General features: G+C 46.3%; 2 protein-coding genes across 2 annotated transcripts; both read right to left on the bottom strand.

Moving 5' to 3' along the window:
- Positions 1-42,666: 42,666 nt before the first annotated feature.
- On the bottom strand, positions 42,667-50,143 carry LOC119402103 (uncharacterized). The gene is made up of 2 exons (XM_037669210.2): positions 49,553-50,143; positions 42,667-44,035 (listed from the first exon to the last, which is right to left on the bottom strand). Exons 1-2 carry the CDS (start codon positions 50,136-50,138, stop codon positions 42,705-42,707), a joined length of 1,917 nt encoding a protein of 638 aa, XP_037525138.1. The 5' UTR covers positions 50,139-50,143; the 3' UTR covers positions 42,667-42,704.
- Positions 50,144-54,113: 3,970 nt separating this feature from the next.
- On the bottom strand, positions 54,114-113,033 carry LOC119403329 (ubiquitin-like modifier-activating enzyme 1). Its single transcript, XM_049418279.1, is given in 29 exon segments — positions 54,114-54,227; positions 55,146-55,318; positions 57,876-57,976; positions 61,392-61,475; positions 63,352-63,456; positions 72,979-73,247; positions 75,473-75,665; positions 76,497-76,571; positions 76,886-77,032; positions 79,757-79,805; positions 80,936-81,000; positions 82,367-82,563; positions 86,681-86,846; positions 88,211-88,363; positions 88,916-88,996; positions 90,076-90,181; positions 94,710-94,768; positions 96,688-96,858; positions 98,626-98,772; positions 100,793-100,818; positions 100,821-100,889; positions 105,854-105,986; positions 107,184-107,274; positions 110,607-110,683; positions 110,685-110,714; positions 111,427-111,561; positions 112,577-112,603; positions 112,605-112,746; positions 112,967-113,033. Coding segments are annotated over 28 exon segments (3,105 nt in total). The 5' UTR covers positions 113,032-113,033; the 3' UTR covers positions 54,114-54,227; positions 55,146-55,176.
- Between the last annotated feature and the right edge of the window lie 31,146 nt (positions 113,034-144,179).

Here is a 144,179-nt window from a genome sequence, read left to right as displayed (position 1 = left end):
CACACACACACACACACACACACACACACACACACACACAAGCAAACACACAAACACACACACAAACATGCACACGAACACACAAACAAACAACACACGCACACACACAAACAAACACACAGACAAACACACACACACACACTAACGCCTTACCAATCGCTAGCCTGCCTTCGCTTCTCGGTAGAGAACTGTGCCGCAAGGAAAGAGAAAGTGCAAACGCTCTCCGGCTCCTAACTTTAATTGCATCTACCTCGAATTTTCGCTCACGGCCAACGCTGCTTTTTCTCTCACAACCAAGGACGCCGCCGCCGACACCGACACCAGAATTTCTGCGAAAGGAGTTCTTTAAGGCTATCGCGTTTATACGCGACTTTCGGTTCAGCGGCCTAGCACCGTAACCACAACACCACCGCGGTGGACAATGCCTGAACAGTTTCGGATGATTATTCTGCAGGTTAGCCGCGGTGGCTGCGGAAGCGTAAGAGTTAAGGATAAACTAATGAAGAAAATCTATTGCACTCGTGTCAGAGATCATCATAGCACAATAGCAAGAACCGCCGTCTTACAAGGAGCAGGAAGACGCCCTGTAAGCGAGCAAACGCGCAGAAAGGAAATACAGATAGCGACGCCACTCCTTCCAAGCTTCCGCACCAGCTCTGTGTGGCGTCATGGCTTTTGACAGCCGTCTGGTAGGGCCTATACATAGTCCTTCATTTGTTAAAGAGAATAACATCGCGTTCTAAGGAATGCAGACACGTAACATTGCAAGTTTTCGGATGTCGCCGAAGTACGAACAACAAAATGACGGACGGATATTTGGGGCGCAAGAGTCATTTATGGCTAGAAGAATAGGATTAAATAAAATATGCTTTTCTATGGAAGGACTACGCGATCAGTGACATCACAATGACATTCAGAAGCAAATGTTTTCCCTGAAACTTGAAACAGCAGCTTAATGAAAATAAACAGATAACGATGGCGAGGAAGCTATAGTGGGCGTTAATTAATCTGTTTTAAGTGTACTGTAGTAATTATGATGTTGATATGAAAAATGTAAAGTGGACGACAATATAACTTGCCGTCGGCAGAGACCAAACCTGCACCGTTCGGATAACGCCATCCGAAGGTTGCAGGTTCTGTCTCTGCCGGCGCAAACTTGTCTTTTCGTCCACTTTACTAATTTCTTCACACCTATACCATAATTACTACAGTACACTTAAAAGAGTACAATTAACGCCCCATATGCCTTCATTTGCTTCATTATCTGTGGGTTTTCATCAAGGTTGTATCAAACAAAGAAATGAGCCCTCATAATTCTCTTCCCTGGTTCATAAACAGCAGTTGTTACTTTCATTTTTCTTATTTAGCTTAGCCTGTTATCGCGGAATTAACCGCAATAGAGTACTGAAAGCTTAATTTATCAGCAGAAATCGTTTTACAGTTGTACTTCAGTGTTCTTTTAACGAGGCCGTTGTGCACAAGAACCTCGATGCAACTGTGGAAATCAAAACAAGGCAGAATTACAGGAGAAGACGGACGCTTCAAAAAAATGAATATCCTTGAATAGGGGTTGTCGCCAGGGCCCAGGTTTTGACGAATGTTCTCCTCAAGGCAGCGACTGCCTTGAGGTAGACAACGGCACCTGTCGAAACGTTGACTACAGCGATACCCCATGTTGAGACAATATTCATCTCTGGAGGAGGCTACTGAGCTCTATAAAAAAACACTGGTACCGTATTGCAACGCGCTTTTAAATGCGGAGCATTTCTTAGTCGCACCTGCGGCGTCGGCCGCCGTCCACACCCCCACTGCGCATGCTCGGCTCGTCTCGTGCCGGCAGCGAGCCTCTCCTCTCCCTCCCTCGCATGCTCGGCTCGTCTCGTGCCGGCAGCAGGCCTCTCCTCTACCTCCCTCCCTCCTCTCCGTGCTTCCCTCCTTCTCGATCGAACGCGGGCGGTGTGTATATAAGCGGCGGAGCGCGCGTTCGGAATTCAGTCAAGGGCGCCTTTACTTGGCTTTCGCTTGACTTGACGCTTTGCTTTACTCGAGTAGATGCGATGGAAGCAACAGTACCTTCAATGAGCGTCCCCCCACTCCTTGAAGGCAACGTTACCCCACCCTCACCGTTCGTCCCGGCGTCAACAACCGCAAAGCAACGCAGAAGACAAGGCTGCGAACGAGACGAGGCATACGACGCTGAACACAAGCGTTTGAAGCGAGCTGCGGACCCGGAACTTCGTGCACGAGAAACTGCTGCGAGACGGCAACGACGGGCTGCGGATCCTTCACTCGGGGAACGAGAAGCAGCTGCGAAACGGCAACGACGGGCTGTGTATCCTGAACATCATGCTCGAGAAGCAGCAACCGTTCGTGAACGTCGAGCAGCGGATCCATCACTCGGGCAGCGTGACGCTTCTGCGAAACCCAATTACGCAACATTGACGCGACACACCCACCACTCTACGACGCATTTACTCGAGTTCTCCCGTGGGAAGATGTTTCTTTTTTTCGAGAGAGGATATTGCACGTGTCTTTAGGACTCATGGCATGTAATGCATCCTTTAAAAAGTTTAGCACGCGGTTGTTTTGACACAACGGTTCGCCAACAAGGGACAATGCCAGATGTATGAATTCCCAATGACGCGGAACTCGCACGCTCAAACGAATCGACGCTCACGCCCCTTCTGTTTCCCACTGGTTCACACTCGCCCATCTGTTCACGCTATCACAGCTGGGTGCGACAGCACTTCATTGTTCTTGGTTACATGAAAGCTGCTCAGAAAGAAAAAGAGAAAGAAGGGAAGAAAAATTGCAGGAATAACGGAAATGGGGCTCCTACAGAAAACAATACGTCATTGTTAAAACACGGGCGGCACTCGATTAATCTGAGACATAAAATCTGGGTCTAAAAGACCAACCGACATTGCTGAGTCACCGTGCAAGGCGATCGTGATGTGATCGAACTCCTATCTAATCGGCGCGTGATATATATATATATGTATATATATATATATATATATATATATATATATATATATATATATATATATATAATATATAGAGAGAGAGAGAGAGAGAGAGAGAGAGAGAGAAAGGAAATGCGTGGAGGGCACAAGCTAGTTTTCTTACTCCTGCAGGTGTACCATCGGCATCGAAAACTGACAATAAAACGATTCGTGTGTGTAGGCTATTTAGTGACATTCACCCCGCACGTAGGCTAGGTCACCAAGGGCGGTCGGCAAGTGACGCTGAACGTCTCATACCTGCGAATACCGGTAAAACGCGCTACCTATGAAATAACCACGCGCGGCTGAATATGACAGTCAAGAACCGATGCGACTGCTGCATGCGATGCATCTACTACACTCTTAAACAACATGTATTTTGATATAATTACAAACTTTTAAGGAAGCAACCATTTCTCACTATACGGTGAGTACCCATGGGCAGTAAATTACACGTAGTAACAGTACTGGCAGTAACGCTGCCACCTTGAAAAAGTATCGTAACCGAAACTAGCACGTTCCTTTTGCCACGTTCATTCTCTCGTTGTACATAAGGATCGGAGTAATTATTCAAAGAGAGTCATGAAGTAACGGTGAGGACAGCACACATTGATAACAATGTTGTTATGTAGCACGTGCGTCATAAGCGATTGCAGGAGTATTTAGAGCCGTGCCTTGGAGGGACACGGCTGATGCCGATAAGCAGCTACGTATTAGGCTATTAGTCCAAGCGACTAATAGCGTAATATGTAAAGCCTAAAGCAACTTAATCCACCATACATTTATGCTGGGCATGTATTAAAATAAATAGCATTAAATAATGTAGTAAAGTCGCACAGGTATATTTGTGGCCTACTATATGATTATACGTTCGTGGCGCCGCACACCACATCACATGGTAACCCACAATGAAACAAACAGTATGTTGGCATATTTTGTGTTAAACTGCCACAGCCAAGTACAATATACCGACATAAAAAATATTATATAATAGATTAAGTAGTGAGCTTACTAACTTAACCTTAGCAGGCTGGAAATGACATCCCTTGCTAGTAAATAGGTAGTAAAAAGTACCAATGTTCAGTCGGGATTATAACTATGCCTACAGTGATTAACCCTTTACTGTGAATGTTCCTTTTAAGAATGTCAGAAGGTATATTTTCAAATACCGTGATTTTATCGGTGTTTATTTTATGCTCTCTAAGAAAACTATATGGCATGTATAGTTTTTAATCTTGCAGTGCCAGCCCATACAAATCCAATAAATGTGGGCTGTGAAGTTCTTGCCGGAAAGTAAAAAGGAAATCTTTGAAGAGTATAGACTAGTTTTTGGGAGATGGGCACCGTATACAGATGGGCATAAGTGCGCGACATTCCTGTAATGGAGATTTGATCAGCGTATTCCTTTATAACTTGCCGATACGCTCACGAGGGTTAGTATCCGATAAAAACTCCTTTCGGCAATTACGTGTGATACGGTCTAGTTTACATGAATTCGTGTGCATATTGATCGCTTAGTCCTGGTTCTGATAGGTGTGTTTAAGAGCAAGAAAATAAAGACAGGCTAAACGCGTTCTTTGATCGCGTAATGTTGATATGTATTTATGGAAAAATGGGGAGTTGAAACTATCTGAGTATTGGTATGGCTATCTAATATAGCTTGTGTTGATTACATACGTTTGCAAACACAACGAACAGTGTGAAGTACAGTTTGCGTAAAATGTCCGCTTGGTCAGAATTCCTCGCTATATTTACATTATTTCGTACATCCAGGAAATTCACTTCGGAACTGGACGTCCGGTCAACTGTGGAGCCTGTAACAGAGAATCAACTGCTTTCACTTATGCGCCATGGTATGACATTAAAATTCATATACCATTCATAAATTCATATACATTAAAATTCATATACCTAATGAACAAATAGGAGAATGGGGAGAGAGAAGGCTTATGAACAGTATAGAAAACAAGAAAAAGAAACGTTATAGGACGCTACTACAGAATGCGCATGCGCGGATATTGAGGCGAATCTCCTAACTCCACCTCCCTTGAAGTTTCCTTGCGTACCGCCATGCAGTGTACCGAGCGTGACACGCTCACAAAACCCAAATTCCTTATTGCCTTGTTAATGTGCCGTCCGGATCAAATACTTTAACGAGACACTGAAGTGAAACAATGAATCAACTTAGAGTGCTAAACTATTCCTTTACAGTTCCACTATCGTTCAATTTACCTTCATGTCTATTAATAAAAGAGAAAATAAGGTCAAAGCGTCGTTTCTCACTTTCGCTTCAATCTCGTGTCAGCGTGACGTCATGAATTTCAGTGTTCCGTCCTGCTCTTGCGACATTGGCTCAACAAAATCGGTGAAACTTGCTACGATGATTCTTTGGCCCCCTCAGAGGACAATGTGGTTCATTCTTACCGATCAAGAATTGCGTACGCCCCAGCAAACGGCGGCAAAAAGCCGTGACGTCACAGCGAGTTGATGCGGAAACTTCAAGGTGGTGTCGCCACTTGCATTTTCTTTTTTTACACGTTTTCTCGCTTACCAAGCGTCTTCTCGCACTGAGATTTGTACTTTGGTGTCGTGAAATAGTACTTTACTGATATGGGCAAAATCGCTTTGCTCTTTAGCGCCCATTAAGCGCCTCGGTCGCTTAAAGGGACACTAAAGAGTAACAGTGAATTGGTTTAGATGGATAAATTGCGTTCTGAGAACTCTAATTTTGTTAATTTCACCATCATAGGTTTAATAATAGAGGAGAAAATCAAGTTCAAAGTTTCATTTTTAAATTTCGCGCCGAAAGTCCCCGCCCGCGTGACGTCACGGATTTCAAAATGTACTTATCGTATTTTGGCACGATTGGGTGAACAAATTTATCCCAAACTTGGTATGTTCAGTCTATGGGCCCCTCAGAGGACAATGTACTTAGTTTTTACCGATTAAGAACTACGCAGTCCCTAGTAGGCGCCGTCAAAACATGTGACGTCACGGATAATGGTGCGGAAACTTCAAGGTGGCGTCGCCACCCACATTTTGGTTTTGTGCGTTTTCTCGTTTACTAAGCGTCATCTCTCAGCAAGCGGGGAGTTTTTGGTATCATGAACGAGTACTTTACTAATATGACAAAAATCGTTTTGCTCTTTAGTGTCCCTTTAACTTGGCAGCTGACCATCTGAACCCGCTGACTACACTCGGCTACAACCTAAGAAAAAAATGGCAGCTCCGCTCACAGAACAGCGGCGCGCATGCCTTTCGCCCATGAAAGACAGTCGTGCTAGCCGGTTTCCGTTCCAACAATAAGTACTTTTTCTCGGCTAATGTTAATACTACGCGTATTAAAAAAAATTACAGCATATCCACGGGTGAATGATGAAGAGCTTGGGCGAAGCTCATTGCAATCATGGTTACACCGTGAAATGTTCAGTGATTTCGCCCAGCAGTAATCAGAGCGATACGCCGCTTTGACTACTTTTCCTTTTTTATTTTCTTATTTTTTATCTTTTTATGTATTTTTTAATTTTTAATTTTTTAATTTTTGTATTGTTTTTATTTTTAATTATTTTATTTTATTTTTTTAGCTCTATGGGACAGCGCCATCTAGTATATCGTCACCCAACTGCAGTTTGCATGCATCTCTCTGGGACAGCGCCATCTATTGAATGATACGGGAGACGCGAGGGCGGGGACACGCCGGATGGAGCGACGACCGACCAGGTGATGCTATAAGGAGCTCCGCTCCTAAAAAGGTTCATGGTTACTACCCGAGGCATTGCAGTTTGGCTGGGCAGCGATGTGAGAATACTTGACGAAATTTACCAGGACATTCAAGTTTCTGACCTAAAACCAGCGACACAAACGTGGGTGTGTATGAGAAGTGCTTGTCGTCACAAAAATGAGTAAGCGCGACTGGATGCAGCACTAATGCGAATTCTTTATGGGAGGGGCAGAGACGGCTGTGGGTGGAGCTAGCTTTTCTTTTCTATTTTTTTTAAGTTCCTCCATAACCGCGCTTTGCCTAGAGGCGATGCAGCAGGGGGGTTTGAAATATGAAAAAAAAAATCCTAATTCACATTGCACACCAGGGGCGTAGCCAGGAATTTTCTTCAGGGAGGGGGGGGGGGTTCAAGCATACTTTATGTGTATTCATGCGTGCATTTGTAGTGTGCGTATTATAATAAAGAGCTGAGACACGGCGTGGACAAGAGAAACTGTAATATGACAGTATAGAGCCGTAAGCCTAGCCAGCGCAAACAGCAACAACGTTCAGCACGAGCCGCTCCTGTGTAGCGCTGACGATACGACTGTGCAGCTAGCTCTTCAGGGTGCACTTCTTCTTCATCACATTTTCCCCCTCTCTGAAGACAGAGCCCAGTAAGCGTTCTAAGGTGTCGTAAGAACAAGGGGTTCGTGATATGGCTTGAGGCGATCCACGTGAACAGTTTCGCGGCCTCGGCGACGCAGGTCCGTAGTGGGCGTGAGGGGTTCGATGATGTAGTTAACGGAGAAAGTTTGCTGTAGCACGCGGTAGGGTCCATGGTACCGGCTGACAACTTCGAGGAGTTACCTGGCGCAGGAGTGGGAGGCACCCAGAGCCAAACAAGAGTTGGGCGAAAATTGATTGTGGGGCCGTCCGTCGTCGTGTCGAAATTTCTGTAGCCCCTGTTCCTGAGTTGTAAGGGAGCGGGCTAGTTGCCGACATTCTTCTGCATATCGAGCAGCTTCGGAAACTGGTGTGCCCTCTGAGGAGTCGGGTCGGTAGGGAAGAATGGTGTCGATCGGAGACGATGGTTCTCGGTCATAGAGTAAAAAGAAGGGAGAAAAGCCGGTCGTCGCCTGGGGTGCCCGTATTGTAGGCGTACGTGACGTAGGGAAGAATAAGGTCCCCAGTTGGTGTGGTTAGAGGCGACATACATAGAAAGCATGTCTCCAAGAGTTCGGTTGAAACGCTCGGTCAAGCCGTTTGTTTGAGGGTGATATGCTGTAGTACAGCGGTGAATCACATGACATTCAGCGAGAAGTTCTTGAATAACATCCGCGAGAAAGACGCGCCCTCGCTCGCTCAGGAGTTCACGAGGAGCGCCATGACGTAGAACAAAGCGTTGAAGCAGGAAAGACGCAACGTCACGTGCCGTTGCGGCTGGCAGAGCGGCTGTTTCTGCATATCTCGTGAGGTGGTCTATCGCCACAATAATCCAGCGATTTCCGGCGGATGTGTATGGTAGAGGACCGTAAAGGTCTATTCCAACCCGGTCAAATGGTCGCATTGGGCACGGCAACGGCTGCATTGGTCCAGAAGAGCGGCAAGGATCGGGCTTGCGGCGTTGACACTCTGTGCAAGATCGAATGTACTTTTGTACGAATGTGTACATGCCGCGCCATTAAAACCGAAGACGTAGTCTGGCATAGGTTTTAAAGAGACCAGCGTGTGCGCACTGTGGATCGGCATGGAAAGCAGCACATATGCTGGCGCGGAGTAGCCTGGGTATGACAAGTAGTCATTTGCGGCCGTCAGATTGGTAGTTGCGGCGATAAAGGATTCCATCACGGATGGCGAAGTGAGAGGCTTGTCTGCGTAGTGCTCGAGATGGCGGGCGTTCGAGCGCATCAGAGAGGTAATCTATCAAAGACGCAATCCACGAATCTTTGCGTTGCTCCAAAGCCATGTCGATGGATCCTAATTATAATTGGTGGAGGTTGCTAGGTCTTCTGACAATCCTGGAGTTGCGCAACCGGACTCTACCTGCCGCCATGACCACCGAAACTCACACAAGCCCGCCGCTACCTGCTCCGCAGGCCACCGCATGCTCCGGCGCGGTTCGTCAGCGGGACCCTCCAATATTCAGCGGCACTGATGACCACGACGTCGACGACTGGCTGTCTACCTATGAACTCGTGAGTGTCCTCAACAAATAGGACGACGCCATGAAACTGGCCACTGTCGGTATTTACCTTGCCGGCATTGCTCACTTGTGGCTTCGGAACCATCAAGCCGACGTTCCCACCTGGACCGCGTTCAAGGCTAAGTTCAGCGAAGTCTTCGGCCGTCCTGCTGTCCGCAAGCTTCGCGCGGAACAGCGCCTGCAGACGCGCTCTCAACAACCTGGCGAGACCTTTACCAGCTATATTGAGGACGTCATCGACCTGTGCAAACGCGTCGATGCGACCATGGCCGAGGCAGACAGAATCAAGCATATCTTGAAGGGCATAGACGAGGACGCATTCCAGATGCTGATTTCGAAGGGCCCGGGTACTGTCGCCCAAGTCATTGAGCTGTGCCAAAGCTATGACGAGCTCCGCCGGCTCGTCACCCGCCGCCCTGTCCAACATCAGGAATCGTTGTCCGGCTTAACTCCCTCGCAAGATCCCGTACTTCTCTCGCAGATTCAAGCTTTTGTGCGCGAGGAAGTTGCTCGCCAGCTCTCACTAATCCCCAACCTGCCGGAGCGAAGTACGCCGCTCAATCCCGCACTACAACGCCTCATACAAGACCAAGTGTCTGAGGTTCTTCCACCAGAGCTGCCGCCACCAGTCACCGCACCGTTGACGTACGCCGAAACAGCAACAACGTTAAGCACGAGCCGCTCCTGTGTAGCGCTGACGATACGACTGTGTAGCTAGCTCTTCAGGGTGCACTTCTTCTTCATCACAGTATATATATACGCAAATAAATTTGAAAATTTTCGGGAGGGGGGGGGTTGAACACTTCCCCCCCTTGGCTACGCCCCTGCTGCACACTTTGCTCAGTCGTCAGACTATTCCACTGATTATTAGTTCTAACCAAAAAGAAGACTGCGTGCAGGTTCGTCTTGGCTTGGCATGGCCTTATTTTGTATTTGTGATCTGTGCGTTGACATATATAATTTCGCTGTTTTACGTAAATGTCACTATCAATTCCAGTTTTTTTTTAAATTAAATATCTGATATAAAAGCTTCAACCGCAAATTTTTACGTTTCAACCGGGTTTTACGTTGTAAACCGCTTGTTAGTTTTTAACCGATTATAGCACCCCGTCTGAAGCTCAGAGCCTCTGAGAAATGGACCCGTTTCGGGGTTATTGCCGGGTTGATATTCCGGCATTCCATTACGCAGTGCTGAGAAACTGCCCGACGACCGTAGCGGCGCCGGAGTTGAGTCAATCAGCTTTAACGAGCCGCAATGAATAGGCGCGCGCAAACACAAAAGGCGTCCGTGACTTGAGCGATCACCTCATAATAGACAGACGCAGTTGGCGGCCCGAGTTTAAAAACATCGGACTGTGTACGGCTGTCCCTGTGAAGGCTCCATTTCCACAAAGAAGAAATGAAACGCCTGAGCTGTTACCATATATCGGCAAACTCACTCATGAGTCGACTCACTCAGGCTTATATGAAGCAGTGAGCCTGAGTGAGTCCGGGCGAGCAATATTTTGGTATTTGAATCCAAGCGAGTCCAGTTGAGAAACATTTTGGTAAGACAGTCTGAGTGAGTCCGGTTGACCAAACTTTTGGTGAGACTGAGTCTGAGTTCGGTTGACAACTATTTGAGTGAGTCTGAGTCCGAATGAACACAGTTGAGGACAGTTTTAGTGAGTCTGAGTCTAAGTGAGTCCAGCTGAGAAGAATTTTAGGGAGTAGAAGTCCGAGTGAACCGTAAGCGCAAGATATGTTCCTTGAGCTAGTCTGAATAAGCTCCACTTTTTGTTTTTGTGGATTCATGGCTGCTATAATTTGCGCATAGGCCCTCACGTGTGTGGTGTGAATGAAAGGTGGCGCTGCCATTCATGCGCATGCGCAGATAGGATTTGTGGTTGTCTTCTTTTGACCCACGTAATCGGCGTTTGTGTAGTCATTTCAAGCTCTCTTGCATCTTTGTCTAGAAAACTTGCCTGCTTCCATGATGCTTCATTTCAGCTCTGTGCTACATTTATCAGGACTCCCGGTAGGTTATTAACATCTTGAATGAGCATCAGTACGAAAATAGCCTGCCAAAGCCTCATTCGGCTTGAAGGGCAGAGCCGGCATTTTCATTGAAGTCCCTATATAATATTTACTTTCATTAAAGCAAAATGAAGCAACACCGAACTTAATATAAGAGCAACGCTCTATGCACGTGGCTACGGCAGCAAATCCGCACGCTTTAAGACGTCGCTAATTATACGTCAATGGCCCAAGTTCATGCGAGTGAATGTATATTTGGATCGTCAGTCTAGGAAGGAGCAATGAAAAGAAAACGGAAAAGAAACACTCCTCCCTTAAAGGACATTTTAAGGACATTTTTTTTTCCAGGACAACCTTTTATCGTTTCTCTTACCGATCAAGCGCCCTCAAAGATTCCATTTAGCTTTCGATCTGCTGAAAAATGCAGCGCGATCAATGAACCTGATAATCAATGAATAGGCGTTTGTGCAACGGAATTCGCTATCTGCTTCGCGCTCGTACGCCGATGCCCTAACAAAGACGTGAGGTTTCCCCCATGGCGCCTGTCGCTTTCCAGATAGTGCATGATATATATATATATATATATATAATATATATATATATATATATATATAATAAAAACGCCCTCCTTTCCATTATCCGGGTAAACAATTTTGCACCTATCCGCTCCATTGCACATCCTTGGTATTGTAACGGCGAAGCTATTGTAGCTCGCCGTAGTTTGTTCGGTGTTGGAAAAAACTCTAAAGGTGGGTATGCGCCACACGAATTGGGCAAGCCCCGCTACCGAGTACAGCAGGGACGAGCGCTAAACAAAAACTCTGCTCGGCGAAGTGCAGTACGTAAAACACGTGAGAGAGAGAGAGAGAGAGATAAACAAAAAAGGGAGAGAGATAATAAGAAAGAGAAAGAGAAAAATATAGCGAAATAAAGGGAATAAAGAGATAAAAATATTAAAAGAGAGGGATACATAGGAAGAAACAAACACGAAACACAGACAGAAAAAAAAACAGACAGCAAGAGAGAAAGAAAAAGAAATAGAGAGAAGCAAAAACAGAGAAAGAAGCCGAGAGAAAGAGAGAGAGAGAGAGAGATAGAAAGAAAGATTGAAGGACATAGCAAGAGAAAGAAATATCTAGAAAGAAGTCATGAGACACGAGAAAGAGATAGAAGGAACAGAGAGCAAAAGAGAAAGAGAAAAAAAATCAAGGAAAGAACGGAGCAGAAAGAGAGAGAGAGAGAGAGAGAAAGGGTAGAAAGATAAATAAAGATAGAAAGAGACATCAAGAGAAAGAAATAAAGAGGAAGAGAAAGAAATAGAAAGAAACAATACAAACAAACAGATGCAACAAAGAGATACATGAAACAGAAAGAAAGGAGAAAATACAAAGAAACAAGGATGGACGCCCCCCCCCCCCAACTGCGCTCTTCCTTCAAGATCGGTACCACTAGTGAGAAGTTGCCGTATTTTTTTCTTTTCACTATTATTTGTCCTACATTGTCGTTATTTCTTCATGTGATCTCCGCATTTCTTGTCAATATTTTCACCTGCGGAGTCCTACGTGTTTCATTGGATATCATTGTTTCTTTTGTTTCCCCTGCTATTAGATTGTTCAGCATTTTATTGCGATAGCAATTATATGGACAGTCTCGGCTGGAAAATGTCCGTCTCCGTCGCCGTCATGTACCGTATATGTATAAGTATGTATATATATATATAAAAGCCCCAAAGAAAAATAATTCAGGAAAATGCTTCCGAAGCGCGGAATCGAACCAGGGACCTCTTGCTCCGCAGCGAGTGGCGCTAGCCACTACGCCACGGAACGCAGGTCCTCCACGTAGCTAACGGCGAGCGTTATATACACACCCATTACCGCTAGACGGACTCACAGATGGCCGGCGCTTATAAGCGTTTCTTCATTACCAGCGAGATGGCGCTAGTAGCGCGACGGGCGCATTTAAAAGTCGTCGGCGAGCTAGCTCGCTTCTTTATTTGCGCAAGGAGAACCTTGGCCTTCCGCTGTCTGCTCGCGCGGTTTTCTCGTGGTGAGGGCAAGAGGGATGTTTCACGCTTTCACCGTGATGTCCGCGCTAATGTTACGGAGCGCCGCTAAACGACGCCGCTAAACGAACAAACAGAAGATGAGCGCGAACTATCAAGTGTCACAGCTCGACACTTGAAGCACGCTAGTTTCCTTCGCTGCTTCGGCCGCCTTTGTAACAGGAGCGCTGTTCAAACTGAGAGTATCCATTGGCGAGCCTCACTTCGTATAGCATTAGTTTCTTGCTATCGCATTCATTGCTTTGCCCTTGCGGCGAAACTGTGATTCTTTATTTTGTACAACCCATTCCTGCCCATGGCTTGAAAAACAAGCTGGCAGTACGAAATAAATAAATAAATAAACAAATTCATAAATAAATAAATAAATAAATAAATAAATAAATTACAGGGAGGTAGAAAAAAGTACATAATCAAGTCACTGGAATGATTTTCGATGACGATGTCACTGGAATGTCAACGAAGATCAGTTAGCAGTGAAAAATAAGCGTCGATTTGTAATAATATTGAAAAATAACCACTCACTTTACAACGACCTCATAATTTCATAAAATGAACTAATTAAGCTTTCTGCGTGTAATGAAAGCAGGTGGTGTTAGTTTCATAGCCCGAAATAATCAAGCTTCCCGTATGTAAAGACAAAAATGGGTGCATTTATAGGACGCATTTCCGGAGGAGCGTTGAAAACACAATAGTAATATCTGGGGTCTTACGTGCCAATACCACGATATTATTACGAGGCAAGCCTAGTGGAGGGTTCCGGAAATGTTCACCATCTCGTGTTCTTAAACGTGCACTGACATAGCGCAGCATACGGGCTTCTAGCATTTCCCCTCTATCGCAATGCAACCGCCTCAGCCGGGATCGAACCCGCTACCTTCGGGTCCACAGCTGAGCACCGTAACCACTGATACACCAAGGTGGCCGGTCGTTGGAATATAATTTGATAGTGTCAACGTTTGCGGTAATTATAACGCTGCATAAAACTGATAGCTAGGCGAGTTGGTATGAATTCATGTTTCAAGCGCTCGTTTGTACGTTCTTTCTGCGTCCTCGTCTTTCGTGCGCGCTAAAAAGTTTCAAACATGAATGTAAAGCTGTATAGTCAACAAAGATCAGTTAGCGGTTCAAATTCATCCTCTCTTTTTAGTAATATGCCCCAATATCAACTCGCTGTACAACGAGACCATGAAGGAAGGAAGGAAACAGAAAAAGGAGAAGGCAGGGAGGTTAACCAGAAACACTTCCGGTTGGCTACCCTACACTGGGGGGTCGGGGAAGGGGAATAGAAAGACGAGAAATAGAAGGGAGGAAAGAAAAAAAATAAGAGAGAGAGAGAAGAGATGCAGTGCATTTACTACAGCGTGCGGGATTGCACCACAAGTCAGAGGCGTTCGCATAAGCCCGTCGTTCTCAAAAAACACCATAATTGCATAAAACGATACAATTAAGCATTCTGCGTGTAATGATGGGAAGGGGGGCGCCAAGAAGTTATTCTGGGATGAGTGCACGGAACCCAAGATATGTATGTGCGCGCGTGGAACGTGTACGACAATCTAATTTTGCTGTGCTAGCATACGGGGAAGACACATGAAAGATAATACAGAAACTCGAGAGGTTAAAGGGGTACTGACACGAATATTTTCAGTTGTCTTTTTGCGTCAAATGAAGGGTAAAGCCCTCAAAAGCCAAGAAAAGGTAGCGCTAAGCGTGAGTGCACCCTGAAAAAGTAATTACAGTAGGTTTTTAAAAGCTAGTTTCGGTTCGGATTGTACCCTGACGTCACAACACGGCATGAGCTTCGCGTCACGTGCTCGCACAATATATAGTGACGTTTCCACGTCCGCTCCGCACTGGCTCCGTTGGTGACGCACAAGCGGCCATCTTGGAAGTTTTGGTACCTAACGTCATCACAATTTGCTAACTGCTGCGTGAAGTCACTAGAATGTGTACTGTACACTGACGTCAAGATATTGTCGATGTCAGTAGATGCGCCATGGAAAAATTTACTTTAATATCAAATTAAAATATCAGCATTTGCTGAGCTTCACACTTGTTCAGAGCCATCTCTGCGAACAGGAGATTCGTGTGGCAGAGTAAACTCGCCTTCGAAAAAAGGTGTCAGTACCCCTTTAATGGTGAGGTGTTGGCGGTCACCTTTTACAACACGTGATGTCGTTTTGAATGTTTAATCACTCGTATCAATGTATGCGTTACTGTCAGTTGTAATCTTGATGTAACTCTTATCGAATGCCATGATACCATCTAATGAAACTAACAAACGATCAAGCTAAGGAAGGTATAGGGGTCATTATTTGTAAGTTTTAGCTGTGGTGTGTAGTAAATACGACACAAATGCAATTGAATTCGAATGGATGAAAGATGAAGTTGCCGCATCTAGGCACCAAACCTGCACTACCCGCGGAAAGTTGATTTTTCATAGACTTGAATTATTTTCCATTTGTGTCACCTACACTACAGTTAAAACATAAAAATAATGTCACCTATACCTACCTAAACTTCACTGCTTGTAGGGTTCGTTATGTTATGTCTAATAGAAGAAACAAGTCCTCGATCAATCCCATCTCTTTCGTTCAGCCGTGATACCACGCAATTTTGATGTTACACTTGCGGCATGCCATGTATATGGGTGGCTCGGCTGCTCTCAAGTGAATCGATTTTCACTTTTTGCCCGAGCACGCCCGCATTTTAACGACGCCAATAAACCGAATTTGAACTGGAACTTCAAGCTGAAGGTTTCTAGCCGAGTGCACTGTCGATGACACGGGACGAAAGGCGGCACACCGCTGGACAAGCCACTGAACGTCTTCAGTTGATAGTCCGGCGTGGTGTCGACTCTCTGAGAATGATAGGCGTAGCACTGAGAGAATGCGAGGTGTATCCGAAGACAAACAGCAGTAGCTGATATCCTCTTTGACATGATATCCTTAGAGGAAAAGGACCTGGGAAGGCCATGCCCTAAGAAGGTCAGATAAATGTTCAGTTAGAGCGGCGGAATGGATACCAAGGAAAGAGAAACGCGGCGATGGACTGCATCGGGTTAGATGGGGTGATGAAATTAAGAAATTTGGAGACATCGAATCGAATTACCTCGCCCAGAGACAGGGTAAATTGGAGATCATTGGTAGAGGCCTGACGACGTGTAGGCTGACGATGACGTAGCCTGTTGATTTTGATGAAAGTAGGTTGATGATCATGATGACGATGATATGTGTGTGTGTTGGCGTGTGTGCGTGCATACGCATTGCAAATGAGTTCTGCGGAATATTTCATTTGCAGTATCCTGCGCCCATGCGCTTCGATCATTTACCCTCGCGCTGCCAATAGCTAGCTTCCTGGTAGGCTCAGTTGGTAGAGCGACCGCACCGGAAAGGCGTTGGTCCTGGGTTCGATCTCCGGACCAGGGCGAAATTCCTTCAAATAAGAATAGTTTTATTGCGATAGCAATTATATGGACAGTCTCGGCTGAACTTTGCCATCGCCGTCGCCCGTCATGCACCATATTGGCCTCGAGGAGTTACGGAGTCGCCCTCTATCGGACGCGCCTCGATTGCGTGCTAGGCAGGATGCCGCCGGCGCGCTCCCCATAGGTTTTGCTGTCGGCGCTCTACAAAAACACCTCGCGGAAGCCCTTCAGGGCATTTCTGTAAGTACTTTCGAAATGAATTGTGTTCTTTACTGTCAAGATAATCATTTTCGACGAACTGAAAGCACAAGATAGTCTACAGTCGCTGTCTCTTTGCAGAAAACCGAGCACCCGCTTCACGCTGTCACCGCGTTGGAGACCCCTGAACCGGGTTCTTACGTGAAAGGTAGTCACTCGCTGAGTGCAAACTATGTGAAATATCTCGTTAGAGTTGACTGCTTGTATAACCAAACGGAGCATAACAGAAAGAAGCCTCAAGCCAGCGATCGCACGGGTTCGCGACGACTGACGGTGCCTCTATGAGCGTCTGCATGTATGTTCGTACTGATGGTTTCGCTTTTGCTACGAGCGCGTTCTGGCACCGCGCTGTGAACTTTAGGCCGCAAAACATGAGAATTTGTGAGTAAACAAACAACTACTGTTGCGCGGACGCTATCAGAACAGTTCAAAAACAATTTCCTTACAACTGCGGCTTCGGTGCGCATGATAACTTTGTGATCTGCCGTCCCGACGATTCAGTGTTTTTTTGTCTTTTTCGGTCTAAATTCGGCTACGTTTCAATGTCATTTGACAAGTTGTCTCGCACTGCGTATTGATCGGTCTTTTCAGCGGGCAAATGCCGCTGCTTCTGTTTCTTTATTCAGCGCATTCGTTTCGTTTGGTGCTCACACAAAACGTGAGCAAATGCGACGCCTTTTTTTAATGCTCCTTATTATCGTTCCGTTTGCATTCCAGTGAACTTGCCGCTCTCTGTGATCAGCAAATTCATAGACCAAAGCTTCACCACTTCGAGATTGATGGTGGAAGGAGAACCAGTCTACGAGACCGAGCATGTAGTAGCATGAGACGCCAAGAAAAAGAAAGAAAATACAGTAACGCGGGAGAATCAGTACATCGACTCACAAGAAGATGGCTTTCGCCTGCTAGTCATCTTTAACGAATGCATAAGGGACCAGGCCTGTGCGTTTTTTATTTCAACGTATCTAAACAATGACTTGTCCATCTGCAGCCGATTTTGTGGACGCTGAGCACGGGGCCGACGATCAAGAGGTCGCATTGGAGGGTTCTGAGATGGCATCGCACGTGGTAAAATGTAGCGCTTTTACCATCCTGTGGCAGATAAGCATCATTTGCCGGCGGGAAGCGCGCGCGAGCCATCGCCTCAGTGCGCGCTGTCTGCTACTCACCGAACGTCGCAGGCCCGACGCAGTAACAAAAGTCTTCGTCGCGGAAGTGCTTGTTGCACACAAGACTCGTAGCGGATGGCTACTTGCCGGTTCTTAGCTTTACAACCCATGCTTCACGCTGTTTCTTGTCCCGCGGTTACCAGTGCAGGCTGACACTGGGCTCCTTTGCGTAAGCGCGGCGCTGCGGCACCGAGCGGTAGAGCCCCATGTTCGTCGCCTTCGGAGGCAGCCACTCTATTAAAATGGTTTCAATTGAGCAGAAACTGAGAGAAAACTTCCGAATGTGAACAGACCGCAGCGCATGTGGGACTTGATCACTCGTTTTCAAAGCACGCGGCAGTGCGCCACAAGCAGCCGACGCGGCCGCGGAGACCACGTGATCCTGCCAAGTACGTCACGCCGACGGTGGCGCCGGCGTTTCCAGTGGTGGGCCTCGAGGCCAATATATATATATATATATATATATATATATATATATATATATATAAAAGCCCCAAAGAAAAATAATTCAGAAAAATGCTTCCGAAGCGCGGAATCGAACCAGGGACCTCTTGCTCCGCAGCGAGTGGCGCTATCCACTACGCCACGAAACGCAGATCCTCCACGTAGCTAACGGCGAGCGTTATATACGCCCCATTTACCGCTAGACGGACTCAGAGACGCTAGGCGCTTGTAAGCGTTTCTTCATTACCAGCGAGATGGCGTTAGGAGCGCGACGGGTGGATTCAAAAGTCGTCGGCGAGCGCGCTCGCTTCTTGTTATGTTTGCGCAGGGAGAACCTTGCCCTTCCGATGTCTGCTCGCGCGGTTTTCTCGTGCTGAGGGGAAGAGGGATGTTTCACGCTTTCACCGTGATGTCCGCGCTCATGTTACGGAGCGTACGAAAGTCACTCGAGCTCAAGGGACGCCGCTAAACGAACAAACAGAAGATGAGCGCGAACTATCAAGTGTCACAGCTCGACACTTGAAGCACTCTAGTTTCCTTCGCTGCTTTGGCCGCCTTTGCAACAGGAGCGCTGTTCAAACTGAGAGTATCCATTGGCGAGCCTCACTTCGTATAGCATTAGTTTCTTGCTATCGCATTCATTGATTCGCCCTTGCGGCGAAGCTGTGACATTTTTTTTACGTACCAAAACCACGATATAATTACGAGGGACGCCGTAGTATAGGGCTCTGGAAATTTCGACTACCCGGGGTACTTTAAAGTGCATCCAAACCTATAAGTACACGGGCCTCTAGCATTTCACCTCCTTCGCGGCCTCCTCGGCCGAGATTCGATCCCACGACCTACGGGTCAGCAGTCCGGCACCTTTACCACTATACCACCGCGGCGGGTCGACGATGAAAGAAAGCGGATTATGATGATGATTATTATTATGTGTGTGTCGGTTGGCAAGTGTGCGTGTATATGTACACACTAAAGATTACCGCGGTCCCTATTGCATTTAACACGACTTGAAAGCGAAACCTACAAGATGTTTTAAAAACGGCGCTTTTTTCTATCTCTGCTTTTTTTTTCGCGAATGCCGCAAAGGATGAGTGAGTGCCTATGCAGCTCACGCACCTACAGCCACAATATTTTTTTTGTTTATTGTATTTTTTACCGTATCGTGATCACGCCGGATTTTTCGTCTGATGACGCACGTAAGGCTTTCGTCATAAAAGTTCAAAGACTTCGGAAATGTTTCTGCGGAATTCTAGGTAGGTTAACGATCGGCAATGGGAGGTCAAATAAATGCCAAACTCATTACTAAGAACTAAAAGCCCGAAGAACGCGACGGCGACTTGACATCACAAAATTCCGCGACATTTTTACGTCGACGCACTGCCGTCCCCGCTGACAATTCGATGCCACCGACGTGCGATTATTAACTATAGAGCAGCCAGTATTTAAACATATTAATTGGTGTAACGTTCCTTTCCATTCACCATCGTAAACGTTCTTCGCGAATCGGACTTCTTCCTCTCCTTCTTGTTCTCCGCTTTTCCGAAGTTATTTTTCTTCTTCCTCTGACCGTTACACAGGCCTCCCCCTTATCGTCAACCCTCCTGGGTTCATAAGGCACCACATTCTAGACAGATAACACTTCAGTCGTATTGTGCTGTCCACTGTACCAAATGGACTTCAGGACTCCCTGTTGATGGGCTGTCTTCACTGCAGCATACGGTCGGGTGAAAGGAGCTCTTGAGCCTTGCAATTCTCTTCGGAACAGGACGAAATCTCCCACGTTTATGTCAGTTGTACTCCTTGTGGTCATAGCTGCTTCTCACGGTCATAGCTGCTTTTCATGGCCGCCTTGTCATTTTCTTCTGCGGATTTCTTGCGTTCGTGAAGTATTAACAGATCTGTGAGGCCGAGATGATGATCAGCTGGAAACCAGCCTGACTTCCTATGATAAGCGCAGTACGGACTACATCCCGAAGGAGCTGTATGAGAATGATTGTGATGACGAACAGCAGCCTCAAGAGCACATTTCCAACCCCCTGGGAAGTCTGGATAAAGTGAGATGAACTGCTTAATGTCTCTTATGGCTCTTTCAGCCATACCGTTAGCTTGAGGGTGGCATGGAGCTGCGAAACGTAGTTTCATATTCCTCTGTTCCGCCCATTCCTTCAAATGTTCGCTTCTGAAAGCAGGGTCATTGTCAGCAACGATAACTTTAACGTCTTTGAACATTTCCCGATTGAACAGCGATATGAAACTGTCACTATCTTCTTTTACTGTCTTACATGCCACCATTCGTGTACATTCATCAACAGCCAAAAGAAAAGCCTGCGTTCCTCTACTCCCTCTCTTTTTTTTTCTGAGCTCCGCGAAATCCAGGTGCAAAATTTTGAACGGCTTGTTCGAATGCCTTGTCGTGGTCATTTCACTCCGGCGGGACTTATATCCGATACTTTGCATATTTGGCACCAGTGACAAGATCTGGCATATTCTGAAATATCCTGCTTCACTGTGTTCCAATGAAACCTTTGCTTAATTTTCCAATATGTCCTCCAGAAACATCGTGGCCGCCAGAGTCTGGAGAGTCATGATAAAGCTGTAATACTCTTGTGACACTCGTCTTGGGCACCTGCATCCTACCATTCTTGAAAATCGTTTCTTCTGTACTATTCCAAAGAAGCTGGTTGCACATTTCTCTGAGTTTGCAGATACAAGCAGTCTAGACATTACATCTGCGTCCGGTAGCTTGGTTCCTGGCTTGTGAGCAACATCGAATGTAACTTGCTGTGTTTCACTGACCCACCTAGCAAGCCTTCTTTTGGGTTCCGATGGGCTGAGGTCAAGGCTTGGTTGTCCGCGAATAGCTTGAAGTGTCTTCCGTCTAGATAGGTTCTGAAATATCTAAGAGCCATGCCAACAGCTAGTGCTTCCTTCTCAGTTGTCGGGTAATTGATCTCGGCCTTCGTGAACGTATATGAGTAGTATACCCAATCACCTTGAGCTGTGTTTTGGTGGGCTCGCTTTCGTTTCTTTAGTATAACTACGCCTGTCCCGCAATGCGAAGCATCGGGGTTCAGTTCAAATCATCATCATCATCATCAGCCTGTCTACGCCCACTGCAGGGCAAAGGCCTCTCCCATGTTCCGCCAATCAACCCGGTCCTGTGCTTTCTGTTGCCACGTTATACCTGCAAACTTCTTAATCTCATCTACCCACCTAATTTTCTGTCTTCCCCTCACGCGTTTGCCCTCTCTTGGAATCCAGTCAGTTACCCTTAATGACCACCGGTTATCCTGCCGACGTGCTACGTGGCCGGCCCACATCCATTTCTTCTTCTTAATTTCAACTATGATATCCTTAACCCCCGTTTGTTCCCTGACCCACTCTGCTCTCTTCCTGTCTCTTAAGGTTACACCTATCATTTTCCTTTCCATCGCTCGCTGCGTCGTCCTCAATTTAAGTTGAACCCTCTTTGTAAGTCTCCAGGTTTCTGCTCCGTAGGTAAGTACCGGTAAGATGCAGCTGTTATATACCTTCCTCTTGAGAGATAGTGGTAGACTACTATTCATGATTTGATAATGCTTGCCAAATGAGCCCCATCCCATCCTTATTCTTCTAGTTATTTCACTCTCATGGTTCGGCTCCGCGGTTACTACCTGTCCTAAGTAGACGTACTCCTTTACAACTTCCAGCGTCTCGCCACCTATCGCGAAGCGCTGTTCTCTGCCAAGATTGTTCCACATTACTTTAGTTTTATGCATATTAATTTTCAGACCTATTCTTCTACTTTCCGTATCCAGTTCAGTAATCATGAGCTGTAATTCGTCTCCCGCGTTACTCATCAATGCAATGTCATCAGCGAATCGCAGGTTACTGAGATACTCTCCATTAACTCTTATCCCTAATTCTTCCAATCTAGGGCCCTGAAAACCTCCTGTAAACACGCGGTGAATAGCATTGGAGAGATCGTGTCTCCCTGTCGTACGCCCTTCTTTATTGGGATTCTGTCGCTTTCTTATGAAGGACTATAGTGGCTGTGGATGCGCTGTAGATTTCTCCATTATGTTTATATAGGCTTCGTCGATGCCCTGATTCCGCAGTGCTTGCATGACTGCTGATGTCTCCACCGAATCAAATGCCTTCTCGTAATCTATGAAGGCTATGTATAGGGGTTGGTTGTATTCCGCGCATTTCTCTATCACCTGATTGATAGTATGAATATGGTCTATTGTTGAGAAGCCTGTACGAAATCCTGCCTGGTCCCTTGGTTGATTAAACTCTAATGTCGTATTAATTCTGTTAGCAATTACTTTTGTGAATATGTCTTGGTAAAATCCGGATTCTTAAAGCCGGGTCTGATGAAATTGTCTTCACCAGCTCCTGATACGTTTTCTCGCACTCTTGTGTGCACACGAAAGGAGTGTCCTTTTGTGTTAGTAATGTCAGGCACTTGGCCTTTATGGCGAAATCCTTTATGAAAGCTCTGAAATGTCCGGTTAATCCCAAAAATACACGAAGAGAATGCACGTAGCATGGCTTCGTCAGCTCGGATATGCGTTTTGCGGATTCCTGTTTTGTGCTCTTTGTACGTTTATCAAAAACTCTTCCCAAGATGACGACGACATTCCTGAAAAATTCGTTCTTCTGATATTGGTTTTCAACCTTGCTTCACTTAACGCGTTTACAACCTTGGAGAGATGCAAGCAATGATCGTCACGTGTTTTTGAGTAGATGATGATGTCGTCTACGTAGGCATTGCAGAATTTACCGATGAAATCTTGCAGCACATTGTTCATCATTCTTCGGAACCACGCCCCCGAATTTTTCCACCCGAATGGCAGCCTGTTGTATTCAAACACATCAGACGGCATGACAAACGCTGTAAAGTGCTTCAATTCCTCCTCGAATGGAACTTGCCAGTATCTCTTGCAGAGGTACATGCGGGAGAACCATGAGGAACCACCAGTTTCATCGATAATTTCGTCGATTCTTGGCATCAGGCAGGGAAATAGGTCGGTCTGGCGGTTCACAAGCCGGTAGTCGGTGCACATTCTGTATGGCCCATCCTCTTTCGGCACTATAGTGATCGGTGATGCGAACGAGGATGTAGAAGGCCGAATATTCTCAGCATCGAGTAAGCCCTATAGTTCTCGCTGCAATCACTTCTTTTTTTTTCGTAGGGCATGCCGTAGGGTTTTCTGCGTACGACAGTAGGGTCCCTAAGCTTGAAAGGCACTCTTGCAACCTTGACCGCTGGTGGATATTGTCCAATACATATTAGTTCTGGATATTGCGTTGGCACCTCTTCGCCCGGTGTTACCAGCTTCGTCGGTGCGTCATCTTCATGTACATTGTCAACCGAACATTCCACCTCTACGTCATCGCGCCATGATATATGTATTCTCATCCTCTTGATGTCAGGCCGAGCCAGAAGAAAATCGAATGTGGTGTCATGTACAATTAGTGCCTCGACATCTGTCTTGCTGCCTTGGTATTTGACACAAACCAGACACCTCGTATTAAGTATTCGAGAACTTCCGTCGTAACTTCGCACAATAACAGTCTTGCCGGTAAACCCTTTTCCAGGTGGGATCAGCTGAGAACTGACGATGCTGACGGACGCTCCCGTGTCTACTAAAACTTCATTTAGTCTCATATTGATGGTCATTTGTGCGTAGAGGAAGCCTGCAGCGGACTCTGCCAAATGAATAATTTCTGTTGGGCTTGACGGGTACGGTAAGAAGTCTTGATGTGTCATGTGGCAAGGTGGCATGACGTCGGTTGGGATGTTCCTTAAAGAATGCAGTAGTTCTTCCACCGTCGCATGTGGCCTTGGCATGATTTCGCGCTGCGAACTCCGAGTCATTCCCTGAATTATCAGCGCGACTAAGGACGACTGTGAAAGGTCGGGATCTGCGAGTTGCAATAGTCGGCGCTTTTCGAAATAGCAATCGACAATTGTTCCTTCTCGGTGCTTGTAAAGCACGGCCTTATCCCAACATTGAACATCATTCTGGTCAAATGAATGAATAAGCTATTTTTCCATTCAATGCATGGCTCAAATGCGCGGCTTAATATGCCTAAGTCATACCACATTCTTGCGTTTCCCATGAGAAAAGGACGCATATTTCTGATTCGGTGACTGCCATTGTTCCAGTCATTCTGGGAGCACACATACTTAAAGAATTGAAGCCAGACTGATGGTCTCGTTACTGTATCGTCGAAACAGTCAGGCGTGACCAAATCTCGTGGTACATATGCATTGAAGAGTTGACTGTTGACGTGATGATGGTCAACAGTTGTTGGTTTTGTTTCATTTGCTGTTCTTACGCGCGCAAGGCATATGGTCCACCATTACAGTGACTCTTTTACGCTCAGTTGTTGCGTCGTGTTTAATCGGTACATGAACCCACTGTATGAGCTCAGCCGTTAGTAGATCGACTCTCACGCAACCGTTGGAGACCATTTCTTCTAAAGTGATGTTAGCCTTATTAGCTAGAAACGCTAAGAAGTCCGGTGTGCCGACCTTTTCTGGGAGGTCGATGGCAACGTCTCCGTCTTCCTGATATTTCTTGATTAACAGATGGCCGTCTTCTTCTTGGGCGATTGTAAACAGCATCCATATTGTCCTATCCTGTCGGCTGCGCCAAAATGTAACGTTCCTTCTAATTCACCATAGCAAACATTCTTCGTGAACCAGACTTCTTCCTCTCCTTCTTGTTCTCCGCTTTTCCGATTGCTCTTCTTCCTGAGACAGTTAGAATTGGCTACGCCACAATGCCACCAGTGAGATCACAATTGGCTACGCCACCAGTGAGATCACAAGAAGCACGATTTTCAGACAGAGTCATCGAAACCTACGCTTCATTTATACGTCGCTTCTTTTTATGGCGCACAGTTTTAACACACATATTATAAGTATAATATACGTAAGTACAGTATACATAATTGCCGCATACGTAATGTACACATATGTGCAATTCGATAAGTGCTATATCTGTCTGGCGATAATAACTCGGTATTTCTTCTTGCGATTCAAATGGCAAAGACTGCGATTTCAGTGCGAATACGATATTCTTATTTTAAAAAATAATTAAATTACAAAATATTCTTATTGCGTTAAAAAATTTGACAATTACATTGCCAAAAGCACAAATGTTACCGGTAGAAGGCGCCTCGTAATGGAAACAAAACGAGCACGAATACCAGTAGTAATTGCTGGGGTAATGCCGTAGTAGAGGGCTCCCGGAAGTTTCGACCACCTAGTGTTCTTTAACGTGCACTTCAATCTAAGTACACGGGCCTCTAGCATTTTCGCATTTATCGAAAATGTGACCGCCGCAACCGAGATCGAACCCGCGACTTTCGGGTCGGTAGCCGAGCACTGTAATAACTGTGCCACCCAGGCGGCAACAAGCAAAAAGGAAATGCATCTGGCGACGCCACCTTCAAGTATCTGCACGAACTCGTTGTGACGTCATAGATTTTGACGGCGTCTGCTGGGGCCCACGTAGCTTTCAATCGGTAAAATTGAACTACATTATCTTTTGAAGCAATTTCCGGGAAATTTCGTCGAACCAATGTGGCAAAAATGCGAAAAGATTACTATGAAATTTATGACGCGTCCCGCTGATTTCAGTGCGCAGAGATTTCGGCGCGAAATTTAAAAACGATACTTTGACCCCAGTGTCTCCTCTATTAGTAGATACGATAGTAAAATAAACAACAGTATAGATTTCGTATCATTCAGAAATTTCTTCACAACAAAGGAAACGCATCTGATTTCTTTCTTTTTGTTTGCCGATATAGAATTCAGAATAAAAAGAAGCTGCGCCTAATAACAGGCAGCTGCGTCTTTTTTCCATCTATGAGTCATCTTGCAGTGGCGTCGGTTTCCCGTCCATTTAGGGGGCGTTCCTAGATTTTGCTTCGATGTCACACGTTTCTCCCCCTTTGTGTGTGTGTCACTCTTGTACTTTTATGAAGTTTTGCATTTTTTCGCTCTCCCCGTTTCCGATAGAGAAAGTAAGGGAGAGGTTTATTTATAGAAAAATATTCGTGTTGGTTTGCTTATGGCAGAGATGGCAAAATTACTCCTAAAATGTAACTAAATTAGACTAGTAATTACTGTTCCAGAATTTTTAATGTATGAATAACATTACAGCTTACAGCTGGCCAAAAGCAATGACAATAGATTACTATTACTTTTGAAAAGTAATGAAATTGCTTTGAAAATATTTTAAAACAAAAGCCACTCAAGCAAATTTCTTCAAGACTCCGAGTATGCAAGGCAACGTTCCTTTGGGTCGGCCTCGATCTTACGGTTAAGGCTTGGCACTCAGATTAACTTGTCTTTGTAGTTTTTCTTTCATTATTGTTCATTTTTTCATGCCACAAGGGAATCGGACATGTTGTATTTTGTAACGAGTAATTTTCTTGAAATTGCCCGCTAGAAGTAGTTCATAGCATTAATAAAATACCAGCTCACAAAAGTAATTCATAACCATTACTAATTGCCGGAAAAAGTAATTCAATTACTTAGTTTCGTTACTCCCGATTCTTGTTTATAGGGTTTAACCTCCCAAAGCGACTCGGGCTATGAGAGACGCCGCAACGGAGGGCTCCGCATAATAAGGTTGAAAGCTGTGAGAGTTGGTGATTGATCGTCATACGGTTTAGGTGAAATAGCGCACTTAGACCAGGACAAGAGTGACAAGAATGACACGATTCTCTTTCCGAATAACGTCAACTACTAGAGGTTACTTAACCTGCACTACACGGGTCTCTGGCGTTTCGCCTCCATCCAAGTGCGACCGCGACAGCCACGAAGGAACCCGCGCCTTTCGGCTCTGCAGCCGAGCACGAAAAACCGCCGAGCCACAGTAGCGACAAAGCATTCTGGGTGATCGCGACGCGTACGACTTGTTGACCGAGAAGATGGACAAAACGCGGGCTCTGCGGATAACTTAGAATTAATCAGTGTTTGTACAAAAATACGTGCGAAACAAATGCGTCCGTGATTCCAGTACGGGAATATTATCTGCCATTTTTAGCGGTGTGGGTGGGATCGGTGCGCTGTAACTCGGAATGAATTAAACGAATAGGTTATCACTGGAATGATTCAATTCTTTTTAGGTTTAATATATGGATCGCATGTAAGGCAGATAACCTTGCTGCTCTACAACAATGCACAGGCGAGATTAGGGATCATTAACCCTCTGCGCCACGCATTATGATCGAATGTCTGTAAATGCGTGAATTTACATAATTCGATGCCAAGATTACGGGGCCTACATTTAACGTAACAAGAGGTGCAAGAATAAGTTGTGGCGCATTGCACAGCAATTAATTGTAATTAAAACGCAAATAACTATCTAGTTATTGCACAGTCGTAGATGCTGTATTTCGTCGTAAACCGATTTCAACGACCCACTAAAATTAAACTGCGGTAGTTATCGGCTGGCAACGATCATTCCAGCATAACGTACAAAAAAATTTGAAATTCCTGCCGAAACGGCCCGCGTTCAACGTGTCGTTAAACACGGCACTGACTTAACCAAAGCGATCGTGTGTAGCAAAGTATTTCAACCAAAAGTGACATAAAAGAACTTGCGGCAACAACGATGCTTAAGTTACCATTAGCTCAGTGTTCGTCTGAAAAGTGCACAAAGATGGCAAAAGCAAGTTGCGTGTCCAAATGAGGACGCCGTGTCGCAAAGAGTTGGAAAGTCACGTTCCCAGCATAAGCCAGTGACGCTACTACGCGATCTAATACGGTACCCGAATTCGGTCAGAAATGATCGTAATCGGGCGCGATCACAGTGTATCCTCTCGGAGAAAGTGGTCTGAAAGCTACAGACCCTGGTACACAACGTATATATTCGCAAACAAGTAATTTCTTGACGATCTTCGCGGAGAGGATTACGAGCCAATACACTTATTCCGCTAGTGGGTCGGCGCTTCTTGCGCAAAGCAAGCTACGAAAGAGCGTGATCTCAAAAAGCGAGTGGGAAAGGAGCTCGCGCAAACAGACGCGGCCGTGCCAGGAGATGCGGCCTTGAAAGTGCAACTCCGACGCGCGCCGCCGTCACGGCTTCTTCGAAGAAACAAAACAAAACAAAACAAAAGCTACGAAGAAACACCAACAACGTATTAGACATCACGATGAGACCCCGTCGCAAAGCGCCGCCGCCGTCTAGCGCTGCGCTAACACCCATTAAACAAGAAGGAGAAAAAAAAGACAGCAAGAAAGAAAGAAAAATTGAAGCATCAGGCTTCGTGAACTTCTTTAGCTATCTTTTGGGAAAGATCAAGCGCAGAACGGGCACTCACGAAGCTGAGATACACAGAACAGGCGCTATCCTGTGCAACTAGGGATACAAATGATAGTGCCTGGGTATTCTGTATCTAGGAGAGACACAATAGCACCTGACCTGAGTGTCTGTCCTGCGCTTAATGTTGCCCTAAAGATCTGCGCAATCTTAATAATAATTGTTGGGTTTTTACGTTACTAGCGACGCCGTAGCGGAAGGTTCGGAAATTTCGACCATCGGGGCACTGGCGTAGCTGGCAGCTGCGGGTGGGGGGAGGGTTTGTTCGGGTTAGCAACCTTAGGGGCAGCAGTCGAGCGCCATAACCACTAGACCACGGCGGAGGAAAGCATGGTTGTGCTTCATGTAATCACATAAAATATGGTCCTACTTTATATATAGTAAACTTGGCATTGTGGTGCGTAAAACTAGATTTTGTTAAAGAGGTTAATGGAAACAACACCGCATTTTTACGACTTGTTCAGGCCCGTAACCAGAGGGGGGAGAGGGTGCTAGAGCCCTCCCCTCCCCTTCTCGAAATTTTGGTGAAGTTTTCAAGTACCGCAGTACCCCAGGAGGGCTCGTGTGGCTTTCTGGGCTGATGTGCTGCGCGACCAGGCTCCTAAGATCTTTGCGACCGCCTGTGAAACTCAGCACTATGTGTGTGTGATGCGACATGTGTCTATCCTTCTCTCTCTCTCTTTTACTCCGCTATTTCCCCTCCCCATGTGTAAGGTAGCAAACTGCACGCATAGTCTAGTTAACCTCCCTGCCTCTCCTACATTTCTTCTCTCTCTTTGGTGAAGTAGGTGTTTTTACCAAAAACAAATGTGAAAATAGGTGTTTTTCTCAAATAATCAAGGCTTTCAGCAAGTGCCCCCCCCCCCCTCCGAAAAAAATTCCTGACTACGGGCCTAGGCTTGTTTAATGGGTCGTTTCTTCCAAATCTGCGCCACCCTCATAGTGAATGCGGAGGGCTTCGCAAACAGCGGCTTCCATGGGACTGCAATGTACGCTGTAAGGCAGTGTAGGCACGGGAGGTGGGGGGGGGGGGGGGGTTAAAACTTTTTTTTATGTGCATATATACACGCATAGATGCAAACACACGTACGAACATACCTAAGGGGGGGTCAGAAACCTCATACCACCTCCAGGGAAAAAAGATTTTTGGCTACGCTCCTCCTGTGAACTTAAATCAAAAGATTGATTGGTGAATATTTGTTAATGAACGAGCAATTCGAGTGTTTTCAAAAGTTATGGGCGTCCGCCTCAAGTGACAGCAACCCGCTACGGTGGTATAGTGGTTATGGTGCTTGATTTGCTGACCCGCAGGTCGCGGGATGGAATCCCTGCCACGGCGGCCGAATTTTCGGTGGAGGCAAAAATGCTGGAGGCCCGTGTGCTTATAGATTTAGGTGCACGTTAACGAAACGCAAGTGGCCGAAATTTCCGGAGCCCTCAAACTACGGTGTCTCTCATAATCACATCGTGGTCTTGGGACGTAAAACCCCGACAATTATTATTATGGAGTGACAGCACAGGCGCCGACTACGGTGGTGGGAGGATCGAGAACACTCCCCGAAGCCGATGCTTGACGGTTTACTTTCAAAAACGTTTCGTTTTGTTCATCGTAAACATATTAAGAATTTTTCGCCAGTCTGCGGGAAAAAAAAACACCCCCTGTACACACACGATAATCTAAATCTAGACCAGACAATCCTGCTTCTAAAAGCAGTGAGAGCATGCATACGTGTAAGACGAAAAAAAGAAAAAACACTCTTGTGTAAGAATACAATAGGACAGGAAAAAAAAAAAGTACAATCGCACGCATGCAGCGAGTTTTCCCAGCTGTTGCGCCAAGATCGTCGCGTTTTATCTAAGCGGCTAAATAAATAAACAAACCAAAATGCCGCTTTCCCGTCGCAGATTTCCAAGCCTGCCGCGCGAGGTCTGTCGATTTGCGAAAAACAACACATTCCAGCGCCAAAAATGAAGCCAAAAACTTACTTCTTTGCCTCTTTTTTTCAGTAACAAAGGAACCAGAAAGCCAAACGAATTAAACTTTAAAGTAAACAAATTCAAGGCAATGGAACAGTGCAAAAGACGGGATGTACGAATAAGAGCGACCGCTGAACATAAATAATCCAACCTAAAAAGAAAAAAAAAGCGTGACATTCGACGTACGATACGTACGTAGGACGTATTGCACGTACGCACATGTCGCAATGACATCGTCACACGTACAGTACTGAGTAATATGAAAGCAAAACACATTATTCATGTTTAATCAACGATTGCTTTTAACTTACAAAGATGAACGCGACGTTCTGAATTGCAAGAGATACCTTTTCGATTGCGCGATCAGTAATGCGTTCGGGAACTGCGTTTATCCGCCACCACCTTCAAAAAGTAACTTCAGTGTTCCCTCGCATACGTACGATAACCACTATAATGGTTATGGGGGTACGCATCGTGGTTGCTATTAGCTCCCGATTAGTTTTAAACACTTCCGCGTTTTTTCACGTGACACCTAAACCTAAGTACAAACGGGTGCTCGCCGGCAAATGGTGTCATGAGGATGCGCTTCAGACGGCTCCAGTTACATCGCGAAGGAGGATTCAGGGCGTGAGCGGATTTCCTCAACGATAAAGAAAAAAAAAAGTGGTGCCTCGGTCACAACCCGTCCATACTTTTTCCTACGTTAATGTTTCTCGAATGTATACTTAGAATAATCCGAGTATAATAACGTCGAGCAATGATTGTATAAGAGGCACTGTCGTCATTTCAACATCGGTGACAACATACGCGATAAATGTACAATTTCGTCACAGTTTTCAAACATGTCAGTTTCGAAGCGCGTTTTTTGTTTATAAGAGGCGTTTCTCGAATCACACAAGCCGGGCGGTGTAACTCAACATCGATGACAACCACGTGTATGAGTCAACCTGTATGTATCGATTGCAAAACGGTTCAATTTAACGCGCGAAACCTATTCGTTTTGGACAAGTGGTTCTTTAGACTTCACACATGCCGGGTTGTGAAATCAAAATCGATGACAACATATCCGTGCTGAAGTCAATCTGTCGCTGCTTCGAAAGCTTTAGTCCAGTTGAGAAACACGTGATACTAATATTTACACGAGGACTTTTTTTTTTGTTTATCTCTAGGCAAGATAATGTGTGCTTGTGTGCGAGGTCATGAAGCGGTTAAAGTCGTACGAATCGTATCGAAACAGGCGCGCTGTTTTCTCAAAGCGACTTCGTCGGAGAATAAACATAGAAAGCATGGCGATTTGATGAGAGCGATATCGGGCGACAGGAGTAGGGCGGTGGCAAATTGCCGCGATTTCTGTCGCTAATGCAAACATAGCGTAACGCGCTGTCTTGCAAAGCGAATTTGTCTGCGAAAGAAAGCAGAAAACACGAAACACGGAGATTTGATGAGCGCGATATCGCGCGGCAGACGTAAGGCGGTGGATAAATCGCCCCGATATTTTGCCAATGTAAACATAGAGTAACGCGGGGGTAAGATCACAAAAACGACGTACCCGACTACCGACCAGACCCACGGCGTGTCAGCTCGTCGAAACTTCCTCCATGCGACGCCGAGACGCCGAGTGATCCTCCGAGGCCATGCGATGCCGGATTCCGGACGGTTACTCAAGGCCGGGCGGGCGCTCTCAATCGGCAATGGCCACAGTGGTGACAACAATTGTCGCGGCCACTGGCTACAGCGATGCGAGGCGCTCCAAGCGCTGGCGTAAACACCGAGCTCCTCCCTTCGGGTGTGGGGATACACAGACGACGCGACCGCAACACACGCCCAAGAAAAAAAAACAAGATAAAATAACCCCGACCCGATACGGAACAGGGCTCGACCCGACTTCGTATGCGGATTACTGGCTTGGTGAGCCATTTCGCAGAAACGAAACTTGCGCGCGCAGACGGCTTGGTGCTGCCATCTGTCGGTAGGACTTGGCAGCTCATAAAAACTGCGCGAAATACAACTTATGAGAGATACAAAGGCCAGGGGCTGCGTTGCGCGTCGTGGTAAAGACACGAGAAAAAAAAAAGTACATTATTTTACGCCTGTGTTTAAGTGCAAATAGTATGATTTTAGCTAGTGCTTGGCAGTATCAGAGACGCATGTATCTTAGATACTATCTCAGATACTCTTTGGGTATCTTGTACTTGTATCGCGGTAGCATCTCGCAAGATGTATCGTAGGGCAAGACGTACGGGCCACAGTGGTCACAACAACTGTCGCGGCCACTGGCTACAGCTACAGTGCTACAGCGATGCCAGGCGCTGACAGCGCTGGCGTAAACACCGAGCTCCTCTCTTGGGGTCGGGGATACACAGACGACGCGAATGCACACACACGCTCAAAAAAAAAAAAAAAAGAAACAGATCTGCAGCGGCCCGATACAGCAAAGGCTAGATCCGACTTCACATGCGGTTCACTGGCTTTGGAAACAACAGAAACGAAACTTGCACGCACAGACGGTTGGGTGCTGCCATCTGTCGGTGAAAGTCGGAAGCTGATGCCGAAAGCGCGAAACAACATTGATATTTAACGGTGAACATCCGACAGAAGTCTGTCTGGTTGGGAAGTAACGTATCGTTGAAACAAAAGGACACCAATCAAGTCTTTAGGTAATAGGAGGACTCTCTGTTGCACGAAAATAAATAGAAAAGAAGGAAAAAAAAAGCCGCCCCCCACCCCCTCTAAAAAAAAAAAAAAATGTACGAGACGCGGCTCCGCGTTGTGCGTCGTGGTAAAGAGACGGGAAAGAACCGTACGTACGTTCGCGCTCTTGTTTAGGTGCTAATAGTATGCTTTTCGCTAAAGCGAATGAGTTTAGAAAAATGAGCGACGTATCGGGCAGGAGACGTCGCACATCCACCCACTCACCCATCTATTTACACTAGGCTTGTGCGAATTTATTTATTTATTTATTTATTTTGTTACCCTCAATGGCCGAAGCTTTACAGAGGGGAGTGGGTTACAACATGAAAAATACAAAACAACGAAAAAAAAAACGTGCTATTTTATACATGAACAAGACTAAAGCAAAAAACATCTCTACTCAGTGAAACGCAACAAACGTGAAACGTAAAAATTCAAGAACTTCGAATATTCGAACGTATATTGCAGTATTCGAATTCGCTTCGATTCGAATTCAAATTATTGGAAATTTCAAAGTATTCGAAATGAACGAATAGGTGTATATTAGTCCGCATATAAGCCTCCTGTAAAGGTGGTTTCGCTGCAGTAGAGAACTGCTATGCCAAGAATGCACATTTAAAGGGAAAATCCGCACTGCCGCGAAGCCTCACTTCAAGGTTAAATGAACATAACATAGGTCGGCAAAAAATGTGGAGCTCACTCAGACTCACTCACGAAACATATCTTACCCTTATTGCTCACTCGGACTCAAACTCACCAAGCTTTTCCTCATCCGGACTCACTCGGACTCAGACTCACTATAATTTTTCTCAACCGGACTCACTCGGACTCAGACTCACCAAAATATATTTCACCCGGACTCACTCAGACTCACGGCTCGATCTGAGTCTGAGTGAGTCGACTCATGAGTCCGCTAGCCTATAACTAGCCTTTTTCGACCATAATGTCAATGCTCTTTAACGCCAATATCTCGCATAATCGGTGCGCTACTTAGCGCATTTTGATCTCGTACCTTCAAAGACGAGTTATCTGAGTTTGCAGTTAAATAAGGACCTTTTTATTGAAAGAGATGACTCGCACGTGATATTTTTATCAGTAACTTCCCGTGAAAAAGTTTGCGGGGGGAGGTCAAGGCACCTCCTCCCTGCTCAACTCATGCCTCTGATCAATAAATATTGAGCTGACGTATGAACGGTAGTGCGTTGAATTATGCGGGAGTATACGTGAGTATAAACGTGAGCCGACATAAGGCTGATAGTGATGCTGAACTTGAGTAGATAAGACCATAGGTCGGCGAAAAATATGGAGCTCACTCAGACTCACTCATGCAATATATTTCGCCCTTAGAGCTCACTCGGACTCACACTCACCAAAATTTTCCTCAACCAAACTCACCCGGACTCAGACTCACCAAAATTTTCCCAACCAAACTCACTCGGACTCAGACTCACAAAAACTTTACTCACCCGGACTCACTCAGACTCAGACTCACGTCTCCATATGAGTCCGAGTGAGTCTGAGTGAGTCGACTCATGAGTGAGTTCGCCGACCTATGGAACATAAACATCGATTCATCATTTTTGAAGCATAAAAGCTTGTTATATCGGCTTATATGCTCTAAGTATAGTAATTTAAAACGTAACACGTTTTACAGGTTATCACTAGCATTCTACCGAAAGTGAAATCCTGCTACTATTCAAACTTGCTTCCACTTCCGTTGAACCAAAAAGAATGACATTTGCACATGCCTTGTTTCAATTATATATATATATATATATATATATATATATATATATATATATATATATATATATATATATATATATATATATATATATATATATATTGTGCAGGTTAGTTGGGTCATGCCAAATATGCTCATTTTTCTTTCTAATATGTGATATATACAATTCGAATTCGATTCGAAATTATTCGACCAAATCACTATTCGCTTCGAATTCACTTCGAACCTAAAGTTTACTATTCGCACAAACCTAATTTACACACACGCATACACACAAGCACAAACACGCAGAAACGCACGCACACACAGACACACACACGCATATATATATATATACACATGCACACACACTTGTCTGCTTGCCCACAAATTGGCTCCAGCGACACCTCCTATGGAAGAACTCTTGATCACCCCTAGAGTAGATAACGTACCATCGCATTTTTGGAATATTATTCTTTGATGGAAGCGCCATTTCACTGGAGTTCGTTTTCTTCTGAAAGCCATATTGGTTGTCAAAGTATATTATTTGTAGTGCAGATATTCATAATTCGTGCAATCATGATGTTCTCAAAAGCTTTTGCAAAAAAATTTAGTACGGAGATTGGCCTGTACTTTTTTTGTCATTTCTATAGCTTCCTTTAAGAGAATTCTCCGACGGTTACGAGACTGCCTAGTGCGAATTCTGAGCGCAGCGTCGTGTTGGAGCAACGGCAACAGTGCTTGAAGTTCTGGCTATCCACCGTTGTAGAAGTGTAACGTGCGTTACGTATTTCCACAGAAACTGCCAGCGCTCCGGTGCTACGCACACCACTCTGTGCATTCCAGGCGTCGCTAAACAAGCGAAACACCGACAGCCCCGTTACAAGCGAAGCCAGCTGTAGTGCACGCGCCAGCCCTGCATGAGCCCAAGCTTCGACCGAGGAGCCAGCGCGCGTGTCGGAGGAAGAAAGAGAGGTTAGCGACCAGTGGCTCGTGTAACGACAGTCTCCGCGTTGGCTCTCTGTAGTCCTCGTTCACCCTATCCGTAACGCAGCCGACACCAGCCAACGGCGACGCCGCTCAACGCAGGAACGGGCGTTTAAGAGCTGCGCTCTAAAATAACTGCCACTCTTGGAATGTTCAGTGAATTAGGAAACACACAGAGTGACAAAATCTTGGAAAACGTAAAAGCTTCGCATTTAAGAGTGGAACGCGATAGCGTAAACGGGGCCCGTTCGCATCGCCTTCTCATTCGCCTGCCAGGCATCGCTTCTCGGAGGATGCCTCCACAGTGTCGCGAGTGAAGGACATTAGCCATTGGAAACTATTCTAGGGCACATACTACAAATACAGTTTCGAAGTGTCCACTGCGTGCTAGGCAAATTAATCATTTTGAGAAGTGCCCACTAGGCACCCGTAGAGTGAATACGGGTGCCTGCACACTTTGTATTCTGCACACAGAATACAAAGTGTGCAGACACCTAGACGTCTGCACACTTTGTTGATGCTGTAGCTGATTATTATGATCAGTTATGGCGGAGCCCTTTCCGATGTGTGGCCCTTCAGACCATACGGTTTCCGAATAATACACTAGACGGGAATCTGGCGCTAGTGTTTACGGGAGCTGCAACGCATGGCGCTTCAGCCCGCATGGGAATGATTGGTGGTACACGGATTTGTCTAAGCTTTCGGCTCCGTTTGGCTCCGTGTAGCCTGCAGCTGCTTTTTCGCAAGACGAAGTTCAGCAATTGTTCAGCAGTTTCACTTCACCCCCCCCCCTTGAATTTTTAGGCTCACCAATTCAAATCAGCTCACAAAGTAAGTTCACAACGATCCATTCATTTATCCGAAACAAACGCCAAAACACGACAACAAACAAAGCCACAAGTGCGTTCGAAGCCGCAAGCACGAAGATTAGGCAAATCCATCTACTAACCATTACTCCTATCATGGCTGAACGATCGCAGCTCAAGACTTCCCTCCTAGTAAATATTAGGCAGTTTTAGAAGAGCGTGCGCAAAGCTTTGCGTTAGCTTTTCGCGCAACTGCGTATGCGTCGTACGCACACAGCTTGCGGGCTCCCATTAAGTGACGGAAATAACGGGCCGCAAACGCTAACGCTAACTTAGCGTAAGCTATTCTAAAACTACTCATTGTAGGGAACTCCATGCTTTAGACTACCCACTGGTTGCATTGTTCACACTGTGTGAAGACTGGCGCGATTAGACCCTTCCCCCAAGTAATATTACATGTGTTTACGCGAATCATCGCACAACATAACACCTGCATGTTTTTTTCTTCCTGTAGATCTTCAAACACTGGCGTGGCGCTGTGGTAGAACACCTCCCTGCAAAGCAGAATGCTTGGGTTCGATTCCGGCTCGATCCCTCGATCTTAATTCTGTTATAAATCGCGATGTTCCGTTATGGACAACGCCGACGCTGACGGCGGAATTTGGGCGAGACGGGCTGTTTAACGCTATTGCGCTAAAATGACGTTACGTATGTTTGATAAAGGATTGCTGCTGATATGGTGCGTAACTGCTTTAACAGGCCGGCATTTTATCTAGTGTGGCGTATACCGGCCTGGCACGGTTCGGGCAAGGCGGGGATGCGCTCCGCGTGTTGGCTTACAATCTTTACAATGCTACAATCTTTGCAACATTCACTATCTTTATATCAACCCCCGAACTGCTAAAGTAAACTTCGCAAATTTTATGAAGACGAACTTTTCGGGGATTAAACAGCATATGTAGAGTTCGCAATCTGACTGCCGTCATCGCATAGGCAGACAAGCGAGGCCAAACGTGCTGCATCGACCCTCAGCTTGCAACCACGCGATACGGGTAGTAAATAAGTCTTTATTCCATTATTTATCTCTCTTTTCCTCTCTTTATTTCATCCTATCGCCTTCTTCTTCTTTCTCTCTTTCTCTCTTTCTTGATCTCTCTCATTTTGCTCTTTCTTTCTTTCTTTCTTTCTTTCTTTCCTTCTTTCTTTCTTTCTTCTTTCTTTCTTTCTTTCTTTCTTCTTTTCTTTCTTTCTCTTTTTCGCGTGTTTCACGTGCTCTACTTTGTGAAGCAGTTTCCGTTTAACGCCCGCACCTGCTGTACTCGGTAGTGGGGCTTGCGCAATTCCTGTGGCGCATACCCTCCTGCGGTTTTCTGCGGACACCAAAGTTTTTTACAGCCGGCTTAAACAGCTCACCTGTAAAAAGTTGGTCACAATGCGAAGGACAGATAGCCGGTGGCTAGTTAGACCAACGGAATGTATGCCGAAGGATGGAAAACGCCGCCAAGGACGGCGCAGTTAGGTTCAGGTGATACGAAGTTTCCCGGCATAAAACGGAGTGGGCTTGCGCAAGGCAGGCTAAATTGGAGATAGTTGGGATCGTGTTGCAGATGACAAAGTATGACTGACGATAATTTTACGAGCATTGGTTAAGAGATGCGAGTAGGACAAGAGAGGGCAACTGCCGTTTGCGAGCAATATTATGACTCGATAGCGTTAAGGAGCTCGTTTCGCAGAAATTGCGGCGTTTGCGTCGTTGGTTGTAAGCGCGCGAAAATTCGAAATAGGTGCAAATAAATAAATAAATAAATAACAAAGGCAGCTTCGCACAAGGGGTGGCAAGCCTGAAGAAAGTGCGGAGCTGGGCAGGCGCCTCTGTTCCTCTTAATTTTTCTCTTTCATTCTTCCTCTGTTTCTTCGTGTTTCTCTCATATATCTGTTTTTTCTTCGTGTTTTCGTCTCCATTTCTGTTCCTTTCTTTCTGTCTCTCTTTTTCTTTCTATTTTTCCTCTTTTTGTCTTTCTCTTTCTTTCCTATTTTTGTCTCTCTCCCTCTATCTATTTCTCGCTTGCTTCCTCTTTCTTTAAATCTTTTTCTATATTCCTTTCTTTCTCTTTCTTGCATTTCTCTCTATTTCTCTCTTTCTCATTCTTTCTATGCTATGCTTCACTCCCTCCCCTCCTCCTTTCCCTCCTTCTCACCCTCACTTCCCTTTTCTACCCCCTCGCTATAGGATACTATGCAAGGCTATGCTATGTTCTGCCAGCGTGTCTGGATATGAAAAGGCGCAAGGAAAAGCTTTAACGGCTCCGCTCTTAATACTTCGGTCCGAGCGAGAAAGGAGCCCAGGCCTTCTGCGTCGCAAGCAAGTGTTCTACTACGGAGCCCCACCACTGCTTCGTACAAAAACGCTATAAGCATTTCATGTAGTGGGATGAGTCTCCCTAACGCATGTAATATTGCTCGGAAGAATGGTGTAAAAAATCACACCATCTCCCGCTAAAGGGGACCATGAGGCGATGCGAAGCAGCGTTTCGGCATGTCGAGCCCGCGTTTCAGAGGGGGAGTGGAGAGGAGAAAGCGGGGAGAGGCTGGAGAAGGGGACAGGAGAGGAGGTGTGTGGAGAGGGTCTGCGCATGCGCAGTAAGGGTGGTCACGCCGCACACCACCACTACCACCGGTTTCAACTTCTCCATAAGATGCTTCGCATCTAAAACATATTGCGCAAAACGTGGTTGGTTTAAAGCCGACTACCTATCACGAAGTGCGAAGCCTGCGCAGTTGCACAGTTGCACGTGGCGCCTCACGTATGTGTAGAGGGTGTTTCACCAATTTGCAAAAGGAAGAACTATGGCGTGGTGGGCACACTTAACCGTACTTGCAGTGGGACATTCCAGTATCGTACGAAACGGGCAATGTTACGCGCACAAATGTTGCTTTTCTTGCGGCACGGTTCAATGCGATGCGCACGTCGCTCAGTTACGCTATCGCGTTCTACTCTTGAAGACGAAGCTCAAGCGTCATCCAAGTTTCCGACACCTCTTGTTCCCTTGGCGTAGGAATTTGTTTAACAAGAAAAGATGAAGTTATTTTTACTAAATTACGATGTCGCGTTCCTAAATTAAACTTTTATATGCATAGATCTGGTCTGGCTCCTTCCCCTCTTTGCTCGTTTTGTAACCAGGAGGAAACAATTTAACATTATTTCCATGGGCGTCCGGAGGGGGGTGCAAGGGGGGGCGGCTGCCCCCCCCCCCCCCTGGAATTTCGGATAATATTTTTCTATGCAGCAGCAATAAGCTACACACGTTGGTTAGCACACGAAAGGTCCGCATATCCGTGTGAAACTGCCTTCAAGACTGCCAGCCAACTTTGCACGTTATTTCATATTATTAACTAACCTTGCCGGTCAAGTCACGGTAGTGAACCCTCCCTCCCACTCCCCCCATGGATGCACCCCCCTGGAAAAATTTCTGTGGACGCCCTTGATTATTTCTTATCATGTAACTGCTTCAATTTACCGAGGAAAAACATTCTCAAAGCAGCGTTTTATCGTATTAGATAGGATTTCATTACTTCGAATATTCTGTCCTTGGGAGCCTCCTCATTAGGTCGTTGTCACCGGGATGTCTGTACCGCTGTACAAAAATTCTTAATCAGGGCGATTTTGATTCTGAATTTTTAAATTAGCATTAATAATATATTCTAACCTTCTATAATTCGTTTTCACATGTGACGACTTTTACCTATAAATTATTCGTTTCATGGCCAATCCCCCAGAGTGGGTGTGAGCCATTTATAAAGGTCATCATCATCATCATCATCATCATCATCATCACCTCTGCTCACGCTTGGACCATTCGGCATCGTAAACATTTTATACCCTTAGGACAGAGCATATCTCTGATAACCTCTCAGGGTTTCGTCAACAGAGATGACCAGTGCCCTGACCGTACCATGTTTATTCGTATGCTACTAGCAATAGCGAATGCTGGCGAAGGTATGGATATTGATGACTACGTATAGACTATCGTCGGTTAAAGATTAATAATATATGGGGTTTAACGTCCCAAAACAATGATATGATTATGAGAGACGTCGTAGGGGATGGCTCCGGAAATTTCGACCACCTGGGGTTCTTAAGTACACCGGCCTCAAACATTTTCGCCCCAAGCGAAAATGCAGCCTCCGAGGCCGGTATTCGATCCCGCGACCTTCGGGTCATTAGTCGAGCGCCATAACCACTGGACCACCGTGGTGGAACCCGGGTAAAGTTTGGCGGTATGCAAGTTTACAGTGCATGTTGCCGAGCTAGTTGGTTCGTTGCTCTAGAAAAATATGTGTGGCGCTAAAAGGATGGGGATACGTGCCCGTGTTTGTCAGTTCCCATCTTCACTTTGTCTCCTTGTTTTTAGCGCCACAGTTATTTTAGATGTGAAGCATTTTATAGCGGAGTTCAATCAGGTGGTGGTGTGTGGCGTGACCACCCTTACTGCGCATGCGCAAGCCCTCTCCACACACCTCCTCTCCCTCTCTACTCTCCCTCTCCGATCCCCCTCTCCACTTCTCATTTCCCTTCCTCTTCCGCCCTCACCCTCTCCACTTCACCCTTCTCCTCCCCCTCTCCCTCTTACACCTCCCCTCTCTTTCTTACCCCTCCCCTCTCCCCTTTGCCTCTCTCCCCTCCCCTCTCCACTCCCCCTCTGAAACGCGGGCTCTACACGCCGAAACGCGGCTTCGCATCGCCTCATGTCCCCTTTAGCAGGAGATGGTGTGATTTTTCTTATGCGAGTGAATACATTGGTAGAATTCCGTATGCCGTTATCGTAGCCAACATCACTGGCCGTCACGAAATGAAAGTTGGCGAAAAATACAATTTCATTCAATTATCGGTGGGGTTTTACGTCGCAGAAACACGATATGTTTATGAGAGAAGCTGTGGAAGAAGGCTGTGGGAAGTTTCGACCACCTGGGATTCTTGAACGTGCACCTAAATCTAAGCAAACAGCCCTTTAGCATTTCGTCTCCATAGATAGGTATAGGGCTAAGCATAAAAATGTATATAAGATATATATCATACACATTTAGTGTCATTTCGGGAACAGGTCACAGTTATCCATGCATCCATCCATCCATTCATCCAGGGCTAGGGATAAATAGTCACAGTTTCGCCGCAACGGCGAAGCAATGAATGCGATAGCAATAAATTGGAATGTAAAGCGAAGAACGGAAAGCAGCTCGAAATTGCGAGCGCGTCGCTCGAGCCCAAAGGACGCACGAAAAGAACGCACACAGGACGAGCGCAAACTAATGCGTCACAGCTCGACACTTGAAGCGCACTGCTCAAACATAAAGCAGGACGCACGAAACGAACGAGCAGGTAAACACAAGACGAACGCGAACTAATTGTCACAGTTGTTACTTATTTCTGTTTGAACAGCGCACTCCTTTCGCAGCGAGCGCAGTAACCTTCGTGCCCCCCGCAACACCCTAGACGCCGCCCCTTCTTTCCTAGAGGTAAGCGCACGAAGGCGACCACGCCCTGTAGGGCGAACAGCAACGGCGTTCGCAGGAGCGGGGCGACGATGTTTAAAGCGCGCCACGCACGCACGTAGCGTCATCTATGTGTTCACTAAAAAAGCATGCTGAAGTAGGTGGTGTATGATGCTGAAGGACGTTGCTGTTCGTGGCCTAACGTCTAACAAGAGGTCACACGTTCGAGTCCGCGCGTCAGAAAGATATTCTGAATTATTTTTCTTTGTGGCTTTTATACATATATATACACATATACATATACGGTGAATGACGGCGGCCAATGACGGCAAAAATCAGCCGAGACTGTCCATATAATTGCTATCGCAATAAAAGATGTATTTAAATATAAGAGATATATTACACACATATAGTGTCATTTCGAAAACAGGTCACAGTCGGGATTCCTGTACAATCCGTACTGCGAAGGCTGAACCCGACTTCGGGAACCGTAGTACAGGTTCCTCACGAGCACGTACCGGACGAACGGCACGTTGCACGTTCCGTCGTAGTTGTCGTAGTCGAAGTCCGTGATGAGCACGCACACGTCACCCGTGCCCACGCCGAGGGCGTCCAGGCTGAAGCGGTCGTGGTACTGCGCCAGCGAGGAGATCGCGTAGAACGTCACGTGGTTCTTATCGCCGCCCGCGCGCTGCAGGATGCACGAGTGCGACCGGTTGTCCTTGCAGAAGCTCTGTTCGTTGCAGGCCGCGTGAAAGGGTGTACGCCCGTAGAGTAGACCGTCTTCGGGCATTTGGACGCGGCCCGTGGTCGAGTCCCACACTCCGGCTACGGTTATCGGGGCCAGCGACTCGATGATGCAGAGGCTGCTCGCCTTAATGCCCGGGTCTGTACCGTTCCTGGTAAACTCGCGGAGGGTGGAGTTGGTCTGCTCGGTGAACAGTTCGCAGAGTCGGTACGGGTCGGGCAGCCTGGGCGGTATCCGGTAGGCGAACACGAAGAAGTACTTCACCACGTTAGCCACCTTGCGGGAGTAGTCGGCGCTGATGCGGTCGTTATCCGTGATCACAGCTATGATCCCCTCGCTCTGCACTGTGCTGCGGGCGAAGGCCCAGTGAAAGCCGAGGACGACCCTGACGAAGGACACGCGGTCACCGCCGCTCTGGCACTCCGGGCGAGGTTGAACCCAGTGCAGGGCGAGACCGTCCAGGCGGTACGCACTCACGGCCTCCAGGACGCTATTAGTGAGCTTACCCAGCATGGCAGGGTCGCTACCCGCCTTGGTGAAATGAGGAGTGTCCGAGCCGTATCCGCCCACGGTGACCAGGATCTTGATGCCCGTGTAGCCGAGGTGGTCCGTGGTGCGGCGCAGTTGTTGCAAGCCGTACAGCTGGTCGAACACGGGCGTGCGGCTCTTGATCTTTCCGTTTTCAATGCCGACCGACCAGTAGACGAGCTTGGAGCAGATCTGGTAGGGCAGCGACTGGACCGAGTAGTGTCTGGTGGCGCCGGTGCCGTCGGACAAGCGCGTGTTGTTGAATAGACAGATGAGCTCGGAGGGTGAGGTGCTGTTGAGGAAGGCGCTCGGCTTGTAGACGGACGAGTTGAACGCTCCGGTGATATCGGCGATGACGGGCGGGTCGATGCAGCTGTCTTTCGATGGTGTAGTCGACTTGGGAGACTGAGTGGTGCCTTTAGTTGGAGTCGACTTCGGCAGCGGAGGCAGCGGGTTTGGTGGAGGTGCAGCTGCAGTAGCGAGTGTACCGAGAATGAGAAAAAAGATCAATGGAAGGCAAATATGACGGGGAATTTTCAGGGTAAAAACTGAACTTTTTCGTTATTATTTTCTACTGTTATTTTCGAGTGTTCTTAGACACTCAAAAATAACAACGTAAAACTTATGTTAATTATCTTGGGCACAGAAACACGCAAGTGAAAGAAAGCCAAGAAAGGGCACATATTTCTTAGCGAGGCCCAATAGCACAGGCGTAGGCAGAATGTTTTTCGGGGGAAGGGGGTGTTAACCATTTTTCATATATGGTCGTGCGTGTGTTTATATGCGTACGTTTATGACCATGGAAAAAATGAAAAAAAAATGCTGGCGGGGGGGGGGGGGGGAAGGGTGGTTGAACACCACCTGGCTACGCCAGTGCCTTGTAGATGTTTCTTTTGGAACGTTGGGGGCAACATAACCTTACACGAAAAAAAAAAGAAAAATTGGGGGACCCTTAAGCTTCGCCTTTAAGAGTTGAACGCGATAGCGAAATCCGGCCCCTAGTGCGCACTACAACCACTAAGTGCATACTTATTAATGTGTATTGCTACACACACACACACACACACACACACACACACACACACACACACACACACACACACACACACACACACACACACACACACGCACACACACACACACACACACACACACACGCGCGCGCGCGCGAGCGCGAGCGAATGGTACAGATTTTTGATCTAAATCAAGAGTCGCATGGCCTCCAAGATACACGCCGCGCGCTCGCCACCTCGGAGGCCAAGAAGAGTCGAGACATATTTCTCAATACCTCACAGATGGCAGCACATTATCTAGCGTTAGCTGTTTGCTTGTTCAACATCTCCTCTGGAAAGCCAGCGTTGGCTTGATATGTTTTCGTCTAGATGGACATAGTTGTCCATTTTTAGAGCTGTTTGAAAGTTCGTGTGTGTTTTTAGCGGCGATGGCTGCACTATCCCGGCCGTTTTCGACGTAGTTTGATGGCCTCGCTAATGCAGCTACAAATCGTTGAATGGGCGCGTTTTCGTCGTGACACCTGCCGAACAAAATGTGTTAAGGATACTCCTTCCACTACATGTCCTTTATGTAGTGTTTTTTTTTCCGAAGCAGCTGCAAGAAACATCATGGCTTTGAGGTAGGAAACCTACTTGCCACGCGAACGGCGCGGGTTCGATCCTCAATGGTACCGAAGATTTTATACTTTATTTTATTTGCTTCTTTCTCGATTTTTCGCTCATGGACGATTTTTCGCTCACAACCAACGCTGCCGACGCCGACACCGGATTTTCTGCGACACGAGCTCTTTAACGCTATCGCGTTAATATCCGTAGATCCCCCGCCTTGTGGGAATCGGTTTCATGCCAAGCAGTCGGCGAGTAGTTATTTGCTGCATTTTTTGGCTTCGAGCCAAGCGTTACAAGGTGGATCGGCGTGTTTTGGTAAGTGTAGTAATGTGCACATCGTGATCTTACCAGACACGTCACGTCGACAACACTGGCGTTTAAAGGGTAACTTATGGTCCGACGTAACGTCAGCACTCACGTTAGAGTACATACGTTAGTATTATCGAAACAATGTTCACTGTACGGTGCGATGATGTGAATATCATACGTAACTTTCGTTAGCGTATTCCTCCGGGGTCGAGCAACACTTGAATACAGCTTGCTGGATCATAGGAATACAAATGTAATATTTATTAGACTGCTATAAAAGGGGAGCTACGACGGGAACCACGGAAGTTAACCTGACATGGTGCCTGTATCGTAGGAGTATATATGTCGTGTTTATCGCTTTGTTATAAAATTACATAGACAGCACCACAACCACAGCTGACGTTGCTCTGACATTACACTTGCATAGGGTGTTTCTCCAAAGCACTTTCTAAACGTGGCGTAGCTCTGTGGTAGGATACCTGACTGCCACGCAGAATGCTTGGGTTCGATTCCTGATGGGATCCTAATTATTATTCCTTGCAATTGTTGAGTCATCGCTGCCGGTATCTGTTTTTCTTTACGCTCTCGCATTTAAATTACCAATGTCTGTTCTCACTGTTCCTGGGTAGTATAATCTGTCAATCACCTGTGGCGCATACCCGTACACGGCGGCCCGTGGTAAACGGGTATGTGCCACACGTGTCTGAGGGAGTCCGGAGGCTGCCATCTCGCCTCTGTTGAACAACCATTCCCTGAATTGGTCGTGGGAGGCGCGGCTAGCGGAACTGGAAATGGGAGGCCAACTGGCGACCCTTGACCAGGCCCGGCGAGCCGCTGTAGCCAGTGGGGCCCTGGAAGAGGGGCACTATCCGCCCTAACCATTCCAATCCCTGATATGAATAAATGTTTCCTCTCTCTCTTCTGTCTGAAGGAAATGATTTGACGACGTAAGCGACAGGATTTCCACGTTATTGATGTCATGAAGAGACAGTCATATTCGTCCAAATTGTCTTACCCTCCCATGTCAATTTACTCTACACCAAGTTAAGGAGGCGGTCATGAGAACACTGAGACGTAGGCGGATAGATAGATATTGTCACGGGAAATACACAGACTCGAAGGAACAGGAACAGATGTATTTACAACTGGTTAAGCAAGCAGCGTTGCCGATAGGAACAGCTGGCGCCAGTCTATCTTGTTGTCCTTTTCTTCGTCTTGTTGACCGCGATGTCACTGGTACGTAGCAATATATAGGTAGACACGTAGATAGAAATGCTCAAAGTGGCTTGGGTTCACTAAGAAATGCTTCGCATTTAATAAGAATCGCTCCCAAATAAAACGCCATAATGTGTCGTATAGAGTAGTCAGGCTATTTTCCGGATGCCTTTCAGGAATTAGTTATGGCATCACGGCTCCGATGGCAAATGACATAATATCGATTATCTTGGCATGTTTAACAATGATGGTTGATGGTACTTCTCAAGACGAAAACCTTAAATGCCTCGTTGCGCGGCCCCCAGGGCGAAAGATGGCAGGCGAATAGTCGTATAAAAACCCACCTGACCTAATGACGTCATGTAAGTCACCATGTGCCTTCATGTGACGCCTACCGTGACACATCCATGAGCTTCTTGTGTGAATAAAACAATAACAACAGTAATAGTACTACTGCAGCTACCCGTTAAAATTTTAACGTACTCGAAAACGTATTTCTCCTTTTCTAAGACTGAAAGGCCGAACCGCTTGCGAGACCGACGTATTAATGTGTGGGCATACATACAACATCTCTAGGAGACGGCCGCCTTCTGATCAAGACACACAGTCATCCATGTAGGCAGTCTACAGATCGACATTTGATGAAAAAAAAATTCACAGCATATCCACGGGTGAATGATGAAGAGCTTGGGCGAAGCTCCTGAAGCAATCATGGCTACACCGTGAAATCTTCAGTGGTTTCGCACAGCAGTAACCAAAGCGATAGCCCAGCACATCATCAAAGACGTGACAAACACTGTATATATTTATACAAGTAATTTTATTAATCATAATTGGTAGCTTCCGTTCCCCCTTCATTATAACGGCTTTATGGTCGGTGAAGTGATGGATCGGTGATGGGTCGTAGTGGGATGTTTGCAAAGACGAAGTAGTGGGCAGTTTGCAAAGGTGGCTTCCGTTCCCCCTTCATTATAACGGCTTTATTGTCGGTCAAGTAATGGATCGGTGATGAATCGTAGTGGGATGTTTGCAAAGACGAAGTAGTGGGCAGTTTGCAAAGGGTCGGTGATGGGTCGTAGTGGGTTGTTTGCAAAGACGAAGGAGTGGGCAGTTTGCAAAGGTGGTTACGCCGGACAACGGAGACGTGACAAGGTTAGACTAAGAGGAGCTTCGCCCCTAAACATGGCTGATCCCTCTGTCATAGGAATCGGTATAACACGAAAGTGAAACTTGTGTTCACAGACACCGTTGAGCGTTTGCTCTGCATTATTTCGCCTCAAGGGCGAAGGAGCGAATGCTATAGCAACAAATTGTAATGTCACGCGAAGAACGGCAAGCAGCTCGGAACTTGCAACGCGCTGCTCAAGCAGAAAGGACGCGCGGAACGAACATACACAGGATGAGCGCGAACTGTGACAGTTCTAACTTATTTCTGTGTGAGTAGCGCGCTCCTTTCGCAAAAGCGGCCGCTGCAGTGAGCAAAGTGACCTTCGTGCTCTCAACGCAAGCTTTCAGTGAGAGCACAAGACGTAGTACAAACCATAGCCATCAAGACATAAGCGCGTGCGCACGAGCGACCACGCCCTGTAGGGGCGCGCTCTCATCTCAACACGTAGGGCGTTGACCTTTAAAGCGCGCCCTTCGAGCCCTTCGCGCCATCTCGCTATTGATAACGAAAACACGCTCATGTACCACCGATCGCTGAGTACCGCCACCGGCAAATGGTGTATATAAATAGCTCGCCGTTAGTATGGCGAAGAACGTGCCGTCTGTGACCGAATCCTTTCGCGTCGTGCGCTGCGGAGCGAGGGGTCGTAAGTTCGGCTCCTGGTGACGGAACTTTTGCTTCTAGTTTTTTCTTTGGTATCTATTAGTCTTTATATTTACGTCACATCTGTGACGGAAATACGTCAGTGGAGCCATGGTGGACGCCGGCTTAAAACACTTTCGTGTTAAAAACAGCCGTGCACCGCGATCCCAATTTCTCTATCCCCGACAGGTTAGTGACGGCACTTTCTCAAAGCGTTAAGATTTTAAATGAGTTGGCCAGCGCACTGTAGATTATGCCTACTTTTCGTTCTCACGAAAGGACTTGTTGGAACCGTGTATTGTGTACTCTCGGCGACAAATGAAACGAAAACAGCGGCAAGCATTAGCAGTGTATACTGCGCACCGTCCAGTCGTCACCATTGACAGTCGCGCAGCACTCCGGTTTGGCGGCACCGCCCATGTCCACGGTGATGACCGGATGGCGCGCAGTATACACTGCTAATGCTTGCCGCTGTTTTCGTTTCATTTGACGCCTATAGTACTGGCCATAAAACTATGGTCACTTAGCGCAAAACAGCGAAAAAAGGCTGGGAAGGACTAAGGTGAGCTCTACCTTTCGACTGTTATGGTTGAAACAAAGTATATATAGGGCATATAACTTTTCATCTGCTCAAAGTACTAAACAACGTACCAGCACGCATCACATCGCCGTCATCAAACCTTTTGAAGAACCGTGCTCTCGGAAGCAAAGAGGGAAAATGATGTGTCGCTGATACACGATTCACCCGAGGCAAGATGGACAGCGCCAAAAAGCACGGCCACGAAAAGCAAACGTAGCAGGAGAAGCGCTGACTTCCAAGTGAATTTATTGAGGTGAAAGCGTCATATAAGGATCTGAGGGAACAGTTACAAAGAAGAACAGGGAAGAAAAAAAAAAGCGCCGACACTAAAACAGCAAGAAACAGAGCTAACAACTGCGTTTTCGTGGCCGCGCTTTTTTGCGTTGTTTATCTCCAGTATGAATAACCAACTAATCCTGTCGGCTACTTCTAATTCCCCCAGTTTCTGTACCTGTGGCTGCCGTGGGAACTCGTGGACTGTCGGCGCCGGCCGGCGGCAATGGGGGCAGCTGGACGATAGTGACGTTGCTGCGGAACATGAACGGCAGCAGCAACATCCACGTGGAGAACAAGACGGGTGCCATGGCGGCGGCGCACAGGGCCCAGCTGCGCTTACACACCCGTTCTTCCTCGGGGGTCTCCCCGAAGCCCATGGACGCCCGGCGCACGGGAGACGGCGTGTCACGGATCACGGGGGCCGCGTACTGGGCGCTCGGCGGCGTCCGACGCGGCGTGAACAGGATGACGTCGGGAGCGACCTCGGCGGCGCCGAGTCCCGCGAAGCCCGTGTAGCGGCGCGGCGCGGCCCGATAAAATTGGGGGGCGCGGGCGCCCGCCGGCACATATGGCGCCGTCTGCGCCGGTTCGGGACGTCGACCCAGCGGTGACACCGATGAAGTCGTGTCGGAGTTGGAGAGCGGAGCTTCGCGAGGCATGTCGTTCGCTAGACGCCGGTTCTTCTTGTCAGCCTTCGTTGCGCACTCTCGCGCTAGGGCTCGCGCCTGCTCGCGTTCATTTGCACGTCTTCTTCTTTCCATCGGTGTCTCTCGTTATAATAATAATAATAATAATAATAATAATAATAATAATAATAATAATAATAATAATAATAATAATAATAATAATAATAATAATAATAATGATTCTTTATTACCATCTCGTAAGAGCATAAATACAAATTGCAGTAAGGTAGAGCTGGGCGAGCTGCAAACGATATGCATACTTGAAAAAAAAAAGTCTCTGTGGTGTTCGCGCTGATTAATACAAAATTCGCTTGCCAAAGCTTCACTGGGCTTGAAGGGCAGAGCCAACAGACAGCAGACACAGGAATTCTTGCAGCTAACAGCACAGGAAAATGCAGGAAAAGTTTTTTGAAGGCGAAAGTCTTTAATCTCTCATTCTCGCGGTGTCTGTCCGTCTGTCAGTGCTCTGGCACGGTGCCAGCTGTAGCCTCTCCCCCTCGCACTCTGTCAGCAATCACGTGATGGCACAGCGGCGCATAGCAACAGTTGCGCGTTGCTGGCGGCGTGGCGTCGCCGTCCGGCGGCGGCATCCGTCCGGCAACGGTTAAGTTGCGCGTTGCTCCTTCCAATGTGCGTTGCGCAAATGTTGCGCAACGCGGCGACGTCCTTCAGCGGAGTCAAATGGCCGCAGGCTTTCGCGGAACACACTTCGCGATTCACAAATTTTCCTTCATTTTTTTTTGTTAGCAGGAACATATAAAATATAAACAGGTGCGTGCAGCAATGCGGGAAGAAATAAGCTGAAACTAAAACAAATGACGTGACCTAACCTGAAATAAGGTCTGCGTTCATATATGTAGCGAACTGCGAAATAACAACCATAGAATAGTAGAATGCCATCAGCAAAACGAAAGAAAGAAGATTTGAATACTTCACAAAATTCTCTTGCTATAGTTCTGCCTTCTCAAGCAGCTGTACATTGCGTTCTATACGTGATAACAGGCGCTTATAGCATGAAGGAGTGTCATAATTTACATCGACACCAACTCTTGTTATTGTCCTTGATCGCGTAGTAACTGTGGCTCACACCCACGGCTGAGTAATGACGAGGAATTGGGTGGTTTTATAAATTTATATAAAACTTAAATCGTCCCTAACCACCCAAAGGCCGAAATTTGTTTGTGGTGTTGCATTGTGCGCGAGTCTAGAACGAACACGTAGCCGCGAAAATGTTTCAAAGCGGTGCCATAATAGAGGGGTTACACGGGTTTGATGACAATAAAGACGTCCTCGCTCGTTACCCTCTTTCCTTCGCTATGCTCCGCTCGTCGGCTCGTCTCTCCTCCAGGCCGAGTGCTCCTCCTCGCCGTGCGAGGGGGGGGGGGGAGGGGGAGCAGCAAGCGCACGTACCTGAGAGCGGACAAACGGGTATTGTGGATGACCAGCTGACGACATGTTGATGTCACGGCCAACGCTGATGTGCTGAGGATGGCCGAAAGGCACGGAGCGGAGAAGGAATTGTTCCTTGGAATTTCTGGGGCGCACGCGACGCGTAGCGCTGCCGCGTTTGGAATTGTTGTATCGTGACGGCATTGTGAAATCGATAGGCGCGTTTACTTGAAATGCTAAAAAATCGCGCTACGAGTGGGTCGTTGAATGCTTTAAACCCATTACAAAGGGCTCAGCCAAAATTATTCATCGTCATCAGGCACAAACAAAGTGCACACAATGTCTTACAGATCTGTAGCGGTTATTTCGCTTCTCCGCAGAAGGACGAATAATGGTGTAGTGGGTGCTTCCCACCTTCACAACAATTATGATTTAGAAAGAGAGAGAGAAAGGTTGATTTACAGAAAGGCAGAGAGGTCGGCCTGAGTGATAACATGCTCTAGCCTGCTACTCTACACCGGGGGTGGGGCAAAGGGAGCAGAAAGAGTGATGGATGAGTAAGAGTGATGGTAAGTAAGGGAGGTTAGTATGCACAGTCCCGTCAAGGTGGCGCAGTATGATTTATATCGATGAAGGACCCTTCGCGTCCCGAGATATTCACCGACTCTAGGGCAGCCCTCCGGGCCTTCGCTTTGGGCGTGGTCTCAAGAGAGGCTGTCGCTATTCTCAGTTCGAGGGGTGTAGTGGGCTTTCACACAATTACCTAGTTCCCGGTCCACATGGGCTCAGGGGTTCATCCAACACTTCCCAACGTCAACGAACTTGCCCATAACCATGTGCGAGAAATCACGTGCCACAGCGGTCCGGGCGGGTCCGGAGGCGGGTTCACGGAGAGCTTCAGGGACCCACTTGACACCTTCAACTAAGTTACGTCGCACTATCAACTGTCAAGGCGGAGATACCCCCTCCCGCATCCCAAGCTTACTAGGCCGCAATCGTCGGCCCTTCGGATGCTGTAGGCAGGTTCCTTGCAGTCTCGCAGCACGTTTAGTCACTTTGCTGAAGCCATAAATCCAGGATGCCGTAGCTGTGGGGCGGATAATTGCAGACTCCCTCATATGCTCTGGCAGCGCCCGGCGTTACTTAGAGCAAAGTTCAGCACAGAAGAGGACTGGGAGAGCGCTCTTAAAAGCCGCGAGCTCTCAGTCCAGCTGTCGGCAGTCCAGGAGGCCTGCGAACGGGCGGAGGGCCATGGTCTTCCAGTACCGGCGTGGGCACGGCCAGCAACTGCGGCGGACCCCCCTTCGGGGGTTGTCTGATCGGGGTTCTCCAGGACTTCAGCGAGGACATGTGGACAGCGCTCTTGCGCAGCCCAGAACTCCATGACCAAACCCTGGCCGTCCAGAGTGCCCGCGAACGGGCCGCCAAGCTCGGCTTGGCGGTCCCTACGTGGGACTAGCCGGGTGGCGCGGGGTCTCCCCTGCGTCTTCTCTGGACCCCAATAAAGTTTGCATCATCATCATCATCTCCAGGACTCTGATCAGGGTTCTCCAAGTTAATTTCATGATCGTCATCGTGGCGTAGTGGCTACATTGAAAGTGTACTTGTACTAGTAGCCCCAAGAGAGTATACAATGGGCTCTAGAACTGCCGCTCTTCCAGCTTTCGCTGTGGCTGTGCTGCGCATTCAGCGCAGGCCTGGCGTTTATTTTTTTTCTCGGTGGATTGGGGGCTCTTGATAGCTTTCTGCCCCCAACGTGAGATTGGAGGAATTAGTTTGCAGTGCCTCCGGGATCGGCCTGCGTTTGACCAAGTCGTGTCACGAGGTGACTATGTGACGTCATAGTAACCTTATGATGTCATAGTAACCTTACAAGTTATTGCGACCTGTGACGCCTGAATGAAGTCATATGGTGAGGAACTCACATATTTTTGCATACTAATGTTGACCCCGCCGCCGACGGTCCCATTTCGCGTTTGATGAGGCAGCGAATCTTCATTTGACAGCATGGGGAAGTTGTCCTTGCTCGGCGTAACACTTCTACTGCTCTACCCTCTTAAATAAGACGGGTACGAACCTACGTACGTAACCAGCCTTATAGGATTTCACAGGCAAGCTGGCTTTGTGCTAGTTCCGTTGAGAACCCGGCCTCCACTTGAAGTCTCATGTGAGAGTACCCGTGGAGCCAAGGGCCTCTGGCAGGCAGAGCAGCGCAAGACAAGGGAAATCACCCAGTTGTGCTAGTGACTAGTTGTCTGGCGGTCTATCTGCGCCCACTGCAGGGCAAAGGCCTCTCCCATGTTCCACCAATCAACCCGGTCCTATCCTTGCTGCGTACGCGTTATCCGGCAAACTTCTGATAATCTAACGTCTAACTTTGTCCCCCCCCCCTCGCCCGTTTACGTTCCATTGGAATCCAGTCAGTTACTCTTAATGACCAGCGGTTATCTTGCCTACGCGCTAAATGTCCTGCCCATGTCCATTTATTCCTGATTTCGACTAAGATGTCCTTAACACCCGTCTGTTCCCTGACCTACTCTGCTCTCTTTTTGTCCCTTAAGGTTACACCTATAATTTTCCTTTCCGTGGCTCGCCGCATCGTCCTCGTCACTGGTTTAATTTCAGGATGTACAAATAAAAACGACAAGACGAAATACTGGAAGGTAAATTTGTTCGTCGTAATAAATCAGATTTAGAACGTGGGTCTCCAGCAATGCAACTTTCTCGCCCGGTAAGGATGCCAAGTTTCGAAGGCTGCGTTGTCATCTCCGTGGACTGGAACACAGAAGAGAGAAGTTACTTGCAGGCGCAGATGGATGACTTCGGATACGGTACTCAGATAAACATACTACATTCTCACTTTGGAAGGCAAGTTGCCAATTCAGTGCGCTTGTGTCATGTAGACTAAGAATTTGCGAACGAAACCCAGCATGCGCAAACAAAGTAATCGTCCATTGACCAACTTTTAGATCATTGACTTCGATTGACTGTACACATGTGTGCAAATGAAACTGTTTTACATATCACTTGAATATGCTCCGCCATAAAACAGTAAATAATATCGACAGAAAAATTTGGTAACAAAAAATAATCGTTTACAAAACAGCTGTGGCACAGTTTCCACACATTAGTGTTGAAGAGCCTGGGATTTAATTACTTCATCCCGCTTGTGTCAATTTCTTGCAGTCGCACTTCTTTAATTCTTATAGGCATGGAGTGCTTGCAGCTAACGTATCCTCGAACCGAGTGGCCATACGCAGCTGAACTCAAGGGGCGGCCGAACAAATATAATAAAATGTGAAATGCGCGACATTTTTTTTAAGGATTTTCTGATCTCAAATCGGTTCTGCGCAATCCCGCAAGGTGGCGGAAGGTTTAAGAAAGGAATTTGCCATTCTTAATCCTTCTGCCACCTTGTCGGATTCCGCAGAACCAATTGGCAATATTCTGTGTCTATGCCCTTCGAGTAGTCGAATATTTCGCCCTCGCGCTTCCAATTTATACCTTCCTGCTTTGCTCACTTGGTAGAGCGACCGCCCCGGAAAGGCTTTGGTCCCGGTTTCGATCCCTGGACGAGGACGAATTTTTCGGCAAATAAAAAGCTTTCTGTCCTAGAAATCTGTACGGATTTTCTTGTGGCTTCATGCTACAAACGGGTGGTGGGCAATTTTCCTTTCCTTCCCACACACATACCTTACGCCACGGCTCGACAGAGGGCGCTTCTTCACTTGGGAAGCAGGTAGTGCACGGGCGGCATGTCTTCAATGTCCTCGCCGTTCTTATCGTTGCACAAGAGCTCGAAGATGAGGTTGCGCACGTGGGGCTCGATGGGCTTCTTGGACACCTGGGCCACCACTTCGCTCATGCTGGAATGAGAACACAGTGGTGAAATTACGCACACCTTTGTTTTATATGCCAATTGAAAGTGTGGAATAACATTTCCAGTAGGACAAACCTTCCACTTTACCGGCTATGGAGGCAGTAGAAAAAAATATGCTCCACGGGAAGCGAATAGCAATGATGAATACTAGAATAGTTTAAGTGCAGTACTGCAGACAGTTTTTGTAAAAATTCATAGTCAATCTGTAGATGATCAAGCTCAATTTTGTACCACAGTTCCCAAATAAGAAAATATTATCAATATTCCAAAAGATTCGTGAAGAAAATCAATATTCTGCTTCCGGAACATCCGGTATATATAATGGGCTTGAAGCCAAGCAATGATTTCAGCTCTGGCTGTTCTAGATCATGAAATATCGTTCCGAAGTATTGAATAAGTTATTAAAAACACTTCTGATCCAGCTCAAGTACGCCGTATCAAGCTATATTGCAGATGACATGCTGATTGACAAAATGTATTAGGTTTTACACGTGGACAACAAGCGCTATATTTCAATAATACTATGAAAATTTCTTTTTATTCTTTCCACAACCTTTTTGGTCTCTACAACCCTCATGGCCTCTAATTCGTACTGGAGCATTGCAAGTGATGAAGAAGACTTTTAAAAGGGTAACAGCTAAACCTAACATTTTTGGGCCTACACACTCCATGGCAGTTAGAACGTAACTGCTTGTACAGCAAAGAGCTGCGCATCAGACAGTCTTTCCGGGACACATCTACCTTCGCGTAATAACCAATGCATCAGCATACCGCCATGTACAACGGTGGGATCTTAAAAGATCAGTGCAAGAGGTGGAATACAAATAATGTATGAGGTGGTCACACGCAGTCAGAATCAGTGACATCGTGGTGTAACCTGGTGCGAGAACTTCAACGCAGAGCCGTCACCTGCACATTGTTTTTTACCGAGCCTCCCTATAAAACGCTTTTGCCTTTAGTACCCTGCAAAGATTGATTAATACTGCTCAGACTAAATTTTTTACTCTCTTAGAATTTTGTGTCCCTCTAATCTCTCTAAAATAATCAACAGGGCTATGCCAAATGCTGTTAATTGCAAATGGTGGTGTAGGAAATAAAAGCTGTTAACCTAGTGGATTGATTTCAATAATCTTTAGCTGAGTTTATTAAAACCACATGGAAGGTACCTAAGAGTACACATAGACGCGGCTAGGTGTGAAAAGAAAAAGCTGCATTTCACAGCTTAACTGTACGGAAAAAAATACAGGGAACGGAAAGCGACAACAAAGGAAACAGGCATGTGGCCCGTCACAGCAAAGAGTAAAATAAAATTCGGAGATGCATAAAAATATTGAAAACAAAGCAATAAAATAAACGAATGGTGCTAATTAACAATCACAAAATTAACCTAATAGTGATCACTAACAAAATTAGCACGGCATATGTAGTGTATCGATCTTAGAGAAGATACGTAAACTTTCAATTGTTAATTTCCACATCTTAATACACTTGGAAGACGCACACCTACAGATCAATCACTCATCAACGCATGTCTACTGGTAAATGAACACATACGAGATCTTGAGCTGAGCACTTCAATTTTTGGCGCTCTTATTTACGAGCCTCTCGGCAGTAAAGGCTTAAAGTTGGACTATTTTGTACGAAATTAGAAAGTTCCTAGGCACACTTTCGTTGTTTGTAACGTCACTTTAGCCTGTAACATTGGAGACAAGTGTCTGCACCCCGCCTTACTCTGTAGCGCACTCAGGGTCAAAATAAGCGAAATGCAGTGAAACTTCACTTCAACGAACTTCAAGGGACCGCAGGAAAAATTTCGTTAAAGTGAAAATTCGCTGAACTGATCTGTTATCTGCAACTTGTTATCAGGAACAAAGAAAACATCAGTTGTTGAAATTAAATGTGAACTCTTTTATTTGCAATGCTGCTTATTTGAACGTGAATTTCTGCTTACTTAGCATGTTTTCAAAAAATGTAGTAGTCTTTTGCTGCATTTGTGCACTTGGTACTGCGGTGGTGATGAATTGAGTATCTGTCCAAGCTCTCATAAACATTCTCTGCACAACACTCTGCTGGGCATCGAAGAACTTCACCCTTTCCAAGTACATCAGTGCTTCTTTAACTGAAATTCTTGATGCTTCCTCTACAAGGGCTACTTTTCCTCCTCCTCTTCTTCTTGAGATAGCACGCTCGCTACAATCTCTTCTGTAGACAGACTGGCGCATGTCTCAAGGCAAGAGTCACAAGTGACATAGTCCTCAAAACGCAAAGCACTATCTGTACCCAGTCTTTCAGACAATTTCTGGTGAATATGGCGTTATAGGCACTGGATGGTGTCACAAAATACGTTCGTAGAACTGAAATGTGCCCTGCACCGATTTCGTTAAACTGAAACGCGTTAGCACTGGGTCCAATGGCGCTTCGGTCGGGGATTTAAAAAAAAAAAGTTCGTACAACTGAATAGTTCGTTGAATTCACATTCTTTCAAGAGGTATTTTACGGTAAGACGAAGACAAAGAGATGAAATGCCAGAAACCGGTACTCACGGAAGATCAAGGCGTTCGTTGACTTTCGGCGGAGACATCGAGAACGAGTACAGGATGGACAGTCCGTGGGACAGCATGGTGATCTCAACCTCGTGCTTGGTCTGCGAGCACGAGAAGGAAGATGACGGAAAAGCCACTGTCAACAAGAGACGAGCTTAAAAGCTTTAACGTAGTCACACGAGACATAGAAGTAGTTCGCTGCAATCCAAAATCGCCGTGTATACATTGCTGTAAGGTTGCAGCAATGTATACACGGCGATTACATTGCACCAACTTACATTGCTGTAAGTTGGTACATAACGCTGAACACAGGCGTGTGCATGGTGGGGGGGGGGGAGAGGGCAGAGGGGGTGGCCACCCCACTTAACCATCGGCAGGGAGGGCGCCAATTCTGCCGCACAAGGTCCTCGCTACACATTATTTTTGATGATAACAGCGATCGAGGGCCCCTGATGTTGCATTCCAAGAACAGTTTGCTTGCCGCCTTCCCCTCCGGGAAGTCTGGGACGTATGGCAGGCCTTTGCCAGAAGCACGCCTTCGCTTCATTTTCATTTTCGCATCTATGGTGCAGCTAGTTTTTTTTTCGGACTCGACAAACGAGGGCGGGCGCAGCGGTAAACTTGCCCCCCCCCCCCCCCCAAATTGGAGAACACTGCGCACGCCTATGACGCTGAAGGGATAAACCGGTCAAGAAGACAACAAAGGCGAGAATGGCCCACACAACGACTGGACTATCAACAGTGCTCTATTAGCAAACAGCATCTTCCAGAAAAGTAAGGTGCGCATGCGCTGTTCAACCAATGAAAAGCGGACTACTCAAAAACCGAGAGGCTAACGCCAAAGTGATGGGAACCCACATTCCTTCTGCATAAAAGAAAGAAATGTAGTGCTGACACAATTGTCGCCGTGCAATTGCACGGTGGCAATTGTGTCAACACCACAGAAGGAATGTGGGTTAACATCACTTTGGCGCTAGCCTCTCTGTTTTAGATGCGAAGCAGCTTTTGCTCGTAGTTGTGTCCGGTGGTGGCATCCGCAGTCCCCTGCGTATGCGCGTCCCCTCCCCCCTCTCTACTCTCCTACGCTCCCTTCCTCTCGCGCGCCTCATCTCTCCTGCGCAATGCCGCGATGAGCGCCAGCGTATGCGCGTCTCCTCCCCTCTCTTTCCTCTCCTACGCCCCCCCCCCCCTCGCGCGCCTCATTCTCTCCTGCGACAAGTAGGAAGCAGCGACACCTCCGGCGTCTTGACGTGGCATGAGTGGCCGATGGCCGCATCTGCTTCTGTGGCTCTAGACGCGGGGCGCTCGTGCTCTCCTTCCCTAGCTGAAGAATCCCATGACGACACCAGTGGCATGGACTGCAGAGAGGCAGACGCACATGATCTCGCGACTTTGCGGGAGTCGAATACCTCGGACGCCGGCAGTTCCACGCAGCGGGAGCTGGATGGAGATAGTGCTGATTCTACGCCAGAGGAAGGCACAGGCTCGAGAAGGCAAGAAAAAAAATTACATCATCTCCCGCTCAAGGGAACCATCTCCCCGCTGCTTCGCATCCACACATGGTTCCCTTTAGCGGGAGATGGCGTAATTTTTTAAATTAGGCCGCTTTTTGTTGGTTGAACAACGCATGCGCTCCTGGCTTTCCTGGAAGATGCTGTTTGTAATAGAGCACAGCTGATAGCCCAGTTGTTGTGTGTGCCACTTCTCGCCTTTGTCCGTTGTCTTATCGACTGGTTTATTCCTTCAATTATAAATACATACTGCAGATACAGAAAATTGCACCATCTCCTACTAAAGGTAACCATGTGGGGATGCGAAGCAGTGCTTGGTGTTCACTTGTGTTTCCATTGTTGTTCCATTTGCATGTTGCCATGTATGTTTCATTTGTGTGTGGAGTTATGTATATGTTGTCTACCGCTTATGCTGTCCCCCCCCCCCCCCCCCGATCGTTTCCGTTGCGCTTCGGCTTCGCGTTGCCTCGCAGCTTCGAGGTTCGCTTGCCGGCGTTGCCGTTTACGTTCAACTTCGCGAGCGTCCATAGCGCCGTTGCGAAGGAGAGTGCAACGGGAGTGAGCGCACGCCAGCGCAGAGTTGTGGCGGTGAGAGAGAAACGGGAGAGAAGAAACGTAGCGGAGGCAGCGATCACGCCACCTCCTCCACCCCACCTGCTCCCACCTCCTCGCGCTCTCGCGAGGAGAGGGGGCGAGGAGTTGGCGCATGCGCTTGGGGGAGCGGACGCGTGAGGAAAGGACATCCCCGAGCAAAAGCTGCTTCCCACCTAAAAAACAAATTTCGGCAGTATGTTACTCTTTATCAAATGAAGGCTAAAGCTTGCTCCACACTTGCTAATGCACTAAGACTTCTTGCAAGACATAACGCGCTGCCGTGTGGGAGACACGCATTAAATTATGTTGATATTCTCAGTAGATTGCACTGTTCCTACCACTCCTGAAGCGTTCTGCACCTCACATGGTGCCATGTCATGTGATGATGCCATGCTGTGACACTCGATGACTCCGAAATTTTTATGATCTGTGACGTCATTATTAAGTCACACGGTGACGTCACAGTACGACATTGTGAGGTAGAAAGTGAACGTACGAAATCACCAGCGATTATGCAGCAATGTACTATGTGTTATATTTAACGCGTCAACGATGTAGATCCACAAATCTGATCCTGAGCAATATGGTCAGCGCTATCGCTCCGTTTCGAATGTTGTTTGCGTCGATGGGCACAACCTTACCTAAAAGAACTAGTAACTTTAGCTAACGCTCTGGAGAGCACAGACAAAATGCCTGGACTCTCATGTTTGATATGCTGTTGATTTACGTTTCAATCATCTTTAATTCATTCAACATTCGTTTCCCTGTTACTTCACAATTAACTTTTTCACGTTAATTCGTATTTAACTCCTCTGATACACTCAATAATTACTTCTCATCACTTGGCATACACTTGCTACATTAATGCACATTCGATTCAACTTTAATCAACTTTAAGCGTGACTTTTGGTACCCTTCGTTTGCACGCTGACACCGGATGCCATTTTTCACTCATGAGTGATGTAAGGCCTTCACCATAACAATGTAACAATATTTGTACTACATATTGCCACGCGTGTTTATTGCTTTGTTTTGATGTATGCGGGTTTCACCCACAAATACTGTTAGAAACGCTAGACAGAGACCGCGCCGCGATGTTTGAGAAGTTTCGCGTTTGTTTGATATCATTCTGTTAAGATTGCGGTCAGGACGCGAATAGTCAAGTTTATTCGAGAGCCTGCGCGAGCACCAGCGTTGTATAAAAGACGACGCGTTCCACCGATGATCTGATTACTCGACGGTCGACGACCGTTCTCGTCGCTATGAGTGCACAGCGTGTATTGCTTGTATTTTGTTTTCATTTTCCGGGACAAGTTCGCCCAAATGAAGAATTCTGTATTTCCCAGTCTTGTCTGCATCCTTCTACACCGTCACAACCATGTGACAATACGCATGTCGCTGAAACACCCACCTTGAAGTAATCCAGGAACTGTTTTAATGTGAGCTCGCCTTGAACTTCGAAGTGGTCCCACATCGTGTACTCTCGGCCGTTGAACTGGCGGAGCGTGAGAGAAACAAAAAACATACGCTTTCAATTATTACCTGTACATTAACTCCGTTACTCTGACAACAGCATGACACGCAGCACCATCTCATGTGCTATTCAATGCAGGGCCAGTCGTATGAGCAAGTGCGTACAAAACATTTTCCGACAGGCTCCAACAGAAAGCGCATTTGTGATGTGTAATATATAGTGCATCTGGCGCATATTTTAATTTATTGCTTCTCATGGCCACAGAAACCTTATGGAGAGCTCTGAATAATTGCCAGTAAAGTTCTTGGAAGTTATAGACCATACTGGTATCGTAATTATAGGGCGAGTGCCCGAGTATGCAATTAAGAAGGGAAATGCATAGTGTCCCTGCAAGCCACAGCAGCCCCCTTTTCAATCTTAGCACTGCTTTTCCACATAGAACACTTGTACTACGGCTAAAGCGACTTATTAAATGTCCGACACGCTAGAGAGCAAGGCCAGAATATTTTACAACCATGGTCATTTATTTTCTCTTCGCCGTGGGGTTAGGAGCTGCGTTCTGAGAGATTTATGGTGCCCGTACAATCAGCGAAATTTCTTGAAATTTCGGAGTCTCACTGGAATACGGGGAGCGTTGAAAAGTATGCAAAGGTATGCAGAACACAGCTTAATGCCAATTGTTTATTGCATCAACATAATTGGTCGCAGCACAAATAAAGGCACATATTTTTTGTAGCATCAAGCTAAATAAGCCAGGGAGAAAACACTGCATGTCTGTCATTGACGGTTTAGCAGTTTTTTACCTTTAATTTAATTATTCTTAACCCTTTGCGGTCCAAAACCTTTACCCACTTTCCGGCTCTAGCGGTCCGAAACTATTTCGCCAGTTTCTGGCGCCGCGAATAAAAACACAAGCTGTGGAAGAGAAACGCACAGGATATTTATTTTTGCTCCTGCATTCTGCAGGCAACTCTTTTAGTGATATTTGGGCAACGTATGATACCGCTCAAAGCATTCCCCTGTGTGCAGGCCAGGGTTATTACTGCAGGTTTCCACCGCCGCCGTCGTCGTCTTCGTCACTCACTTCTGTCGAATCACTGTCATCACTGTCTGGTGGAGGCACGTAATTCTCTTCCTCACTAAAGTCATCCTCGCTTTCGCTAAAAGCACCGCCGTAAAACGCACGCGGTGAAAACGTGGCCATGCTTCTCAGCGAACCGCGCGCGCGAGTGGGTACGCTCTAGGCCCCGTGCTGATCATAGTGCTGCACCCTAGTGTCAAAAAAGTAAAACCTCAACAAACAAAGCTCACTTATTCCTCAAGAGATGGCCCTTCATGTATACAAAAAATGCGCGCGACTCGCGGTGAGAAAACAGCAAAATTTAAACCACGAACACCCTTGTCGGGCGGGGCCCGACAGCGGACCGCTACGGCCGTGTTGCGTTGTCGGGCGCTGCCCGACAACGGACCGCAAAGGGTTAATTAACTGTATGCCAAGAGTAAGCTACATCGTGCTGTGAGTTAAAAAATAACTGTTCAACTTCAAATCCGCTTGCAGGGCTGTCCTTTTTGTGCATTGTATCATCCACACATGCGGTAATAAGGACATGTTAAATAGATATATCTTTATCCTTTAAGTCGATACTACAACGTTATTATTAACTTTCACAGGAACTACTCGGCGTATTTGAAATATAAGTGCGCATTTAAAATAAGCGAAAACTGAATAAATCTGCCGCCTTTCATTTAATTTGGTTAAGAGATAGACAAATCTACCTGCAGTACCCATCTTCAAGGTAAATAGGCGTGTTGTAGACGATAATTACATTTGAAGTGGATACACCCACCTGCACTGCGTGACACGAGCTAAATACGAACAAGGAATTTTCCTTCTCACCTTGCTTTTCTTCGCAGCGATGGGCTCTGTGAATCCAAAGAACGGCAACGCCAGGTTGACGAAGCTGTTTCGGTACAGCTTCAGCTTGTTGTGCCCCTGCACCAGCTGCGGAGAAGAGTCGCAAGCAACACGCTCCGTGACAATGCGTATCGTTCCGTAGCATATCCCCAACATATACCCCATCGTAAAATCTTACACATAGGTAAGCGTAAAGATGAATTCGATCAGTTCCTTTCGTAATAAAAAGTTGCCGCGCAGACACGGACCCAAGAAGAGATCAGAATTATAGGCGTGCGCAGTGAGGGGGGGGGGGGGGCAGGAGGGGGGGGGGGAAGCCCCCCTAATCATCGAAGGGGCGCTGATTCTATCCCATACCTTTACTGAGTCGGACCTTTCTCATCTATCTGCAATGCTCAGAGTTACGGCTACGCACGTTTTTTGGCTATGATGGCGACCAAGAACCCCTGATGTTGCAATAAAATGACTGTTTGCTTCCTTCCTTTACGCAGGAAAGCAGGGGACCAATGGTGCGCCTTTGTGTGAAGCAAGTCATCGCTTCATTTTCATTTTTTCCATCCATTACAGAGCTCGTAGTCTTTCGGACCCGACCAACCGGGGTGAGGGGGCGGGTGGGCTTGAGGTGCTGCGGTGACACTTGGCCCTCCCCAGTTGTAGAACTCCGCGCACGCCTATGAGCAGAACAACGTAAACCCCGACTAATAACTGAAAGAGAGCACTGCGGCGGAAAAGAAATTATACAGAAAATGCTATCCACGCAAGCGCAGCCATGCAGCGCAACCTGTCAGTCCGGAACTCGCGGGGGTCTACGCTAGAGGTAACTAGACAGGCATTTCACTACTTCTTTATGCAATTTAATTGATTAACTCGAATCATCCAGAGCATCAATCGGCCACCCCGCTTAAGTTATGCATCTCATAATGAAAAAGCAACAAACCTCAAATCAGTGTGCTTCTTACAATGAATCGCCAATTAACCAAAGTAGAGCAGAAGTTCAGAGGAAGATGGAAGCATGAAGCGATGGACAATGCTTGAACACGGGGTTTCGGTAAAGAAAAACGCGCATGCTGTGGGGAAACTAAGGAAACCAAGGAGCATGTTATAAGTGATCCTGAAGATATCCACCAGGGTGTATGTTTGGGCACTAGCCTACATTAAGCCATGGCCTTCAGGACAGCAATGGAAAGCTGAACACGTCCGCCATAGAATAAGTAAGAGACCGTTAGACTATTGGTGGCGGAAAAGTAGCGAGAAAGGACAAAAAAGAATACTGAGACAAATATGGTCAGTCTGCCCTAAGGCGCAGAGAGTTGGGTTGTGAATTTATGGTGTTTTTTTTTCTACAGTAAGGTCGATTTCAATGAAGTATACAAAGCATTAAGCCAACACACAAGAAAAAAAAAGTTTTTTTTTGTTTTTATGGAGCTTGGTAGCGCCATGTCCATTTATCCATCCGACAAGAGGCATTGTCTTTTCGTTCGTTCTTCACCACCCCCAATCCCCACAACATTTTCGCACTTGCCCTAACTGTTCTGTTTTGTTTGGGGCAGCGGGTACGAAGCCTACTGTTACACGCGATAAGGTAGGCAGTTGCTGCCTTGAAGACGACAAGACCACCTGTCAAAACGTGGGCTCCAGCGACACCCCGTGTTCAAGCATGCTTCAACTAACCCAAAGCACTTCACTTTGTGGAGCTCAAGGCAGACAAGACTACACTCTAATCACGGTAACGTTTACGACAGCATAAAAAGACATGTAACTTATAATTTATAAGTTACGTGGCTGTTACAGCAATTTTATCTTTGTGTTTTCTTCATTTTCCTCTCTCATAAAGGTTACATCGACAGTAGCGTGCCAAGTTAAAAGCTAAAGCACCGCGATGAGCATTGTAACCTTTAGATTGTAACTTATAAAAGCGTAATGACTCATCTGTCAGGGGACCTACACTATGGAGTGGAAGTTTATTGATCAATGTGTCGCATCGCGATGTGTCTTGTTCAAAGCTGGCTTTATCAATTGAACAGCGGATGATGTACACACAGAACGGGTCTTGACAGCAGAAAAGCAAATCACAGAAGCAGCGATTTTACATTGCGGCATACTGAGGCAAGCGATGGTGGGGTATGAACTAAAACTGGAGTTCAATAAGGTGAGCCCGCTTCCAAAACCCGTAATTTATGAAGTGACATAATCTGCACAGACATCGGCAGAAGCGTAAGAACGAAAAACTATCGTATGTTGGTCAAATGTTTGTGCTAAACAACTTATTAAGTAGCTCTTATACCTATTTTGCTTTTAACCCGCAGAAGTAATTAATTTGCCTCCGGGAAGCTTCGCATATGGCGACAAGATAAAGTACTGTGAGCACACGACAACCGACCAAATTAAACTGACGATGCGATCGAAGAACCATCCCATGGCGCGAGAAAAATATTTTTCCGAGACTCGCAATACAATTTATTCGAATTTCGCTGTCGTGTTGTCTAGTTTGTTTCCGCGTTATAATTAACGGATCGCAAAGTTCAGCAAACGTCTCGGGTCAACATAGCACCAAACACGCTTAACCGTCATGAATTCGCCAACACGGGAGAAAAAGATGCCGCTGAGTTCACAAAACAGCGTGGGACGGCCGCTCCAGTAGAGAGGCTGCGTAGAGAGATGTATGAGCTCGCGGTGAGTAACAAATGTGGCGTCCTCGAGGCACCGCTTCAACTTTATCGAACCGGGGACGGCGTCATCTCTCCTAGGCTTTGCACAGCTTGAGGTGTATGCCGGGAAGAGCATTTGAATGCGTGGCGGTTGGTGCGGTTGTTGAAGTCGCGTTTGTGCAGTGCTGCTCTTTGTTTCATCGATTTAACCAGGTTTTACGCCCTGCGCTTTGTTGACGTGCGTGGTCTAATCGTGTTGTGTACGTGAGTGGCGTGTAACTAGTGATACAGCACGCAAGGACAGTCATTAACGTGCGCGATCCGCCGCAAATCAGCCTCGAGGCATTGCAACGGGCAGATTTAGTGGGCTGCGCGGCCGTTGCGACGAGCTGCATTGCTGATTCTTCGCTTGAGATTGGCAATTGTCGAGCGGATTGCATCCGTTGTTACGTTGCCCGAAGACAGTAGTAAATGTGATTTGCAGGTAAGCAATATTCTCTCTTCAGTACGTTATTTGCTTGTGTATATGTACTTATGTCGCGTGTTTACCTGAATTCATGCTCATGCTTACGCTACTGTACGAGATGGGTCGTGTCATACTTTTATGTAATCGTGTCATACTTTTCTGTTTTAAATAAATGGTGTCATATTTTTATGTAATGCATTGTTATTGGCAGTATTTGCTCTGCGTTTGACATTACAAGATGTATGTTTGGGCGTATATTATCAAACATACGACTAAGATCGTTCGTTATCATACACGTTTGTGTGAGAAGAGATGAAGGACAGAAGTTTAACCCTTCTTGCTGTCGCCGTCTTGGTACCTTCAACACGCTCGATGAAGGGTGCAATCGCGGTGTGAAATACTGTAGGCGGCATAAACAAAGTGCCCCAGATCAGCTTTGCCCAGACGAGCTCTGCGTGCGCAGTAACTCGCTCCTGTCAATGGCAGTCTGGGCTGTTTGTCATGTCCTTGTCACCGGTACATGATATTTCGTAATTCAACTTTTCGCCATGCTTCAAACTCTGCTGCGGTTGTTTTAAGTGGACGAGTGAGGGTTTAAGGCGGTAATGCGGGCTAGTTGGTTGTGATCACTGGTGTTCATTTCGGTAGCGCAAAGAAAATTAGACACATTAAAAAAAAAAAGCCCTCGTAGAATGATGTAGCGCGTCGCGCCTGTGCAACGGGTTTTGGTGTGTTTCTTTTCAGTAAAGTCTGTTGATGTGTAGCGCCCGTCCTGTCTACGTGTCCTCTCTTGTCTTTAATTGTTTTGCGCTACCGAAATGAATAAAGCTATAAGTACACGAAAGACAATGAAATGGCGTTAAGAGTGCGTTTTAAGTGTAGTTTCAAGTGTCTTAAATGAAATCACAGCATCCTTCCGTGTGTAGCTGAATGTACCAAACCCGAGGCACTGCGGCGGCCGAAGTAAACATTTAACACACACACACACACACACACACACACGCACACACACACACACACACACACACACACACACACAAAAGGACGTTTAAGACGTGAAAAAATAAATGGTTAAATCCAGTGCTTTGGCTGAGCACGTTTCAGGGGACACGCAATCGACTGGGGGAAGGCACGTGCTCGCGCTAGAGAAAAATGACTGTCACGACGTCTTTGTCTCGAGTCGCTCTTGATACCGACCACTCCGTGTGTGTGCGTGCGTACGTGTGTGTGTGTATGCTCGCGCGTGCGTGTATGCGTGTGCGCGCGTGTGTTTGCTCGCGTGTGTGCTCGTGCGCGCGTGTGTGTATGTGCTCGCGCGTGCGTGTATGTGTGTTTGCCCGCGTGTGTGCTCGTGCGCGTGTGTGCTAGCGTGTGTGTGTGCTCGCGCCTGCGTGTGTGTGTTTGCTCGCGCGTGCGTGCGTGTGTGTGCGTGTGTTTGCTCACGTGTGTGCTCGTGCGCGCGCGCGTGTGTGTGCTCGCTCGTGCGTGTGTGCTCGTGCGCGTGTGTGCCCGCGTGTGTGTGTGCGCTCGCTCGCGCGTGTGTGTATGTGCTCGCGCGTGCGTGTGTGTGTGCTCGCGTGTATGTTTGCGCTCGCACGTGTGTGTGTGTTTGCTCGCGTGTGTGCTCGCGCGTGCGTGTGTGTGTGTGCGCGTGTGTTTGCTCGTGTGTGTGTGTGTGTGCTCGCGTGTGTGTGCGCGCGTGCGTGTGCGTGTGTATGTGTGTGTGTGCTTTTTGCTTTAGTCGGCTCAGTGCTTCGGGTTTTCAACGTCACCACGTATCAACCCAACCAGACGGGCTTCCGTCAGACTTCAAACTTCTGCGTCTTGACCTAACTTGAAACCTTACCAAAAATATATGCTGAAGTCGTCTTCATTCCATAGTTGCACTCATACAGATCACAATGTACGGCATTCAAAATTCAGATAATTCATGCTCATGCTTACGCTGCTGTAAGAGTTGGGTCGAGTCAGAAATATAAATTGCCATGCTTTTACGCATTGTTGCCGGCAGTATTTGCTCTGCGTCGCTCGATTACGTCTAAATGCTTCGCTATCGAAACGGGGCAGCTAAGAATATGTTACGCAATAAGCGACACGCTGTGGCTTAACGATTTTTCAGATAGCACGAATGCCAGCAATCGTGCAACGTAGGAGTTCAAAGGGAGACGTTGTCAGTGTGGTTGGTATGTCTTTCGATGTCCTTAGTTCCTTGGCGATAAAAATTTGTTCTCTGGCACTGAGATAACTTTGTGTTCTCGTTCTGTTCAAGGGTGCAAGCAACGTGTCATTGTGGTTAGAAAAAATGAATCAGTATACATGTGATTTAATTGTCGAAGCCGGAACGTTTAAAGGTACGTAGACAACACAAATGATTTTTTTTTCGCGCCATATTAAATGTGTTGCGTTGGAACTGTTTACAGCATACATCCCGCCCAAGGCATGCTGGGATGATCTCCTATCAGGCAGCTTGGAAACTTCCAGACGCCGATATGCCTTACGTTCGGTGCAGCCGAGGTTATGAACTGTCAAGTGGAATATGCCCCTTGAGGAAAACGAGCATATTCAAGTTCCACGTGAAATGCCAAGTATGGTCACTGAAAAATGTAAATTTAATGTTTCTGTTTTTAATCACCTGCTGTCGTGTTTCTGCTACTAAACTGTCACATTATTGTATTGCTGACTCTTGTGCTAAACAGATGTAAATTGCATTTTGGAATAACGTGCGTTTTCAAATAAGATTTTTGTTTTCCGATAAACGTATTGCACAGGATAGTAGATTTGAGGAACGCTTATGTATTGGTCAAGTAACACCCTTCTTTCTTTTTTTTTTTTGGGGGGGGGGGGTGTAGGGGTTGGAGTATGTGTCTCACATTACATGTTATCGGCAGTTGTGTGCAAAGTGGCAGTAACCGTTGGAATAGTGTAAAATAACGGTCCTCTCCTTTTAGGATCGACTGTCCAGCGAGGCGATTGCGGAATCAGCAACTGAAATATTGACTGATGAAACATGATCGTGCGTGCAGCAAGAGAGGGTTTGACTGCAGATCCTGACCACCTGCTCCTGTAAATTTGTACCAACCACAGGCGAAAACAAGGAGAAACGCTTTGAATACCTGCGGTCTTCTATCAGCTAGACAAGTCCCTGAAGCTATAAATCAATAAACTTATGTGTATTGATGACTGTCACGCTAACTTTGACATATTCTGCTTTTGAGGTATGAAGCAATGAAATGTGGATTCTTTTCGATTAGTGCATGTTTTTTTTTTCTTCAGAAAATGTCTTGTGAGCTCGCAAAACCCGAGCGACAGAAGTAAAGGACTGACAATCCCCCTCTTTTTGGCTGCCCTCTGGGTTTCATCTGTCCTGCTTATGTGCAAAGTGCCAGCAGTTATGGTATGCCGCACACATTAGAGTACTTAAGAAGTAGCACGACGCTAATCACGTATTATTTTCAGGGGGATCCACTCAGTATGACCGCTCTACCCGTGGTCCACCGACCCAGGTGTCGCCTAACAAAGGGTATGTGCCTCTTTTTTCTTTCGATCTTCTTTCTGCGACTCATTTCGGACTACTCGCACCGCGCATGATCGGCCCAGCCAAGTGTCGTCTAGCAAGAGAAGCGTGGCTCTTCCTTTAGTGCTTCTTTCTGTGCACGCCTAATCTTTCGTACTTCTTTCTGCGGCTTTATCATGCAGCGTACAAATATGTACACAGAGTGATGAGAACTTTCACGGAGGTGTCATATGACCTGCCCTTTCCTGAATACACACGCTGGAGCTTTGCAATAAATCTGGCACATGCATGTCTGCTTAGAGCACGACAATTTGGTGTCCGTGGCAAGAGATGTACGCTTCCCTAATCGCAAGAAAAAACACAAAGCAATTTTCTTTGGAGTTGGCTTAGAGCTTGCACGCATCATAACGTCACACCTTCGCCCACAAGCATCGCGTCGTTCAAATGTGGTCTGCCACTAAAACGATAATAAAGAAGAGCAGGTGATTGACAGATATTCTTAATCATGAGTTGTGCCATGTGTGTCAGACAAGTATCCTGTCTTGATCCAATTACGTAGATGCTTAAGCATTACAATTTGCATCTCTCGAGAACACCGCGTTCCGGCTCTTGATATGCGCTCTTGGTATTATTGTATGTTTTGCGCATGCATACATTTACATTTACTGCGTGTTTTTCTGATATTATCATTCAGCATTCGTATATAATATGTACAAACGTACCAGCCAGCTACTTATTACGCGATGATTTCAGACATTTCTTTGGGTTTTGCGAAAAGTACGTAAAACTAACTTAACGTGGCGTATGACGAGTGTCTGTTTATCAATTTCGAATATACTCTACGCCGTGAGGAGCAGTGTTAATTCTCCGCGCACTTCTTTACCGCCTTCAGCAGCTTCCCTGCTTTGTCAACTTCCCATTTTGTCAGTGTCCACGTTTCCAGTGCTGATCCCATATTTGAAGGTGAACAAAATGGCAAATAGCCCTATAACAAATAGACGGCTGGTATTTATTATCAGATAACACATAGTTTGATAAGCACGAATCACACAATGAAATTGCACGGACAGGAAAAAATTGAAAAATTGAATTGACAGGAAAAATTGATGTGTTATAATCAGGCCAACCTGCTTAAACTGCATAGAAGTTGGACCAAGAGAGGATTGCCTGACACGTATATCATGGTACTGTTATAAAATCTCTGGTCTTCGTTGATATTGACGGGTCGACCACATTTTAATAATAATCGCGGTTCATCATTACTGTAGTGCATGCTAACTCCAAGTCGCCTCGAATGTGCGAATGTTTTGTTAGCTGCCTCTTCTAATGGGCGAAGGTGACGCGTTCGGCCTCGGTCACCGCAATTGTCACGTTCTATAAGCAGTCATGCACTTGAATTATTACAATGCGCCGTCGCATGTGTTCTAAAAAAAATGCCTCCACCTCCCCGAAGGGAATCGTGAGGAAATGCGAATGCATTTCTTGCGCCGAGAGTATACGGCGTAGTAATTTTAATGGCGTAAATTAACGAGGCACACACCAGGTACGACTTAAACGGCGCCAGACGAGGGTTGTCGTCACAGACGGCGATGATGGTGTCGCCGTTCTCGTCGTCGGGGCCTCCTCTTCCAAACTCGTTCCAAAGAACCCGAAGCGCGTTCAAACGACTCGAGTCCTTCTTGATGTTCCCTATCACGCTCAGGTTGCTGGGGAACCACAACCGATCGCAAACCTTGCAGCTGTGACTAAAGCTGTGGTCCTCGAAGTCGCGCTTGAAACGGGCGTCGGGCTGCGTAAACTGCCGAGCGCGCGCCGCCGCTTGCACACGCGGGAGCTCCGCCGAGCTCCCGCGATGCGAGCGCCCTCACACGCCAGAGCGCGCTCCTCCTCTCCACTCACCCTCCGCTACTCCGTCCGCACCACCTGCTCCGGTTGCTAGGGGCGAGGATAAGCGCGCGCGCCCGCAGCTGTTGCTATGGGAGAGGGAGTGAGAGCGGAGAGGTAACACCTGCCGGCGCGCGGACACCGACAGACGCCTGACATGCCCCACTAAGAAATGCATTCGCATTTAAAAGCACGTTCCATGTGACACCTTCCGCAAAGGTTCGCATTTTCTAGCGTACGTATATAGACGGTGTATTAAAGCCGCAGAAGAAAGCTCGGAAAAAACACGAGGCACGCGCAGCACGAAGTGCGAAAGAGTGGAAGGCTGTGCTTCCGTTGCTGTGGCGCAACTGGCTGATCCAAGCATGTGATGAGCGTAACCTCCTGGAATGCGTCGAAGAAAGAAGAGCGAATGAAAGAAGAGGCGCAGAGCGGTGGCCGTATAAAATCTGCTGCAAGCCGTTTTGTGTAAACACTATACCGTGTACTGTACAACGTAACCTCTATTTTTACGTGATGTGGCCGCATATAATCTCCTGCAAGCCCTTTTGTGTAAACAGTATACGCGTGTACTGTACAACGTAACCTCTATTTTTACGTGATGTGGCCGTATAAAATCCCCTGCAAGCCGTTTTGTGTAAACAGTATACCGTGTACTGTACAACGTAACCTCTATTTTTACGTGAGAATGCTCGATACTATGAACGGGTACTAAAAGTTACTAGATAACTTCTATTTTATAAGTACACAAATTTGTGAAAATGTGCACCTTTAGTAAACGTTACCGTGCTTAGAGTGTAGCTACAAAGCACGCGGTGGTCGCAATGTCCGGGATGATCTTTCCCGCGATTCTCTTTTCAGCGCTTGAAGCGAGGAAAAATTCATGAACTAGAGGTGTCGCTCGAGCCAATGTTTTGACAAGTGGTATAGTTATTTCGTTCGTTTGATTTTAGAAAATCGATGATCGGAGTATTTTACGGACACCCATAATACCGATGCCGACATGACTCAGACAATACAAGGTTCCCCTGAAAACCAACAAAATCAGATCAGTGTGCTTCTTACAATGAGTCACCAATAACCCAAAGCATGGTTACCTTGTAGAGCTCAAGGCAGACAAGACCAGCGACCAGGGACGTGGTGGTCGCTATGGCCGGGATGATCTTTCCAGCGATGAGCTTGCTGTGGTGCCGGTCGGCCAGCGGGATGTCATAGTTGGCCGCACGCAAGTTGGACGCCGCCACAATGAAGTCCATGTGGAAGTTGGTGTCGTCGTCCTTTTCAAACTCCTGGGGCGTGATGCTAACCTCCATCAGCTTGGAGGGCAAAGGCAGCTCCTTGACGATGTTGCTGACACGATTCGGGTCTTGGAAAATCGAGTCAGCCAAGGAGAGTCAATTACACTGAGCCCCATTAGCAGTTTTTTGCCACATTTCAATTTAACCAAAATTTGTTATCTAACAATTCAACTGGAGGAGTTGTAGAAAGAATCCGGAGGCGACCCTAAAGCTTGAATGAGTAGCGTAGTGTCTGGTAGTGCTACTCGCACGTCGGCGTTCGTGTACCTTGGTGTATTGCTTTAGTTAAACTTGTGTTTCACCTGCTGCCGAAGCGGATCCCAGAGGCAGCGTAGAAAGAAGTGCGTGGTTGAGATCTGCTCCGCCAGATGCCGCAACGATCTCAGGTGCTCACAAGAAAAGCGTGGGCTCTTTCAATGAACTCGTTCAATTATATTTTCATTCCCTATCGTGACAGTTTTTTTCCCTTATATTAAGGGAACTTATGCTCCGATATCATATGTGTCCAATATTACTTTTAACGTCGGCCAAAACCACATATTTCATGGAAGTTTTATTTTTTGCAAACAAGTTTTCTGAATATTCAGAAAACCAGAAGTAAGTGCCCGACCGGAAGTGCTTGGAAGAGAAAGAAGAGTGTTACTCGTAGCTCGTGACACCAAAAAGCTGCCCCAGGACAGCATGACGAGCTTATAAAGCTGATGTTCAGCAGGTAGGGAGTAATGAAGCTTATACAATTTTGAAACAAAGTACTTCCAGGAAAGTTCAAGGAATACACGGAACAGCAATATGTACAGACGGGTCCACTGTTAAAGGAAACACTTTGTACAGACGGGTCCACTGTTAAAGGGAACACTTGCGTTTCGGGTATGTCCGGATGTCGCTCTTCTGCAAAAGCGTGGTTTAGATCTGCATAACACTACTGGTGGTTGACAGTTCCAAACCCTTGATAGACTAGTAACGTGCACGAACAATCTTTCGTCATACACTAGCTGTTAGGGGGCCAACAAAATGAAAGTTGCTCATTAGAGTGTTCCCTTGAACCGTGGACCGTACTGTACACATGAGTTAACTTCAGCCATGGTATTTAAATACATGTATACTGTGATGTTCTGCTCTCAAACAGGAAAACAAATCGAAATAAATGAGAGCCTAGCCATTAAGCAAACACAAAAAAGTATAATGTCTGAATTTTTGTAATAATAATAATTATCCGGGTTTTACCTCCCAAAATCAAGATATGATTATGAGGGACGCCGTTGTGGGGGGCTCCGGAAGTGTTGACCACCTGGAGTTGTTTAACGTGCACCTCAATCCAAGTACACGGGCCCCAAGAATTTTCTCCTCCATCGAAATTGCGGCCGCCGAAGCCGGGATTCGATCCAGCGACCTTCGGGTCAGCAGTGGAGCACCGTAACCACTAGACCACCACGGCGGGTACGCTATTTTATTTTTGTTCCTAGACTCAGCCAAGACAGTGGCCCAATCCGTTCCTTGCCAAGTCATGTAGAATTGCTTAATATGTCTTCTTTATCTTGGCGAATTAGTTGAGGCTAGTTACATTGTTTCTGATTCCCGAATTAAAGCTGACACTAAGGAGATATTGATCACAACGTGAATCGTATGCTTTCTGGCGACATGAACACTACGTCACGTCCTACTCCGTCCGACAGCATGACCATTACGTCATGCCGTACGCCATCTGACATGGACTCTACGTCATGTCCTACGCTTTCCGATTACGTGACCACTATGCTGCGTCGTGTTCTTCCCGACGACGTGTCCTTAATGTCCCGTCGTCTTCATGCTGTGCGGTTCCTCTGACCTCCCTGAGTGGATAGGAGAAAGTTTGTGAAGAGCTAGAAAAGGTCCCCCATACCCAGCGAGGGCGCAGCAACCACACTTCGTCGGTGCAAGTGCTCGGCAGCTGCTTGTGACTTTTTCGTGCTTGCCGAGGAGGACGAGGATGTTCGCCAGAAATAACGTGATCTGCAGCTCTACGCACCTTACCTGTTAACGTAACTTTGCGACTCGGGTAAGTGGGCTTATAGCGAGAGAAAGGAGACTATAGCGGCGTCATTCCCGATTAGAGAACTGGTTATCATCGCTCCCTTTGCTAAGGCTCTGGGCCCCTAAGCCTTTCCTTCTCTATTAGCGGAGACTGCAGGGAAAAACAGGCCGTATGTGTTGCAATCAGCCGGCCTGCTCTCGCGCATGCAATGTGAACAGGTCATGGCCTAAGCTGTAACAATGAAGTCCCACTACAGTCTACGCATGCGTTGCCTAAACGTACCATCAAGTCCTCCTGTACGAGACGATGCTTCGTTTTCGGTGACCGATATCTGCACACCCGACTTCGGCTTGAACACGGGCACCTTGACACGCTCGAGGATGCGGCTGATCTCTTGCCGGTCCGTGCAGTTGTGGATGCCGTAGACGGCTGCTCGCAGGTTGGCAGCGGCGACAATGTAATCCATGTGAAGCTCCTGCGAGCAACGAACATGTAATAGGCAAGCGTGAGCTGATGGCTACTCTGTCACTTAATCATTCTTCAACTCCACTTCTCTTCCCAGTTCCCCTCTCGATCTCTCTCTTTTACATGCATGAACATACACATGAGCTGCCATGGTGTGACGTTAGTCTTTTGAGACAAACACAATGGTCTTCGTCGAGGGAAGGATTGGTGTTCCTGGCCGCCTTGACTTCAATAATTGTACAGCCGCGGCCACCTCTGTGTAGAGCGCGCGAGCAGCCGGTTTTTGCTCTGCGCGGGCGACACCTTGAGGCAGCTTCGGGCTCTGACGTAGTCAGCCTGACTACCAGGCCGCGCGTGCTCCTGGTACATCACGTCAGAGCCTGAAACTGCCTCAAGGTGTCGCCCCGCAGAGCAAAAAACCGGCTGCTCGCGCGCTCTACACAGACGTGGCCGCGGCTGTACATTCAAGGACATTCGATGTACATTCGTTGCATACATGTGCATTCGTTTCGTTTCAATATGCATCAGAACCAAATAGCCCGCCAAGAAGCATTAGCATTCAAGGAGGACACATGAAGTTGTTCAGTAGAATCTCGGGAAACTGGAGTTACTTAACGCAATTGCCCTTAAACAGAACGGCTTCCAATTTGGTTAGTTACGTTTTGAGTTATGCATTCGAAACATTATATAAAAACGAAACTCACTTTAAATGAAACGTATTTTCCCGGTCCCTTCAGGTTCTGTTTAACGACACCTACTGCACTAGATGGGAAGAATGAAAGCCCGAGCCTCGATAATGCTCGGAAACGTGCTTTGCAGAGACCGGGAACAATGTACGCACCTCGCTCGCGTCGAACTCAATGGGGTGGGGACAGCGTTTAAAGCCAGACCAGAACAGAGCACCCGTGGAGGTTTGCTGCGTATATGGGAGGAAGCAAAAAGAATAAGAATCAATCGGCGCATTGAAGAATATCGCTTGCGATGCCATACAAGGGTTTGTGTCGCATCTAACATGACAACGTGCCTCAAGGTGGTAAAAACGTATGCATCTTTGCCTGAGATGCATCTGTGCAAGGTTTGGCGATGTGGACCAATACTTCAGACACTGCAAGGTCACAGCCCTCGCGCATCATCTAGCAGTGGCGAATAAATGCCACTGAAAAAGTTTCACAAGGTTTGAAAACTGTATAGAGGGAAAGATAAAGAATGGGAACACGTGAGCTGCCTTACGTGATCCTTCGGGAAGTTGTACAGGAGTTGTTTTATCTGGTTGCTGTACTGGCTCTCGAAGTGCATCCTGGCCCACGCCACGCAGTCGGCAAAAGACTTGGGCCGCTCGTCCACCAGTTGCTGCTTCACGCTGGCAAGCACGTCGGCCTGCGTAGTGTGTTTCACAATAGTACATTCGTAACAGAACCACCGGACAATAAATATGGGTGAAATTAAGGGGGGTTATCATGGCGTGAGACATTGCGCGAGTTCAGGTAACATGACCTTTTTCTCTCAGATTATTGGTATTTATTTACATTATTTTGGTTCATTTGTTCTTTCATTTTATCTTTGGAATCAGGAATATAAGAAACTTAACAATTTGTTTATCAACTTCTGCATTATTCAAATGACCTGTTTAGACAATTTTGCATGATGCTAGTTAGCGAGTTAGCGAAGCGATTTTCGCAATTCAGATTTCCAACGAAATCAACAATGAGCCTTGTATTCTTGTTTTATTTAATTATCCTTTAACTACTACACATATCTTAAGCCACTAGGCCTATAATATACATTAAGGGCTCTAGTCTAATAGTTTAGAACTAGTCAAAGAAATTTATGAGAAAAAAAAACGAAAAGAGTAGACTACAACGATTGCTTCAGGTATTAACTCAGTTACTGTAAAATATCATCTTTACCGTAAAAATCTTTGTTCTGTGTCGTCATTCGCGACCGGGGCAGTTAGTCGGTGTAACGAGACAAACACAAGGTATACCTAGCTTCTAGCACCCAAATTCTGTCACAAGAAAAAATGATATTGAGAGGCAGACTGAATAACTGGCCAGAATTGGAAAGAACTTGAGCAGAAGATTACACAAAATGATTTCCCACATAAACTTTTAGGGGCGAAGCTCCTTAAGGCGGCACCCGTTCGTCCCTCGTAATCGTCATCGTCGTAGTAGTCCGTAACAAGTCTTACGCTTTGACCTCCAACGTGGTGCCGGTGGGAGATTTCTCCTGTGCGTTGTTGAACAATAAAAAATTCGCAGCGTGCGCGTTAACTAAAAGCCGAATGCTTCTGTCTCTCATTCCCCATTAGCAGCCATTGGCATGTTCCAGTAGGAAACGTTAGTAGAAGTAGAAGTGTAAGTGTTAGCTAAAAGCCGACTTCTTCTGTCTCTCATTCCCATTAGCAGCCATTGTTTACCTCCAAGGTAGTGCCTGGTGAGATTTCTCCTGTGCGTGATTAAACAATAAAAATTTTGTTCAAAACGCCGTTGATTGATGAAATAAACCAACGAAAGACGCCAGATGTTTTGTAAAAGCAGAACGAAAGAACGCCAGATGTTTTTCTTAAAGTGTAGTAGTAGTAGTTGTATGTAGCCACCTCGCCCGATCGTCAACGGGCGAGGTGGACCGGCAACGGCGCGAGGACCCTGCCGTACGAGAGTTAAATCACACTAAAAGACATACTTTGCGGGCGAAACACTCTAGTGAGCTTTCAACTTTTCGTCTTAATGTACATGATAAAGAAATTATTTCTACGAAAAACGCAAGGCACACCTTGAGCAATATGTTTGGTTTTGGGACGCTAAATGGAACCATGAGGCGATGCGAAGCCGGAGCACTTGCACGATCACGTTCCGTTGGCTTTCGTTGGGCATGCTACCGACCTCGCGTCGTGGAACGCGCGTCCTGTCTTCCCTCTAGCCTTGCCTTTAATTCGCACAGGGCGAGCGGGGAATGCGGTCGCTCTTTCGCTCGGGAGCGGACTTCTTCCTTGCATTTCACCGATCACAAGTGATAATGAAGGGACCACGTAAACCAACAGTACAATAAAAGTTTGATGTTTAATATATACACGATGTTTCGCACTCTTTATATTACGTACTGGGCGCATTTCACGGAAGAGTTTCACGGTTTACAGATGATTCCCTCCGTAGCTTCGCCCCACTCATCATCATTCACCCCGTGGATATGCTGTGATTTTTTCAGAATGGTGGCTGTAGCAGACTTGCAGCCTTATTTTGTTATTTGATATATGCACTACTCATGGTGTTGCAATTTGCAGCAATGAATGGCACTGTGGAGCACCGCTGAATGCGATATCCAGAAGCACAACCAACGAGAATGCAACAAAAACAATTGAGGTGAATTTTCACACGTGTGCGCACATTTGCTCGATTACGGAGCAATACGAAGTAAATGACCATTGCTATTTTACCGAATAACTGTGCTTAAAATTTGCGAGGTATTCAAAGAAATGGACCACCGTGAGAATACTTCGGAAGTTCGGCAGGATGTGTAATCGCTGGCTCATTGTTCTTGGCAGCCTTTCATTACACACTGCCGCTAAGCGACGATATCACTATTTCCCGTACATAGATAAGGGGAAATCAATCGACGAAATCAAAACTCATAAAATTTTTTAGAAAGCGGAAGAGGTATGTAGTGTTATTCAAATTATTAGACATATAAGACTGTGACTGGTCCAATATTAAGAGCGACTAGCAATACAGTAGAAACAGTAAGAATACAAGTACATACTAATTTCCTTATCGTAATTACTAGTACGAAATTAGAGAGTACTTGTAGAATATGAGTCATACAAACACAATACAAACATCACTTTGCTTGTTTAGCCCATTGGCTGGTCCCGTGCTTATCTTAGAAACCACTGCTACAACTTAGACAGCATTGCGAAACAAAGAACACTGCTTGGTCATCCTGAATATTATTTAGAAATTGAATAACATATCTATTAATTTTTCATATGAAAGAGCACACATCTATTTTTTTGCACCCCCCCTTTTTCGGTAAAGCCTGTGTTGGACTACCTTTTAACTATCTAAACAACAAAAGAATAGAGCAAAACAAAACGGTTATGCTTACTGGCTGGTCACCTGGAAGTTTTAACGTGTTCTCCACAAACGTGGGATCTCTGTGAAAAGACAACAAAATTTGTAAAGTTTACTACAGTAGTCTTACCACGCAAAATCCAATAAGACTCTCTCTCTCTAAAAAAAAAGAGTGATGGCATGTAACACAAGACGTTGAATATGTTCGGTCCGGCGCCCAGTGAACGTACTTTTAATGTTTGAACTTTACTTCGCTTTTTCTTTTTCGTTTACCACACACACGAAAAAAGAAAACACAGAGAAAATACAAGGGGAAGGAAGAAAAAGCTGCATAACAGCAGTTTGACGGGCTTCCTGCACCCTTGGTTTGACAACCAGAAAAACGAATGCATGTAGTATAAATAGAAAAGTGCAATAAATACTAATATTCCACGTCAGCATATTGAACGCCGTTATCCTGCAGCAAAATCTACAAAAGTCAGCCGGGCAGATTCCTTAATTCTAGACTATCTAAGGACTAATAATAATATCTGGGGTTAAACGTCCCAAAACCACGATATGATTATGAGAGACGCCGTAGTGGAGGGCTCCGGAAATTTCGACCGCCTGGGGTTCTTTAACGTGCACCTAAATCTAAGTACACGGGCCTCAAACATTTTCGCCTCCATCGAAATTGCAGCCGCCGCGGCCGGGATTCGATCCCGCGACCTGCGGGTCAGCAGTCGAGCGCCATAACCACTAGACCACCAGTGGCGGGGCGCTACTATTTAAGGACGCGTACGACGTTAAAAAAAAATATTCACTCGCTGCGGGTGTTTTCCGATGTTTGTCAAGTAGTATGTCGGCTCCAGAAGCCGCGAAGGTTGCACGTGAGATTATGCAAGCTGTCATGATAGACAATATGGTGATAGAGTGTGCAAGCACCCATTCAGTCATTCTTCTTCAAAAAGAATAGAATTTCTTCGCATGTTGTAGTTCTGTGTTTCTTGCGAATATCAGCGCTATATATTGTGTGTTTCTGGGAAAATTAAACCAGTTGGAAGAGCGCTCGTATGTGCCACTGTGTTCGTCCGTTCTATACACGCTAGTATTATGATCACGATTAAGCCCTGCTTCAACGCGAATTCGGTGTTCGCTTCGCATTGTTCACGACAGTAAGCGCATAAACGTCATGGCGACGAAATCGACTACAGGTTCCTCAATTTTTACTCACTCCAGGTACTTCATTGCTTCTTCGGGCCTTTGCTTGAACAAGCCTTCGAATTCGTCACGGGCCCACTGTGGAGAATACAGACAAGACTTATTATTAGTACAGTGCAGAAAAATAAATAAAATTTCGCGGCACTAATGTATCCAATCGGCCCAGAGTAAACCTTTATTACAGACAGCCTTTAGGGTACATCGCCACCTTTTAAAAAAATTTTGACATTTTCACCAACAATTTAAAGCTCTGTCTGCCTTAAGGAGAGAAGACGAAAAAGACACTTCAAGTGTTTTAGAAAGTCATAACTTATGAATTACAGAAATTGCCCGAAATACGTCCATCCCGCCAACAGTGATAGCTGCCAATCCCACGACACCAAAAAAAAAAAAAAAAAAGAAGCCGCCTTGGCAGTACTACAGCTGCGTATGTAGGCATTGCGATGAACAAGAATTTTTTCGCTATCACCACTACTAAGAATATCACAGTCCAAAGAACCAAAAAGAATAAAAAAGTGTCCTTTAAGAGGTTCCAATGGAATATTAAGTATAATACAGCAAAAAAACCCCGAAAGTGTCATTTCAGAAAGTTTCATATCGATAGAATCCATATAAGCTCAAAACTTCAATGCTTGCGATTATCGTAGCTCATTGCACAGGCTAATCGTGTAAAGGTTCATTCGAAAGTATTGATTTTTTCAAAGGTTACAAGTTCTTGGGCAATGAAAAACAAATGAAAATCAAGTTTCAAGGAAGCAACAGTTTCGGTTTCTGGGCAGAAAAAAACAACGACATAAATTTTGAACATTGCCGGATGGAGATGTATTTTCCCTGCACTACATTTCTTAATGTCTGGAAATTCTTGAAACATCATACACTCAAAATCTGTCGCTTTTACTGAACACGTCAATTTAAAGGGACACACCTTAATGCAGGGGTCTCAAGCTCACCTCAGCTGCAGTACAAAATATAGTCCAGCACGAGCCGGTACAGTGAGGATGGTTTAAGCGGGAGATGCGGGGGGGTGGTGAACAGAATGTCCATTTGAAACAACGCATTTCCCATATCCCACATGTGGATCATTTCTGCAGGAGATTTGGTGTCGGTATTGGAGAAACGTATCGGTACTGCTCTACAGAATTACTCATTTCTGGACGACAATTCTGAAATAGAGAGATTTTGTTCCGCTGTCACGTTTCAACACGTGATGACCACATGGGGTTCCTCACGAAAAAAAATGCTTGAGACCGGTCCCGTCTCTGTAGCTTAACGCACAAAGCGTTATTAATCGCAATAGGCGAGTAAGTAATGCGAGTACCATATTTAACAGTCACAAACGTGTCACTCCTTATGAAGCCGTGGGCCGCGTGTTTGAGACCCCTGCCGTGAGGGCTTCACGCATAAATATCAGCGTAAAGGACTACTCCATACAATGACGACAGACCTGCAGCGTATGCTCGATGGCGTTGGGGAAGTGCTTGAGCGTGCAGATGGGGATGGACTTCTCGGGCGGGTCGTGCGAGGAGGAGTACGACTCGGACAGGTGGGGAACCACCACCTGGACGTTGCCTTTGGTACCCAGGGTACCCGACTCGAGGAGGGGTTTGCTCAGCTGGACGCACCGTATGTCGATGTAGGTGCCTACGACGACACCGACGCGATTCAGTCCCGTATATTAGCTAGTTTTAGTAGCAACTATTATCGCGCTGAGTGCGAGCCACACCATGGGAGCGTGGCCGAGCGTCCTGCAAGGTTGTACAGTGGCGGCGATCGTGGCACATTTTCCACTTACGGGGAGAGAGTTTGTCTGTACCTGCGAGCGCGCATCACCCCCCTTTCTTGCTTTCGCTCTCGAAGTTATCATTTTCTAACCTGATATCACCGCAGGGCAAATCGAAGGCGAGCACAAAAGCAACTTGCCGGCGATGCGCACTTGCAGTAACGGCCAAACCCTCTCCTGATGACTCGAAAAGATTTCACTATCGGCACCAGTATACAACCTTACAGTGCGCTCGACCCCGCGCTCCCGCGTTGTAGCTCATACTGAGCGCGATAGTATGTATAAAACGATACAAAATACTCAGGCAAGAAGTATTTGAGATACAGGTACAAGATACCACCGCGATAATTGTATCCGATACGATACTTGCCAATTGTATCTTAAGATACTTCGATACATTCACAAGTTGGTTATTATATATTCATATGATACAGCAGCAAACGCCAATGAACAAAAATGTCCACTTGAAATTCCTTAACTCTGACCAATTTTGTTTCAGTTGTATGTAATGTCTGTTAGTATCTTAAAAGTTTTGTCTTTCTTGCTCAAAGTACATTAGTTCAATTCCGTAACAACTTACCGGGAAGAACTTCAATAAGAAGCCTTTGCACGATGGTGCAAATACCGGCGTGGAGTCGGTATTGTATATTACCTTGTCCGTGAACCACCACTACGCAATACCTGATCAGCGGACAGGTGTGCGGCAGCAACAAAGCTGGAAGCGACTTTTGTGACGAATTGTGTGTACGTAGGGGACATAAAACTGCAATGGCTGTTCATATTCGACGTATCTGCTGATGTAAAGCATTCGTTATCGATATACTCACTAACGCACATTCTTTGAACAATTTTTCTTAAACGAAAGAACATCTGCAATCCGGAAACGTCTCAGACGTATTGTATTGTCACGTGGTATAGTGACAATCAATACAGCGGCAGTCAAATTGTAGAAACGAAACTCTTTACTGAACTAACTTAAGGTAAGACAATAGAAAATTCATTGCCTATGGAAAATTGCCTGAAACGGCTCGTTGGGACGCTCATGAGAAAAACGGAGCATTTGGTGTATATATGTTTCTCGAATACCCTACCTAACATCCTCTCGAGGGCCCAGATCTAACGTCTTTAAGATGGCTCCTAATAATTTCCATTATTATAATGCAAACTCAATTTCGCTACTTTATTAAGCAGTAAGCGGAATGTTTGGTACTGTCTACTCAAGACCCGCCGCGGTGGTCTAGTAGTTATGGTGCTCGACTGCTGATCCGAAGGTGACGGGATCGAATGCTGGCCCTGGCGGCCGCATTTTCGAGGGAGGCGAAAATGCTAGATGCCCGTGTAATTAGATTTAGGTGCATGTTAATGAACCCAGGTGGTCGAAATTTCCGGAGCCCTCCACGGCATCTCTCAACGTGGTTTTGGAACGTTAAACCTCAAATATTAATATTACTGTATAGTACTCAAGGCCCGCCCACATAATTATATATTTGTTTTCAAAATAGCCTTGGCAGAACAGTAAACTCCACTGAAGTATAAATATGCAAATAGTAGCAGACATAACGCAGACATTTAAAAGTACTAATAAAGCAGAGAGCTTATTACGGCAGCACGTTACAAAAAAAGATACTGCAGCGGCCACACCGAAAAAAAAAAAACAATAAAGAGACCTAGGTAATGTGCGGAATGCAAAAGAAGGACAGCTAAGAAAGCATTTGTGCTAACAATCAAATTATGATTTCAAAAATTCTTTAAATATATAAATAGCACTAAAAAATATGGCACACCGAGATATCTTTTGTTAGGTAAAGGCTTGGTTTATTAGATCGAGCATCGGTATCGGTGGATCTATTGTTCTTGGAACCTTATTTACATATAGGTCAATGTCATCGCATGTAAGGCAAACTTTCATCTACGAGGTACTTCAAATCGCTGTTGTGTGAATGCCATGAGACGCAAGGCAACTTCGTTCTTGCATGCTTCAGATTTCGTTACGAATCACCACGCAAGAGAATCTTCAATTACGACACGAAAGCGGCATATTAATTTGCGTGATAGACGCTGCACTCATTAGTGTACGCGACACAGGACCGTGGCTAAGAGCAAGTGTCATGGAACTGACACAACTAAAAAGAAAAAGAAAATAGAGAAAACAAAAGCTACGTGGGCTGGGCGTAGACGTTCGCGCTTGTTTGTGTGGAGACTGCGCGAGCGCTGCCACATGACTCTACTCCACCAATAGGGAAGCACAGACCTCGTCGCCTGTATAGTTACGGTCCCTAGAATAGTCGCCTGCAATCAATAGAGGACTCTGGCGGAAAGATAAAAGTATGTCACCGCCCTTAGTTTTATTCAGGTGGCTTAGTGGCGCCAGTACCAGCTTGAGAAGCGGAGTTTAGCCAGCGATAACTGTTTCGTACGGTGGTGTTGCGGTAGCGGTATCTTGTATCTTAAGATGCACGATACATTATTGAATGTATCGGAAATACAGATACAGATACTCGTTCTGTGAAACGCATCGCGATACAGATACAAGATACCCGAAGAGTATCTAAGATAGTATCTAAGATACATGTAGCTTCGATACTGCCCAGCACTGCACTATGAAAAATAGTAAGTACTGCATACAGTGGCTGCATACCAGTGGCTTAGCCTGAAACATTTTTTTCGGAAATTGGGGGGGGGGTGGTGTTGTGGCGAAAGTTTGGCTCGATCAACGTTTCTGTACGTTCAGGGTCGACCGTATCTCGGGTGAAAACCCCATTAGTATTCAAATAGGCAAAACGAGAACTTTTATTCTACTTCGCGAGTTCAATTTCCGTTATGCGACGTCTAATCTTGTCGAGAAACACAATATTAATTTTTCGCATCATATACTGAACATGAGCTGCTATGATGTCTTGAATACTAATGACCTGTCAACCTAACATATGGACGACCCTGTACGTGCGCGTGTTTGTGTGTGCATGTATGTGTAGCTGTAAAATTGAAAAAAAAATCGGGAGGGGGTTTAAGCAAAATACTTAAATTTCAATAAAAACATTACGGACAACATACCACATTATACTGGACTGCATATGGAACACTTCAATAGAAGGTAAAACGACGATGTGGAGAACCCTATCTGGTGCTTCCGCTCCTTCTTAGCTGTTCGTTCTTCTTTTCACGCTACCGGATACATAGAAAATGTTGGAGGACGCTTGAGCTTCGCCCTAACATGATAGCGTAAACGGGCTTCGTTCGCATCGCGTTTTCATTCGGTAGCCTCGCTTCGTTTCTCCGTGGACACCTCAAATATACTGCAAGGAAAGGAACGTCTAAGCAAGTAATATTGTCCGTTTAAAACTATCCTAGAATGCCTACTGCAAGTGCAGTTGTGAAGTGCCCACTACGACACACTTTTCCTTTTGCGAATCAGCGAAGTACCCATTGCGCGTCTGTAAGGCAACACGAGAGCCTACGCAGTTGCTCACTTTGTTGATGGTTTCGCTGCTGCTGATGATGATTAAATATGTCTGAATGCTTCGCAATGGGCGGCACTTCAAACCCCTCACTCGTTGTGCAATGCACACGTCTTGACGCCCGGCCACACAATATTGCATGCGAGGAGACTGTTTGCATTACATGACATTCGAATAGGGTTTTTTCGGAAGCTGTTCCAAGCAATTGCGTGGCTTTTAGGCAGAGCAGCTGCCTGCCACGAAGAAGGCCTGGGTTCGATTCCTAGTCGAACAAAGGTTTATTATTATTTATTTATTTGCATCTGTCTCGAATTTTCGATCAGGGGCCACAATGATTTTTCGCTTACAATCAACGACGCCGACACCGACAGCGGAATTTCTGCTAAACGAGCTTTTTAATACTATCGCGTTAAAATAGCCACACCAATAAATGACAATGGATTTGACCGGATCCAATAGCCAGGCTTTGAAGCACCTTTGAGACGCAGACGAGACAGAAAGACAAAAAGAGCCGACTCACGTGATTCGACGTTGTCGAGCGCGTTAGCGACTCCGTCTAGGGCACCGAAGAAGTCGTCCGTGTAGATGTGCTCGGAGTCCTGGCCGACACGGTGGCAGTGGGACACAATGCTCACCTCCGGGTTCATCTTGGCCACGGCCTTTGCGGCAGTGACCGACTTCAATTGCTGGAGAAAGGAGAACATTGCAGACCATTGACGGATGCTTTGAAAGAGAATTTATCGATAGTCTTTGGCGTAATCACAAGATTGATCTCCAGACGAGACTTACTCAAGGGATATGTAGGGAGATCGCCGTTACAATGCCATCATACAAGTAAATAAATGGCAATATAATTTTATATTGGCTAAATAGTACATCGTGATCGTAAGGCCGGCGACCTGGGAGTCACCCTTTTCTTCACCAGTGAATACAGGAACAAAACAACAGAAAGTCGACAAGACCAGCTATGGTCTCAGTAATGAAATTTTATTTAGAAATAACTGAGTGTACGAATAGTGATTATGAAAGCCGTAAGAATCACGTGTAAGTAAACTTCGCACATTCTTCAGCAATCAGTCAATGCTATATCCCGTTTGAAAACGAAACAGGCAGTTGAATAAGACCCATATTCTTATTTTTGAGTAAGTTATTTGCCGCAGCAATTTCTACACACCGCCAAAGCAACCTTCACAAGGCTAGATAGCCGGTAATATTATAATTTTCTCATTAGCAGCCATGAAGCAGCACCTAAGGACAACATATAAATGCACTCTTTGCCGCAATGACAAAGGTAACAACCCACCTCTGAGATCATACGGGCTCCCATTATCTCGGAGGCTGTATTGATAAGCATAGGCGTGCGCAGATTTGCGCATCAGAGGGGGGCAAAGGTTCATCGCAACGCCCCCCCCCCCCCGCCCACCCTACTAAGTCAATGTATGGGGCAGATTTTGCGCCCCGCCCCTCATAGGTGACTATAAGGGTCAATGTACGGGGCAAAATTTTGCCCCCCCCTTGTCTCCCCCCCCCCCCCCCGTATGCGTACGCCTATGCTGATAAGCCAGACATTCTGCGTCGTGACCAAGTCACGTGCTACTCCTGGCGTGTGCTGGTATGGGTGGTCATTTTTTTTCTAGTCACACCTTGTAAGAAAGAACTTGTGTCTTACAGAAAAAGAACTTCGGTATATTAAAAAAATTCTTCACATATATATTCGAAACACTAGCTTGGTAAGCATACTGCTCATTTAGTTGGCAATAACCGATAATCTGTTGTACCAACATTCGTTAGATATAGGTTCGATTGTACTTCAGCACCAAAAATGGCTATTTTCGCGATCCCCTCGTTAAGCTTTTGCTTCTATTATTTGAAACATAATATTCTATACGGAGGCTTCTGAGTAGACACTATTGCAAGCTTGGCTTTCCGTACAGTCCAAATTACACTTCTGCTAGCTTTTAGCACTTTACAGAGTGGTGCGGTAAAATCAATGTGGGCACTGTGACAAGCGAGCACGATTAGAAAATAAGAACGGCCGATCGATACTCACACCAACGTCCCATGGTCGGAAAAGGAACTGCCGGTTCAGGTTAGAGCGCTCGATGATGTCCATGTCCGTGACGTAGATGCAGCCGCCGTCCGTGCCCAGGCCCATCATTGTGAAGTTTTTGAGCAGTTCGCAGCCAATAGCCCCAGCACCAACCTGTGTTTAAATATACCTATCATCCGTCAATACCAAAATCATTGTCGCCGTATGGTCTAACATTCGATAGTCCACTTGCACCCACTCAAATACGGGATGGCTAGATGGGCTAGTTGGTATTGCATATTCAAGGAGTAGTTAACAGCGCAACTAGACAGGCGCATCACGTAGAAGGTAAACACACTTGTGGTGTGTATTTACCTCCTCCGTCCTGCGTCTGTCTTTCTGCGCTTTAAGTTTTCCACGAGTACCAAACTGAGCACGGAGCTTGGAGTGGTTTAGGGGCCCGTTAAGGCCATGATGATCTACTGCGGACGACGCTTTTGCATACGAAAGCCTCTGCAGAAAGGTGGGAATGGACTTGCTTGAGTTACACTTACCCCTCAATAATGACAAAAAATTGATTTAATTGTAGCTGATGTAAGAGCACCAACGAGCCTCATATAAGACCTTAAGCTACAGCATCACACACTTAATGTTCATCATCTGCACGAGGAAGGTGAACAAGTAGCAACACGTATCTATAAATGGTAACAGTTGCACCACACTCACCAGAAAGTACTTTTGCGATGCCAGTTTCTTCTGCACGTCAGCTCCAAAGACGCACGCTTGAGCGGCATACCGTGTCTTTGCCTGGGCAAAAATGAAAACTAAGCGCATCACCACAAAGCATGAGCCACCCTATTTAGTCTATCCTTACACGTCCTTAACTAACATTTGCAACCTGTGCCACATCTTGCGCTGTGTGTTCTTCCCTAATCTTCATTGGTCATAAAAACGAAATCTTAATGAGCTGGACAAAGTCTTATTCTCATGGGCAACACGTGACCCAAGTTTGATGGGCAGTGAACTTTTTTTTCGTTAGTTTGCCCTATGGCATCAATACACATTTCACAAAGTTGTGCAACTGTGTTTCCTCTATGAAGTGCACTTCATCAACTCCACAGGCAATCTGTAGACTCAGCTACATAAGCCCAGAGTACCTCAATATGCGGGGGCCACTTGCACACAATATTCGATTGCGGTGCACAACAACCTCTTCAAGACTGGCCCGTGCCACAATATTCACGGACTGTGATCAGTCGTAATTTCATTGAACCGCACCTAATTACATTGTCACGGGTCATGTGCATCAGTACCCAAACTTCGTTGGCTGCACACGGCCCGAACACGAGCCTTGCTAACCCTCATCATTTCGGGTGGTGCTGCATCTTATTTTGGTAGGTTACATGTACACCAAAAGTAACATGCCAGGTATTGAACCATCTCAAGCTAGACGTTCTTCGTTATTCATGGCCACGCATTGTCGAATCGTTATGCGTGTGTGGAAGAAAAACAGCGCGAAAGACGGAGCACCTAAAAAAAGGAGGACACAAACAACAGCTCCATTGTTTGTGCCCTCAATTTTTCTTGTGCTCCGTCATTTGCGTTGTTTTTTTTTACTACGTCGTAATAACACGCCCAAGCATCCACTTTAACTGCATTATGTGTTCAGTATAACCGAACTTTAGTAAGCTGCGCGGACACTCTTCATCAAATAAGTTCATAAACAATACCATACTCTGCCAAAAGACATGTCCTTCTCTGGAAATTGGTTGGAAATAAGTGTGCTTTGTAGCTGAGTAAAGATGGATCTAAGGCGAAGATGAGCGTTTCGTTAGCCTGTTGAGTAAATGCAAAGAAAAAGAAAGAAAAAAAAAACACGAACTTACCAACGCATTCGCACTTCTTTCCGTGACGCTGCCCGTCTGCGGAAGGCACTCGAGGGCATCGAAGTAGAACCACTGTTGAATCGGCATGAATTTTGCTACTGCATGCCTGAGTAAATTAAAAAAAAAGAACAATGCAATCACAGATCGTGGGAAACCTCAACTCTGTCCAAAATTCCAATGTAGTCATTGTCCACTGAAGCACTAGTGTACGATGGTGGGCGCAAGTGCTCATTCAACATTCCATATCGAGTATGAATCAAGTTGAAGTATAAAATAAATGTCCAATACGATGGCCAGCTATTCGATTTACGCGGACAAGTGCCAATTATTGGCCGCGAGATTAAGCGGAGTCGCCGCCTGGCGGCTTCTGGCTGAACCGCGCCTAGTGTGGATTGCTCCATGCGTCGTCTCTAGCCACGTTGTGTTTGCATGTGCGCGTGCGTCATGCAGGCCGGTTTGATCCGTTGCGTTAGTGCAACTTTAACAGCTCGCACGTATGCCTAACACGATGTGAAGAAGCATTTGGCCTTGATCGGCTGTATATGTACTGTATTAAGATCAGTGAGTGCACTTGTCAAGAGTGCTGCGTGTGGTCGTCCTTCACGAGTCATATCAGTGTAGGTGCCGCTCTGTGGTCCAAGCGCATTGCAATGTGCACTTGGTGTTGTCCTAAAGATTAGAAGTATTAAATCTCGTGTGAATATAGCCTCTTAGCGACTCGGTGGTAAAAAAAAAAAAAGCTCTCATGCACTTGCGCGCTGTGGTTAGGTGTATAACTTGGGGACTGTCGTTTATAGGTTACGCGACGAGCTTTAGTTGTGTACGGTCCTGGTCCCACTGCAGAGAAATATTTCTGTCAAATCACGTCTGACACTTCGGTACTTAAATTGTCCTCTAAAAAGAACAGAAAAAGGAATGACACGGAAATCGCAAAACTGAGCTGCCTTGCGCAATTATAACTTGTGGCGAAATGTATACAAAAACACCTGTTTACTTAGGTTAAGGTACGCGTTAAAGAGCCCTGATGGTCAAAATTATTCCATACGGCGTACTTTACATGTATGTCGTAGTAATTTCACGCGAAGCCACATCTTTTTTTTTTTTTACATTACCTGAGCGTTTGTGTTGCGTTGTTACAGTAGATTGATGGAAGGCAGCGGACATTATTCGCATGAAAAATGTATTTTGGTCCCGTGAAATAACCGGGCCTTTGTTCCATTACTGTCGTGCAAGCAATCAATCGAAGAAAATTCTGTGCTGTACAGTTACCTTTGTGTACTGTTATTGGAATAAAAACAAGCATGTGCGTGTTAAACGCCTCCGTAGCGCTAAAGTGCTGTCAGCCACGTACATTTCCTCAGTAAACCTATCAACTGTTCTACATTTGATGGAGAACTGAATAAGGTATGCGGATGAATATTTGAGCACGCAGTGCACATAGTGCTATTTGAACTCATCGTGCAGGAATATCGGGTTTCTTTTTGCCGGGGGGTATCCAGATGAACAAGAAGTAAATAAATTCAGTCGCGCTACAGCAGTTTGTAGTAGGAGGAACACAAGCTAAACATGTACAAATACAGCAATAAGAAAATGTCATCCATTGCAAAAACGCCGACTGTTGCCGAAGGCGAGCAACCCGTTCCTTGGCAGAATGCACTTCTCTCACAAGTAATAGTGACGATCGACGCGCTTCGTGCATTAATTCGAAAATGAAGAGCGCACATAATACCAGAAAGCTGCAGTCAACCCATTTTGTTTGCCGGAAATCGGGTCAAATCGCTCACAACAAAGCGCTATTGTGTGCGTTAGTATACGCGCCGACAACCGTCTATCCACACTAGCGCGGCGACGGTGCTGACACCTGTAGCCCGATCTCGCGGCGAATAGCAAACAACATGTACCTTATCAAATCTCGGCCCGTCTGAATCTCTTAAGCACTACCGACGGCAATATGGTCACTAAAATTTTTTTCAAGCATTCCTTAATTGAAAATAAAATCGAAGGCAGCTGATTCTTTTCACTTCCCTTTATATATTTAAAGTAAGCTGTAATCTATGCGTATCTAACTTTTGCTGCTTGTTACATCTGACATTTTACACACGATTTCACGTTGTTTAAGCACTTAAAAGCCTGTGGAATTTATTGTTGAACTGGTACTAAATATCATACTGACGCTTTGTAATTTCTTTTTAGGTTGATAACATTGCACGTAATATCGAAGGTGTGTCGCACGTGTCCTGAAATAATTCATTTTAGTTGTAGTACTTCTTTAATATTGTAGTATGTTAGTAGTTTAATTTGTTATGCAATATCGCAAAAAGAAGTTGTGCTTACTGTTGTGCTTCCTATACGCTCTTCACTGTTGCCAAAACATTTAGCTGATCAGGAGTCTCTGTCAGGCCTCCAAACCTTTTACTCTTGCTACCGTTTTTGTAAAGGTACAGGAGTAATAAGTTTTCTTCCTAAATATGACAGCTACCAATCTGGGATACGTCGTACTGTGTTCCCGTGGCATTTGAGAACACTTTGGGCGTAAAGGAAATTGGCACTTGTCTGTACTCGGATGCAACTGCCCACGCGACCTAAGCACGGTTGCCGATTGCCTCCGCAACTGAACAAATAGTCTCGCTTGTGTGCCGGACGGAGGAATCAGCGGCCATCTGGCTGATGACGTCATTCTTGAGTGCGTGACCACTGGAGCAGGCTCATATGATATGCGCCTTCCTGAAGTTGTAACCGACAACAAGTATTTGACATCGCATTCACCTTCCCTATCACTGATCGCGCCTACATTATTCCAGCGTAGCAGCTTCCACTTCAGCAAGGGATATTATGCAGAACGCGATGCTGGGCTAGTTGGTTCATGCTTAAAACGGCGCTCTTTTTGTCCTTCATTTTTTCTGTGTAGTTTTTTCGCGATAATACTACGTTTCAAGGGAGATTACATGCATGCAGATGCTAGCCGCAGCTGAGCTACTAAGACGACCGAGAGTATTGTTGATGGAACATCGACTTGGCTTCATAATATCCCTTCGTTAAAATGCGCTTAAGCCCCTAACCACACGTAGGCGTTGGAACGCGCAAGCACGCGGATGTTAAACGTCAATGTGAGCCGAGGAGGTGCGATGGCGTGTTGACGCGGAACGCGAAGCGACGCCGAGTCTACACGCCACGCGCTGACGCGTTAGAACGCGTGCGTGTGGTTAGGGCTTTAGCGTCACTAGAAGCGTCACTCTCCGCGCATGCACCATCGATCGAGAGCACCTTACAGCGGTGCCGACGATGGCATTTTTTTTTGTGCCACGAAATTTCGTACAATTGATATAACAATAAAAAATACAGTAGATGAACTCTAGCACTGTGATAACTACTCCGCAATGTGGGCCTTCGGTAACATTCAAGCGCTTTGAATATTCGAATGAAGATTAGAGTATTCGAATTCGCTTCGACATGGCTTAAATGTTTCCAATACTTCGAAGTATTCGAAACGAATGAACAGCCGTATTTTACCGCATGTAACCCACCTGAAATGATCGTTTCACTGTATTCTGGCGCCGCTACGCCCTGAAGCCCCCTATTCACAAGAAAATGAGCTCTCGCGCGAAGCCACGCTTTGTGGTTATGTCTGCGTCTTATCTGCAGCCCGATTATTTTTAGCAGCGAAGTGGTTTAAGCCGGCATAATCTGTCCAACGTGAACGAAAATTCTAAGGAGGATATGCGCCACAGGAATTGGGCAAGCCCCACTACCGAGTACAGCAGGTGCGAGCGTTAAACAAAAACTGTGCTCGGCGAAGTGGTGCACGTGAATCACGCGAAAAGAGAGAGAGAGAGGGAGGGAAATAAAGCGAGAAAAGGAGACACAAGAAAGAGATAAGAAAACAGAGAGCAAAAAAGAAAGAGAAAGAGAGAGAGAAACGAAGAAAAGAGAGGAAGAAACACAGAAATGAAGAAAGACGAAGCGATAAATAGAGATAGAAAGAGAAATGAAAAGATTGAGAAAGAGAGAAATAGAGAGAGATAGAAAGAAATAGAATGGAAGAGATACATAAAAGAGATAAAGAAAGAGAGAAAGAGGCAAATTAAAAGAAATAAGGAAGGCCACCCAGCTCCCCTCTTCCTTCAGGTATGGCAGCAATAATGTGCAGCTTACCATAATATTTTTTTTTTAGGTTTAAAGGCGTGTTATACAGGGCTCATACGGGTTAGGTATGGCAAATTTTGAAATCTAATGTACTTAACTGCTTCTTACTAGCCCTATAATACTACTCAAATCCTAGTACACTACTCAAATTTGTTCGAATTTATTAGATACTACTTACCAATTGCTTCAACTTCGCATCGCGACAAGAAAGTATATTCGCACGAGCCTACGGAAGTTTGTACAATGCATAGTGCAGATGGACATCACCAACCTCTGTGCTTGAAGCTTCAGACTTTCATATGCCATTATTTATTATGCGTTACGTTTGTTCAATTTAAGCGCTCATACAGCATAATTACCCATTGAAAACGGTTGCGCTTTAACTCGATATAAAAAAAAAACTGATCAACTTGAAAAGTCACAGCTGCTTGAAGACGGGTGTTGGTTAGGCAAATCTCTTTCCTAACTGCTTCGCATACTGGTTGAACTACCATGCTTCTAGCTTCTGTAGATGCAGGAACGAGACTGCCGTGCACTGACGTTTTAACGTCTGTAGGAGACAACAAAGTACATCTTCAGCTTAATAAACTGGCCCTATTTCTTTGTGCAAAAATAGGTCAACTTTGCATAGCTCATTCGTGAAGTTGTTTTTTAGAGAAAGTTTCGTCGGCCGCAAAAAAAATGTTATTTTTTTACACTAGGTGATAAAAATTGCGCTTTCCAACTGGGCACAAACGGAAAAATTACAAACACCTTGTAATTACCACTTCACCTTCTTTATCCCGTTGAAAATTTGTTTTACTCGTGCATACTAATTGTAATGCTGAATAATAATATAATAATAATAATAATAATAATAATAATAATAATAATAATAATAATAATAATAATAATAATAATAATAATAATAATAATAATAATAAAGCTAGAAGAACAGAACATTGAGCTCGTTAGTATAGGGATTCAGTAAGGATAAATTGTTGTCTGGTTCGCTGTCCTTGCGTCCGTGGCTTGGCCTTTTACTGATGAATCATAGCGTTTATTTATTGTGCTCAACCTTTGATTGAATTTCACTGTGTTAAACCACTCTGTTAACCGCGGGTCCCGTTGCTGGCATTGGACTTTGGCACCCTCGCCGGCATATTAGCTTGATATAATTCTCGCCTGAACAATTTAAAATACTGTAAAACCTCGGTGACACGAATCCGAAGGGGTGACCAAAAATATTCGTATCATCCGAAATTCGTATCACCAGAAAACATGGAAAATTAGTATGCGACAAAAGAAAGTTGGCGTACGTTTTGATTCACTGTCTCTCAGGGCCGCAGCGACGTCATGAACAGCTATGAATGATTGCCAGTAAAGTTTTTAGACGTCAATGATCATACTTGTACTCGTAGATATACGGTGCATGCGCGCGTGCGTTATTAATGAACCAGATGTGTTGTGCCCCATGACCTCTAGTAGCCCCTTCCTAATCTTACTACGCTTTTTTTTGCATGACACCAAAGCACTGCGGCGAAAGTCACTTAAGAATAGCTTTGCACGCGATAGATGAAGGAAAGAATACTTTAGAATCGCTGTCCTTTTATGCTGTTATTTTCTTATCGCGGTGGTGTTGGGAGTACATTTCGGGAGATTTACGGCCATGCCCGCACAATCGAGAGGTTTGCTCACACTTTGGGAGTCTCCCGTGCAAATCGGAGAGTTGGCAGGTGTGCGCGTGTGTTGCGAGGCCTAGCTCCTTCGCCAAGACCGTCCGTTTCGTCTTCTGGGGTCTTCGTTCACCTTTCATGGGACTTCATGACGGACCCGCAGCCCAAGTTTGTCTTGTTTCATAGAACGTCCGATTGCGTGGGCATGTCTTGCATCGACGTGGCAGGCACGTGTTAACACAGTGCAAACACGCTGCAGCCTCGAGCACAAGAGCACACGTCAACGCGTCGGAAAAAAAAAAAAAAAAACGCGACGTCAACGTCATCTGTAATCTAAACGCGAAGGCGCATAAAGGCCTCCAAGATTCGCGCGCACTATCTCTGAGGCAACGACGCACCGCTGATGGTAGCGCAGCGGGCATGCACGCGCCCGAGCGGGACTGCCGTGGCTTCCCCGACAGCGCGGGCAGCACCTGTTCGTACCTGTGCGCTAGCGTACGTTCGTATCAAACGTGCGGGGTGAAAATCGGTTCGCAACATCCGTACTCCAATACATTGCAGGCTAATGCGCCTTAGCCGGGACCGCAGCAAAATTCGTATCGCCCCGAAATTCGTACGAGCCGTGATCGTATCACCGAGATTTTACTGTAAATTGATGTCGAAACTGAAATCATTGTTTCGTGACATGAGTATGTGGTGCCCACCAACCAGAATTGGCACGCTGCCCTATGCTATGTGGTATACGAGACTTTGTTTACAATTTGCCGAGTATCGGAGTTTAGGATTTACGAATCTTGGCAGTGACGGTCCTTGCCTTCATGATTTCTTGCGCAGCAATGCCTCCTATGGCCGCCTGCATGGGACAAAGGGAGCCCACCGACACGCAGGCCATCGTGGTGAGCACAGCCTCGTCCAAGCTCGCCAGTGGCGAGGACAGCGACGAATTCTTCGCTTTGGCCATGTGCACCACCTCAGCTGCATCCTCCTGCGCAAAGAGGAAAGACGGGTAAATAAAATTCAGGGTGCGCAAATACAGCAGACTCCCAGAAAACGGAAATCGTCAAACGGTATGGCTACTCAACTGGAACAGCAGTCCCTTAACTGGTTGTATTCAGCGTCGGCCGCACCAAGAGATTGAAGATTGCAGTCAACCTCTCCGCGACAAGTTATCGCAGTGAGCTAGCACTAACCGATAGGCATAGGCCGAGCAGCTACGGCTTAATAAGCGGCCAGTGAAAGCAGTTAAACCTGAGTGTACGGTACCTCTATGCAAGGAATCCCTAGATTTTACGAATTTTTCTGAGTATTCAGTGTTGTTCTCACCGATGCCAACAAACTTGTGTCGTCCATATAATCAAGGTGTCGCGGTATTTGACCTTAATGTGAGGAATCTATACGGCACTTGCCATTTATTATATTTAAGTGTAACATTACTGAAAATTCGTATGTAGAGCGCTTCAGGTTTGTAATTACAGGAATAAAAAAATAACATAGGAGGTAGGCTATGCGGGGAATGCACGCGATCGCGGCGATACCTAAACTGCATGCCACAAGGATGATACAGACGCCGCTACAATAGCTAATGCAGTTTGGCGGAAAGCCGAGCCATTTCATACCATGACCTTCGAAGTTAGAAGCCTGCCTGCTTGCTCAGTAAAAAGTCCTTTGCTTTGTGGGCGTCTGTGTTAGGCTTATTTCTTTCTCAGTGTGGTGACATGCGTTTCTTTCTTAGGGGTGTCGGCTGGCTATGAACTATGGCCAGAAATGCAAGTTTGTCTGGAAGACAAACTTGCAGTTGTAAATGTGGTTACGACGGGTGAGATGAATGATAATGCTACCCGATTCAATATCCCAGCAAGCTCAAGGAAAGTGTCTACAACACAGCGGAGTCGGCCACAAGGAAAAAAAAAACGGGACAGGACTAAGGACATCTGCGTACACCGATGTGGACACGGCTATTTTCAAGTGGTTCTTCGTATAGACCACCATGAAACGGGCCCATATATGGGACGAACATTGAGCAAAACCTAAGGACGTTTGGCCGCGATGCCCCAAGGCAAGTAACACACTGCTTCTAAGGATTTAAGAGCCAGCACAGTGACGGCGGTAGAGTTATAAGCAGCCTTGTGGGTGACCGGGCTGCCATGAGGGGGTGTATTTGTGCTCCGGCAGTGCGATGGCGTCGTTCTGCCAAACGTTGTCCAATCGCACGCCGGCGCTCAAAGAAGACGACTGTCGTGGTGGCAAACAACGGCAAACAATGGAAACTCCGCGTGATCGTGTTGCTTTGTGCTGACAGCAGAAAAGGAACTGCGCTAGATTTTGAAAGTTTATCAAGTTTATCGTTGAACGTGTTGCGACGTCACGCTAATCTCACCGGACCATGAGGACGCTTTGGTTTACTTTCATCGGAGCGCCGTGTTAGAACAATCCTACAGCAAAAGACACAGGATAAAATCAAGGAGATTTCTCTTTCCTTTAAATGTCTGGAAGTATTGCGGCCAGGTTTGGCACAGTCGTATTTTGTCTTGTCTTCTGCATGATCTATGCCTGTATTTATTAGAATAATAAACTGCATATAACAAAAAGATGGATCTAATGATAAATTTTTTTTCTAGTTCGTTTCGTCGAGTTTAACTTCCGCATTAAGCTCTGCGAAGCGACAGAATGAGTCAAGGCTCTGCGGAGACTCAGTAAATCGTTAGTATGTTGAGTTGTATTAGCGAGGTTTTACTGCATAAAAGTCACGTACCTTGTTCCAAGGGCGCGGTAGACGCGAATGTTTCTTTTGGAAAGCATGCAGGGCTTGGAATCCGACGTGCAGCAGGGTCGGGCGATCCGGGTCGGCGTAGCTTGACGACAGGAACACGGGAGACACTAGGGACTCCTTCAAGGATTTCTGAAAGACACAGAGTCGTTGAGCCTTTCAGCCATCGATTATGCATGACTGCTGAAGTGTCTTTCGTCACGTACTGTCAAACCAGGTTAAACAACTTCCATGCAAAATATTTTTTTTTACTCGAGCTTCGGCTAGCGTTGTGTAGGGCCTGTACCCTGGCTTTGTAGCTTCAAAATGGGGCCAAAAAGTTTCATTAAGGAGGCTGCTCAATGTCGGCAGCTTTCACAAGTGCAAAATTAGCATCCAGTTTTTAAAATCTGGGAAACAGGATGTATATTACTACGCAACAGTGGTAGTTACTTCCACTGACTAAAGCCACTTCAGTCAAATTTTCAGAAGAGAAGAACGACGTTAGAACACGAACGCCAGTTGTTACCTCTGAGCAGTGCTGTATGCATGCGCTGTTGCAAATATGGTACACCTGCATGTCATCTTCCCAGACTCTATTTTTTACGCAACGCTATCTGGGTCTATCACTAACACGGGGGTCTACTCACAAAAAAAAAATAGAATTCACTGAAAAGTAAGGATGGGCTGCAGCGAATACGGCAAACATTCCGAAATTTTGACCGGTAGTTTACCGAGGCCCCTGAAGCGGAAAGTGCACAATCGTTACAATGTGCCAGCAGAATGCAATAAGCTTTGTCGACCTGAAGAGTGGTCAAAACCTTCGCCCAATGTTGGCGATATCCTGAGTCGAGGATGCTCTGCCTCATCCGCCGTGCCCTGCTCACCAAGCTTGCCTGGTAGAATGGGCTCAGGGTTGGGGCTTGCAAGCTGGGCGTCCCATTGCTAATGGGCTGTTCGTCGAATCATGTGGCGCTGCGCTAGGCACACTCTCTCCCCTTTCCTGAAACGCCTAATTTCTAGTGAGGAGCAGTGGGAGGCCGCCTTCCGCAGGTCGAGGCCCGTCGTTCAGGAGGCCATCCTGGGGTGGGCTGAGAGGGTGGAGGTGGCCTACTTCAAGTGGTTCCTCCCCCTTACCCTCTGTCCTATTGCCCATTCCCTTTAGCCAGGGGAAAGTAAAGTTGTGCATTCATTCAGTGCCGGTTTGCTGATGGGCTGGACGTCAGTGCAGTCATAACCGCACGTGATGTGGCATGGGGACCTTGCAGCAATCGCATTCTTTGTTGCAGCTCATTGGAAATGGATTTTTTAACTAGTGGGGAGGCGACCTCCTTTTACGAGCCATTCTAGCTTTCCGAGCACCTTTTAGACTGCCATATATTTTGGAGTTTCGCCATCAACATCGAATGTAGGAATGCAGCTATACTTTTTGGTCACGTAGATACAGCCGTGGTAGACGATGCTTAGGAGCCCACAGACAAATACCTGCCTCATAAGGTTCCTCGGGATGAAGTTCTGGCAATGGTCGTGCAGTGTAGACATTGAAACAAACGGCCTTCATGGTGTCCGTACAACCGCCACTCATAATAATATCCACAAGACCGAGTGCAAATTCTGCAAAAAGGTACTGCCTAGCGCGCGCAGCTTTTTGCCACAATAAAGGAATTTCCTTGGCGGTAAGTGAGAAATCTCTTGTGTACATTTTCTTGTTTTAGCAGTAGTAGCAAGTCCACGTACAGTAAAGCAATAACGAACGTTTACGTACACCGGTTTATATATACAGGACTCCGTGACGCAATTAAACTGTTCATAATGCGGTGACTCAGCTTTACAGGAACAGGCCTCACTGTATAACCACATTAAGGACAGCAGAAGAAGAGGAAAAATACGCAAAAACTAACAATTATTTTTCAATCTCAACTAATTATATCAAAACCCAATACAACAAATGCAGGTACAGTGAATCACTAGATTGCGAGATAAAAAATCTTGAAAATACGTGTATTGCAACCCATACGTGTAAATGAACATTTTATGCTATAATAAAACTGTTTCAACTAGGTTAAACTAAGATCAGTGCTGTTAAACTTGGGATAGATGATTACTCTCGAATACTCTGCTGTGTTGTGCGAGAACACAGATCAGCTAGCGTCAAGAGTGCGATGAAACTCACAAACTCGATGTCTTTCGGCATCTTATCTGCGTTGCTACGCCACCACGTCCACAGTCCTTGAACCCAGTCGTGTCTCCGACGCTAAAGGTGAACGGCCCTAAATAAACGCAAAGAAGAAAATAATGATCAGAACAATAATAAAAGTCAGCAATGCTCGTTTATTAAAAAAGAAACATGCCTGATGGGGCATTGAGGAAACAGCGTCGTAAATCGGATCTTTGATTTCACGACTTAAACAAGGAAATGCATAACATGAATTGTAATGTTATTAATTTTAAAGTTACGAAGCAAAAGCTTTCCCACACAGCATTAACGATCAGAACAAAGTGCCAACAAACGAGGAACTTAATGAACCAAACACCAGCACAATACACGGCTATCACAATTATTTGATGAAGAAATGTAAGTCTTAAAGGGACCCTGAAACGCTTTTGGCGATTTTGTACGAACACATTGAGCCGGTAGAGCAAGTCCTAAGGATCATTTACAGACCGATTTAAGCTCTGTGCGTAAACTGTGTAATTTATTACAAGGCTTTGAAGCTGCGAATCGCCACCGATCACAGCGGCTCAGCCAAACGCGTTTTCAAACCGCCCACTTCCAGTGCGCGTCGTATTGGAAGCGCGACGTCACGCAGGCGGTTGATCTGATTGGATATGTCCAGTACACGTCACTGAACCTCCTGCGGGCAGCGAGCGTCGTCTGCCTGTGTTGCAACGTACTCCGTGTTGACGTGAGCTGAGCGACAGTGTTTATTTCGAGGTTTCTTGGACGAAATGATGTGCCCTAGCCGTGTTGTGTACCACATATCTAGCAATTTCTAGCAGTTGGTGACTTGTAAATCTGCGACATCGTGCAATGTTCGTGAGGCATCTGGCGAGCGGAATCCCTTCAGCTCGTCGCTGCAATGAGCGTCGCGCTCTCGCTATCCGTTCAACGCCACGATCCACGTTTTTGTGGCTGTAACTTCACCCCTGAAGACACAACCACGTTGCCTGGGTTTATGCTTATCGGTGATCGTTCTGGAATTATTTTCGTTTGTCCGCATGCTTTTGCAGATTGTCGCCGTACAGGAAAATAAAATAAGGTCTGCTGGTAGTGTGGCGGCACCTGTCGGAGCAGAAATCAACCACTCCGCGAGCTTCGTCTTTGTTGGGCCTCCGAGATTGCGAGCAACCCGTCCGCGTACAATATCTGAGGCCATGGCTCGGCGAAGCTCAAACCGTCGAGTGCGCTCATGAGAGCGCTGCGATCGCCGGCGATGTCACGGTGTCTGTGAGTGGAGGGAGCAAGGCAGTGGTGAGGAGGAGGGTATAGATATATATTCCGTAGCCGCCTTGGTAGACAGTGCGTCGCTTAATTTCTGTTGCGAATGATTTGGGGATGCCCCTGCCTAAACGCTGACAAAACTTCAAAAAACCGTTTCAGGGCCCCTTTAAGTGACGAGGTGTAATTACGACACAGTTTTTAAGGGGCGAAGCTCCGTATAGCATCACGTGGTCGGTCGTCGCTCCATCCGGCGTTCCCCCGCCGTCGCGTCTCCCGTATCATTCAATAGATGGCGCTATCCCATAGAGATGCATGCAAACTGCAGTTGGGTGACGATATACTAGATGGCGCTGCCCCATAGAGATGTATGCAATATGTGTGAAAAAAAAGAAAAAAAGAGAAAAAAGCAGCGGCACCCTCCACGCTAGATGGCGTGGAGTAATAAAAGCGGCGTATCGCTTTGATTACTGCTGGGCGAAACCACACTGAACATTTCACGGTGTAACCATTATTGCTTCAGGAACTTCGCCCAAGCTCTTCATCATTCACCCATGGATATGCTGTAATTTTTTTCTGAGAGCGAATGCGCGCAATGTTATTGCTCAGCGTTCATTTATTTGCGGAACTAGCAGTAGCACGAATAAAACAGAACAAAAGCAGGACAGTGCCGAAAATTCGCAGCACTAAAAAAGGTGGCATTATGTTACCGGAGTGTCTTCCAATGTTGTGCGCACATCGCATTTTCTAGTTGAGGCCATTAGTGCGAGACTCATTGTGTTTGAACATAAATGTTATGGGCAACTCAAAGGATTACTGGAGTTTGAGCCGAAACAATGATAGCTTGCCTGCTGTTACGGTTTCGGGTGACACTAGGGCTTATCTAGAAGCCAAGAAGGGTGACTTCCCTCAAACGTTGACTTCCTGCGATTAAAGGTCGATTGCAATGCAATTTCAGTTTGACTGAATTCATTGAGAGACACAAGTGTACGCCACTGAAGCAATCATGGTGCCGCAGCTGGTAATGGTAGTTCTCTTGATACTAGCCGTCAGACAGCAGAAAAGCAGAGGACACATGCAACCGGAACTTGTTGCTTTGATGTAGGTCCCTGTAAACCGCGTCCCCTAATCACTGATATGAGATGAAGCAGAGAAGCCGCGCGTTGCAAGGCATGCCCTAGTCATGCGTCACTACCGTTAAGTGGTACTGGGAGCGTTTCTTTTTCCGTATAAAAAGCGGCTGTTCTCGCGAACTTTCCGAGAGGCTTCCACTCGTGTTTGAAGCGCCAAATTTGCACGGAGGATCTTTTGAGATCCTCCATGTGAGACTTGGCCTTTACAAGTGACCAGACTAGGCCTTACGTGTGATGACTAGGCCTTACATGTGTCGTGGCTAGGCTATGCGAGACTATGCCTTACACGTGATTACTGGGCCATGTGAGACTACGTCTTATATTTGATTACTAGGCCGTACATTATAGGAACTAACGACAAGAAAGCCAAGGAAAATATAGGGGATGTTATTTGTAGTAGTTATGATGTAAATGTGAAGAAAGTGAAGTGGACGAAAAGATCACTTGCCGCCGGGAGAGACCGAACCTACGACCTACGAATAACGCGTCTGATGCTCTACCACCGAGCTACGGCGGTGGCTATGCTCCCGTCCACGTTATAGGGTATATATGTGCACTTAAACCTAGGAGTGTTAGTCAGCGCCGCTAGTAGCAATCACGGCGAGTGTGGAAGACTTTTTCTGCCTGCTGGTGTCACAAAGCACGTGATCTCTTTACGAACTAGCAGCTCACCAACAATGCTCAAAAGGATGACCAAAAGTTATGTTCTGCAGTCGCCGTCATGGCTTCTTTAGCGACGCTAACACTCCCAGGTTTACGAGGGGCGTTCAATAAAGATTTCCCCTGACTAACTGCCATTTATTGCAGGATGCTGAAACTGCGCATGTGTAATGACGTAAGTCACTGTAGGTCACGTGCCAATTTGCAACTCTAAACTAATAACGGTCTTTCTTTTGGAGGTGCTGAAGTGGTGTGAGGTGTGATAATGGATGCAGTGGAATACAGAGCAGGAGTCAAGTTCCCGTACTTGAAAGGCCGCACTCCAAGGGAGACGTTCGATGAGATAAAAGAGGTTTATGGGGAGGATTCCCCATCATATGATGTAGTGAATAACTGGCATCGTCAATTCAAATATGGTCTGATTTCCGTGGAAGCGGCTCCGATTGCAGGGCGACCCCACTACGCTGTCAATGAACACACCATCCAGCAAGTGAATGCCGCCATTTTGGAAAATCGCCGCATTAGCGTTCGAGACCTAGCCCAACATGTCAAGATTAGCGTGGGCTCCATGGAAAAAATCATTCAGGACCATCTTCATATGCGTAAGGTATCCGATCGCTGGGTTCGCCGGCTGCTCGCACCTTTCCAAAAGCAGGTACGAGTCGAATGCTCCCAGGCTCTTTTGACCATGTGCCATGGAAACCAGCAGGACTTTTTCAACAGACTGATTACACAGGATGAATGCTGGGTCCATCACTATGATCCGGAGACTAAAGTCCAGTCGATGCAATGGAAGCACTTGGACTCGCCGCCTCCAAAGAAAGCATGCACCCAGCCGTCGACGGGCAAGGTCATGCTCACAGTCTTTTGGGACCAGCACGGAGTAGTCTTGATGGATTTCCTAGCAAAGGGTGCCACGATTACTGGGGCAAACTATGCTTCACTGCTGCAGAAATTGCGAGAGACCATCAAAAACAAGAGACGTGGCATGCTCACCAAAGGCGTCCGCCTTCTGCGAGACCATACCCCAGTTCACAACTCACATGTTGCCCAGACGGAAGCACGCTCCTGCGGCTTTGAAATTCTACCGCATTCCCCTTATTCATCCGACCTCACACCGTCGGACTTCCACCTCGTTCCAACATTGAAGTCATATTTGAAGGGCAAGCATTTTCCAGATGATGAGATTCTGATTTCTGAAGTTACAACATGGCTTTTGGAGCAACCTGTCGACTTCTACAAGTGAGGTGTTTATAGTTGCATAAAAAGATGGGAGAAGTGTGTGTCCCGGGGTGTCACCTATGTAGAAAAGGACTAATAAATCTGCAAAGTTTCGTTGCTCTCCGTCCACAGGAAGTGGGTCAGGGGAAACCTTTATTGAACGCCCCTCGTATGTGCACATGTATACCCCAAATAGTGGGCGGGAGGATGACCGCCGCCGTAGCTTAATGGTAGAGCATCGGACACGTTACCCGAAGGTCGCAGGTTCAGTTCCTGCCGGCGGCAAATTATCTCTTCGTCCACTTTACTTTCTTCACACTTAATAATTACTTCAAATAACATGCCCTATACTTTCCTTGGCTTTCTTGTCTCTTAGTTCTAATTAATGGTTGCGTCTAGGAAAAAAAAAAAAACGAGCCCTTAAGATTCCCCTTCCTTCATTCATTACTAGGCCATTTGAGACGAGGCTTTGCACGTGATGGCTAGGTGGTGGGGAACGAAAACTTTGTAGCAGTTAGCGTTTAATGGGAATAGGTCAAAGCGCAAACCCCGCTTAATACTGTTTTCCAGGGCACGGTCTAATGACAACCAAACAACTGTTACGTTGGCATGACATGAACGTCGACTGCGATGACAATGACCCGTCTCATGAATTACGGACGCAAAATTAGGTGCTGATAAATGGGTTGCCGTTTTTCGAGCGCCCATAGCTTCTTCCGTGTTTTCGGCACCGTTGCCGTGTTACTCCTTTGAACAATTCTTAAGAATAAGCGCTACTTACCAAGGACTTTGACTCTCATGGGCAGGCACTCGTTGATCTCGGTCATGCCGTCGACTTCCGAGAAAGCGACGAAGTCTCCATCTTCCAGACCGTGCCGCACTTCGTCCAAACACGTCACGACGGCCTCTTTGTCCTGTGGGACGGACGAAGTCAGGGAAAAAAAAGAAACTATTTATGTATCCCTTCACAATTGAAATATGAGCCCAGAGTTCCATACGGCAAATGTCTCGCATAAATATTGTGCGCACTTGGAATTCTGAACTTCCTTACACAAAACATTGGGCTACGCTTAAGCCTCGCCTTCAAGAGTTGAACGCGATAGCGATACCCGGCCTCATCCTCATCGCGCTCTGTTTCGCTTGTCATTATGTTCAGTCGCCCAGCCAGCCACACAAAAGCACACACGACATACCTATAGTAAAGGTAAAGGTTTCCGCCCTCTTTAACAGCACCTTTATGAAAACGGTGTGCCCACTGCGTGCAAGAGAATGCGCGCACTAATGCGTGGGTCCTTTGCAATGGGTGGCATGCTTTAAACCAGCAGCAATCACGCGTGATACTTTCTCGAAATTGCGATTCAGCCACTACGTGCTCATAAGAGAATACGGGCAGTAATGTGTGTGCCTTCTGTAATGCGTGGCCGGCTTTAAACCACGAACTCTTTATGCGATTCACATGGTCTAACGCCCGATGGCAACGTACGCTCGTACCACGTTTTACTGCGAGATAACTTCTTGTACTGGGACGCCTGGTACACAGGACGGGTATGTTTGTGACGCATGAAATTTACTTTCAGCGCAGTTCAAAGCATTGGCGTGGCTCTGTGGTAGAACAAGCTGCTTGCCACGCCGAAGGCCTGAGTTCGATTCCACGTCGGGTACGTCATTTTCTATCATTTGCATCAATGGAGGTTTTTCGGTCACGGACAATGATGATTTTCGGCTCACAGGCAATGACACCGACAGCGACATTAGAATTTCTGCGACACGGGCTCTTTAATGCTATTAAGTTAAAACAGTAGCGACTTCCGAAAGCAACACTGAGGTAATCTAAACACACCCATAGCTCCAGCTTAGGCTAGAAGTACCAATTATTTTAAGTTAACTCACTTATCTTGCGTCACATTACGCCACGATAACTGCAATATAACATTACTTAATTTCAATTTTGGTATAATGGCACATCCTCTGACACAATAATAGATTAATCGTAAACGTGTACATCTTACTATGCACTAACTGTGATACAATTTGCTATATGAAAGTAAAAACGTGTCAGACTTTGCAGACAAGAGAGATCAAATAGCTTTTCTCGAAGTCATGCCACGCACCTTGCTGATGGAGGCGAGCAAGACGGAGATGGGCCGCTCGCCGTTGGTGTCGAGCACGCGAAAATTCTCACCAAAGTCGCAGAATATCTGCCTGTAACATGAAAGAGACAAAGACGTGAAGAACGGCAACGTTCTTAAGCTGTATATAGACAACAGACATTATGACAAATGTGTACGAAACGTTTTGCATGCGACAAACGTCGAACACCTTCCAGGCAAGCTAGCCCCGCCACTCCCCAAAAGCTTGGTTGACAGTACAAACGAATCATAACTATGCACTTTTTCAGGGTTCGTGCTTTGCTAGTTCGCGGAGTTTCGGGTCACTTCAAGCTCGGGTAGCATGGCCTCCGGTTCCAGGTCGTATGGCGTTCCGCCCGTCTCTCATTAGCTGCTCAAAGTGAGCGTAGAATGACACATGAGCTGAAGGACATTCACCTTGTGTGGGAAGGGCGTGCGGCGTGAGCACAAAGCAGTTCTTAACGTCTTAAAGGCACTCAGTCTATGGGAGATACCGTAATGAAAAATTGCGGACAACGTCAACGACCTGGGGTTCTCTAGCACGCATTGACGTAGCATAACGTAAGCTACAAACATCACAGTGCGAGTAATGTGCTCCGAAAGTGGCGAGATCACTTCACTCCAAGAGGAAAAATATCGGCACATTCAATGAAGTGCCTCAACTGCCCTCAATGTGGACACTTCGCGCCACTTTTTTCAAGTCTTTGATGGTTTGACAATTTTTTGAGATTTTTTTGTGACGTTATCACAATCAGCAGGTAGTGTTGCCAACGTATTTGATTACGTCCCATTTTGCTTGTCCGTCCCTGCCCACAACCAGTTGCATGATCAGACAAATGTCGTCATAAGAACCTCGTATAAGACAGAGGAGCAGTTAATAGGGACTGCGCACGAATAGGCCCAGTGCTCATTTGCCCATACCTAGTAACCGGGCTTGTGTACAACGCTCACCGATTAAAACACGGCAGTTTCAGGCAATGTAACAGCGATGCGTTCGTTTCCATCATTTTCAGCTTGTTTTGTATCGGCATAATTTCGAATGCAAGCCTGATATCAGAGTCAACATCACTTTTAGCGGCCATATTCGTGGGGACGTGATTCGGTTATCTCAAGTAACTTGAGTTTTGATGTCGCCTTTAAATCTGTGAGCACTGTACTCAGAAAGATAGCAGCAACAAGCATTCACGAAGTAATGGTGAAACAATAAAAAAAGAAAAACAAAATAAACTGGGAGGACGCTTGAGCTTCGCTTTCAACAGCATAACGCAATAGCGTAATTCGAACGTGTTCGTCTCTCCTACCCAATCGCTAGCCTCGCTTCGCTTCTCGGTGGACACCTAAATCATACCACAAGTAAAGCCGAAGTGCGGACGCCCTCCGGCTCCTGTATCCATGCATGCAGCGCCATGTGTTGTCGCAAAGTACGCCATCGCTAAGCGCAGATAACCCCATGCGCACCCGTGTGCCCTTAGTCAAGTCTCTGCCACGCTGAAGCACCTCCGAGACGTGGGTACCACCAACGGTAAACGGTATATGCTACATGATGTATGCCTGGTGGCCGAGTGTTTAAACACATCGCGCCACGGAGCGAATGGTCGCATGTTCGTATCCCCGGTCCCACTCGAACCGAAAATTTTTATTATATATTTATTTACGTTCCCCTTGAAATTTAGCTCACGGACCACGCTGATTTTTTGCTCACATCCAACGACGCCGACACCGGCATTTCTGTGAAACGAGCTCTTCAACGGTATCGCGTTAGAAGACAGAAATGTGACCCTAATTCTTGGCTTATGTGGCTGGTAGCGGCACGCCGGCGTTCGTGTTCCCTGATGTAATCCTTGTGTGAACTTTCTGGTTTGTCGCACTGCTGAAGCGGATCTCAGAGGCCACGTAGAAAGAAGCGCGTAGTTGAGATATGCTCCGCCAGGAGCCGCAACGATCGCAGCTGCTAATAAGAAAACCATCTGCCATTTTAACAAACACAATAAATAAACTTTCATTAATTACTGTGATAGTTAAATGACCCTTGTTTTAGGTGTGTTGGTTTAGGTGTGTTTAGGGGTGTTGTATGTCTTGTGCTTCCCTCGCGATGTCCGCGCTAAAGTCACAGAGCTTACGAAGGTCGCATCGCTCGCTGCAGCGGCTGCGTTTGCGAAAGGAGCGCGCTATTCAAATAGAAATAAGTAACAACTGGGACAGTTAGTTCGCGCTCGTCCTGTGTGTACCTGTTTGTTCGTTTCGTGCGTCCTGCTTTATGTTTGAGCAGTGCGCTTCCAGTGTCTAGCTGTGACGCATGATAGTTCGCGCTCGTCCTGTGTGCGTTCTTTTCGTGCGTCCTTTGGGCTGGAGAGACGCGCTGGCAATTTCGAGCTGCTTTCTGTTCTTCGCGTTACATTCCACTTTATTGCTATTGCATTGAGTGCTTCGCCGTTAAGGCGAAACTATGACTTTTTTGAATGTTCGGAAAACCGGAAGTAAGTGCTCGACCGGAAGTGCTTGGAAGACAAACAAGAATGTCGCTCAGCGCCCGTACACTAAGAAAGAGCCTTAACTTTCGCTAGTGTTGACAAGTGTAGTCGGCGCGAGATTTTGTAACAAAATGACCGATGGCGACTACATTCCTCGTCAGCAAAAATTGCTCCCACACGGAACCAATGACGCCTACACTCGTCATACTTGTGTTTCTTGACGCTAGATGACCACAGTTTCCATCTTGGGCCATTTTTGTCTCGGCTTTCATTTTATTGTAGTTTTAGGGGCGAAGCTCCTCTCAGTCTAACCTTGTCCGGCGTAAGGCGTAACCGGCAGTATACTACGACCCATCACCGATCCTTTGCAAACTGCCCACTACTTCGTCTTTTCAAACATCCCACTACGACCCATCACCGATCCGTCACTTCACCGACCATAAAGCCGTTATAATGAAGGGGGAACGGAAGCCACGTCTAGCTACCACTTACGATAATAAAATTTCTTGTATAAATATATAGAGTGTTTGTCACGTCTTTGATGATGTACTGGGCTATCGCTTTGATTACTGCTGGGCGAAACCACTGATGATTTCACGGTGTAACCATGATTGCTTCAGGAGCATCGCCCAAGCTCTTCATCATTCACCCGTGGATATGCTGTGAATTTTTTTCATTCCACTTCCATTCAGGGAAGCCACCTTCGAGATAGCATTTTTATGAGATTAGTAAAATAGAGGAACCCCATTGAATTGAAACAATGGTTCTGTATTACTCAGAAAGAACAACTCCACGAATTGAGTGCAATATGTTTTTCGATAATTTTGGCACATTTTTCTTCTTTCCTTACGGTAGCCTAAGAGTTAATGGGCAGCAGCGCAGTGCCCACTCAAGTGGCGCAAGTGTAAAGAGGAGAGGCGGTCATACTACGCACCCACAGAGGCCGCGCGTGTCGGCCACGACGAGGGCGATGTTGTTGGCGTGCGTGAAGGCCGAGATGGACATCTGCTCCATTGAGGGGAGTGTCGGTCAGCACCACCACCTGTGACAAGATGGAGGTTTCCATATTTAAACTTCTGGGTGCTGGGTGTTCTTTCCGAACTCTAATACCTCCTCCACACAGACGCCGAAAATGACACTGTCCTGCTAACTTGAAAGGGCCCTGCAACACTTTTTCAGCGCGGCCATAAGACACTGCCTGTCGGTAGTTGAGGCTCCTGAGAACACGTGAGCCAAACATCATACCGCGGCACGCAGCCTGCAATTTACAATTAATTCTCAATGTCGGCTAGAAATCGCGCCCTGTTCTCTCGACATATGATGCCATAAACCCAAATGACCACACTACGTACCCAAGGTCAACGGCCACTGGCTGATTTGAACATCGCGAGCTGAATAGCTACTGCGGTCGCCGCGGGGTGCCACCACGTACCCGCGCTCGCGATCACAGTGAAAGTGAGGCGCGCGTTCCAAAAACAAAAAAAGGGAGTGCTCAAGGTCATGACGCGCGCTGACGAACAGACACATCATCTTACCCCCTTGTCATAGTGCTTTACAGCACCAGTGGTGCCGTTCAAAGGCCACAATACAATGGGTGGTAATTTTTGCACCTCATATATTGTTCATACCGGTACCTTTGTAATTGGGTTTGACTATGGTCTAGAAATGCAGTTAAAAAGAGCTAGTTCCAGGCGAAAGAACACGTCTGACGCTTTCTAACGTTTAATGCTAACAACAATTAATGCTAAACTCACCCGAAAACGTTTCAGGAACTCGTTGGACAAGGGCTCCGTGTGGGCCGTCACCGCGACATAGCTGTTGAGCTCGGCCAGCGAATCCATGCACGCCTTGGCGCGGTTCTTGCCAAGGCAATCCTCGTTGAGGTAGAACTGCATACACAGAGAAAATTGAGTTGAAGGGCAAGTTCCAGCCTCAAAACTATTAAACCAAACAGGAAAGGTTAGGCTAGATGGCCGCCAGTGCCATTGCAGAACAGGACTTACTAATGCTGTATGTCTACCGAGTGAAGTGAAAATCCTAATAACTCCGAAGATCAGGGAAAGATGGACGCTTGAAGTTCTAGAAAAGTCTTGAAGACGGGGTGCTGTTGTAGCCAACGCTTCGACAAGCGGTCTTGTCTTCTTAAAGACAGTTGCTGTCTTCGAGAAGACAGGACCGCTTGTCAAAACGTTGGCTTCAGCCACATGGGGTGCAAAAATTTTTCATACCGGATGATGCAAAGCAGACATGGGACTACTTGCAGACTTCAACTAGGGCCCGTATTCTGAGGCGATCACCTCTGCCTTTTTAGCTCATATCTTTAGCTGTTTTTCATATTGCGATAAGCCAAACATATTCAGCACCAGAGGTCTCTGGCTGCACATTCGTACATGCCCTCGTTGCACCGAACTGAACTGAACAAGTGGCGAAAGGCGGGCTAGTTGGTACATGTCTCGGAGGAGGAAAGAAGAGGGTAAACAGATTACCAAGAAAAGAAAATACAAGGACGAGCGCTGACTGCCAACTGATTACTTATTGGAAGAAACCAATAATGTATACGCAGGAAAAAAAAAGAACGATAAAACAAATACGAACAAAGATTAGGTTGCATTTCAATCAAGTAAGTGACGTTGCGTAGCGGACTTCCCTATCTAGTAAGGATGCCCCCGTCCTGGGGAAGCGCTATGGTGATAGGCACGCTAGGGAGATCTTTGCAACCTTTGTTATCAGCCAATGGGGCGAGAAGTGTGTAAGCGTGTCGTCTCTGGAACTACCACATAGTGGAGTCCGCAACCTGACCTTTCTTACTTGATTGAAATGTCGCCATTCTTCATGCTTGTGTTATCTTTTTTTTCCTATAGCACGGAAGACACCACAAAGGAATTAGAGAGGGAGGGTCCAAACCTGCGCAGACAGATCAGCCAGGGTGCAGTACTCCCTGGTCGTGGACGGTGACCGACTTGACTCCGCTGAGGATTATGTTCTTGGCAATCTCGACTCCCAGGCCGCGCATCCCGCATATGAGCACGTCAGATCGAGCCATACGCTGCATGGCGTCATGCCCCAGCACGTAGCTGCGAAAGAAGGCCATCACCTTGTACTGCAGACATTGATTTCTCTGAGGTGAAACACTTGCCTTACGAAGTAAGGCTTCTCCGCCGCACTATTCCACCAATTTCACGCAGCGCAGAAAATACTAGGGCTTCGTTTTGGCCTATCAGTAACAAGAGCCAGTTACGTGGTTGCACTTGAGTAAGGATTACCGACTGGTACGCTCAGAAAGCGTGCACTCACAGCTGCCTGGAGTACAGGCCCTCGTCAATGCTGGGCTGGTCTTGTGAGGGGCCATGCTGATCCATGCCTCCCTGCACAAACAGACAAAGTGCCATTAGAAGAACCTAGCGGTAAGGTCTCGACTGCACTCGCTTCTGCACAAATCTTTAAACCATTAGGAATTAAATTTTTTATTTCTTTATTCGAAATAAATAGCAGGCCCAAAGAGGGCACTGCGTATAGGGAGCTTCAGACTACTTTCCACGGTTTAGGCAGCTCACATTCACAGCCTATAATACGAAGAAATAGGTAATAAGCATGCGAAAAATAAACACTTGCGTGCGACGTCAAAGCACGCAAGCTAATGACTGTGTCACAGAAAGGCTCACAAAAGTAAACATAAGGTTTAGACAGTATAGGCTGTTTTACGGGATGAGTTTCGGTGTTGCTACGTTGGCCTGATAAGCCTTGCCGTTTGTATCCTTTCAAAAACAAAAGGAATAGCACTACGGTAACGCATACGCATGAAAACTGTTGGGTCGGTGCATTCGACGTTTCATGGCGTCAATAATTTACGTGGACATATACAAAAATAAGAAAACGAGGAACCCAGCCTTCAACACACACATTAAATAAAAAAAAGAATCGTTTAACATCTAAGATTTTCAATATAGCTATGAAAGTCTTTAAAAAGCGAAAGACATCGATTCCTTACAGTTTACATTTCTGCTTACAACCCATTGAATCTCGCTCTTTTTGTTGGACTTGTGGTCTTTCACCTTGTACGGCATAGGTGGTGATATGAACCGGTCCATACTGCTAAGGAAGGAGCTGCAAAACGTTGATCACCACCTGGGGCTGCTCACTCTATTCTCTACTACATGCACGCTTTAGTCGCGTACGATCCGCGTCCAAATTGAAAATTTCCGGGGAGCCTTCGAGCCCCTCACAACCCACTCCCTCTGCAAGGCCTACGTCGCGAGGCAAGCGATGATGCTGTGGTGCTGTTTAATGGCGAAAGAGCAAAGAATGGCTAAAGAGCACCATTACTATGATTTTTATGTTAGCGATGATGAATGAAATACGATGAAACAATTGCTACACGGCTGTAGAAGGGCTTAGAATAATCGCTGCAAACTAGCATATATATACAGGCATTAAAAATATGGCGATCACAAATAGGAGAGGACCGCGAAAAACTCACTTCCGCCGTAAGGGTGAAGCAATGAATGCGATAGCAACAATGGCATACCAAGTAAGAATAGAAGCTACTTTTCATCCGATCTCGCTTAACTTTAGAAAACGCTAGTATAAGGGAATACGGCAGCTCCAGGCAGGGAAGCGGCTTTCCTGCTATCTGTCGTTTCCACGCAATGTTGTCGATTTGGGCTTTACACAAAACATCACGGCGACAGCGACGGCAAAAACCCGCCGACAGTGTCCATATAATTGCTATCGTAATGACCTGTAACGAGGCTGTATGGTGGCTTAAAATCAATCGTAATAGGAAGTGCGGAAGATGTTTATGTATAGATAAAAAATGTGGGATTGGCAGGTACAGATTGAAAGGTTACATCACTATGCGCGATGCCAAATAAAAGACGCTTTGAAGACTATAGCAAAACGCCATAAAGGAGCGTAAAGGCATAAAGGAGCATATAGCATAATGATTTAATTATGCACAATGACGAAAGAACGCGTCTTAAGAGTTGCAGCGGCACAGAAGGTCGAACCGAACGATACCGCCAATGGTAATTGTTCTCCAAGTTTCACCCCATTATGCGCGAGTAGTGGTGCAAGTGGCAAGTGATCACAGGCACAAGAGAAGCTAACGCGAGCGACGCTTCTATCGGGGACGTCTCTTCAGTGACTTACGTGTGCAATCCCGGCGAGAGGACCGGGACCGATGCCGTGTTCGTGCTTCTTTTCTTCTTCTGCGTGGATCATGCGCACAAGACGTTCGAATTTATCTACTTCTTTTGCTTCTCGGCCAATGCGCGCGAGACTAGAAAGCTACCGAAACTTCGCCCAACGTTAGCGGTATATGAGGCCGTTTCATGATGGCTACCCTGTGCGACCGGGGAAAAACTAGCGTCTTATTGTACCCAGAAATTCCCTAGTCATATCGACAACCTCCCCGGTTAACCTGTTACCATAACGTTGCGAAAACATTCCCGGCTATCGCATGTCGATCGCGGCGTTTGCAGTATTCAAAAGCTTGGCCTTCGAGGTCTGACAAGATAATCTTCAGGAAACGGACAAATAGGGAGCGGGCCTGTATTGCCCACGCGATGGAAAACAAGAGTGGGGGAAGTGACGTCTTAGCGGCCATATTGTCTGGGAACATTGACGGTCATGACGGCTTTGTTCTCCATGTTTGCGCACTAGCACACTGACAGCAATGCGGTGAAGCAGGAAAATGACGAAAAGAAAAACAACAATTGGGAGAAGCTTCGAAGATCGAGCCTTCGACAGCTCGGGAACAGCGACGAGAAATCTCTGTGTAGCGCTAAATGCTGCGCTAATTTCCTTATTGTGCAAGGCCTGACATAGTTCAAAATCCCGTGCTAAATCCTGCGCTAATGTGGTTATTGTGTCGGTCTTAATATAATTGTATGCCCGCCACGGTGGTATAGTGGTTACGGCGCTCGACTGCTGACCCGAATGTCGCGGGATCGAATCCCTGGCCGCGGCGGCTGCATTTTCGATGGAGGCGAAAATGTTTGAGGCCCGTGTACTTAGATTTAAGTGCACGTTAAAGAACCCCAGATGGTCGAAATTTCCGGAGCCCTCCATTACGGCGTCTCTCATAATCATATTGTGGTTTTGGGACGTTAAACCCCAGATATTATTATTATTATTATTATGATATAATTCTATACCCTGCGCTTAATGCGGCGCCACTAACGTGAAACCCGAGGACGGGCGTCGCACGGGCAATCCAGCGGTGGCGCCCTCTCGGACGGCGCAGGGATAAGCCAAATGATTCAGAAGCGTTGTTCACCAGTTTATGTAAATTGCGATTAACTCTTGGTTGTTTCTGTAGCTTATATTGTTTTAGACCTTGTCAGAATATTCTGCACTGGTTTCGAGCATTGTTACCCTTGTTTTAGGACTGTATTGACGACTGCATGACCATCAGACAGGAGACGGTGGATGGACGACAAGCCGGGCCCCTAAAGCGCTACGCGCTTCGATCTCGATGCTATGTGAGCTGTCAGTCAGCGGTACAGGTTGATGGCCCTGTAAATTTTTGTGAATCATGAAAACAATGAACCAATGAACGAACAAACGAAAGAAAGAAAGAAAGAAAGAAAGAAAGAAAGAAAGAACGAAAGGAAGAAAGAATGCGCGCAAGACTGATTGTAAGCTTGAATAAATGAAGCCTTCATTTCGAAGCCGGGAAATCATGATCGTTCTTGCGGATTGGGTAGTAAAGGGGGTGTCAGGGCATTGTTGGGTGAGCAGCGTCTTTATATCAGTGGGCCTCTTCGATTTTCCACTTCCGGCTACTGGGTGCCAGAGGCAGCCAGAGCGCGCTAGTTTTCTGCTTGTGTTGCTCCACCCACAACGCGGCGCGGTTCCGGTCGGCGTTCGTATTAAAGACGATAGTCTTTCTTGGGGAATTTAAACGCAGAAATTTTGGTCTGTCTGTCAGTCTGTTTGTCTGTCTGTCACCCGATTCAGCGACCCGGCCAAAGTTGAACCACTTGCTTACCTTCCACCCATCTTGAACTGGTACGGCTGTTCATACTTGTGAACGTTGTCGATCAAAAAGTGAACATTACGCATATATGAGGCGCATCATCACTAGGAAAGTGTTAGGTGGTGTGTTCCTTTAGTAGAAAATACATAGATACGTAATTCTAAGGACCCTAGTTTCTTAAGCTGCGCTGAAAATGCCTACGCGCACCGACGAACACCCTCTGCCACGCAGGAAGGAAACCCTCTGCACAAGCTCATGTTTCCCGATGTATTGCCAGATGGCGTCCATATCTCACGCAGCGCCTCCTCTATCGTCTTTACACGGCATTTGCAGCGGAGCACGCAGATACGCGGCCAATTTTTTTGTCTGGCTGGACAACGGAAAAACTTTGCCCCCTACCTCCTTCCCTCTAAGTGCGAACGCACGCATAGTGAAAACGCAAAAGTTCCCCGCGTCCCTGCACTTTGGGCTGTCCCGCGATCCCAACACACGTGATCATGACGTTGTTTCCTGTCAGCACTGGAACTGGCTAACTGTCTTCTGGCTATACCAGAAGTCCGAAAGTCGAACAGGCTCAGGTTCTCTTCGTATTTTTTCCTCCGGCGTGCTACAGACGGACTTCTGTTCGGTGCCTGATCGATTCGTTGGCTTCCTCATGGGGCAGTCGACCTCTTTCTGTACTACTCGATACAGGAAACTTTAAATACCGCATGTCACAATCACTTTCAGGCCTTCACTATCAGATTGCATCACATTTCAGATGGCCCCGCTGCGGTGGTCTAGTGGTTATGGCGCTCGACTGCTGGCCCGAAGGTTGCGGGCTCGAAGGCCGACCGCGGCGGCTGTATTTTCGGTTAAGGCGAAAATGTTTGAGGCCCGTGTACTTAGATTTAAGGTGCACGTTAAAAAACCCCAGATGGCCGAAATTTCCGGAGCCCTCCACTACGGCGTCTCTCATAATCATATCGTAGTTTTGGGACGTTAAACTCCAGATATTATTCACATTTCAGATGACCCTTATTAGAAAGATACGCAGATAGAGCGAGGCTTCCAAATTTACTCGGCCTACCGACTGACAGTGCGGTCAAAGAGTAAACGGATTTGTAATCAGAGCTTGATTGGAATTGGCGCCATTTGTCAAGTGTGTGTGCCGGGAATGCGTTGTTTACCTTGTTAAAAATATTTCTTGCTGTCGAGTGAGCCCGCCTTTGTCACTTCTATTTTGAAACAATATGCGCTTAATAATTTCTTGCGATAAACGGGCCAATTTGAGACAGCCGTGATTATAAGAACTTGGTCAGCAGTTTGTTCAGTACTGTTTTGCCTAAGTTATCGCCTTTTTGAAAGTTAACCACGTGACATCGTACGTTTAGAAATTTAGTATTGGTGGTAAAAGTGCGCCTCCATTCCGTCATGTGTTATGCTTTTTCCACACCGAGGCAGCTTAGCTTAGTAAGGTGTCGTGGCCCTAAGCCGGGAGGATGCAGATTAGATTCGGGCCACATTTAGATGGGAGTCAATACGGAGACCCCCACTGACTCGTAATCATTTCGTGGTTCTGGCACGTAAAACCACACAAATTATTGTCTTTCCGCAAAAGCCCTATTGGTTACCTAACAGCGCGGTGTCTCGAATAAATGTACGATGTTCCCGTTATTCTGTTATTCGTTCTTCGCAAATATAAGAAAAAAAAGAGAACCAGAACAAGAATATAATGTACACATTAGGCCTTTCCTAATATGAATAACCATTCACCTTGGCAGCCTTCGTCCGACTCTGAACGGCCTTCTAAAGAACATTTACAGGGTATACGTAAACCGATCGTGAAGTTTTAATAGAAGCACACAAGTATACAAACACTTATGCAACCATCGCCACCTGCGTACGGTGTGGACAACAGGCAGCAAAAAATGAAAAAAATAAAAAATAAAAACTGTCGTCATAACGAGAGGCGGAAAGGATGTGACGCTTTTACCCTACATCGTGCGAAATAATGCAACATTTTTTCAAGGTGCTGTTCTTTTATTTGCTTTTGATAGCTACGTGAGCTCCCTGTTTTTTGTTCTTGTCTACACAGCTCGCTATAATGGCCGTATGCGAGAGAAAAAGAAGACCGCACAAGAAATATTTCAGAAGCTACCTTATTCAATCAGCGAAATGGTCTACTTCGAGTACACACCAAATTACTTTACAGATAACCAAATATAGTGCAATGGCCCACGAGCACAATAGAACAATTGTAAGACTCATATTGCCCAATCAAGAGGAAATTAATGCAGCCAGACACCAGCCGTGGAAGGGTCACTCTTGTAGCCGTACTACATGGAGCAGCGTTTCTTCACTTAGCGTGTCACATTATTGTCCCGAAGGGCGACAGGGCACCGGCCGCGCGGTAGCAAAAGCATTCTGCACTCACATGAACCGCTATCAACAGCTGCTGTAAGCTAGCTGAGTTTTAGTGAAGTGTCACACCAGATAAACACACATGTGCATCACATACAGCTAACTGAGGTTACGCGCCCAACCACTGCGCAAAAGTGAGCGATGCCTCGTTGACCCGACGATGCGCCAAACTAAACAGAAGCCCACACGAGTACACTGCCTTGTATACGCCCCCCACTTCTAGCGATCGACCCAAACATCTGGCAGTCAGCTATGACCCAGTAATTATAATTGTTGGGTTTAACGTCCCAAAACGACGATGTAATTATGAGAGACGCTGTAGTGGAGGGTTCCGGAAATTTCGACCACCTGGGGTTCTTTGAAGTGCAGCTAATTCTAGGTACACAGGCCTCCAGCATTTTCGCCTGCATCGGAAATGCGGCCGCCGCGTCCGGGATTCGATCCCGCGACCTTCGGGCCAGCAGTCCAGTACCGTAACCACTAGACCACTGTGGCGGGTTAGCTATTTACCAAATTGCCGGATATACCGTTAAGGTTCTTAATTTATTTTGTCACATTTGAAATTAGAAATATTCGAGAAAGATTGTCATTACGTTTTCTCACTTTCATTATTTTTCGCCTCCTCACCTAATCGTCCTTCAAAGTGTATGCCGCGAGTTGACGTTCTGGCAATAGGTTTTCCACTGCTTTTCGTTCCAACGTTCACGAGCGATATGAATTGACCTCGATATTCCTTCCTGCTAGATAACCACCAACCCGTCAGTGACCCCTTTGAACTTTAAAGTGCCTCCGCCGATACGATGTCCCAACGACAATCGTGCACGTTCATTTAAAAGCGCACCACTGGCGCAGCGTTCTAGTACTTATCTTGCGTGGTATAAGTTGTCGATACGCTTATATCTGACACGCCAACGCTTTAAGAGGCCGTGGACCAGCATTTCGTGCATACGCGCGTCAAAACCAGTGCAATACGAACGTGGACGGCGGTGTCGGCAGCTAACATAAGCGCCAGACAGGAACAGCTTTACCTCGGGCTGTAAGCGACTCTCGAGAATCTCAAGGACAAGCCTTTTCTTGACATTGTTATTACTAGTGATGACGTCCGTAGACTTGGACAGGGTGTGCTCCCGCCTCTCCAGCTTGCAAGCCGATCAACTGTACTGCCAGGACGATGAAATACTTCTTGCAACTCCGAAGGTCAGAGGTATGCCTGTGCCCGAGGCCGTCAGCACTCTGCGTGCCCACATGGAAGCCATCCCGGACTTCAACGAGCGCGTGAACTGCGTATCTTCCCTGTACACCTGTCTCATGGAGAAACGGCTGATGGGTCCCTGGGTCCTTTATAGTATCGACCATACTCAGGGCGTCAACCGAAACGACTTCATAACCCGCTTCAAGGAGGCTATCGAGTGCAAACAGGAGACTGCATATTCCTGCAGTATACGCCTGGGACGTACCTACGCCTGCGTATTGGTTCCGGAAAGCGAAAGCTCCGGGCGGAACCACGAGGTCTGCAGCCTTTGCCTCTGGAGTTTCTTGGCCTGCGTGGCGGTCTACAAACCGCCAGAGGGACATTCGGAGCGACAAAGTCGAGCTCTGCGTGAGGTTCTCGGGGATGATCCCGACATCTTCATGTGGGGAGAATTCAATGACCTGGACGCTGCGCAACGGACGGCCCTCAAGTGTGCCCTGAAACAGCGATTCCACGTAGCATTTCCACGGAGGTCTTTTCTAGGATGCCGAGCACCGCTGTTTTCACGGTGCTGACGCAGCCAGTTTGAGCGACAAGCAGTAAGAAAAAGCATAGACTATTACCATACACACGAATACGAAATTTGAACGCATCTGCCTGGGTGTCCCGTTGCGTGGTGTGTCATGTTGCACGCCTTAGGTGTTTTAATGCGTTAGGTAACTCAGCGCTTGTGTGCGCGTTGCTCTTTTATTCGTAATCGTATCTTTTGTGTGCTGCTCTTAAATTCATGATGAACCAATACTAACTCGCCCAACTTGCCGTATTATTGCTTAGGTGTTTTTATCCTGCGTTATGTAAGGTAAATCATTTCCGATATGCATGTATGTCTTCACCGCGGTGGTGACTTTCGGCTTCGGCGGAAGTTTGATATTCAGGGCCCGTATTTCGTAGCGACGCCTTTGAATGCACTATGCGCTAGCCCAGAGCGATGGGCAGCTCGTCACTGTGACCAGTGGGCAAGCGCGAATAGTACGATTATCATCGGAAATGGCGTAGCTACGAAATGTCGACGTCGCTGCGCTTTGTTCGGACTAAAGACAGTTCGCGTAGCGCGTGCAGCCAACGCCTTCCTTATGTAAAAAAAAATGAGTTCATAAAACTTCCTAAAGAAGGCGTTGGTTCCGCAGATCGAAAGGCAGACGAAGCGCATCCACAGGTTACACCACTCGTTGTGAAGTTAAGTTAGTAGCGTAGCTGGCACAATGTCATCCGTGAGCGGGAGGGTGTGTTGCCTTGGCGCCACCTATCAGACGAACCTGCTCTGCTGCGAAGTCATTGAAATTTCTGCTCTTTTTGATGCTTTTCCAGCTTGAAGACAAGGTGGCGCGACCGACGGAAAGGAACTTAGACAAAAGTGCAGCGAGGGCTTTGACAATACATCAACTTTGTTAGCTTATATTATAGGGCCAGATCATTTTTCATGCATAACGGAGCCGTGAGGCGACGGGTTTACTATTGTGCAGTGTTTACCTAAACGTAGCAAGAAAAACTCGGGATATCTGCTCGAGTTTCAAGCATGTCAGGCATACTTTAACAGACTGTAAATTGAGGAGCGCCTATGAACTTTTGCCTGGTCGTCTTGCACAGTGCTGTATGCGCATATGACGTGGCCTGAAATATGAGGCTGAAAGTTCTATATTGTACGTGCCATGAACATTGATTTTTATTAGGACCACCAGGGCAGGGCTTGCATACTTGCAGCTGCATGAAAAAAAAAAGAAAATTTTACCCGCTCATGTATGTTCACAAAGGAGACGAATAAAAGACGTTCTACTGGTTTTATGGTTTATTTTATCATTACTAGTAAAGGAAAATATTATGATGGCTGCAGCCGTCTTGGTCCCAATAACCTTCGCTGGAAAGTGCAGGAGTTGATCAAGATATATTGCAACACTGGTCGCAGTCATTACGCCCACGCTAGCGCTGTGCTCATTGGTCTACTCGGGTGGTGCGTTCTTTTGACATTTGTGTATAAACCCAGCCCCACCAGGACGTGTCTTTTAGCCACAGTAGTTTGTTTATATGCGTTCTGAAAGCCGCTAATTGAGGGGGTGTCCCACGATAGCAATACCTATCATGTAAGATTGCAGCGTAACATAGGCGGGGACGAAAGAACAACACACAACGCATAGCGCTGAACTGAAACTGATGCTTTAGTTGTGAAGGAGCAAACTTATATGGGCTTAACAAGGCAATGACTACACTGTTAATCTAAGCACCACCAAAAATATAAAGTAGGAATATGACACTGATCATTTCGCACTCTGCCTATTGCGTATCTACCTATTGAGCGACGTGAACAGCGCGTGGAGTAAGCGACGAGGAGGAGTAACCGTCGATTAGTCGTTCTTGTGTGTTTCACGCGCTGTTCACGTCGATATGGAATACCAACCCGCCCGGTCACACCTTGCTTCCTTTTTTTCAGAAGTCACGGAAGGAGCGCTCACGCAATTGTCGTTGTGACGATCAATTTCGTAAGCTTCTACTACTTCTCGGGACCGCTTACCCTTCCCTTTCTTGACCATCGAATTATTTTTAGGGGCGAAGCTGCGGCACCCGTTCGTCCCTCGTAGTAGTGCGTAACCAGTCGTAACGCTAGTACCAGATCTTGACCTCCAAGGTGGTGCCGGTGGGAGATTTTTCCTGTGCGTTGTTGAACAATAAAAAATTCGCAGCGTGCGCGTTAACTAAAAGCCGAATTCTTCTGTCTCTCATTCCCCATTAGCAGCTATTGGCATGTTCCAGTAGGAAACGTTAGTAGAAGTAGAAGTGTAAGTGTTAGCTAAAAGCCGACTTCTTTTGTGTCTCATTCCCATTAGCAGCCATTGTTTACCTCCAAGGTAGTGCCTGGTGAGATTTCTCCTGCGCGTGATTAAACAATAAAAATTTTGTTCAGAACGCCGTTGATTGATGAAATAAACCAACGAAAGACGCCAGATGTTTTCTAAAAGCAACACGAAAGAACGCCAGATGTTTCTAAAGCAAAACGAAAAGACGCCAGCTGCTTAACGAAAGACGCCAGATGTTTTCTAAAGCAATGGTTTTCTAAACAATGAAAATTCACAGCGTACATGTAAAATAAAGTGAGCTGCAAGTCGTAATAACTCATCGAACCTTTAGTATAAACGCGCCCGATCTCACGTCGGTGATGACGTACTGGGCAGAATTCACGGAAGATTCACGGTTGACCGATGAACCTCCGCAGCTTCGCCCACTCATCATCATTCACTCCGTGGATATGCTGTGATTGTTTGTTGGTGCTTGGCCTAAGAGTGTAGTCATTGTCTTGTAAGGCCCATATAAGTTTGCCCCTTGAGAAATAATGCATCAGTTGTAGTCCCGCGCTGTGACTTGTGTGGTAACACTGACATGTAACACTGACGCTGCGGTAACACTCGGCCCTCCGCATTGGAGAATCTTGCGCAGCCCAATGATTACGCAGATATACCATTCCTAAATAACAGCTTCATCTCTGAAAGAAAGAAATCGCAGCATTTCCACGGAGTGAATGATGATGAGTGGGCGAAGCTGCGGAGGTTCATCGGTAAACCGTGAATCTTCCGTGAATTCTGCCCAGTACATCATCACCGACGTGAGATAGGGCGCGTTTATACTAAAGGTTCGATGAGTTATGACGACTTGCAGCTCACTTTAATTTTACATGTACGCTGTGAATTTTCATTGTTTAGAAAACCATTGCTTTAGAAAACATCTGGCGTCTTTCGTTAAGCAGCTGGCGTCTTTTCCTCTTGCTTTAGAAACATCTGGCGTTCTTCCGTTTTGCTTTTACAAAACATCTGGCGTCTTTCGTTGGTTTATTTCATCAATCAACAGTGTTTTGAACAAAATTGTTATTGATTAATCACGCACAGGAGAAATCTCACCAGGCACTACCTTGGAGGTAAAGAATGGCTGCTAGTGGGAATGAGAGACAGAAGAAGTCGGCTTTTAGCTACCGCTGCGAATTTTTTATTGTTCAACAACGCACAGGAAAAATCTCCCACCGGCACCACCTTAGAGGTCAAAGCGTAAGACTGGTTACGGACTACGACTACGACTACGAAAGACGAACGGGTGCCGCCTTAAGGAGCTTCGCCCCTAAAAAAAAAATCGGCAGATCCCACGCGTTGTGGGAATCGGTTTCATGCGAAGCAGTCAACGAGTGCTTCTATGCTGTATTTTATGGCTTTGAGTCGAGTGTTACGAGGTGGATCGAAGGAAGGAAAACGGGAGAGAGGGAAGACAGGGATGTTAACCAGTTTGGCATAACCAGTATGCTACCCTGTACAGGGGGAATGGATGGGGGAGATTGAAAGAAGAGTAAAGAAAGAGAGAAAGAGAGGGGAACACACACGCACACACATAACTTCACAGCGCAGAGCGGCAGTCTTGTGCGGTATGCGGCATCATTAAAAAGTCTACAGCCGCTCGTGTAAGGTGGATCGACGTGTTTGTGTAAGTGTAGCAGCTCTTTGCACATCGTGAGATTACCAGGCACGTCGACAACACTGGCGTTTAAAGGGTAACTTGTGGTGCGACGTAACGTCAGCCTTCACGTTAAAGTACATACGTCAATATTATCGAAACTAAGTGCACATTATGGTGCAGTAATGTGAATATCATACGTAAGTTTCGATAATGTATTCCTCCGAGATCGAGGAAAGCTTTAATGTAGTTTGCTGAATCATAGGAAAACAAATGTAATATTTATTAGACTGCCATAATAGCGGAGCCAACACTGGAACCACAGATGTTAATCTGATATGACGCCTGCATCGTAAGAGTACATATGCAGTGTTTATTGCTTTCTTGTAAAATTAGATAGCTAGCACCACAACAACAAGCGACGTTGCACTGATATTACGCCTACGTAGGCTGTTTTTCCAAACCAGTTTATAGACCTGGCTTGGCGCTGCGGTAGAATATCTGATTTCCACGCAGAATGCTTGTGTTCGATTCTTTCTGGACTCCTAATTTTCATTCTTTCCATTCGTCGAGTCAACGCTGCCGATGTCGGTTTCTCCTAACGCTCTCGCATTTAAATTACCAATGTCTATTCTCGCCGTTCTTGGGTAGATATACACTGTCAATCACCTGTGGTGCATACCCGTACACCTCGGCCTGTGGTAAACGGGTATCTGAGCGCGCGCTCGCGCCAAAGAGAAGTCTTCTTCCTCTTGCTCTTCGACTGCCTTGATGATGATATTAACGCAGGCAATACCATATATAGCATAGCCAAACGTAGCACATTAAGCGCTTGCTCGCACCAAAGAGAAGTCTTCTTCTTCTCGTTCTTCGAGCGCAGGTGAAACCACGTATAAAAATTGAAAAAGAGCAAGCAAGCGAGAAATAGAAAGAGATAGATAGATTTAGAAAAAGGAAGAAAAATAGAAATAAAGAGAAACAAAGTGAAAAAGCACAAAAACGGGAAAAATGGGCAAGAAAGAAAGGGAGGAGGAAAGAAAGAGAAAACCGAAGAGAAACAAAGAAGGCTGCCCTGCTCCGCACTTCCTTCGCGCTTGACACCACTAGTGCGAAGCCGCCTTAATTTTTTTTAGGCGTGAACTTCAAGGCGAGAATAGCTATAACGGCCAATGACGGGCAAGGTGGCTGTAAATCGTAGGCGAATAGACCGCGACGTTTGTTAACTAACGTAGGCAGAGGGTACAGCTGCATTGCCTACGTAGGGCTTTCATGAAATGTTTGATCGCAAAATCCGAACGGCCATTGCAATTAGGTTTTCTTGAAGCGCATATAAAAGACAGGACAAAAATATTGGCACAGGAGGCACCCAGAGCGCTAGGTGTGCCTATATTTTTGTCCTAAAAACGGCAGGAAGCGGAAGATGGAAGCTTGCGGTGAAAAAATTCGTAAACAGGGGGTGGGTGCTCCAGCCGACGTTTCGACAAGAGGACTTGTCTGCTTCGTGGCTGGAAGTGATTTCCTTAGCGCTCGTGTGCAATGCTTCGTGCGCTCTGTACCGCAAGGGACAAGGGGATGGCAACTGCGCAAGTGGTGTGGGGGAGGGGGGGGGGGAGAGACCGCCGTGACAAACTGGGTGAGTCACAACGAAGGGGAAAAAATAAGAAAAAAACAGGGTTGGGGGAGGGTACACGTTTCGCTGGAAGTGCTCGAAAGACTTTAGGAAGGTTACATGAGCACAACTCGGTGTTGGGCAAGAGCAAGACAATCCGTATGGTCTCCAGGTATTGGAATAGAGATAGAAGAAGAACACGTGCAAAGGTGCCAGGTATGCCAAGAACATAGGAAGCCTGCTACCGAACCACTTCTCCAGACACCACTGCCTGCGTATTCGTGGGATACAATCGGCATTGATCTTTTCTCGTTGGAAGGGAAAGAGTACATCGTGGTTGTCGACTACTACTCTAGATTCTTCGAGCTCGAACAACTACGTGACACAGCTACTAAAGACGTTGTCGGTGCTCTGGAACCAATCGTAGCACAATTTGGGGTGCCAAGAACAATCCGCACGGACAGTGGTCCACACTGCCTCGTGGGAGTTCAGGCGGCTGATAAAACGATGGGGTACAAACCACATAACCTCAAGCCCATACTACGCCCAAAGTCACGGCATGGCTGAGCGTACAGTGCCAAAAAGCTAAGCAGCTCCTGAAGAAATCTCCCAACATAAACATGGCACTGCGGTCACACAGAGCCACACCAACAGTGGAAGGCTTCTCGCCAGCAGAACTTCTAATGGGACGCCGCATCAACGCAACTCTGCCATCGACCACCGAAATACTTCAACCGAAGTGGGACGACAGTGAATTCACGCGCAAGAACGAAGCAAACAGATGCCAAGTCCGCCGCACCTACAACGTACGACACCGGTTGCGACGTAGAGAACGCATCTCACCGAAGACAGCTGTGCAAATTCTGAGTGGGGCAGCATCCCATGGGACTGTGACGAAAGAAGTGAGTCAACCAAGATCCTATCTGGTACAGACTTCAACATGCCTCACGAGGCGTACAGGGAAGCACGTGAAACCAGTGACAATAACAAGAACTGGACGCCTGTGCAGAAATCGAAGCCGTCTGGACCTGTAGCCTGCCCTTCCGAAAAAAAAAACATGGTTGATCCCTCCATCATAGGAATCGGAATAACACGAAAGTAAAGCGTGCCCTTACACAAGTAACTGAATGTTTACTGTGCATTGATATAAGGGGAGCTTGTCAAATGTACATTGATGTCTGGCAGCTAATGGCACCATTTAGCGCGTATGCACCCACTTTGATGATTGGTGGTACATCTCCATCCCGACGACTAACGTCCATGTTAAATGATTAAACAAACCCTTGTGGTAGCTGTAGTAGTCAGCGGTGAAAGCGTAATCAAAGAATTAGGTGTGATAGCCAGAAGACCATCGCATATTGGACGCAGAACTTGGCCGCCATCCCGAGGCATGTTAAAATGTGAACACCACGGCCGGACTAGAGGAAAACGCAAAACGCGTCGTGCCGCCCCGGTAGCCCGGCCGCGACTTTTCTCTGGGCGAGCGCGTGAGCGGGGAACGCGGTGTTACAGCCAGGTGTGGCAGGCGCGCGTCGCAGAGGTATTTTTGGTTTGAATTAGCGTGATGCTATGAGCGAGGCCGACACTTTTACCACGCTTTGGCCAATGTCGCCACCTCGTGGTGTGTTAAGGCATTGACAAAATTGAACTTCTATTGAAAACGCGCCGAATGGGACGGACGTGTAGCGCGTTGCAGGTGCTAATCGCCGAGGTCATAGTAATGACGAATTACTTTACATTACCGCTCCCAGAGGGCCACACCACCCCGCCGACCGGGAGAGTGGTAGATATAAATGGCGCGTTTGTAAAGCCTCTCGAGTCTGTGACCGTGGCGCAGTGGATAGCGTGCCGGGCATATGTTGTTGCGGATCGAGCGGTCGTGGGTTCGATGCCCGGTGGCGGAACCTTTTCTTCTTTGCCATCTATTGGTGTTCCTTTTTTCGACGTCACTTCCGTGATAGAAATACGTCATTGAAGTCTTGGTGGACCCCGGCATAAAACACTTTCGTGTTAAAATGGGGGTGTCATGGACTACCGACCACGGCGACGCCGCGCGGCAGGTGGTGGCGTGGGCGAAAGGCAACCCTGGGACTCGGCGCGGGGACAAATGTGTGCGAAGTCGCCGCGTGTGTATCGTTTCCCGGCAGGCCTACCACGCCGGAATAAATGGTTCCGGGTTCTGTTCACTGCTTTTATAATGACTGCTTGATAACGCACGGCTACGACAGTAGTAAATTTGGATAAGGTATTAACGAGCACGCCAAATGACGCATTAGTTCCCTCTCCGTGTAATCGAAGTAAATGACTACCTTAAAGGGCCATGAACCTTTTGCCACTACATTTTGTGGAATTGTGCGCCTGCGTGCAGGCAAGCGTCCTGTTGATGTGCTTGCTCGACGAATGTGGACATTCAACTCTTACCTAAACGGGAAGCAGCGTCCTCTAAGACGAAGATCTGAGTGACCACACCACCAGGATGCTCGTACTCCAAGATTTTTCCCTCTTGAGCGCTTGGAAATAGCGACGTGCCACACCGCTTAAATGCTATGTTGGTAACGCCTCTCGTAGCTCTTTTCCTTCTATGGGAATCGTGTGTGCTCTCCGGCTATTTCGCCAAATGTAATGCGGCCTCCACACGCGAATATGGTTGTTTCTTTTTGTGTCCGAGCTCCTAAGCTCAGTATTGCTGTTCTGAACCGGACTTTCGCACTGCATTTGGGGTAGAATATAACTATTATCAACATCAGGGTAGTCTTACAAGAACTCACGCATTCATAGTATGCAAGCCAGCATTCAATCTTCAATATCCACTTCGCCGGAGCCGCAAGAAGTGCCGAGGTCACGATGGTGTGTGCGCCAAATCGTTGAAATCAGGGCCGCAAATGAAGCCGCAATATCTTGTGTCGATCCAAACAACAGGGGTCACTACGGAACTCCGACACAAAACGCGACGGATGTGGCATGCGGAGGATGCTAAATATAACACAGCGCTCAACATACGGGACGAGAGGAAGAAGTGAGCAGATGCGTATTTAGGTGACGTTTACTGAAATTACTGAAGGGCCACATGCACAGACGTTCGACACTATCATCGTTTTCATAGCCGAGAAAAACACGGTGTATGCAGATGTTAGTGTTGCTCTACTTGTAAAGTAGTTGCGACGTACCAACGCCAAATATTCAACTACTTTTGATGCATGCCACCAAAGGAAACGTAAGAAAGTATTCCCATCAAGCCAAAGCGAAGTTGGAAAATAAGAAGCTAAGGCTCAAAAAGTACCAATTATAGTTACCACAAATTATTTTCCACGAAAGAATGCCCAAGAAAACCTTCTTCATATCCGTAAGCGTCTTTCAAACGCGCGACACATGAGGCGCAAGCTCTGATGTTCAATTTCAAAAGAGGGAGTACGTGACACCCGGCTATACAAGGTCACCGCCGGCATGACGTTGCAAAGACTTGTATTAGAAATATGAACACTACCCTCAATGTTGGGGTATAGGTCATTATTTATAGCATCTGGATGTTGCGGCTAGCAAACCAGTTCAAATAAATCGGTGGATAATTTTATTAAACACTAACTAAATGCGGCGTGTTAGGACTTGTAGAAGTTGAAATATTTATATATTAGATGCGCCCAAAAGTATTGTTCTTTCAATGTAGGCTTGATACTCAAAACGGAAATGGTAGTAAGGCATTTTCAAGCTTGAGAAATCGAAGTTCTAGGCATGACGTCATTGTGCGACCTTCAGTTCTCCACGGCAACGTGGGGGCTTCGCATTTGGCCATCGACGTCTGGACTTCGGAAGAAATTGCTAATTTAGAGGAGTCTTCTGCGAAGGCGATTTTGGGAAGCATTAGTATTGTTGTTCAGGCGTTGGTACGTGGTTAGGGTCGAAGGCTATGGCGGGCAAAAAGATGGGGACTCTATGCAGCTGTCGTGAGGTACGGAGAATTCAGTCTTGAGGTCAAGTCTCCCGGCCAAACCATGACCTCAAACTAGAGGTAGTGTAAGATTTCATAAAGCATATCACAAAATAGGAGCATTGCGAAGAAAGCAAAGCGAAGTGTTCAAGAATGCTTTTCTAAAGCTCTAAATATGTGTTAGCATTATTCGACAAGTTCTTCTCTAATTTACCTTTGTTGACTAACTAGTCGTGGTAATAGTATTCATTAAAACATATAACCTAGATGCAGAATCTTCCCTACGGGGGCATGTTGCTTTTTCTAATTAGCGGTGGAAAAACTTTGAGAACTGTGTATATCATTCACAGATGTGTTGTATTGTGACAAAGAAATTCAGGTACAGCCAACCTAGAATGACTATTGATGTGAATAGCAGGTTTAGTAACAATATGACGGGCTCTCCAGGATTGGCTTGGTTTGCTATGATACTATCCGGAGGGGCGAGCGGATGCTGTGGACAGTGTAATATTCAAGTTTACACGACGCCTGAAACCGACCAAGCAGGCGCGCCATATCGAAAAACCGCGGGAAGGAGGCAAAGAAGAGAATTTCCTTGCTAAAGACTCGTGCTCAAAGTCCCGTATATTTTTTTCTGAGCTATTCAGGTACCTTTCTCTGTTCTACTTCACAGCAGTTTGGAGAAAAGTGCAGCAAACCGCCGAATCTACTGACATAATTCAGGTCGAAACGCACACCGTCCGTGAAAAGCAAATTGCGGCAGAGGTGGACGAAGTGGACATTGTTGTCGGAGGTCACACGAACGCATTTTTATATCACGGTGAGTATCAAACATTCCCAGTAATACAGTCAATACAGAAGGTAAAGAGGAGATCGAGGCTTGAAGTAATGAAAGAAGTCGTTGGACAGGGAGTGTCGCTGGTTGGAAGGAACAGCGGAGAGAGGAAAGGCAGGAATGTTGACCAGTCCAGAAATACTGGTACGCTACCCTGCACCATAGGCGTGCGCATGAGGGGGGGGGGGATGTGGGGCCCTCCCCCCCATTCATCTAAAGGTGGGCGCCAATTCTGGCTGATACATTTACTCTGTTGGACATTTCACGTCATTTTTAATGTGCAGGGTTATGGCGACACATGTTTTTTTTTGGAGATAATGGCGGGCTACGACCCATGACGTTGCATTCAAATAACCGTTTACTTCCCACCTTTAACCCGGAAAGCCGGGAACCAATGGCAGAACGTTATGAGAATCACGTCATCGCTTCATTTGCATTTTTGCATCCATTACGCAGCTTGTTTTTTTTTTATCGGACTCGACAGACGGGAAGGGGAGGGCGCACTGCGTTGAAATTTGCCCCCCCCCCCCCTGAATCCTCTTAATGGAGCATCCCGCGCTAGCCTATACCAAATAGTACTGACATGCTCGAGAGCGATACTCCTGTGCCTTTAAATTAAAAAAATAACGGTAACTAATTTGTTTCTTCTCAGTTGAAATAAGAAGAACCAGCCTGTTCAGAAAGCCTGCACGTTTTTTGTGTTTGATTGAGGGAGGTGCCAAGACCTTGGTTTATACATCTCCTGAAGTTTTCAAGCTAGGCCATATTATATTTTAACATGGGCATAACGAAACTAAGGCAAACATTTTTATACATGGGATTCCTGTTGCCCAAATAATTTGCTTTTTGCTAGGATGCTAATGAATACGTGATGTTCTAAGTTACTGACGCGTCTTCATTCTTACAGTGATACGTAGTACTAGAAAGCATGGATGTTTACGTGGTATTGGCCTACGGTGCTGAACTACTAAAAATCAAAATTTCTATCGTGCCATTTCAGTTTCGGCAGCGGAACGTGGCTTCGGTGTGAAATTCGGGGCATCGATCATGCGAAACATGAAACGGTTTAAGTATAATCACCGAATACGTACGCACCACGTCACAAACTTCACTGATGGCAGTGCTGGGCAGTATCGAAGATACATGTATCTTCGATACTGTCTTAGATACTCTTTGGGTATCTTGTATCTGTATCGCGATACGTCTCGCAAGACGTGTATCAGTATCTGTATTTCCGATACATTGAAGAATGTATCGTGTATCTTAAGATACAAGATACTACGGTCGCACCACCACCGGGCGAAACAATAAACGTCGGCTGAACTCCGCTTCTCAAGCTGGTACTGCTGCCACTGTCACCAGAATAAAACTGAAGGCAGTGACATATTATTTTACCTTTACGCCAGAGTTTTCCTGCGAGGATAGGCGAAGGCTCTGATCGCCTCTATTGTGGAGCAGTCACGTGGTGGCGTTCGCATCGTCTCGACAGACAAGCACGCGAACGTTTATGCCTAGCCGACATTTTCTTTCCTCGCTTTTTTTTTTTTTAGTTGTCTCAGTGCCATGACGATTGGCACTTAGCCCTTCCTGTGCCGCGTACTCCAATGCGTGCGGCGTCTTTCGCACACATCCTGATGCCGCTGTAGTATCGTTGTCAAAGTTTCTCTAGCGGGGTGCTTCGTTGCGAAGTCAAAATGATGCAAGAAGGGGAGGGGTTGCTTTGCGTATTGTGGCTTTCACACATCGGTGATTGGAAGGATTTCGCGGATGTAAGTTTGGCTTACATGCCATGAGATTGACTTATATGCAAACAACATTCTAATAGCTATAGCACCGCGCACTGGTACAGATGCTCGATCTAACAGAACAGGCATCCACCTAACCGAAGCTATCGTGGCGTACTTCTCTTCTTTTATTGAAAAAGTTTTTAAAATTATAATTAGAATCATGAGCACAAAATCATAAAAAAGTCATACGCACGAAATCATAAGCACAAAAACCATAATCATGTGCTTAAAATCACAAGCTCAAGTTCTTTCTTAGCTGTCCTTCTTTTCCTTCTTTTCCATCCCATACATTACCTATGTCTCTATGTCGTTTTTTTTTTTCGGTCTGCTTACTGCAATATGTCTTTAACGTGGTGCCAAGGTAAGCTCTTTGTTTTATGCTTACCTTTGAGATGTCTGCGTCATTTGTGCTACTGTTTACAAACTTATATTCCACTTGAATTTGCTGTCACGTAAAGGCGATGTTGAGAATAAATATATAATTATCCGGGCGTGTCTAGTGTATACAGTAACAAATTCTGCTTACTGCTAAGTAAATTAGCGAAATAAGTTTTCATTATAATAACCATCTTTAAGCTGCTAGCAAAGGAATTTGAGAAACCAAATGCTCCGTTTTTCTATGCGAGCCGTTTTACGCTATTTTCCGTAGACACTAAATTTTCAATGGTCTTACCTTAAAGGGGTCATGAACCACTTTTCCAAGTAATGATCTAATGACCTCAGTATCGGAGTTTGCTGCCTCCCGAATCGATTGCCGCAAAAATTTCTCGAATCCGTCAAGAATGAGCGGAGTTACGGGGGTTTGGCGCACGCTCTCAGCGCTTTCTCTCTTTTCTCGTGCCGACGAGCGCACTGGAAGCTACATAGGGAGGGATGGCAGGGGGAAAGAAGTTACGTCAACGCGCGTCATGAAACGCGATCGCTCTCCCGCTGTGATTCGCGCGCGCGAGTACGGCTACCATGTACTGAGGAGTGCGGCACCGGCAAGTGGCGGCACCCCGTGGCAAGAAGCGCATTTGATCCGAACGCCGCTCTCGATTTACGTCGGCTATCGACCAGTAAGCATGCTATGTCTCTTGCGACGTAAACTGGCAGATCCGCGACGTCAACGTGCAGACGTTCCGCCCACCGACGAGAGTGAGAACTGGCCTCTGCTCCGCTTGTGGCCTTTACGCGGCGCGCACGACTGTAATATTTGGCAGAGCAGTTCATAGCCGTGTCAGCTTTCCACATGATTTGTTTTTTCAACAAGCCCAAGGGGTGCTTCATGACCCCTTTTAAACGCCTAATTGTCATAGCTATTAGGGGTCACTGGCGGCGGTGGTCTAGTGGTTATGGTGCTTGACTGCTGTCCCGAAGATCGTGGCGGCCGCATTTCGATGGAGGGAAAATACTCGAGGCCCGTACGCTTATATTGAGGTTTTAGAATCCAGGTGGTCGAAATTTCCGGAGCCCTCCATTACAGCATCTCTCATATTCGTATCGTGGTTTTGCGATGGAAAACGCAACAATTATTCTTAATCGTATTATTAGCTCTTAAATATATCACCAGTTCTTGGGGTGGCCGTCTCTATTGTGTTTCTATACTTATTCACTGTGTTTGATACGGAACCGCTTTTCTATTTTACTTAGATACATTTGTTTTCCTCGTTTAAGATTCCCCAAATTCTTCTGTATACTGTTACTAATCACCAGATAATCGTAGCTATAAGTGCCAATAGTGTGTACAAAGGAAAGAAGATGACACTTAAGGGCTCGTTTTCTTTGTTAGACACGATATTAATGAGAACTAACAGACATAACGCCAAGGAAAGTACTTTCCTTGGCATTATTGTCTGTTAGTTCTCATTAATAGTGTGTACAGGGCGACGTCCTGCAGCGCTTTGTACAACTGTACAATACGTCTGAAAGGTTTCTGGGCTGCCCATGTTCTTGGTGGCGTACACCTGTCCGGTGATCCGCTATGCTGAAAAACCGTAATACGTTTATGGGCAAGGTAGAACTCCACAGCGGGATTTGCACCACCGTGCAGAGACTTCTTGTTGACGTCTTGTAATTAGATGGCAACCCGCTAGCTGGGCGGCAAGCAGAGCAGCGATTTCCATAATTGGAAAAGCGACAAGCAAAACCGCCATCAGCGAAGTGTATAAAGAGCTTATTATGTTAAGCAGCTAAAGAAACACCATAAGTTGTTTCGGAATGAAACTGACATAGCTTGAGCTAGAAGTACAAAACTTATGAGATACCAACTGACATTTATTCAGATGGAACAAAATTGCTCGCAGTTAATAAATTTTCGAGCGAAAATTGTTATGTATAGGCCTTTAGTGCTACATTATATGAATATATAGTAACAAATTTGCGAATGTATCGAGGTATCTTAAGATACAATTGGAATGTATCGTATCGGATACAATCGGTGTTGTAGTATCTTGTATCTGTATCTCAAATACTTCTTGCCTGAGTATCTTGTATCGTATCGCGATACAATTTCAAAGTATCTTTGCCCAGCTCTGACTGATGGATCGAGAGGTTTAAGGTTTAGCGAAATTAGAAGTTGCTAAGGGCACCCTAAATCTGGCGTTTGGGCTTCCTCTCCCTACTGCACTGGCACCTTAGTCGAAGAGCCTGGCTTAAATGTTCAACTAAGCATGGACTGCGCAGTCGCCACACAAATACGATTATTCGTGCCCGTAGCTGGCCTCTGAAAGGTTGCGACACAGAACCCAATGCACAAAGGAGTGAGATGCGCACAGAGTTCGAGAAATCATGTCAAATATAAACTCCGGCGCCGTAGAACGAAGCGCGCGCATTCGTGAACATGCGAAAGCATTCAGAAACAAGCCATAGCAAGAAGGAGAGGCAGCAAAATAAGAACTTTTTTTTTGGACAAACAAACATTCCAACAATAATCATATCCGGGGTTTTACGTCCAAAAACCAGATATGATTATGAAGGACACCGTAGTGGAGGGCTACGGAAATTTCGACCACCTGGTGTTTTCTAACATACACTGACAACGCACAGTGTTTTATAAAATGCACTGACAACGTACACGGCCTTCTGCCACCTGCGTTCGAATTGCTCATCGCCGTGTTCTTATACGCATATAATAACACGGCGAGGCGCAACTTGAACGCAGGCGCCATCCCACTTCCCCGCACCGAACAAACACAGACAAGCAGCGGAATCTGCGAGGCCTGCGTCGAACACATCAATCACAATAACAAAGACATTGCGCTCGCGGCCATCTACGTGAGGACTATCAAGAACCCTTCCACACATGCACACGGGTTCGTGAAACGTGCGAGCGCTCTCGATCACAACGGGCAAGTATAAGCACTACATATCGGCTTACCGTGTCTGGTGTTGGTAATACGTATGTTGCTGTTGGCATCGTTCCGCAACTGTAAACAACTGGTTATATAACCAATGTGCGACTCTTCGACATATGTGTGTGCGTTATACCATTTGCGCCTATCTTTAGCGTCATTTCGTAACTTCTCGCTCAATGTAAATAAATACACCGTGGCCACTTTCCCACCCCATGCTTCGTGTTACATCGATTCCCATGATACGTGGGACCTGCCGAATGTTTCGCAAATAACTTGCTTTTTAGAGCACTTCATGGCGACTACGTCAACATGGGGACAGGTTCTCAAGTATGAGCCGAAGCTGCGCGCGTTCGTGGGAGCCGACGTTAGGGTCTTGGTGCCAGAATGATATGGTGCCAAAAGTAATGCGATGCTGGGGATCACGCACTTGCGGCTAATGTAGGCATTGAATGAACTCTTGGAAAAGGACGAAGTCAACAGTGGGGGTGAAAACCACGGCCGACGAGTTTGGAACTTCTGCGCTCCAACTTGGTTTACAGTGATGTGGAACCATCACAAGATTGGAGTCAAGTCCTGCCCAATCGAAATATTCGCATGTTCTTCAAATACTTCAGGTGCCTCAGACACCGTGGTGACTACTACGAGGGTGCTCGCAGTTGTCACCATGGTCGATATTTCGTCAGATCTCGATCGCGCTCGCAGCTCGATGGCGAAAGCACTTGCAAGTGCGCTGAGCGGGCGCACGCTGCTCAGAAACTAGGAAAATTTGTTCCGAGTGCTCGATTTTGACCATCCGAATGCAAGTATCGAACGATAAACATCTGAATCAAGATATTGGAACCGTCAATTTTCGTGCCAGGGGACGACGGAACCGCTTGAGAAAGAAACCACCGTCGTCTAACAACTCTCTCTATGGCCACCGCGAACTGATCATTATAGGTGTTCTTTTCGTTTGTTTTTTCATCGGTTTTTGCACTACCAGACATGGTTTAGGATAAACCGCGATGGCTAATGCTGCACGTCTTTGCGTATTTGCATATTATAGACCATTAAGCACGCTAGAATGTTAACTTAGGGTATTTTATCAAATATTGATTACCTTCGCAGTTCGAACGGTCCTTTCAACTACAATACGCGAAATATTGCCGAGCAGATTATTATATGTCAGGGTCGTGTTTATTTCAACTCCACGCTGCTGCAGAGGTGCGGAATAAGTACAATGGACATATTGCATAATTAAGGCAAGGATTTTTTACTAAGCCCACTATAGCTATCCAAGATGCAATGAATATGCCACAGTGCGTAAGTTTAGTCAGGAATCTTACCACTAGGCACACAAGTGTGGCTGCAACGCACGGCAATCCCCATTGCAGCAGATAAATCCAGCAGATATACGTACTCTCGGCTGTATACGCGTTTTGAATAAGGCCATGCTAGAGCGAAATATTGCCATAACCGTCTGTTGATTAAGTTCACCTCGGTTAACAACCTCAGCGCATATGGTATATGTGGCGGGGCATATTTAAAAAAAGTTCCTGTCCCTGTCTGTAGTGGCTTATGCGTCAAAAATAAATGCTTCCATGAACGCTTATAGGTTATTGTTGGCGCTTCACTTGAACGCCATGAATTTTTGAAATCTCTGTCGGAAATGGCTGTTCCAAGATTGAAAATTTCCATTAGTGATTGTGTTCGCTTCTCTGAATCTCCAGCTACACGTCCTATGTACGAGTCGGAAATGCCACACATGCCCGCTCTGTTAAGTCTTACGCCAATGATAAAGAAAATAACTCCATAGTATGTCGTTCTGCTGGTCTTTTGAAAATTTGTGACGGGTTGTTGTACGACAACCAGGGTGTCGGAACGGAACGAAAACCGAAAACGAAAAACGAAAAAAAAAACGATATTTTTGAGCGGAACGAAAACGTAACCGAAACTTTATATATTATTTCGTTCCGGAGTGAAACCGAAATTTTTTCAATCGTTTTTCGGTTCACGAGAAAACTTCGCGATCCGGAACAACTGAGCTCGTGCAATGTGAGCATATCTCAGGGCACAGTACTAGCGCGTACCTCAGGCAGGAATTCCAAAGCAAAAATATGTTGAAATTGTGCGAAAAACGAAAACAGTGGCAACCAGAGATGTTTATATTAACGCAAGTGGACTTTTGCGCGCCTGTCACGCAGGCCAAAGTGGAGAGGGCATTGTCGGCGCTGAAGTTTGTTACAGCGAAAGCTGTTATGAGATCACAACGGCTGATATTGGGGCCATAGTTGTCCGCCGCCGCCGGTGTCCGTGACCGCTATCGCGTGAAATAAGAAAAAAATTGCATGAGAAACATATTTCTAGGGTTGGTTGGGATTTTAACCCGCGCCCTCAGCGTGGCAGTCGGGTCTTTCACCACAGTGCCACGCTGGTGCTTGTAACTCCTTCGCAAAAATACTCTATAGAGGCGTCATCTCGGGTGGGGAATCGTGTGAACATATGTAATATAGCGTGGCAGAAGAGTAAAATAACAACCAGTCATCACACAATGCTAACAGCGCAAAGTGTGTGCTTTAATGCTTCCCACCAGTGTTGCGGAGTTGCCACTCCAGAAGTGAAATGACTCCGAAATCATTCCACATTTTCGCAACCCCGGAATGGAATGGGGACAACGCTTGGAGGAATGGAATGAGAATGAAATTAAGCGCCTTTTTTCACGCAATGGAATGCGAATGGAATTACATCTTTTTTCCGAAAATAGAGCACGTTTTCGTCTACGTCCTGTTTTTCAAACTTCAAACATTAGTGAGAGCCTCGAATTTAACAATAAAGCAGTATTTTTAAAATGGCTTGGCTGATTACAAGCATGGTACATTTATAAGCAACGCGCCTACTACAAACAGAGGCATAAGTTAGTGTATGAACAAATTCATTATCCCAGCAGGTACTGAAGGGAGAAACAAACTACCCCTGCGCGTTTGTTCGCATTCATACCCCCACACGAAAGTGGCGAATACTCTATGCACAGCCTGATCTTTATCTCACGAGCAGTTTAGTACCTGACACACGTAAATAACCTTTGCGACAAGGAAGACATTGCACACCTGCGCACAGGCGAACATAGAAAGCTCTCCTCACCACATCCATGCTTGCGAGGCGCGCTTGAAAACCATGAGTGCTGACGAGAGGTGCGGCCCAGTGTTCCATATTCGATGCAAAGGCACAAGGTGCCCGAGAGGTGCACTGTTCCAACTAATACCAGCAATTGAAGAGGTTTTTTTTTCGCCATATTAACCAAATCTTAGTTTTCTCCATATTCACGACCGCTCCAGACGCGTGGTAAAACGGCTTAGTCTTCTTGAATACTACTTTTTTCAGCATAAAAATACGCTATGTCGTCATTTTACCATTGGCACATTTAAGCTTAGACAATAATAAAACAACACCATTCGTTAAAACATGCTGACCATTCAAATACTATAGCCCCTTCAGACACGCATTATGATGCACTGTCTGCAAATGCGTCAAATTCGCATGGCATGATTCTAAGGCACTCAGTATTACATTCCAAGAAAGAAAACGAAGGAATGTGTTGTTTTTTGTGAGTTTCAGTAATTAATGTGATTTAGCGTGTAAATAATTATCTAATTTTCCTGCTGTCAGTCAGCTTCAATACTTGCATAAAAAGAATAAACTATTAGGCCAGAAAAGCATGCACACCTTCTTTTTTGCTTGTATTCGTTTAAAGCAGAGAAAAAAAATACTCTTGATGTTGGTCCTGGAACGCGGCACGTCGAGCGATCGTCTAACACAGTAGTGTCTACAGCAAAGTGATGCTCTGCAGCAATACGCAGGACAATGAAGTTAAATCACCGCTAGTTGTCCAATCAGGAAGCGTGCACGAAAGTGCACACTGAGTTTCAGGCCATTTGAAGAAACACGCGGCGCGGGGATGCGCCTCCGAAGTTCGCGTCCCCAAACGAGGACGCCGTGTCGCAAAGGGATAGGGAGCGGAAGAAGTGTTTTTATGGGAATTAGTACGATGGTTGTGCTGCACGAGATGTCACCATGCTACAATCCCTCGACCTTGGTAACGTGTTTTGCATACTTCTGCAGTTCTTAATGCATCTGATGGCATCAGCTTTATGGGGCGTTCATTCTTGACTCGATAAAACTATCAAAGATGCCTTTCCTACTTTGAGGAATTACAGGAATGGAATTGAACTGCCCGGCCATTCCCGGAGTGGAAATGGGCTAAGTTTTTTCATTCCGAGGAATTGAAAGGAATGGAAATACGGCAAGTCCTAATTCCCTGGAATGGAACTGGAACGGTACGGAGGCTCCCATTACGCAACACTGCAAGTTCCCACCCACTGCAAAGTGCTCAGCCATAATTCCTCATCGTCATCAGCTACAGCACAAAGTCACTGACTTATACAGATGTGTAGCGGGTACCACGTTTCACCAAAAAAATGACGAAAAATTGCATAGTAGGAACTACGATACTTGAGAAAAATTACGATGATTTATGGCGTAGTGGGTACCTTGCATGTGTACTTGTTTTAGTTGTCCCGAGAGAATCTACAACGGGCTCTACAAAGTCCACTCTTCCAGCTTTCGCTGTGACTGTGCAGCGTGTTCCCCGCAGGCCTGGCGATCCTTTTATCAGAACAGCGGTCTCGGACGTCAGAGAGTACACTTAGTGACGTGCTGCTTCTGAGATCGTGCTCACTCCTTTGACACAAAGCATTGAGCCCACTAAAAAAATCGTATTTGTCTTTTGAGAAAATAAATACTATGACTTTGAAATTAATACTGCTTTGTGCAAGTTGGTCGGAATGTGTGGTAGAGTTGCTTCCGCTCCTCTGAAGAACGTGTTTTACCCTTGTCCCACTTTCCAAAGAGGAGGGCAAGTCACTACATCACAAATCCAATGTTCTTTATGATTGCCTTAACTTCAAATTTTTGCGCAAAAAAAAAAAAAAAAAAAACGTTACGAACCGTTAAGGAACATTTTTTTTTCGTTCCGGAACAGAAACGGAACGGAACTTTCTGCGGTGGAACGAAACTAAAACCGAAACGAAAAACATTTCGTTCCGACACCCTGACGACAACACATACTGCAGCTTTCCCCAAGCCTTTAGCTGTGCGAACGCTATCTTTCTGTCTTTATAACTTTGCATTCTGGTGACAATACTCTTTTAGAAAATATGTTTCCAATATCTGTCAGATTCATTACGTGCTTGAAGTTTCGGCCGAAACTTTAACGGGTCCCTGAAAAACTTCTTGAACATGCTCAGAAAATGCTGCCGATCGGTAGTCGAGGCTCCTGCGAACATGTAAGCCAAACATTATAGCGCAGCACCCGGCATGGAATTTACAATTACGCTTCAAACTCAGCTAGAAATCGCTCGCTCTTCGCTCGACGAATGATCTCACAAGCGCAATTCTTATGACATCAATTTGGCTTACGGCCATTGTTTGATTTGAACATCCTGAGCTCGATAGTTAGCGTGGTTGCCGTGGGGTGCCGCAATGTGCCTGCGCTGCGTTCTATAGTGCTAGAATTACACACGGTATAGAGGTACAGCAGCGCGCTCGTGATCACACTGAAAGTGAGTCGCGCGTTAATGGAGAAGAAGAAAAGAACGTGTTCAAGGTTATGACATGCGCTCGTCATCCTCCCTGTGTAGGCTTCAGCGCGCTCGCTGGGACGACAGGAGAGAGAAAAGCGCTTGAAATCCCTATAACCCCATTCGTACTTGGCGGATTCTAAAAATTTTTGCGGCAGCCGATATGTGAGGCACTAATTGCACGAAAAAAGTGTTGCAGGGCCACTTTAACCCATATATGCCCAAACTCAGAAAAAATGACAAAACAAATATTTTTTTTCACAAAAAGTGTACTTCTACCCCCAAAAGAAAGCACAAGTGTTTTATTTACTGCCAGGTAAACGCAACACGTTTTCAAGCCGCCCTATACATATTGAACACTGGGCATTAGGTGTGCTATGTGCGGGCGCGGTAAGCCTTAAAACATTTCACGTGCACACCGACATTGCACGTCTTCCTCTCCATGACATGTTTCATACAAAACACGCGTTTGCCCGGAGAAAGCGGTCGGCATTTCACGTGCACTTCTTCCTTTCCATGACGTCTTTCACACAAAGCACGCGTTTGCCCGGAGAAAGCGGTCGGCACGTGGCAACATGAAAAGCAAGCAATCGCTAGGCTTGTACACGTTGAGAATGAGACCTGCTTTGATGTGCTGTAGGCGGCGCTAGTCATCAGCTAAGAAATAGCGATGTTAGAGTGCATCAAAGAAGCGTCCTATATGCAGGACACTGGGCATATATGGGTTAAGCAGTAAAATTGATTTTTCGCCGCCACGGGTATCAGCCATACGGACAGCATTGTCATAGCGTTTAACAGTAAGTTCTTACATCTAAAATATCCATTTCTATAGGCATTGGGCTATTCTTGAAGCTATAGCCTGCAGAAGCTGTTTTCTCCATCAGCGAGAAAGAAAATCAGAACATTATTTTTTTACCTCAATTTACATGTTCCCGATATCTACATATATTTAAAATTTTTATATCTGGTCGCAATGAGACGTGTCTGGTGCGATTTCATGCATGATTCCGTAATACTGCGCCGACATCATCTTCAAGGGGATCTGATCCTTTACATACATGTATGTCTTGAGCACGTCAACAAATTTGCTATGTGTTGTTCGGGATGAGTAACAGATTGATACCTTGACATTTCGTGGTTTGCCTTTTAGCCTCAGTTTGCGTCATTTCAGAACTCGATGACATTTGGAAAACATTTTGACCATTACCAAGAAGTTCCCCTGGTTCGCTGCCAATTCATCTTCCTCTCTCCCGCGGAGTTCGAGACTCTATGCATTAAAGAATACAGGGGACTATCAAGCATTTGGTCTAATAAGTGCCTCAACTTCCTTTGCTTAGTTTTCACAGAGCGGACGCTTTGCGAGTGAGTTGTCTTTTGCGGCCTCTAAACCTCATCTACAAAAGTTGTTCACCGCTCAAGGCAACGTACTGGTGCTCATCGGAAATCCTGGTTTTAAACTTTCGGTTGAGTTTCCATCATTCCTCAAACCCACGGAAACGTTTTAATGTCGTACCTGTAGCATCAGCTGCATGACTGAAGAACAGGTGGCAGCATAAGTGAGGCAGCACCTCGCCGACAGGTATGTACACCAAACGTGCCTGCAACACCTTCTGGCTATTAAGCTTTGCTCTATAAAACCGATATTTTGAAAGCCACTGCGAGCCTTCCCTTGCCTCTTATACCCTGTCTCGTCGCTGGACGGAAAGGGCAGTTTTGTTCAAGAAAGAAGTACTACCATTTCTACGACCTAAATTCTGCTATTGCTAGGGAGCATTGTTTGCCAGAAAGGAATGCGCTGGAAGTTTTCATAACGTGCTTCTGAATATCAGTTACCCAGTGCCTGGCGTCTTCCCTCGAGTACACTGCACGAAACACTTGACAGGCAGACCGGCACTATGATAGTCCCGAGTTGAACTGGGGCCTTTTCAGAATCAACGAGTTTGTGCCCGAGTTCGCACGTCAATCAATTTGATTGACAGACGCCCGCGGCGATGATCGGGTCCACCCACCGCGTTTGCTCTTGCGGAGGAGCAGTGCTCACGGCGTAGCGCCAGCGAGCGGCACGTATAATCTATCAGCTTAATCGCACAGAGTATACACACAGGCACGAAGAATAAAAGGTTATATCATCACGTGGCTACGATGTCTCGCATTAAACTTCACCGCGTTCACGATGTACCACTCACAGCCACGAAGCAAGCGCCCCTGTTGGGGTTTGCGGCGAGAAATGTTATTATTTACTTGTTTGTGGAGGCATTGTTTCAACCGATTCGTTACTACAGAAAAGTCTTCAGACGTTTAATGTAAGTTTAGCCGCAACCTGTCCATGTATTTATCTGTAA

This window comes from Rhipicephalus sanguineus, chromosome 8 (genome assembly GCF_013339695.2).
Source record: "Rhipicephalus sanguineus isolate Rsan-2018 chromosome 8, BIME_Rsan_1.4, whole genome shotgun sequence".
NCBI classification, from domain to species: Eukaryota; Metazoa; Arthropoda; class Arachnida; order Ixodida; family Ixodidae; genus Rhipicephalus; species Rhipicephalus sanguineus.
This window is presented reverse-complemented; position numbering and strand designations above follow the sequence as displayed.

Coding starts and splice junctions, on each gene's coding strand:
- LOC119402103 (XM_037669210.2), bottom strand. CDS start 50,138: ATGGAAAGAAGAAGACGTGCAAATGAACGCGAGCAGGCGCGAGCCCTA. Junction 44,036..49,552: donor AGTTCCCACGGCAGCCACAG/GTACAGAAACTG, acceptor TCGCTACTGCAG/CTGCACCTCCACCAAACCCG.